The 143,587-nt window shown below is 40.9% G+C and overlaps 8 protein-coding genes across 12 annotated transcripts; 4 read left to right on the plus strand and 4 right to left on the minus strand.

The window, feature by feature from the left end:
- Positions 1–1,265: 1,265 nt before the first annotated feature.
- LOC138601072 (uncharacterized) lies at positions 1,266–11,373 on the minus strand. Its single transcript, XM_069672653.1, has 5 exons — positions 11,347–11,373; positions 3,225–3,488; positions 2,883–3,143; positions 2,576–2,722; positions 1,266–1,522 (listed from the first exon to the last, which is right to left on the minus strand). The coding sequence occupies exons 1-5, from the start codon at positions 11,369–11,371 to the stop codon at positions 1,473–1,475; spliced, it is 747 nt and encodes a 248-aa protein (XP_069528754.1). The 5' UTR covers positions 11,372–11,373; the 3' UTR covers positions 1,266–1,472.
- An 11,721-nt stretch (positions 11,374–23,094) lies between these two features.
- On the minus strand, positions 23,095–40,697 carry LOC138600368 (putative selection and upkeep of intraepithelial T-cells protein 1 homolog). 2 transcript variants are annotated; one of them, XM_069671743.1, is made up of 7 exons: positions 40,639–40,697; positions 38,496–38,846; positions 35,718–35,931; positions 34,784–34,848; positions 34,278–34,394; positions 32,859–32,908; positions 25,751–25,899 (listed from the first exon to the last, which is right to left on the minus strand). In XM_069671743.1, exons 1-7 carry the CDS (start codon positions 40,685–40,687, stop codon positions 25,840–25,842), a joined length of 906 nt encoding a protein of 301 aa, XP_069527844.1. In that variant the 5' UTR covers positions 40,688–40,697; the 3' UTR covers positions 25,751–25,839. The 2 variants fall into 2 exon arrangements, with proteins under 2 accessions (XP_069527845.1, XP_069527844.1); XM_069671744.1 differs by lacking the exons at positions 32,859–32,908; positions 34,278–34,394; positions 34,784–34,848; ... (1 more) ...; positions 38,496–38,846; positions 40,639–40,697 and adding exons at positions 23,095–23,455; positions 23,864–24,007; positions 24,832–25,077; positions 26,181–26,590 and having other exon boundaries at positions 25,633–25,899.
- Positions 40,698–51,275: 10,578 nt separating this feature from the next.
- On the plus strand, positions 51,276–53,483 carry LOC138600370 (ladderlectin-like). 2 transcript variants are annotated; one of them, XM_069671747.1, is made up of 7 exons: positions 51,276–51,380; positions 51,509–51,592; positions 51,906–51,956; positions 52,278–52,387; positions 52,473–52,607; positions 52,686–52,791; positions 53,173–53,483. In XM_069671747.1, the coding sequence occupies exons 2-7, from the start codon at positions 51,532–51,534 to the stop codon at positions 53,238–53,240; spliced, it is 531 nt and encodes a 176-aa protein (XP_069527848.1). In that variant the 5' UTR covers positions 51,276–51,380; positions 51,509–51,531; the 3' UTR covers positions 53,241–53,483. The 2 variants fall into 2 exon arrangements, with proteins under 2 accessions (XP_069527848.1, XP_069527849.1); XM_069671748.1 differs by having other exon boundaries at positions 51,282–51,380; positions 51,512–51,592.
- A 3,929-nt stretch (positions 53,484–57,412) lies between these two features.
- Positions 57,413–60,036, plus strand: LOC138600371 (ladderlectin-like). Of its 2 annotated transcripts, none has more exons than XM_069671749.1 (7): positions 57,413–57,518; positions 57,647–57,730; positions 58,044–58,094; positions 58,416–58,525; positions 58,611–58,745; positions 58,824–58,929; positions 59,726–60,036. In XM_069671749.1, the coding sequence occupies exons 2-7, from the start codon at positions 57,670–57,672 to the stop codon at positions 59,791–59,793; spliced, it is 531 nt and encodes a 176-aa protein (XP_069527850.1). In that variant the 5' UTR covers positions 57,413–57,518; positions 57,647–57,669; the 3' UTR covers positions 59,794–60,036. The 2 variants fall into 2 exon arrangements, with proteins under 2 accessions (XP_069527850.1, XP_069527852.1); XM_069671751.1 differs by having other exon boundaries at positions 57,418–57,518; positions 57,650–57,730.
- A 9,334-nt stretch (positions 60,037–69,370) lies between these two features.
- LOC138600369 (type-2 ice-structuring protein-like) lies at positions 69,371–71,844 on the plus strand. Of its 2 annotated transcripts, none has more exons than XM_069671745.1 (7): positions 69,371–69,421; positions 69,536–69,617; positions 69,709–69,762; positions 70,462–70,577; positions 70,720–70,854; positions 71,219–71,327; positions 71,500–71,844. In XM_069671745.1, exons 2-7 carry the CDS (start codon positions 69,557–69,559, stop codon positions 71,562–71,564), a joined length of 540 nt encoding a protein of 179 aa, XP_069527846.1. In that variant the 5' UTR covers positions 69,371–69,421; positions 69,536–69,556; the 3' UTR covers positions 71,565–71,844. The 2 variants fall into 2 exon arrangements, with proteins under 2 accessions (XP_069527846.1, XP_069527847.1); XM_069671746.1 differs by having other exon boundaries at positions 70,465–70,577.
- Positions 71,845–74,016: 2,172 nt separating this feature from the next.
- Positions 74,017–76,802, minus strand: LOC138600479 (type-2 ice-structuring protein-like). Its single transcript, XM_069671898.1, has 6 exons — positions 76,742–76,802; positions 76,620–76,670; positions 75,804–75,913; positions 75,576–75,710; positions 74,477–74,585; positions 74,017–74,087 (listed from the first exon to the last, which is right to left on the minus strand). The coding sequence occupies exons 1-6, from the start codon at positions 76,800–76,802 to the stop codon at positions 74,017–74,019; spliced, it is 537 nt and encodes a 178-aa protein (XP_069527999.1).
- A 20,014-nt stretch (positions 76,803–96,816) lies between these two features.
- On the minus strand, positions 96,817–100,415 carry LOC138600480 (high affinity immunoglobulin gamma Fc receptor I-like). Its single transcript, XM_069671899.1, has 7 exons — positions 100,343–100,415; positions 99,963–100,226; positions 99,493–99,815; positions 99,149–99,193; positions 97,333–97,372; positions 97,111–97,185; positions 96,817–96,860 (listed from the first exon to the last, which is right to left on the minus strand). The coding sequence occupies exons 1-7, from the start codon at positions 100,413–100,415 to the stop codon at positions 96,817–96,819; spliced, it is 864 nt and encodes a 287-aa protein (XP_069528000.1).
- Positions 100,416–103,461: 3,046 nt separating this feature from the next.
- On the plus strand, positions 103,462–112,432 carry LOC138600481 (butyrophilin subfamily 3 member A2-like). Its single transcript, XM_069671900.1, has 7 exons — positions 103,462–103,601; positions 105,864–105,943; positions 106,304–106,402; positions 110,156–110,497; positions 110,928–111,215; positions 111,302–111,421; positions 111,834–112,432. Exons 1-7 carry the CDS (start codon positions 103,462–103,464, stop codon positions 112,430–112,432), a joined length of 1,668 nt encoding a protein of 555 aa, XP_069528001.1.
- The last annotated feature ends 31,155 nt before the right edge of the window (positions 112,433–143,587 follow it).

Consider the following 143,587-nt stretch of genomic DNA (forward strand, 5'->3'; position numbering starts at 1 on the left):
TATCTTTTATTGCTTTTGTAAAAATTAAATATGAGTGGATGTAAAAATGTGTTTTCTGTTTAGTTTTTGATGTAAATTCACATTTTGTTCTTTCTTGAGCCACAACAAATGTTTACTTCATTCAGAGCAGAGATATTGATCCGTCCTGATCATGCTGGTGAGAGATGTGAACAAGGTCCTCTCTGTAACACTTCTCTTAACATCATAATCAATGCCTGTAACTTGGAACATGACCAAATGTTTTGTTAGCTGAGGATCATTTTAAACATGTGCTTCAACTGTTTTATAACAAAGGAGGTCAGAGCTGCATCATGTCTCTCCATCAGTGAAAAGGTGAAGGCACAATGTGTGACAGGTGTGAGAGAGGTCATGCAGACAGGTGTGTAGCAGACTGTGATTGTAGGCGACACTTGAACCGATGACCCTCTTCTGAATGTCATGACAGTTGTGGCGTCATCACCAGCACAAACACAGGAGCATCCTCGTAAACAAGTTCTGTTCCTTTAATGTTCATGAAGGAAATATGTTTTCCTGTCATACAGCAGCTGCTTAGCTCCCTGAACTTTACACAAGGAGGAAGATGTCAGGTTTCACTTGTCAGTATTGTCATTTGTTTCTGAGTTTTAGGATAAAAAGTTCCCTGGCTTGCCCACCACATACTAATGTAACGGATCTTTGAGGAAGTACAGTCAGACACTAAAGTAAGAGACGTGTTAAAATGCTTCACTGATCTCATGTGGTTTAAAATGCTGACATCTGCTGGCCATCACTGGTATCGTGTGGGAAGTGTTCAAAGTTGGACCGTAGCTCGCCTGGTGAATCGAAAGCTTAAACAACTTAAACTTCATGTGATGTGGACATCAGGCCGATGTCTGCGCCGACGATGTGTCCTCCCATTCCAATATGAAGCCAAGATGGCGACCATTGAGGGTGAGAAGCGTCCCGTGTGTGGATTCTCATGATGCACTGAATTGTTCCATGATTTAAAGGGTGAATGTTACTCGATCAAGGCGGCAAAGGGAAGAGCAAAAGAATGTGAATCGAGAGACAATCTCAGGGTGGTCATGAACTCTCCTCTGAAAGGAGAAAAGATGATGCTGTACCAGATATCAAAGGAAAACATGGATAATAATGACGCCATTTTTACTTCCTGATTGGCTGATGCCTCTGAGATGTGTCAGCTCTACAGCGATCAGCTCCTCTGAGCTTCCTGCTGGTACAAATGGCAGAAGTGAGCCTGCGTACTAAAAGACAACTTACAACAATCTTTTATTGATTTCTTAGTTTGAATGTAGAAAGAGCAGTACAGATAAAGAGAGCAGTAATACAAGCGAGCAGGATTACATGTGTAGCTTCAGGCTCCATCATTCTTTTCTTGGTTCAAACATAAAACGCTTTATTTTAACAACGCGCTGCACGAAATATTGACCTCTGTCCCGTCACCAGCTCTCAACAGGAGGATCTCTTCTTCTTCAGTGCAGTGGGAGATGATCGGAAGCTCGTTGTTTAGCATCAGCACGAGCTGCAGGGAAGCCAAAGAAAGAGTCACTTTTCAAGAGTTCAAACTTTGTTAAAGCTAGGTTGTGTCTGTTCACAGCTGGCAGCGTCACTTCCTGCTTTCTACCAGTGGGGCTGCACTGTTGCTGCTGTGACAAGCAGCTCTGTTGCTGCTGACTTCACCTGTTTAACCACAACCTGTTTTTTCACAGCCAGCTGGGTTGGCCTGTGGTTTATTGATGTATATCACCATAGCAACGTATTCTGCAGGGCTAACCTTCTCAGGACCAAACTACAGAGAGGATTGAAGCAAAGCGCTGACAGCTGACCGCTGTTTGCTGTGTCTAACACTGGCGTTTCCTGCCCTCATCACTTCAGTTGTGGTTCTGCTTGCAAGAAGATCTCTGCACCTCTAACATGAGCTCAGTAGTCACATGACACTGGAATTCAACTGAATATTATCAACCTACACTGTAAAAAACTACCGATAGAATCTACTCAATAAAACTGAGGTAACAATTTGCACTTTATTGGATTGAGTACATTTTACCCTGTGTTTGGAGTGAAGAGTGCCTACATTTAACAACTATGATACACTAAAATAAATGAGGTAAATTTTACTTCACATTTCTCTTTGGATTACACAACTAATAACTTAATGAGTATCAATAACTCTTGACACAAAGGGACTGACAACTTTTCACGCTCAAACTCACGGGCAATTTTAGAGTCACCTATGAACCTATTATTATTACCCGTTAAATGCTATCCATTCACGCACATGTGTGTGGACACGTAGTTCATGCCACCCCTGCATAAGCCAGTGCCCCAGCTGGGCCGACCCAGTCACAAAAGTCGGGATCCGCCCCAGCCCCCATCCAAACACTGTCACTCCATGAAATCAACATGGCAACAGCTGCCAAACTCGAGGCTTCAGAACGTCAGTTAACAAACCAACAGGTAGAGTCACATTTATACACTCTTTGATCTCTACTCTCTCTGATTGGCCCTGACCCCTGACCCCTATGCAGAGGGCCAAAAGAGAAGTTGGTCAACAAAGGCATCATTACGTTCTTACCTCGAGCCCTCCGTCGGTACATGTATACACACACTGTGAGTATGAGAGTGTAGAGGATGAACAGCAGGATGGTGCACACCAGCTTGGGCAGAGGCATGAGAGGAGGAAGAGGAGGAGGAGGAGGAGTAGGGACACCGGTAGGCCGAGCTGCGAGGAAGAAAACAAGGGTCGGAGCTTTAAACATGAAGCATAATGGAGTCCTTTGAGACATTGGAAGAGAACGTTGGATGTGGAGGAAACTAAGCCCTGAGGAGGTTAGTCTGTGTCCTAATCACACACGTAGAATAAGCGCAGAGTTTCATGTCACCTCTCACTGCCAGCCTGCTCTCCGGTGATGGTCCTTTCTCGGGGTGTTCACACTTGTAGAAGCCCTCGTCAGACAAGGACACTGCTGGCAGGATCATCGTTCCTGCAGGCTTAGTACCAATAAAAACTCCGCCCTTGAAGAAACTTGCAGAGAAATTTGATGTAGATTCACGTTGCTGTTCTTCCTTGTAGGAGCAGCGAAGCTTCACTTCACCTCCCTCCTTCACAGGAAGTGGGGGGCTCTCCAAGATCACAACGAGGTCTGAAATATAGACGAATGTCTGATCAGAGTTCGAGTTATGTAACAACCCAGCAGATGCCACACATACATATTTGGTATTACCTGTCACTGTGATGTTGACGATGTTGCTGCACTCCCCGTTCTCAGACTCACACCAGTACACGCCGGTGTGATATGTCCTGGGGTACCGGATGTAGCAGGAGGACTCACCTGGTCTCCCCCAGCCAGACTTACAGGGCTCAGACTTGCTAAAGGAGGTGTTTCTTTTCACTGTCCAGCTGCTGGAGTTTGCCCACACCTCACACTTCATGTCGAGGCGCTCATTCTGGAAGAACTGAGATCTGTTGGGAGTGAGCCTCAGCGTGGCTGCAGGAACATATCTGTGTTTACTGCAGGCACTTGTGTTTTGAGATGGTACAATGTAAAACATTGTGCCTTTACATTGATTATAAACACAGAAACTTGATCAAAGTACCCTTTTGTGCAACCTGGTCTCACAAAATTACATGAAATGACCTCGACTTCTTACCCCTGAATGACGTGCTGGTGGCTCGTTATGTGTTAAAATGACGTGCAATCAGCAGGAAAACAATGCCAATGTAAAGTCAGTGGGGATCCATTTTCATGCACACACTGATTCCCTGGTTTAACAACATCCCACAGTGGGCGGTAGTTCATGTGGTTCAAGTAAATCTTAAACTGAGGCTATCGGCGGCTTTAGGCGACTTTGAGCATTTGGCTAATTTGACTAAATTACCAGAAATAAACCTACATCTGTCACGATCTGTGGCTGCAGTGTCGGTGTTGTGTGTTTGTGCTTGTGATTGTCTACTTTCAGAGGTGCACCGGAGGGCTGGGCGGAGTTGCGGTCTCGGGAGTGATCACACCCACACGCACCTGCAGCAGGTTGAATCATCGCCTTGTTAAAAGCCCTGTTCCTCACGCTGTCTGCTGCCAGATGATTTCGTGAACCACACGCGGTATATGGCTCAGTCTTTCGTATTGTTTAGACCTTCTATAGTGCTCCTGTGTTTTTTCCCCTGCGCTACAACTAACTTCGTCCTGCTCTGTCTGCAGTGTCCTCCTGAGCACCGACCAACATGCGACTCCGCTTCCGTGTCTTGAGCCCTCAGCACCTCTGCAGCACTCAACCTGCCCTGCGCTCCGCCGAGCAGCAACACACCTCGCAGCTCCTCAGCCCCGCTGCCACCCGCCACCTGCCCTGCGCTCCTCCGAGCGACAACACACCTCGCAGCTCTTCAGCCCCGCTGCTACCTGCTCTGCGCTCTTCCGAGCGGCAACCTGCCCTGCGCTTCCCCGAGCGGCAACACACCTCGCAGCTCCTCAGCAGCTTCAAGCCTCAATTTACAGTAGCTTGTATCCAGTGGTGTTTAAATAAATACCTTGTTCATCCGACCCCAGCCTTGTGTCCGCTTTTGGGTTCAACCCGTTCCTACCGAGTGTAACAGAATCATCTGGCCCCTAAATGGACCCAGCGGACCCAACATCAGTCGCCCAGGCCCTGAATGCTCAGGGAGTCCTGGTAGGGAGGCATGACCAAATGCTGAAACAAGTCATGGATGCCCTTCAGGTCCTCACCACCAACGTCTCACAGCTCGGCCAACAAGTCTCCGTGCTTTCTACGCAGCCACCAGCGCTCCCTTTAACCTCCACTGCCAATGTGAGCCAACCTCCCGCTTCAAGCACAGCTCAACCCCCTTCATCTACCACCAGAGAGCCTTTTGTTCCCCCGCCAGAGCATTACTCAGGCAACATAGGTTCTTGTAGTAGCTTCCTGTTAAAATGTTCCCATGTGTTTGATCTGCAACCCACTAGTTATGCCTCTGACAAGTCTCGTATAGCTTATACTATGAACCTCTTAAGAGGAAAAGCAGCACAGTGGGGGACCGCATTATGGGAGGGGGGTTCTAATATTCTCGACTCTCACGCCTCTTTCGTAGACGAAATGAGGAAGGTGTTTGATCATCCTGTGCAAGGTTCAGTGGCAGCTAGCCGTTTATTCAATCTAAGACAGGGATCTCAGTCGGCAGCCGAATATTCTATTGAGTTCCGCATTCTGGCGGCAGAGACTGGCTGGAACGAGCCTGCTCTTGTAAATTTCTTTTTACGGGGGTTATCTGAGAACTTACAGGACGAGTTAGCGGCCAGGGAAGAGCCAGCCTCTCTGGAGCAACTCATTTCATTAACCATTCAATTAGATAATCGTTTGAGGGAGAGGGTAAGAGAGAGAACCTGCAACAGTCGCAGATTGGCTAGCTCCACCCAAAGTCAGTCCCCTCTTCCTCCGACAAGACATCTGAACACCCCCCATCCCTCCGGGGTTCCCCGAGCTCCTCCTGCTGTTTCGGAGGAACCGATGCAGCTGGGAAGATCTCGCCTGACTCCAGAGGAACGACAACGCCGAAGAGCTCTGCAGTTATGCATTTACTGTGGCCAGCCCGGACACTTCCTCGCCCTCTGTCCGGCTCTGCCAAAAGGTCCGGCTCGCCATTGACAGAGGGCACCTTGGTGAGCCAGACATCCTCATGCTCCAGCCCTCTAGTCCGTCTAACTCTTCCTGCATCACTCCAGTGGTCTCGCGAGACCTTACCCATTCAAGTGTTCGTGGACTCCGGTGCCGATGATAATTTCATCGACATGTCCCTGGTTGAACTAACTTTGATCCCTATTGAAGCCCTCGACGCCCCCAGAACTGTGAACGCCTTAGACGGGCGAAAATTGGCTGTAATTACTCACCGCACATTACCCATCACCCTAGTAATTTCCGGTAATCATCGGGAGATGATACAGCTCTTTGTCATTCCTTCCCCCTTTTCCCCGGTGGTGCTGGGACTCCCCTGGTTGCGTCTCCACAACCCTCACATTGACTGGACCGCAGCTGCCATTTCCAGCTGGAGCCCCTTTTGCCACACCCACTGTTTTCGTTCTGCTGTTTCCGCAGACGGGATTAAAACTCCGGTCATCCCTGAACCCCCAGATTTATAGCTAGTTCCTCCAGTTTACCACGACTTGGCCCCAGTTTTTTGCAAAGAACTAGCACTGTCCCTGCCACCTCACCGCCCTTACGACTGTGGTATCGACCTCCTCCCCGGCGCAACTCTCCCATCCAGTCGCCTCTACAACCGCGCCCCGAGAGAGAGTCGATGGAGGAGTACATCAACAGCTCCAAAGCCTCGGGTCTCATTCGCTCCTCTTCGTCTCCCCTCGGAGCTGGATTTTTTTTCGTGGCAAAGAAGGATGGCACATTAAGACCCTGCATCGATTACCGAGGACTGAACGAGATCACCATTAAGAACAAATACCCGCTACCTCTGATTGATCCCTCGTTTGAGCCAATTTGTCATGCCTGTGTATTCTCCAAACTAGACCTGCGGAACGCCTATCATCTAGTCCGCATAAGGGAGGGGGATGAGTGGAAGACGGCGTTCAAGACTCCCCTTGGCCACTTTGAGTATCTGATTATGCCTTTCGGCCTTTCTAACGCCCCCGCCGTTTTCCAGGCTTTGATCAATGACATTTTGAGAGACATGCTCAATCATTTTGTTTTCGTCTATTTAGATGACATGCTAATCTTTTCGGAAACCATGGAGGAGCACGTCGAGCATGTGAGGCTGGTGCTCCAGAGGCTGCTCAACAACAAGCTTTACGCCAAACCAGAGAAGTGCGAATTTCATGTTTCTAAAGTCAACTTCCTGGGTTTTGTCATCGCTCAGGGACGGCTGCAGCCAGACCCTGTCAAGGTTCAAGCTGTGGAAGAATGGCCCACACCGGCTACCCGCAAGCAGCTGCAACGATTCCTGGGTTTCGCTAATTTTTACCGGAGATTCATCCGGGACTTCAGCCGTGTCGCTGCCCCTCTCACTCAACTAACCTCCTCCAGCACACCCTTCAGCTGGACCCCCGCTGCTGACGCAGCCTTTCAAAGACTTAAGGGATTATTTACCCATGCCCCCATTCTCCAGCATCCGGACTCGTCTCGTCAGTTCGTGGTTGAAGTGGACGCTTCAGACTCCGGGGTGGGAGCCATTCTCTCTCAGCGCAGCGCTGTTTCCTACAAACTGCATCCCTGCGCTTTCTTCTCTCGACGGCTCTCTCCTGCGGAGAGAAACTATGACGTGGGGAATAGAGAGCTGTTGGCGGTGGTTCTGGCCCTTCAGGAGTGGCGACATTGGTTGGCTGTTTCTGAGTCGCTTTAACTACACCCTTTCGTTCCGCCCCGGTTCCAAGAATGGGAAGCCAGACGCTCTTTCTCGCCTTTTCTCCGGCGACTCGCCTCCTCCCGACCCTGAACCCATCATGCCTTCTCCCCGGATCATCGGAGCCGCTACCTGGGGAATAGAGACTATTGTACGGGCGGCCCAACGTACTCATCCAGATCCCGGCACAGGCCCACCTAATCGCCTTTTCGTACCGGAGGCGGTCCGTTCCCAGGTTCTTCAGTGGGGACATTCTTCCAAGCTCAGTTGTCACCCCGGAGCTCAGCGGACTCTCCAGTTCCTCCGCCAACATTTCTGGTGGCCCGGCCAAGTCAGAGACGTTGGTGAGTTTGTGGCGGCATGTGTGGTGTGCGCTAGGAGTAAGACATCTCATCGTCCCCCCGCAGGTCTCCTTCGACCCCTACCCGTTCCTAGTCGTCCCTGGTCCCACATCGCGGTGGATTTCGTCACCGGACTTCCTCCCTCTAACGGACACACAGCCATCCTCACTATCGTGGACCGCTTTTCTAAGATGGTTCATTACATTCCGCTAGTCAAACTCCCCTCCGCCACTGAAACAGCAGATCTACTAGCTCTACACGTTTTCCGGCTCCATGGACTCCCCGCTGACATCGTCTCTGATCGGGGTCCCCAGTTTACATCTCGGGTCTGGCAGGCTTTCTGTAGGGCGTTTGGCACTACATGCAGCCTGACTTCTGGTTACCATCCACAGTCCAACGGACAAACTGAGAGGGCGAATCAGGACCTAGAGACCGCTCTCCGCTGTGTCACGGCTCGTAATCCTACCTCCTGGTCCTCCTTCCTCACCTGGGTGGAATACGCGCACAACTCACTTTCCAGTGCGGCTACAGGTATGACTCCGTTCATGGCTGCGTATGGTTATCAACCACCTCTCCTCTCTGCGCAGGAACGAGATGTCGCTGTCCCCTCTGTCCAGGCTCACGTCGCCCGGTGCAAGGAGGTATGGAGGATGGCACGAGAGGCGATTACGCGCTTTACCCGGCGTAGCCAACGGTTAGCAGATCGTCGCCGCATCCCCGCTCCTACATATCAACCTGGACAAAAGGTGTGGCTTTCATCCCGTGATCTGCCCCTACAAGTCGAATCTCGCAAACTGGCTCCACGTTTCGTCGCCCGTTTGAGGTGGAGAGGATAATCAACCCCTCCGCTGTTCGCCTAAAGCTGCCTGCATCCTTACCAGTTCACCCCACCTTTCATGTGTCTCAACTTAAACCTGTGTCCTCCAGTGACCTCAGCCCTCCGGCCGAACCCCCGCCACCCACCCGGCTCATCGACGACGACCCCGCTTACACAGTCAGTAAGATCCTGGATGTTCGTCGCCGGGGCCGCGGGTTCCAGTTTCTGGTTGACTGGGAGGGGTACGGCCCCGAGGAACGCTCGTGGGTCTCACGGGCCCTTATCCTGGATCCCACTCTCCTACGTGACTTTTATTGTGAGTTTCCCCACAAGCCGGGTAGGGCGCCCGGAGGCGCCCGTTGAGGGGGGGGTACTGTCACGATCTGTTGCTGTCGGTGTTGTGTGTTTGTGCTTGTGATTGTCTACTTTCAGAGGTGCACCGGAGGGCTGGGCGGAGTTGCGGTCTCGGGAGTGATCACACCCACACGCACCTGCAGCAGGTTGATAATCAGCGCCTGGTTAAAAGCCCTGTTCCTCAAGCTGTCTGCTGCCAGATGATTTCGTGAACCACACGCGGTATATGGCTCAGTCTTTCGTATTGTTTAGACCTTCTATAGTGCTCCTGTGTTTTTTCCCCTGCGCTACAACTAACTTCGTCCTGCTCTGTCTGCAGTGTCCTCCTGAGCACCGACCAACGTGCGACTCCGCTTCCGTGTCTCGAGCCCTCAGCACCTCTGCAGCACTCAACCTGCCCTGCGCTCCGCCGAGCAGCAACACACCTCGCAGCTCCTCAGCCCCGCTGCCACCCGCCACCTGCCCTGCGCTCCTCCGAGCGACAACACACCTCACAGCTCTTCAGCCCCGCTGCTACCTGCTCTGAGCTCTTCCGAGCGGCAACCTGCCCTGCGCTTCCCCGAGCGGCAACACACCTCGCAGCTCCTCAGCAGCTTCAAGCCTCAATTTACAGTAGCTTGTATCCAGTGGTGTTTAAATAAATACCTTGTTCATCCGACCCCAGCCTTGTGTCCGCTTTTGGGTTCAACCCGTTCCTACCGAGTGTAACAACATCCACACATTTAACATATCGTCAACCTAACAGCATATCTGCCTTACTCATTTTTTGGCCAAATTGAGATACTGGCCTATCTCTCCTCTCCTAACTCTGCTGCATCACCCTGCATAACTGCCTATACCCTCAGCCAATCAGAACGCTTGAAACCATCCAAAATCACTATCTGCCCTAGTCATCTGGTTGACTTGGGCATTTTTGAGCTATATATAGAAGGTGCCCAAGTCATCTCAAATTGACTTGAGCATTTTTGACGCTACACAGCGATGGCCGATCCCATGAAAAACAACGCTCACCTGAGCACAAGTGAAGCATTCACTCTCATCTTTGATTCATCAGGAAAGCTAGTTCATGTTTCTTAAACTTCCTATTCAGTAAATGTACTTATGAACTGTGTGTTTCAACGTTTAATCATGTTTCTGCAACAAAGGGACAAGGTCTGTAAATTAGCTACGGCTAATGCTGTAGCATTAAAAATGAGCTACGGCTAATTTATAGCTTAGGCTGCAAAGGGTAGAAGTCCTATATACTGCATCAGTTGCATTTTGTTTGCTAAAATAAATATGTTAAGTATAAGAGGAAAACACTTGATTTGAGTTGAAACCAGTCTAATTTACTGCCAGTGCAGTGAAAGAATTTTACTCGCTAAGATTTCTTGAAATAAGATCAAATCTCTATAGACTACAGAAAATATTTGAATTTGCTGCTACATATTATATCATTCTCAAAACAAGATCAAGAGGAATTTATAACCAGATTTAAGACATCAAGTCTTGGTTAGATCAACCATTTTTGCAGTTTACGTGTCTAAAATAAAGTTGAACAACCCAGTTAAGGTTAGGCAAATAAAACAAACCTCATTAAGGTTAGGCATGTAGAACAAACTGGTTAAGGTTAGGCAAGTAAAATGACCTGGTTATGTTAAAGCAAGTAAACAACTTGGTTGTGATTCAGAAAGTTAAAACAACTTGGTTATGATTCAGAAAGTTAAAACAACTTGGTTATGTTTGTATGTATCTATATAGGAGAGAAAATGCCTAAGTCATGTCTTGTTCACACATCTGGTGGGAGTCACCATTAATGTATAAAAAAAAAGTTCTTACGTCTTTCCTAAAAAATTGTGTTTTTTCTTCTTTTCCGAAAACCTGAAAAAGTGAGTTAGGCAGGTATGCTACAAGGCTAACGATATATCACTTCGGTGCAGTGTAATTAGATGTTCGGCTGTACTAGTTATTTGATATTATTATTATATATATCTTTTTAGAACTAATAATATAATTAATGTATATATATATATATATATTTTTTTTTACAACCCTAATTTTCAGGTAGGTTTATTTCTGCTAATTTAGCCAAAATAGTTGAATGCTCAAAGTCCGCACAAAACAGACACAAGTCCATTCAGTGGCCGCCGATAGCCTCAGGATTCAGATATATTTCATGAACTTAATACATTAAGAAAGGATCCCCACTGACTTTACATTGGCATTGTTTTCATACTGGTTGCACGTCATTTTAACACAATAAAGTACTTCTGATTCTTCTTGATTAAAGCAGCTTCAAAATGAAGTCGTTTTCAAGATTGTGTCAAAGTGACACTTCAAATAAAATAAGCAACATAACTTTGAGCTTTTTAAATATAAGACTTAAACCGCTGTTTAATATCACACTAAAAGGGTGAGCAGGAGACAGCGTTTGCACCACATTACAGAAACACAAAAAGCTTGGTCTACTTTTGGTTTCTGTCCAAGCTTTGAAATTAAAAAGTAACTTTACTTACCGAGCATCAGGCAGAGCGGTGCCATCTCCATCATGTCTATGTTAAGTATGTTGTCTTAGTCGAGTCAGGTTGACAGGAAGTCAACCACATCCTGAACTAACAGGAAACTATAAAGACAAAAAAAATTCACTGACCCTCAGTGAAACTTTTAAAAACTTGCTTGCTCTCTTTATTTCAAACTAATAAATCCAAGCTTTAGATAGAAGTTAGCTTTTAGCCTTAGCCTTTGTGAAGTCACCCTCAGACATGTTTCAGAACTTCAGATCTCCCACTTGTTAACAAAGCTTCTCATCTGTATCACCCGCTTTCGAAACTTTAACATGAACTATCTGAAACTTTTCACAATATTGTTTATTGTCTTCGCTGAAAACCACAGAATCACTGCTTCCTCAAAAGAGGTGACCTATGAGTCACTTTTCTGAGGACCTGAAAATGAAGCAGCCAAAACCTCAACCAAGAGACCAGACTCAAAGCAACCAACACGCCCTCATACTTTTAATTTGATTTATTTAACCTTTATTGAAGCAGGCAAGTCATTAAGAACAAATTCTTATTTACAATGGCGGCCTCTTGAGGGGCTAAAAAGGAAAGCTGGACACATCCAAACATTGACAACATGCAGTACATACTGTACATGGTGTGCAGTCTAGCACACAAGCATTAGGCAGGTAGCTAGCAGGCAAACAGTGACAATACAACAAGACAAGCAAAGCAAAGCAGTATGACAAACAGGCAACACAAAAAAACCCAGCAGCAAAGTGACAAGAATATGCACAGGGTAACAGTAAGCAGCAAACACACAGAGATTAGTTGATTATTGTTTTAGGTGGAGAAACAGCAGCATGTTTCAGTGAGAATGTTCATAACAGAGTCCTTGAAAGCTGACCGATTGCCGATTCAAACATCCAATGTTTGTTTCGCGGGCAGGAGGCAAGATCGAAAGGATCACAGGCGCGTGTTACACCTGTAAAAAGAGGAGAAATAATCACAAGAGTGATTCAGCGATGTTTCCTCAACAACAGTGTTTAGTAGAGTGAGTAAACACATTTACATACATTTAAGAGAAAAGCGCCAAGGGAAACACAAGGAGAAAGTACAGCAGCTTGGAGGTAGCATTTGCCATGGTTAGACCAGAAGACGAAGAAGTAGCTCGACTCACAACACACAGCAGCAGCAAGCATCGCACCAGATTGGATCCTAATCTGCAACCACAAACACGTTCTCTTGTTTCCACCCTGTTGAACTTTACATCCATTTTTTCTTTTCATACATCTGAATATTTCTAATTATTCATTCAGTCACAAACTTTAAACTCTGAGCACAGATGAGTTTGCAAACAAATATGTTACAGTGTAATTCAGCAGTGAGGAAATGTAGGTTCAAACTTCAGATGTAAAAACGTTTCTTGTTTTTGTCCAAAGTGAACAATGAGAAAGTTTATTGTTATTGTTTTTATAACAAAGGTCATTTAAGATTTTCAGGGCTGCATGAAATAAAGAAAATGAAAGAAGACATTTAAAGCACCACGAGTTCATCCAAAACCACGAGGTTCCTTTCTTTGTCTTATAGTACAAGAGGAAGTGGCCTGTTCAGATAAAGACCGCCATCTGCTGGTAGGTGTGAAGACCTGCTTGTGTCCTACAGACAATTAATTTAGACTATAATACATGTTTAATCAGCAGCAAAGTGACAAGAATATGCACAGGGTAACAGCTGGCCCTCATCTTCACCCAGATCTTCAACACATCTCCGGAGCTGTGTGAAGTCCCCTCCTGCTCCAAACACCCCACCATCATCCTGGTCCCCAAGAAACCCTCCATCTCAGGACTGAATGACCACAGGCCCGTCGCCCTGACTGTGGTCATGAAATCCTTTGAGAGACTGGTGTTGAGCCACCTGAAGAACATCTCAGGCCCACTGCTGGACCCCCCGCAGTTTGCCTACCGGGCAAACAGGTCGGTGGATGATGCGGTCAACATGGGACTGCACTACATCCTGCATCACCATGACTCTCCAGGGACCTACCCGAGGATCCTGTTTGTGGACTTCAGATTGGCGTTCACACCATCGTCCCTGAAATCCTCCACCACAAACTCACCCAGCTCTCTGAGCCGTCTGTAGTTGTTCACTTTCCTCTCGCTCCTGCCAGTCTGAAGCTGAGAGTGCCACACAGGCTCTACCCAGCTGACACGACCATAGAGGTACTGCCCTCTTGTGGCCAATTTGAGAATATAACCTCAGAATCACTACATCTAAATACTGTACTTGATACTACTAAATTCCTACAAAATAAACAAACACAAATTACACAATGTGACAACACATCCACACACCTCAGGGGACCCCTCTGTGAAACTCCTGAAGTTTGCAGACAACGGTCATCGGCCTCATGCAGGACGGAGGCGAGTCTGCTTTCAGACGGGAGGTGGATCAGCTGGTCCTCTGGTGCGGTCAGAACCACCGGGAGCTCAACCCGCTCAAGACTGTGGAGATGACAGCAGACTTTATGAGAAGCCCCTCCCACCCCCCAACCCCCAACAATCCTCAACAGCACCACTGTGGACACCTTCAGGTTCCTGGGATCTACGGTCTCCAAGGACCTGAAGTGGATCTCCCACATAGACACCATCAGGAAAAAGGCCCAGCAGAGGATGTACTTCCTGGGGCAGCTCAGGAAGTTCAACCGCCATCATCCAGTCTGTTCTCTGCACGTCCATCACTGTTTGGCTTGGACCTGGCACCAAACAAGACAAGAACAGACTGCAACGGACAATCAAGTCTGCAGAGACGATTGCTGGAATGGACCAGCCCTCCATCCAGGACCTGTACCGGTACAGGGTCAGGAAGCGGGCAGGTAACATCACTCCCCAGGCTGTCACTGTGATGATCAGCTAACTCAGCGTCAGGGCCAGGGACAATACATGTGTAATAACCTAATCACCTGTACATGTGAGTTATACAAACATCCACTGTGCATGAGAAATGTGTTATTTATTATTAATTGTCATTGCTTAAGTAACCCTCTTATGACGTACATAATATCACGACATCGAAGGTCGATCCACATTCTCTGTAAATACTGTAAATACTACAACCAGCTATCTCTTGTATAACAACCTGATTCACAACCATGTTTATCTCTGCACCTTCGCACTCTCTATTGCACCATTGCACTATTGTCTATAAGTGTTGTTGTGTTTTCTTTAGATAATGTATATTTATACTTATATATATATTTATGACAGCTGGGATAGGCTCCAGCACCCCTGCAACCCTCAACAGGATAAGCAGTATAGACAATGGACAGATGGATGGATATATATCTATAATTTGTAAAATATATTTGTACCCAGGGGAGTGTACACCGTAGTTTAAGATTTAGTCTTTAGTGTCTGAGTGTCTGTGTTACCTTGTCTAACCTGTCCTTGTTTTTAAGTTTAGTCTGTTTCCTACGTGTGTCTGTACTTTGAGAGCAGAGAAAACCTGGAGTCAAGTTCCTTGTATGTGCTCACATCCTTGGCCAACAAAGCTGATTCTGATTGTGAACTCGGTAGAAAGGCCTTTTCCTACTCTGCCCCATCAACCTGGAACACACTACAGCTGAACCTAAAGCTGTCCAGCTACATTCCCCCAGAGAATTGTAAGATACTTAACAGATATGGAGAGAGCGTCTGTGGGGACGTGCTCATGTACCACTTTTGTTGACTCTCCTGCATTCCTCACCTTGATGATTTTATTATTGCTTGTTTCTCTGTATTGATTATTGTCTGTCTGTAACTCTGCGTTGTTGCTGCTGTCTAAGCAGAGAGAATGAGACCATGTAATCAATGAGATTACCTGTCTAAATAAATACAAATAAAAACAATGTTTAAGGCCTGCACATATTAGTTCAATATTTAATGTTTAAGTGACATAGAGAGCCAAGTATGTACACACCTGGCCAATAAAGCTGATTCTGATTAACTTAAAGAAATATGACTTCAATCCTTTCATGAAAACAATCTTTATTATATATATTCATGGACGGATTATCATGACCATGGACCCTGGGCACAAACTCGACCCGGGCCCTATAAAAACGCAAATAGGCCCAGTACACGTGCGCTGCATGTCCCCTAACAGAGAACAACAAATTGGCTGCACAATAGCATGGGGCAACTCACAACCAGGGGTGCATTAGCATCCTGGTCCCCAGGAGGCACAATGTAGCACCAGCCCCCCTGCTAAAAGTGTCACAATCACCATCCACTTGCTTCTTGTTGAAAAATGTTGAAATCGAGGATATTTGATGTGTCAAAGCAGCATCTTTAGCAGCTTCCTTTTTTTAGTTTGAGTTTTGCTGACCTACTGGGCATACATTTCTCCATTTTCAAATTGTTATTGTGACCACGAAATAGAAGGTTAATGTACCTCGCATCCTACGTCATTCCGTCTATGGAATTTAAATGACATTAAAATAAAAATGTCAACAATTTTATTCAAACAACACTGTCAAAATAACATTCATTTTCCAAAAACTAAAAAAACCTTTGTTATCATTAATCATTATGAGGCAGAACCAGTACTACACACAAAGAAGGTTAAGGCGTTCTCAAGGCCAAGGGCCCCCATTGGCTCAGGCCCTGGGCATGTGCCCATGTTGCCCATGCAGTAATCTGTCTATGTATATATTAAAGAGATAAAATAATGTCACAGCTACAGGATCAGGGGAGGATAAGATGAGATTTTCCGTTGTGGCAGTTATGAGGTTTTGGCATGTAAAGAACAAATAAATAAATCATGAATAAATAAAATATAAAAAGGTCATTTGAATTCTTTTTCTTGTACCAAACAGAAGCAGCATTATTTACTGGAGAAGAAACACAATTTGACCCAGTTGTGTTTTTGTAAGACACTGGATACGGATATTTATATGTTGAGAAGTGTTCACCTCATGTATGTGTAAAAATACCGTAATAATAACATCATAGTGATACAAAGACAAGTTTATTGATCATATGTGTGGCGTCTGTATTTCCTACTTTTTCATGATTATTTAGCTGAGTTTGGGACATTCCTGAGAGTCAGTCACCAGGCAGAGGTCGAGACCAACTTTATACGATCTATGGTGACGTCACTGCCTCCTTCATCGGCTCTGTGCGGCTCGTGAAAGTTAACTGGACTCTAAAAGGAGACACGTTTCTGCCTCGTGTTACTACAAAGTGTATTCTAGGCTTCAAACAAAGTGAGTAATTGATATTAAAAACGGCAGCGCTCGTTGCTGATTGTTACGTCGGATCAGCTTGATCAGATGATGAAGGAATAAAAAAACGCAGGGAGCTCTTAAAACTCGCCCGCCGGCATTTGTAGTCATCATTTATTTATTTATTTCCTGATCAGCCAACACTTTCGCTTTCTCATCCTGAAGGTGGCGGCGTGTCCGAAGTGTATGTACACACCACCCCGCGAGCAGTTAAACCCGTCTTTAAACTTTTTCTATCTTTTATTTTCACAAAGAAGTTCGCTCGTGATCGTTATTAGTCTTCACTCAGAGAGCATGGTGGTGTTAAAGCTTCTGGCGGTGCTGTCCGGTCTCTGCTTCATCGACGCCAATCCGACTACTACAGGTAAACTTTTCACTGTTAAAGGGCCCGGAGCTCACCTGCTGTCTATCAACCACAGAGCGGTGTATTCTGTCGATGAATGAACGGGACCTGTACTAAGTATTGTATTTACTAAGTATTGTATTTATTTATTAATTTGAAAGCGACAGTGCATATTAATAACATTTCTGAAATATGCCAGAGTTAGCCAGAAGGTTAATTTCCATCTCGCGTCCCCAGGCAGGCAATAGTTAAAAAGCACAAACGTTAAGAGTAAACGCATGATAATACAATCATCGATAAAAGCAATGAAAATATGCAGACACGAACAAAACCTGCACTACAAAAGATCAAGGAAGACAGCTAATATGACACACAACTTAGTGCTTTTAACAGACCTAAATAAATCACTGATGACCGTTCATAACTTCCAGATAATAGATAAGACAAAACACACAATGCGGAAATGTAACACGGCTCAGGTTGATCAGGGGTTTTCCGTCGTAGCAGGGCACCAGCCGAGGTATTGCATCACTTAGACTTTATAAAATCTCCTGAGGCCCACAGCCCATCAACGTAAGGCAATTTATTATGGAGTCATAGGCGTGTCATAAGAATGTATAATATGTAGATACAATACACAAATAAATGTGGAAATATAACAAATGAAGTAAATACATTTTAAACTATAAAGACAAATTAGAAAATAAAATGTATAATTCTCTTCATTTTGTGTTTTATTTTTGGGCAGGTCACATCACTAAACAATTATTGTTTCATTTATCAGTAAATGTGTTCCTTTATTTCCAATTGTGTTGTCTTTATCACATATTTATTCTTTTGTATTTAGTTCTTTTATCTGTGTTTAATTAAATGTATTTATTCCTTCTTCATTTATTCTTCTTCAACATCAAAGTAGCCACGAACGAAGAATTTGTATTTTTAAATTTCACAAGGACTACAAATGTCTGGTGGGAATTTACAAAAAAAAAACTAAACTGAAATACACATTTGAATCAATATTGAGGAACAAAGTGTTCATTGATGCTGCAACAGGAGGTCTTAATGTAATCTCTGTTTCCCCAGGAGCAACAGACACAGTCACAGTCACAGTCACAGTTAATGAGACTGCCATTCTCCCGTTCAATCTCAGCACCACGCTGAACATGACGGATCTACATATAGAGTGGAAATACGGTGACAAGTTTGTGCACTCATATCAATCGGGCAAAGACTATCTAGAGAATCAGCACGAGGACTTCAGAGGTCGAACTTCTCTCTTCTCACACGATGAACTGGCTGCAGGAAACGTTTCACTAAAACTGAGCAGCGTGACTGAACAGGATGAAGGAAGTTACACCTGCAAAGCTTTTGATGAAAGCATCCCTGGTGGCAGAAAAACACAATTATTTCATCTTGTAGTTCATCTCAGTGAGTACAGCTAACTTAATATAACATTACATAACTGTCACTGTGCTTTAACTCTTAAACACATTTACACAGCTAACAGATTGACACGTTTTTTAACAGAGTTGGAGCAACGTCAACCAGATCCAACTGAAGCCATGGTGAGTAACTATCTTCAGTTCTATATGTTCATTGGTCACCAGCACATCACATGCTTCTCTGTGGGTCAGATTTTTATCACAAATTTAAATATTTGACCAGCCACCGGTAAGACAAACAAATCTGACTTTACTGCAACAACAAAAAAAGGTGGACTTGAAGTGAGCACAGGTATACATGATTAAAGGAGCCTATCCCAGCTGTCACAGGGCGAGAGGCGGGGTTAAGCTCTGGACTGATCGCCAGTCAATCAGGGAATTGATCCTAACGAGCATGTCTTTGGACTGTGGGAGGAAGCCCGAGTACCCGGAGAGAACCACACATGCACAGGGAGAACATGCAGGCTCCACACAGACCCAAAATCAGATCAGTTCATTCAGTATATTTTAAATAAGAGTTTATGTTGTGATGTCTCAGGAGGTCACATGACTGGATGGATGTTATCTTGGAACAGTGAAGAACAAACTGTGACGACCTTCTCCTTTTCTTTCAGGGTAACACTGGTGCCATTGTTGGTGGTGTTGTTGTTGTTGGTGTACTTCTGGTCATTGGCTTAATAATCTTTGTTGTACGTCACAGAAGTAAACTGTTTGGTAAGTCAAACATTTCTTTTATCTTCATGTTTCAGTTTAAAAATAAAAGGTTCACATGTTTAAGTGTCTGAAAACACAGCGCCTTTTATTGTATCTGACTTTAGAATGTGAACTTAAAATCAGTTTGCATATAAAACAAGCTGTGGGTCACAACCCTCCATGGGGTCACTCTGAGGGGTCACAAGACGATGAGTGGCTCAGATAATGGTGATGTTCTTTTAGTCACTTTTCATTGAAAACAACAAACACAACACTTCAAAGCTTTTTCAAAAGTGCATCACTGTAATAGAGAAACGGTGCGTTTAAGGCCCGCTCACATTGGAAGGTGCCTCCTCGTCACTTTCATCTGCAGACAAACAACTGGAACAAGTTTTTATAAACATCCACAAGAAGTCATATTCAGAACGTTAAGAACAACAAGCACTGAGCGACAAGAACCATGTTCAGTTGACTTTTATGGGATTTCATTTTCTGCCTTGTAAACTCTTCTCTCCTCATCTCCTGACAGGAGGAAAACGAACCCAAGTCAGGAGAGAACACAGGAGAGAAGACAGGAGAGAGGACAGGAGAGAGGACAGGAGAGAGGAGCATGAGATGCAAAACAAGACGGACCCGCTCATGAAGCCTCAGGTTTTCTGACAGCAACAAGTGAAGTCTGACTGAGAAACAGAAAAACACTCAGGGACCGTTTTAGCTACCATGATCAGGTTAAGATGAACATTGTCCACTAACAAAAGAATAATAACCCATCTTCATCACACTAACAGAGGCGTGTTCCATCAACACTACTATTTATGGATTCAGCTGTAACAGCCACATGAACACAGTTACAGAATCACCTTAAACACAGAGCAAAGTGTTTCTGTGTAAACGCAGAGAAACTGGTCCGACTACAATAATATGGATCAGACAGCTGCAGCTCAGCAACACTAAGAAAGTAGAACACAGCAGTCCTCAGACCCCCACACGGCTTCCTGTGTGTCAGAGGACAGATTGACAAAGCACTAAAACACCTGAGACATCTGCTCGTTGCTTCTGACACATCCAGACCCCTCAGGTCCTCAGGGACAGCTTCACTCATCGTTCCCACAATCAGACACAAGACGAGCTGTTAGTGTCTACAGAGTACCTGACGCTTTCTCACCCTGCTCTTTTAAAACTCTTTGATTTACTGCTGCCTTCATATAAAGTTCAATCACTTCTCATCAACTTGTACTGAATGCTTTTACTGAGATCAATATTTACTTGTTTATTGATCGTATATTTTCTGTATTTTTTTCTGTATTTTAAAGTCTTTAATTCACGTTTCTTTTAATTAAAGATGAAAATGTTTTTGCATAAAAATGTTGATTTTAAGTCAGTCAATAAACTGTAAATATATAATATTAATTCTACACATTTTTCAGTTCTAAACATGAAACTGTGAATTTTAACTAAAACATTTTATTACAAATATTTTTGATAATTTTTACAGGAATGTTGGAATGTGAACATTTTTATGTCAGTTTGTATCTTTTATTGCTTTTGTAAAAATTAAATATGAGTGGATGTAAAAATGTGTTTTCTGTTTAGTTTTTGATGTAAATTCACATTTTGTTCTTTCTTGAGCCACAACAAATGTTTACTTCATTCAGAGCAGAGATATTGATCCGTCCTGATCATGCTGGTGAGAGATGTGAACAAGGTCCTCTCTGTAACACTTCTCTTCATATTCATAGTTAATGCCTTTATTGGAAAATGTGGAGCCAGGTGAGGTGGTTCGGGCATCTGATCAGGATGCCTCCTGGGCGCCTCCCTTTGGAGGTTTTCTGGGCACGTCCACCTGGGAGGAGACCCCGGGGCAGACCCAGAGCTCGCTGGAGGGATTATATATCCCGCCTGGCCTGGGAACGCCTCGGGATCCCCCAGGATGAGCTGGAAAACGTTGCTGGGGAGAGGGACGTCTGGGTCACCTTGCTGAGCCTGCTGCCACCGCGACCCGGCCCCGGATGACCAGAAGATGGATGGATGGAGTTTGTAATATAACAAAATGTTTTGTTAGCTGAGGATCATTTTAAACATGTGCTTCAACTGTTTTATAACAAAGGAGGTCAGAGCTGCATCATGTCTCTCCGTCAGTGAAAAGGTGAAGGCACATTAACCCTTTTACACTGCCAGGTCAAGGCGGCATTATTCTGTTACGATCCGTCTTCTAGGAGGCGGAATGGTGTGGTGAAGTCGTTCCTCCTCTCAACCGGCATCAGAGGTAGTAACAGAGGTGAAACGGCGTCTGTGAAATGGCGCTGAGGAGGAGCAGTGTAAAAAGGGCTCATGTGTGACAGGTGTGTGAGAGCTGACGGGTGTACCACACTGTGATGAGAAGGGATTAGTGTAGCACATCCCAATAAACCAAGATAAGAGCCGCTTCTAAAACAAACGTTTATTGAGGCGTAGCTAGCTTACTCGATTCGACTGACAGTTCGGACTTACTTTAGTTTAAAGCGTATCAAACACACAAACTGTATCCACTTTTATAATGTTACAGCAGGTAATAAATAACCCTGTGCCCCCTCGGGGGCTGCTGAGACATGAAACATTTCTCTTCACTAACCTTACTGTTGCTATCAGCAGGAACTCTTTCTCCTGATGCTACAAAATAAAAGCCCTTCTTATCAAAACAGGAAATGACACAACACAAAGTTAAAGCAGATAACAGGCTAAATAAAAGCTCAGTTAAAATGCTGCTGTGTCCTCTGTAGAGCTGAAACTCACACTGGGTTGTTAGATTTGGTCACCAGCACCTGAACTTACTGTCTCCGGCCCATTCCACAACAAATGCTGTTGTCAGATCTTTGCATTGCAAATGTCTTAGTTAAGACGTGCTCAGCTCCGTGTGGAGTCTCTGTCTGTGCAAACACACAGACTTCATCCTGGATTACTCTCGCTCTGATTTCACAAATCTGGAGCCTCATATTCGTGTCACATGACTTTTGAGTGTTTTTGTACCCATAGCCTAAGTTCTATTTTTTGTTTCCCATCGCCTACATTAAATATTAACACATGACGTACACAGAGGCTGTTAAAGACGGGGGTGAAGCCTCTGGGGAAAAAAGGGGAAGTCCACGTGGAAGTCTTTTAAACCTGCATTCTGTCAAATGTCCAGCAGGGGGCGACTCCACTGCTTGCACAAAGACGAGTCTATATCTTCCCTCTTCTTCCTTTTCACTAATGACATTCAATCTGCCAGAACACACGCTCCTACCTGTTTCCTGTTTCCGTGCACTACTTTTTCAGTAATTATACAACTTTTTTTCGTTTAATTTGGACTCCTGTGAAGCAGAGCGGTTGGCCTGCGTGGGTTTTAAAGTAGCACAACAACCTCTATTTGTCTCCACTTCTGAGAAATAACACGCCACCACAATGACCCACAGGGGCAGAAAGGCCAGATTCAGCAAATCACTGACGACAATTTCAACACACCCCAGTTACAGAATAAAACACTGAAAGGTGCGATCTAGTTTATTAATGCTACGGCACCATTAGACCATATAACATACCGTAGATATATTTTAAAAGTACTCTTTTATTTGTGTAAAGGGCTGCGAGTGTTGTAATCTTCGCTGCTCTGAGATTTGCAGAGACGTCGGAGGACGAGGGGGCGACACACCACACGTGATGCCTCGATGCAAGAGAGCAGAAAATGAAGATTTGACTGTTGAAGTTTAAAGAAAGGTTTTTAATTACAGATCATCATCATAAGACACACTAACTTTAGGTTGCACCCTGTCCAAAATGTGCTGCTACCTATTTACCAATAAAGCTAAATGTCATTTCTGTACAAGGGTAAAATGACTTCACACCTCATGTGTGCAAGTGAAAAACAACCAAACCACAACACAGCTCTGTAAACACGGGCCGGCTACTTCCTCTTCACCCTCAGCCTCTACCTCATATCCATCCTGATGCGCCAACCTTCAGCCAAACACTGTTTTAATAAGAGCTGCACAGGAGCTTCCATGAGGGCGAGGAACACGTGTCGTGACACCGTGAGAAACTCGGAGGAGGTTAGGGAAAGAAATGCGCTGTCACAAATGTAAACACCCCAACTTCACCAGCTCATCACAGAGTTTCATGAAGCGACAGATCACTTAAATATTCTTTATTTAAATGATGTTGTGGAGCAGTGATGATGTTCCGCTTTAAAGAACTAATAGCATAATGTCTGCAGAGAATTCCACTAAACGCCGAGGGCAGACGTGGACATCCACAGCGTACTGTGCTGCAGGGTCACACGTGTTGTGCGTTTCCTGTGATGCAGTCTGAAGGTCTATCCAACGATTTCCATGACGACGTCTTTGCTGCCTCTTCTCTCTGCAACCGTCCGAGCTGCTGTGAGGACAAACTGTACATCAGTGCGTCACGCTTATATTCAATCCTTATTAATAATCAATATAATCAGTCTTATTCTGGTGTTGTGTTTGTTGACAGGTATTCCCCAATCGCCTCTGCTGAGAGTGACAACAAGTTGCCACTAAACAATGGCAGAGACGTGTTTTGTTTTGCGACAGAAGGGGCGGTTGGAAATGTGCATAGTGGGTGGGGCTTATGCAGTTTTAATGAGGGAGAAGGAGTAGATGCCCCGGGAGCATTTTTACAAGGTACTGGAGCTGCTCTTTAAATTTATGACCTATCAAACATTTACCCAGAAATCTTTGGAAGGTTGTAGAAAGTAAGCGAGACTGGATTTAGCGAGTAGCAGCAAGACTGGCGCTTGAATACATGTCGACGTGTTCTCACCTCTCATCCTGTCTCTGTATACGAGTCCCAGTAAGATGGTGGACAGCAGGTAAGGAGTTCCCACCATCAGGTGACACATCAGTCTGGGGACAGATACTGCACATGGCGACGCAGACGAAGCTGGAGGTGGAGTTGGAGGAGAAGCTGGGAAGATAAATGAATCGACAAAGTTTAAAAGAATAAATGTTGACTCTCAATCTGAACTTTTCCACATTTGGTCTGTAGCATTACAGCGGCTTTCTTAGTGCATGTTGCTTTAAAGAATCTCAAACCACATTTGTGGACCAATGCGGGATGAAAACTTTAACTAACATAAAACAACAATAAGGACTCCATACAACCTTTCATAACAAATCAGGTCAATGAGATTACACCAGACACAAAATACCTAAAGAGTGCAACACATAATGTGCAGTCAAACAAACTTCGTACAAACTTCACACATTCCTTGCTGACACGGTGAAAGACATAATGTTGTGTTTCCTGCTGGAATAGTAAAACCATCAAAACAAATACAACTCTATGGTGCTACTAGTCGTCTTTAGTTCAATGGGTACAATGAATAACAATAATTAAACGTTCTGGTAAGAAAATCAGATAAACGGCCTCAAGTGATGTAATTTAAGTCAGCGTCTGTCCTGAAATCACTTGTTTGATGCTTATATTCTCGTATGGAGTATAGCGTGTTAGCTTAGCAGACCCGTCTCTGTATGAGGCTAGCTACATTAGCTGTAACTGGCATAACACGCCTGAGAGTTTTATGGCATAGTTGCATCTTGGGTAATGAAGGTGTCGGGTTTTGAAAAGGAAGAGTCTGATGATGGAGTGCTCTCTTAAGTCGCTCTTTCAGAATTGGATGTGAGCAAACTGCAGGCCTCGAATGCTGATCTGTTACCATGACTACAGGCTGATATATATATATGACAGACTTTTTCTAAACTATAGAGCAACTGAAGACACTATCTCACCTTTTACAGCGAGCCAGCTGCCTACGGACTCTTCACCCCCAGAGACGCTGCACGTGTAGAGGCCTTCGTCAGATTTGGAGACGCTGTGGATGGTCAGCTCTCCTGTGGAGCTGTTTCCGATGGAGCGGCCATCTTTGTAGAAATTAAACCCTTGGTTGGAGGAGTTTGCATCAGTTTTGCAGCCCAGAGTCACAGCAGCTCCCTCGGCCACAGGGAGGGCGGGGCTCTCCAGGATCACAGTGCGATCTTTGGGAACAAAAGTTACTTGTTAACCGATGCCTTCTTTTTTCTTCTCTAACAGAACCATCGAGGTGTGTTCAGACCAAAATCAAAGTGAATTCTTTCAACTGCTTGATTCCACAGCGCACCTGTGATTCGTGTCATCAACGTGTTCACACAAGCATCAACTCAAGGTAGAAATACATGTGAGGCTGTGTCGCTAAAGCCTCATCATCTTTGAGATTCTCCTGACGTCCTGATGATGCATCAAACAAAACCCCATTCAAAAAACAGCTCATCACACTGGGCACTGGTCAGCCTCGAGGAGCTGGAAGCAGCAGGAGAGTTCATCAGACACAGCTCAGGAGGAGGAGGGGAGAGTAACCAGCTGTGTGAGACTACAGGGGATGATTTGACACCAGACCAGGTTTGGTGTCCGGACGGGAAATGTTTTCTGGTTGTGTTTAACCAACATAAGAAACATAGTACGGAGTAAACCTTTGCTTTTGGTCTGAACACTACTAAATGCAGCTGAAATGAAGCATCACCACTTAGTCCCATAGCTGTGTGCGTTGTGCGTACCAGTGATGGTGATGTTGATGGCGTTGCTCTTCTCCCCGCTTGCCGACTCGCACCAGTACACGCCGCTGTCAGACGGGTAGGTGCTTCCGATGAAGCAGGCCGCTCCCGCGGAGGTGGAGCCCCAGCCGAAGGAGCAGCACGTGATGCCGCCCTTTGACGTGTTCCTCTTCACTCTCCAACCGGTGGAGTTCAACTGGTCCTCACAGCTCAGAGTGATGGAGTCCCACCGGGAGAACTGAGACCTGTCAGGACTGACCCGGAGGCAGGCTGCGTGGCCAAAAGAGCGACAGGAATAAAAAAGCAAAGAGAAGTCAGTAAAAGGAAGAAAATAAATTAAAAGTTTTATGTAATAATTATGGATAAAAGACAAAATGGAACCAGCACGAGAGAAGAAAAAGTGTGACAAGAATGCTGGAATGAAAAATAAAAAGGTTTGAGAGAGGCGGGAAAAGATGATGACCCAGAAGAGAAGGAGTAAAAAGCATGGAAAATAAATAAAGAGGAATGAAAAGAACGTTAAAGCAAAACGGGGACATAAACAAACTCACTCAGCACCATGCAGAACGATGTTAACTGCATCCTGTCCCACCACCGACTGACTGAGCCACAGCCAGATATCTGCACTTCCTCTCTGAGAGACTCCCCCCTCACGTACTCTGTGTGTTTGGTGTCACGCCTGCTGCTAATGTAAAATATCTCAAACACGTCTTTAGCTTTCCTTGTAGAAATATTAAAGTATCACAAAACACAACCTTTAAACCATCAGTGGAATTAAGCACTGCCCTAAATATGGAACATGTTTTAAATGATTATTGGCGACCCTGAACACATCACTGACATATCATAAGATACTTGTGCCCTGATGATGAGGATAAGCGCTCAGTGAAGTAACCCCTCCCTTCGTGCCCTCATCCCAACGTGTAGTTAGAAATGCGACGAGAGCCAGGACATCAGCAGGGTTATCAGGTGGGCACCTTCCTTCACAGGTGCTTTGTTAAATGAGGCCCACAACATCTCGGGGTAGTTAGCTCTGGCAACCCAGAGATGGTAAATCGACGGAGCTTTTCTAGTGTGGCGACCACTCAAAGCGCTTTTACACTACATGTCACATTCACACACTCCCAGAGGCTGCTACGTAAAGTGCCCAACTGTCGATATGCAATCAGCTGGGGATCGAACCACCAACCTTCCAATTGAAAGATGACCAACTCTTCGCTAACAACACAACAACACAAACAGAGCTTCCTGTTTTACTGCAAACTCATCTTGTTCCACTTTAGTCTAGTCAGCGGTTGCCCAGCCATCAAATGACCCCTAACAATGTCAAGTTGTTTATTTTTAATCAAAAACTGAGGTTTAGTCTTTTTCCTTTTTTCGATGCAATGTTTGAAATCTGTCAGGGCTTTTGTTTTGAAGGAAAACTGCAGGTAACATCAGCAATAATCGAGCGTAAATGCTCCTCGTGCTCTCCCTGCAAAGCTCTAGCACGTAGCTGGAAAGCGAACAAGGTACGGGTTCTGTTACGTGGTTGTTTCAGGTGAAGAAGTTGCTCATTGAAACTGAACTCCTGCATTGATTTTTATGTTTACACAATCTAACTTCCCCTCTGACACTTAATCTGAATGCAAATATAGAGCAGAATAAGAACATGATGTGTAGGTGTGATCAACAAAGGACGTGCTTTATTTGATAACAGAGGGAAGTAGTCAAAAATTACTTTTAAAGTCGTTAAGTCGATAATTTAAACAAAAATTAAAATTAAATATGAATCGATACTCTTTCACAAGTACAAAGCAATTCTAAATAAAGTCTCTATATACAGTAGATCCTAGGTACGACCCAAAATCTTTACTCTTATTGTGACACATCACCATATGATAAATCAAATATGTGTTTAACAGCTGTAGACGGATACAAAGAGGGAGCAGGATTTAAAGTTACAGGTCAAACAATACTTCTTTTACGCTAAACTTTTTTTCAGTCATTAAATTAAGTCCTGTAAAGCCCTGTTTAAGTTTTAATCTTTTAATCTGGTGAAAAGTAGCTGGGTCACGTGCACTCTTCTTGGACTTTGCTAGCATCTATTAGACCATGTCCACCCCTTCATGGAAACAGTATTCCCTAATGGCAGTGGCCTCTCTCAGCAGGATGACGCGCCCTGCCACACTGCAGACACGGTTCAGGAATGGTTTGAGGAACGACGAGTTCAAGGTGTTGACTCGGCCTCCAGATTCCCCAGATCTCAATCCAGTGGAGCGTCTGTGGGATGTGCTGGACAAACAAGTCCGATCCATGGAGGCCCCACCTCGCAGCTTACAGGGCTTAAAGGATCTGCTGCTCACGTCTTGGTGCCAGATACCTCAGCACACCTTCACAGGTCTGGTGGAGTCCATGCCTCGACAGGTCAGGGCTGTTTGGAGGCAGAGGGGGAGCTACACAGTATCAGGCAGGTGGTCATAATGTTATAGCTGATTGGTGGACATTTAAAATGGAATTTTGCTTGCTGAGATTGGCTGAACGTAGAAAATTAATCTGCTTTGCTTTGTTTTTTAAATTAATGTGCGATAAACAGCCATAAAATCGTGCTGTATGTAAGTGAGTCTGTAGTGTTTGCTTTTTTTTGGTTATTTGTAGTCCAGGAAAATAGCTAGCATGTGTGTTTCACAGACCGCTAATATCTGAGCGGTTCAAGGCAGTAATAGCATAATATACTTGAAAAGAATGAGAAGATTTATACTTTTTGTTTTTGATGCATCAGGAGGCAGTGCCTGGTTAGTCAAGTCAAGTCAAGCTTTATTTATAAAGCACCTTAAAAACAACCTCAGTCGACCAAAGTGCTGTACAGTTATTAAAATACAATACAAATACAATGTAATCATAAATAAATATAACAATAATAAAATAAAAATAAAAATAGAAATAGAAGCCAAGAATTCTCGCTTAGCTGGGATTAAACGCCAAGGAGAAAAGATGGGTTTTCAGTAATGTTTTAAAGTGCTCAACAGACTGTGCAGCTCTAACCTGGAAAGGTAGGCTGTTCCACAGCTTTGGGGCCGCCACTGAGAAGGCTCTGTCCCCACGAGTAGAGAGTCTGGACCGAGGTACTGCCAGGAGCAGCTGGATTGATGACCTAAGTGCTCTGGAAGTACTGTGAGGCTGTATGAGCTCTGATAAATAAGACGGTGCCAGACCATTTAAACACTTAAAAACAATTAATAAAACCTTGAACTGGATCCTAAAATTAACGGGCAACCAGTGCAAAGATGCAAGGATGGGACTGATGTGATCACGCCGTTTCTTTCCAGTCAGCAGGCGGGCCGCTGCATTTTGGACTACCTGTAGATGGCGCAATGCTGATTGGTCGAGACCAACAAACAAAGAGTTACAGTAGTCAAAGCGTGATGTAACAAAGGTGTGAATAACTTTCTCGAAGTCATTTCCTGGGAGATAAGGCTTTACTTTTGCTAACAGTCTTAGCTGGAAGAAGCTCGTTTTGACAATAGAGCTTATCTGCTTATCAAACCTAAAGTCACTGTCCAAAATAACACCAAGGTTCCTTGCAAAAGGGTGACAGTGAGACTTAAGGGTGCCAATGGCACTATCATAGCCATCCAATAGATTTTTTTGGCCGAATAAAATAATCTCCGTTTTATTTTTGTTCATGGAGAGAAAGTTCACTTCCATCCAAGATCGAATATCATTGAGGCAGTCTAATAAGACCTGCACAGAGGTTTGCTCATTAGTTTTTAAAGGCAGATAGATTTGTACATCGTCTGCAAAGCAATGAAATGAAACATTATGCTTTTTAAATATCGATCCCAATGGCAACATATATATGGAGAAGAGGAGGGGGCCCAAAATACAACCCTGAGGCACCCCACAACTCAGGGGGGAAGTGGCCGAAGAATACTGGCCGAGCTGGACAGAGAAGGTCCTGTCTGAGAGATAGGACTGAAACCACTTAAGAACAGTACCCTTAATGCCCACACAGGTGTTTAAGCGAGACAGGAGGATGTTGTGATCCACCATATCAAAGGCAGCTGTCAGATCCAAAAGTACCAGGACCGCAGAGTTACCAGATTCAACTGTTAAAAGGTCATTTAAAATTCTTAAAAGCGCTGTTTCTGTGCTATGGCGTGGCTTAAAACCAGACTGGAACTTCTCAGAAATGCCATTTAAATCAATAAAAGACTGCAGCTGTTCATTAACCACCTTCTCCAAGACCTTAGAAAGAAAAGGAAATTTGGAGATAGGCCTAAAGTTGGATAAAGCTGTAGGGTCAAGATTATGTTTTTTGATGAGGGGCTGTACCACATCATGTTTAAAGGCAGCTGGGACACACCCAGACATCAAAGATGAATTTATCAGATCATAACACAGGGCCCAATGGTTAGAAAAACGTCCTTAAAAAGACGGAGTGGAATGCTGTCAAGAGGACAGTAAGAAGGCTTGCAGGTGCTGCACAATATCAGTTAACGCTGAGATAGACACTTGCTCAAATGTGTCAAAAACAGCAGGGCAAATGGGAGAGACGGCAGGATCTAATGCAGAGGGCAAAAGAGACGACCTAATATCGGAGATTTTGCCAATAAAAAACCTTAGAAAATCTTCACACAATTTAAGTAAGGGAACAACACCATTGTGGTCACAGGGGTTTAAAAGAGTATTCAAGGTATTGAAAAGAAACTGGGGTTTATGGCTATTGACTGACACAAGATTAGATAAAAACTGACTCTTGGCAGCTTTAACAGCTTTCTGAATATCTCGGCGCGTCTACATACACGTCTTAAGGTGCGAGTGGTGTCATTAAGCCATAGCTCTGTTACTGGCTTAGAGCGTTTGCACCTGAAAGGAGCCACCACATCTAATATGTCAGTGCAAGTACAATTAAAAGTGTCTAAAAGCTCATCAGGAGTAGGAGTATCATAAAGATCCTGAGTATGTAGCACAGAATGATTAAACGCTGCAGAAAACTCAGAAGCAGTTGAAGGGTTAACTGTGCGCACACAGCGGTCCGTGGCGCACAGTTTAACATGGGAGTGAGGCAGTGTAACATTAAATAAGACAGCGAAGTGATCGGAAATATGTGTGTCACAGATCTCGCTGACATTTATCTGCAGACCAAAGGATAATATAAGGTCCAGTGTGTGTCTCTTCTCGTGTGTTGGATCAGACACAGACTGAGTAAGGTTAAAAGAGTCAATGAGATTCAGAAAGTCTTTCACCATGGCTTAGCTTAGCATAAAGAACGGAAACAGTGGTAATAACGCCAGTTTTCAAGTTATTTATGAAGTTTGAATTATAACAATGTTGTACAACCCACTCACTCTCACCTTACCAAATATGAAAAGATAATGCATTGCACCTCTCTAGATCAATCAATGTTTGGTTGCCAGGGCTTTTGCTTGACAACAAGCCGGCGTCCATGCCTTTCTCTGACAGAACCGTTAATATGCTAACTTTTACCTTTCATGTCAAAGGGAAAGTGAGCATTTTTAAAACAGGAAGTTTCCTCCTTCCTTTGTAAAGGTACAAGTGCTCAAAACATTGACTCCCATTCTTTTAACCTTCAGAATGGGGGCTTCTGATTTATGGTGACATCTGATACTGCCCTCAAGTGGTTTGAGTCACACCTCACAGATAGGACTTTCTCAGTCCAGCTCGGGGAATATTACTCCACCCCAACCTCATTTACTTGTGGGGTCCCGCAAGGATCCATTTTGGGCCCTGTCCTCTTCTTATTGTATCTGCTGCCCCTGGGTTCCAATTTTAAAAAACATAACCTTCCTTTTCATTTCTTTGCTGACGACATCCAGGTTTATCTGCCTTTAAAAACGTAATGTAAAGATTCCATGCAGCCATTGCTGAATTGTCTCCATGATTTGAAAACTTGAATGGACCTGAATATTTTAATCTTAACGAGAGTAAGACAGAGGTTGTTATATTTGGACAATCGATCCTCTTGGAGGACTGCTGCTCTTGGCCCTCTAGCTCCCCACAATTGTCAATCTGTCAGTTCTTTTAAATTTGAGGAACAGATCACCTCAGTTGTTAAAACCAACTTCTTTCAGCCAAGACTCCTAGCTAAGGTAAAGCTTTATCTCAGGCCAAACGACTTTGAGAGAGTGATCCATGCCCTCATTACATCCCAGCTTGATTACTGTATCTCTCTGCATGTGGGTGTAGAACAGTCATCTCTGAGGCGTCTTCAGCTTGTGCAAAACGCTGCCACACGTCTGCTAACAGGGAGAAAAAAGTTTATTAAATTAAATGGAATGGCCCCTTCTTATCTTGCCGATCTCCTGCATTACTACATACCAATTAGAGCACTTAGGTCAACCATCCACTTGCTCCTTGAAGTCCCAAGATCAAGACTCAAACATAGAGGGGCTCGTGCCTGTGCAGCCGATGGACTTCAACTCTGGTTGAGCTTGACCCTACCTATTTTATCTTCTACCATCCAGCAATTATTTTATATTTATTTTGTTTTCCGGTTTTATCACTGCTCTTAATTGTTTTATTCTTCTATTTTATTATTCGTATTATACTGTGTATGTGGATCGTCTTTGTTGTACAGCACTTTGGTCAACATGAGTTGTTTTTAAATGTGCTCTATAAATAAACTTGACTTGACTTTGGTGATACCTTCTTAATGAACTATCATGTTTGCTAATGATTTCACAGGAATTAAAACAGAGTTTTGGCACTCACTGAAATGAAAAAATGACAGACTTGAGCGATGTGCTCTTTTCTCATCACAGTAATGTGTGTGATTCTTCTGGAAGATCTGGAGGATGTTTGAAGCGATTACTGATCGAATATGGAAGCACGGAGGAATGTCGACGCTTAAGATTGGGAACGCTTGGACCAGGCTGTGCTGAAGACAAACTCGTCAACCCACTCTCATAGCTGAGCCTTTTCTTCAAGCGGCCGGCTGAAGAAGAGCTGGACGACAATGCAACGCTCACATCATCAGGGCTGCTGTTGATTCGAGCTCTGGGGATCCGCAGGACAGGCTCGGGATTAGTGTTCTGCATTTGCTGGCCGAAGACAGAATTTGGCTGAGCATTTGAGACCGTCTCACGTTGGAGGACGGCCTCTTGAAGCTTTGACTTGAGGTCAGCTACCTCTTGTGACAGCTTCTCAATGGTGGCGTTTTTCATGTCAGCATCCTCATCAACCCGGACACACTGCAGGAACGACTGATTTTCATAGGTACCACTCACTGTGCCTTGATCTGATGACTTCCTGCTCACTGGTAATTTGTACTCATCCACTGTGTGAACATGAGGAAAAAGAAAACAAGTGGAGTTAGTTATCACATGAATGTGGAGGGAAGTCCACGCTGCAATTGTAACAATAGGCTGAGTGATATGTTAAAATGAAGGTGCGATCATGGTTGATTCACTCTGGTCATTAAATCCTCACTTAACAGATACTTAATATAATGAACAGAGAATAAGAGTGTTTCTAGATGTTTATTTACTTGCAGTATTTTAAAGTATGACAGACATCAGTTGGCCGATATTACAGGCCAATACTGGCTGATCACAGTAATATCATTTTGTGCATGATTTTGAAAATGCACCTACATGAAAACATTTTATTCCAGAACATATAATGAAGAAACAATGCTTGGGGTGGTTAAAAGATGGCGTCATCATGAAGTTTGTCCAGATGAGCTTACAATTCTCTCAGCTACGGTGGCCCAGGGCAATGCTGCTGCAACGATTTCTACTGGAAGTGACAGGCTGCAAATGCAAACACTCTAACACACTCCTGTGCCTAGGGCCCTGACACCAGGCAGAATCAGCTAACAGTTCTGTCTAACGGAACCAACACTCAGCTCTTGCTCTTAGCTGTTACACTGAGCGCCCCCTACAGGCCTGGAGCCCTTTTTTGCAGCGTTTTCCTTTTGCATGCGTTTTCTGGGTTTGTGTGTTTTTGACTTTGTGCGTCGGCAGAGCGCTTGATGTTTCTGTACGCCTTTTCATCGTTGCATTTGTTTGGGACCTGCATGTGTTTTTGAATTTGCAGCCTGTTTCCTCAGAGTGAACTCGTTTGGGCTGTTGCAGCGCTATTGCACTTGTTGCCCACTGTACACCGTAGCAAACGTAGCAGCTGAGCAGACAATGGTCTGAACTAGGCGATGTGTAATAAAGTTTGTTTTAGCCTTCTGAATACTTGCAGAGTCATATCAGTGAAACATTGGTGCACAATTCATATATCAGGTATGGGTCTCTGTGAATTTTTCACCTCTAGATGTGGCCTTGGTTTTAAAACCCTGAATTGATTCAGATTCCATCATCATGACTCTTAGCCAGAAGTCACCTCATGCAAGAACCTGGTCTGAGTGGAGCTGAGCTGCCATCTTGTGGCGCTCACACATGACTGCAACATTTCAAACTCTACAGCAGTGGCTCCCAGGTGGTGTGGCCTACAAAGTAGAATCTTGACAATCTCTGTGCAGACAAATCCTCACGCACCCCCAGCGATCTTTGGCGCCCCCCTAAGGGAGGCCTGGACCCCAGGTTGGGAACCACTGCTCTACAGGACTGGATGTGCTCTCAGCTAGTCTATTTTAAAATCTGATATGTTCTTGATTTGCACTTTTACACAGTTACGTCTTAATGTCAGAGACTCACCAGATTTGCCACATCTCTTCCGTAAGAAGACTGCTGATGCACACGTGGCTAACAGAAGTACAACGGTTCCTCCAACAGCCATGCAAACGGTCAGAGCACAGGACCTCATGCAGTCTACTGAAATAACAACACACATGATGCTGACATGAAATTATCTCATATTATGAATACTATTAACACACAGGGAGACCAGGGTCACTGCAGTCTGCTGCATCTATCAATGTGTGGATATGAGAAATAGTCAAATGTTCTAGATGCATGTAGGTGCAAAATCTACAAAACACGTAAAACAAAAACATCCATCCATCCATCCATCCATCCATCCATCCATCCATCCCTTATCCACCACTTATCCTTGAGCTTGAGCCTATCCCAGCTGTCAACAAAAACATTTTAAATACAAATATTATCTTTCCATAATGTGCCAGGGCTCTACAGTTATTGATGGATCTGTGCTGAAACAACCTAAATTGTAAAAAAGGTGAGTTGTTGAAGCTGCAGCGTACCTGATAAGAGAATCTCTGCGGTTCTGGTCTGGTTGATCTCCGGCTGGTAAACTCTGCAGGTGACCCTGTGTTAAAAACAGACTAGGTGAAAACCTCGTATGTGGCTGACCGCATCAGGTCAATGTGCACTTTTGTGGGCAATGTTACAAGGACTGTCCTCATGAGGCCGATGACAACGTGTTTGAAAGCAGGTGCGTGCTGCGGACGTAGGTGAGGACAGCGGAGGAGCAGCCCCGCCTACTCCTGGAACAAAGTATCCAGAGCCATGTAGAGAGAGAGTCGCGTCAGTGGAGGTCCAATATGCTCCATGATCCACCATTGCGATGTCGCAACTCTCTCTCTCTACGGCTGTGAAAGTACTTTCACTCAGTCACAGTCAGTCAGTCAGTCTTGTGTACAGGGCTGACACCGGCAGTCAGCCAAAAAGCAGTAGTTTAGTATGTCCTCATACTTTTTGCTCAGGTTGATTTCTTCGTGCTGTCCATCACGTCGCTGTCACACAATAAAAACACTTCGATGTGGGTCGGTGAACTATCCATCATGAATATCGGCGTGCTTTGGAAAAATATGCTCGGCATGGATTTGAGAACTAAACTGCTGTAACTTACTATATGATACTTTTATTAAACAGCTTCACAAATCCTTTCTGTAATGATGTCAACAATCTGAGCCAGTCAGTGGGAACTTCTAGTGGACGACCTTTGACCCATCAAGGATTATGTTGCAGCCGTTACAGCCTGTTTCACTGCTGCAGGATGAACACATCTACTGGAGACACTCACACACTGTGTGTTCCTTAGACATTTAGACCCAACATATGAAAGAGGCGCAGGTTTAGAAATAATGGAAGAGGCCGACATATAGGACTGAGGACACTCGGCTTTAAGGATTTTTACAACATAAATTCAAGCTTGAAAATGAACTAAATCTGAACCTTTTGGTGTCTTCCTGCAGAGCCAGTCTTCTCGTCACAGTGTAACATCCACCGGCACCTTGAGCCCTTTTTGGTTCATCAGCAGGGATTTTGTTTCCCTGGTGATCCAGAAACGTGACTTCAGGCTCCCTCAGCCAGCAGCCGGCCTCACACTGCAGAGTCACACCTCCGCTCTCAGGTGACACGAATGAAAGTTTTGGCTCGGAAACTGCACCTGCAAGAACAAGAGTGACGCAGGATTTACCTCTGACTGTTTCATTTAATGCTTCTGTAGGTACTGACCAAATACTGATAACTCAAGAGAGAGGTTTTAGCCGTGTGCTGAGAGACAGAAAATCCTCCGTTTACCAACTTCATCATCTGATTACAAATCTTGGACACAGGACCTCAGAGAGTTTTCATTACTCATAACATGTGTGGAAACCATCGTTATTTTCAGTGTTGTGCAACGTTGCTGACTGGTCAGGCCTTGGTCGGACATATAACTGCATTAGCCTTATATCAGCAAGCTAGCACAACTAACAGTAAATTATGGCTCACGTTATGCTTTTATTGACGGAGCGGACAGTGGATAGTGTCACAAACAGGAGAAGAGAGAGCAGTGAATGGCACGCGACAAAGGGACGAGGGCGGGAGTTGAACCTGGGGCCGCCGCATCGAGGACGATGGACACTGTCTATGGCTGCGATTTAACCGCTGAGCTAAACCGGCGCCCCTCATGTTATCTGTACTCATCCTGTGTGTGATGGACAGGCTAATCAATATATGTTTGAACGGTGTTTGTGGTATTCTCATGATGCGTTTGCCCTACAATCCAGCACAGGACCACAGCTCTTTGGGCTCCGTCTCATCATTTAATGATCACCTGCTATTTGATTTCACCCAGATCTCTGCAATCGAATACTATGACTACTGTAGTAATACAGCCTTGAGATTATGTAACGAGAGGCTTGTTGATTTACAGTAAAGCTTCATATCTTCAAGAGTCATATTTTGTCAAATGAAGATCAATGTAACGACATGTTTTCATGAGGCAGAGGACGTTGTCCTGATGTTTGTAATTTCATGGTTTTCCAGAGTGTAGCAGCACACACGGCATGGACAGTAGAACAGGGTTAATTTCAAAAATAATGACGAAAAATGTTTGTCAACGTCTCGACTTCCTCATGGATAATAGAACGTTGACGAACATTTTTCGTCATTATATTTCGAAATTAACCCTGTTCTACTGTTCGAGCTAAAGATCAGATAAAGTTCAGTTTTCCTTAACGAGACGAGATGGGACTAAAATGTTAGTGAGCTGTCGGACATTTAAAATGCACGTTTTCCCTGACTGTGCGTCTCGCCTGTCTGTCAGATAACAAGCAATGCACTCCTGTAACGCGTAACGTTTCTCTGTTAACTCAGGCTTTCCGCTTCAGTCAGACTGTTTAAATAAGAAGCGATGATGAAACTCTTTAGATGCTGCGTCCTCATCGTTCTCTCACTGAAAGATCTCCTGAACTTCAAAGTCTTCATTTTACCAAAAGCAAACATATTTTCTCAAGACAGAAAATGTTCTGACTAAACATAACGACGTTTTATTGACTAAAACTGGACTAAAATGTTTTGAGTTTTCGTCGACTAAAACTAAAATAAAGGGTAGAAATGACTAAAATGTGACTAAAACTAAATCAGCATTTCTGCCTGAAGACTAAATCTAAAATAGCTGAGTTGCAACCAGCAGAGTCGCTGCTTTGAATCCAGTCAGTCCACGGGACTCCTCTACAGACTCAAATGGCAGGTGAAGTTGACCTGTAGTAAACCTGGTCGCTTAACTTCGCCTACTGTAGAGAAGGCAGGTCACACAACCCCAGGCTGCCCCCGCTGGTGGAAACAGGTTCATTACTAAGCGTGAAGTTGTTCAGTGCCACGCCTGACCAAGTTGGAAAAGTGACAGCTTAATCTGCACCACTTTATTGTCAGCCTTGGTTTCGACACGCCCCGTCTGAGGAGCTCAGAACAAAACAATGCCTCACGTTTAAAACATAAATAGAACTGAGAGTTTTCTCCGGGTAATTAAATCTTTAAACGTCATCTAATAAGTGTGATCCGCCCTGAAGTGTTTAATTCTCTCTAATTCTGTTTGTGTGTTGATATTCTTACAATCTGTAACTCCAGTGTAATGCCAGTAACCACTAGAGAGGTGAAAGGACCAGTGTCTGTGTGTGCTGTGTCCCGTATGTGAGAGAGGTCAACAAGAAGAGGAAGATTTGAAATATTGGCTGAGTGAATCGGGTTGAATCGGCTTCAGGTCTTAATGAACAGGGCGGTTGCTCTGGCGTGAATGGATCAGGTCAGATAACGCTCAGGCCTACATGACCTGGTCTTAGGCTTTGATGAACTGTGCCTGATCGCGCTCAGGACTGAATGAACTGGACTGGATTGTGCTGTGGCCTCAATGGAGCGAGTTGGATCTGACTCAGGCCTGAATGCATTGGGCCAGTATGGGCTTTGGGCTGAATGAATGGGATAAAGATGAAGTCAAATGGGATGGGTTTGGGCTTGGACCTACATGGAATGAGCTGGATTTGTCTGGTCAAAGAGACTGGACCTGATCAGATTCAGGCCTGAACGAACTGGCTGGAATCAGCAGCCTGGATCAGGGTCAGTCCGATCAGGGTAGGACCAAACTTGTGCCGGCCTTTGAAGCACTCTAAGTGAACCCAACTCAATGATTGGGACAATGATGAAGCTACAAAACCTTTTCAATAAACAAATAAACCTGACTGGACGTACCCACAACCAGCTTCACTGTTGTAATGTCCCGAGGGGCATTCCTCCAGACCCTCATACATCGGTACGTCCCCGCATCAGACAGCTGCACGTCAGAGATCCTCAAAGAGATGTTTCTGTTCTTCAGCTCTCTCGGGATGAGGCTTGTCCTGTACTCGAAGGCTGGATTCTTCATCTCATAAGTCTCACAACCATCCCGGAACAGGAAGACGACGTTTGGCTGCAGGCCTTCCTTGGACCACTCCACTGTTGGAAAGTCACCGCTGGCAGTGACGGGGAAACTGCAGGGCAGGATGACATCCCCCCCAGCAAAGGCCTGGACCGTCTCTGGTGGAGCATGCACAGAGGAGTCTCCTGGATAACATGAACAATAAATAAGACACATCAGATATTTAGTATTCTGCAAGAGTGGGGGCTTTCTCTGAAATTCAGACCACCCTAATTCAAGTGAACACCATGACCAGGTGATTAGAAACACCTCTCAGCACAATGCAGTAAGATCCAACTGCACCACAACATCGAGCCTCCAACGTGACACTGAAGCTGAATCAATCCAAACACTCAACAGTACCACTGACGCCTGTCATTCTGAACTGGATTAGTTGTAGCTGTGTACCAAACAAACTTGGAACAGCCAATAAGACTGAGGCAAAGAGGTACAACATAACTGAGGAATATATTGTACATTTTTCACCTGTAAAATCGTAAGCCTAACTATTGCATAGAGTCCTCTGTTGGGACAGTGCAATGCTGCAAAGAGTTCCAATTCCCCTGCAGCGTTTGGGCCTTTTAAAGTGATATAATTAATTCTTTACATGACGCGTTCGCCTCAGCTTACGCAACCTTGTACTTTCCCTGCGCTGCCAGGAGTGTCAAAATCTGTTAAGTGAAAAAACAAGTCATTAACAGGAGGCAGCACATAGCTTCATCCATACTGCCAGCCGCTGCAACTTTCTCACCTCAAACAGGTTTGTTTATTAGGAGTGAATCTCAACCAACTGGAAGCACAAGGCCCAGGAAACATCCAGCAACATTCGTATGAACACAGAAGGCTTTCTATAAATAAATATGAGTATACCTAAACCTATAACCTTTATTTATGGAGCAAAGTGCTTTACAGGGCAGCAAAGCAAAACAAACAGGTCATGAAGTAAAACAGACAGGTCATAAAATCCAAGGCAGATATTAAAATAACAATTCATTTAACAAATATATAAAAATTCATTTAAATTAATTATTAAAATTAAATTAAAATTCAAGTAAAATCCGGAAAGGCTCGTCGATAAAAGTACGTCTTAAGAGGATCTCAGCGTACGTGTCGGCTCGTACAGTACTAAAAGGTCTGAGATATAGCTGGGAGAAAGGCCATGGAGAGACTTAAAAGTAATCAGTAAAATCTTAAAATCAATTCTAAAACATCCTGGGAGCCAGTGTAAAGATGCTACAACAGGAGTGAAGTGGTCATATTCTTTGGTTCTGGTTAAAAGCCTGGCAGCTGAGTTCTGTACAGCTTAAAGTCGATCAATGGATCTTTGACTCAGGCAGGTAAAAAGGCTGATACAGTGGTCGAGGCTGAAATATAAAAGCATGTAAAATCGTCTCTGTGTCTTTAAAAGTTAAAACAGAACGAGTTTTGGAAATATTTCTTATCTGATAAAAACATGATTGTACAAGCTTTGTTGTGTGCTGCTCAAAGCATGAATTACTGTTAACCAGACGCCAGGATTCTTTTTTCGTTTTCAGATGGAACTTTTAAGAACTTAGATTTTCTTAACATTTTAATACAAAGGAACGCAGAGGAAACAATGTTCAAAACCAAAAGGTAAAACACTTTCACTGCACTTCTCAAACACATCAGCGTTATCATGATAAGGGTGATAAAATGCTGCTCATAAACAGCGTGTGACACAACCAGAGTCCAAACAGTGCTCTACCGAGGGTGTGTTTCACTGGGAGTCTGTCCTACCTGTTAACTATGTCTTCATTTCGCAACAACACGGCCACTTCACACCACTTTACGGATATCAACGTATACTAGTAGTTGTTAAGCTCATTTAAACCTGTTTTAACCTCTCTGTAAGTGTTCATTCACCTGTAACAGTCAAAGTCATGCGCTTTACAGGACGATAAAAACTCCCCAACACACCTGTACAAGTGAGCACAGCAGCAGCAGCCAGGAGAGCACGATAATACATCACCAACAGACTTGAGCTGGACTTTTCTCTCTGCTTTCACAAAACAAGACGGCAAGTTCCGAACAAGCGTGTGCAGGCACGAGCAGCTTACACACCCGCGCAGCAGAGCACGCACACACACCGACTGCAGACGAGTTCATTCAAAGTTTGAAGTTGCGATTCGAGCTGGAGCGTCACTCGTGTGGGACGTTCAAGAGCACTGGGAAAGTTCGCCTTTTCTTTGCTGCTTCCCTCTCAATGCATCACAATAGACTACAGGTAAAGATGATCGTCACCTAGAACACATGTGTTGGTTTTGCTGCTTTATTGAAACAACTTCTTCGTATTTCTAGAGTTTGAATGCAAGAACAACAGTCATGTACAATAAACATCGATTTTTTAAAATCACAATCATCCTCTGCTCTCTCTGGGGTCCACAAAAGTAAATATTACATCATAAAGTAGCCTATAACAGCTGTATTATTCCATAAGTCCATTAATCAACATGAAACACGTTAATGTGCCTGAGTTAGCTAATACGCTTCTTTTAGTGGACCCTTTGCCGGGTGTTGTATGGCATCCTAGAATGAAAAAGTACACTACTGTTAGATCACGGGTGTCTATCCCACCTGTGGCTTTGCATTGAATGCCACACATGACTAAGCCGTTCCCCCGAGTTTACTAAACCCCGCCTTTAGCCTTGTGACTTTTTCCCTCCAAATCATGCAAACAAACAACAAACTTGAGTTCCATACAGACTTTTCCAATTGTAGGTTTTATTGACGCACTGTTACAAAGTTAACACATTGTTTTATTTTTATTATGCTGCAGTCCTCAGAGTTATCTTTGGTGAATGAAGCAGAAAAGAGTGATACCTGTGGCAGCATCAATCAGGTAAGTCGTGAAGGACAGATGAAGCTTTATGAACCTTTGGGCTTTCTTGTTCTTTGTGATGAAGAAGAATCAAAGCTTCAGGGCCTTAAACTCTACAAACAGTGACATCTGGTGGCTCACAGGATTTATATTATAACTCTTGACAGGCTGAGGCGACACAGCACCTCTCAGATAGTTTTAGTCACACTTGTGAGCAGAGCCTACAAGTCCTACAACCCTGCGTGTTATGAAACTATATACTATAGAGACGAATAAGCAGTGGTATAATGTAACACAGTAGGCTAACATTACTTCGTTACAGTTCTGAAGTATTTTCTGGGAGTATCTGTGAGTTAAGTTTTGTTTTTATACTGCCCCCTGCTGGTCATTTTTAAGCACTAGCTTTGAGGAGTGAATTTCACTCAGTACCAGTTCAGTGCGGTAGAGGACAGGCTTCTTCTGCTTCTCCTGCTGCATTTTAAGTTCTCTATTGTTGCCTTGGACACCATTTGTCTGTTAGTACTATGGTTTTTGATTTCTTGAATGTAAATAAGATTCTTTGAGTTGGTTATTATGAAAGTAATCATTTAGTAGCAGGCAGAGCTGTAAGCTAGCAGTGTGAATCAGCATTTTTAGTTCTGATGATTTGTGGCCTTACATTGTGCCTTATTTTTTGTAATCTTTACCTTTAGTAATTAAGTATGCAATTTGTGTTTTGTTGCAGTTTTACAAAGTGTGAATTCTTCATTAAAATATTAATAAAAGTTAGGCCTTGTGCTTTTTGGAGGACTCACAGCTGTTCGCTAACTGTCTCGCTTTGAACACCAGCAACTCAAACACGAGGACAGTATAACATTGGTCAACTTTTACCCCACTTCGTTCCATGAATAAAATGTGTACTTTTAGCTGCTCAGATACATTTTCCCCAAGAATATTTTAAAAATAAAACTGAAAATTCGGCTTTAAATGAAAAGAAACAAGCTTAAAAACTGATGGTGGCAGTAATGTTACATTGTGGATGCCAACTAGCATAAAAACCTTGCAGAAGAAGAAGATTGTCATCTTCTCTGCCCATTTTCTTCTGCTCCGCTTGACGCAGCGTTACCTTTCTATCTCTCTCAATTAGCCATCACTCACTGTGAACCTGAGGTGACTTTCCCCTGAATGGGCTAGGGGATGAAGGCCGTAGCAATAAATTAAAAGCCAGGAAAAAGAAGGGCGGAACAAAGTACAAATTTAAAGGATTGTTTTTTACAAACTAAAGCAACAATTAAACACAAAGCAAGCTTCTTTTAAAAGAGAAGCTGTTCTTTAAGACAAAAGACTATTAAACCAAAAATTACAATGAACAATAAACAAGGCCTCAAAGAAACACCCACCTTTGACTGGAGGAGTACACACAAGCACACACAGCCGAATGGCCCACTGGCCCTGGCTGCCTCCTTTCTCCTGCCCTTTATACTCTCTCCTGATTGCTGAATGAGACACAGGTGAGCTTAATCACCTGAAGTGATGGGAGAGGAGCACCTGAGGAGCACACAGGAGAGACACACACACAGAAAACACAACACAAAACTACGGCACGTAACACTTAACTTTGAGCCTAGGTCAGGATTTAAATATAAAAAACGACGTCCAAATATCAGTGGCAGATACTTTAAACCGTGTGCAAGAGGGTAAAAATGCTACTTAGTTCAATTATGAGTCCAAGCCCAGTTCAACAAATTCTTCATGAGCGTTTGTCTCCCGTCTCCTCGTGTCTGGCTCCAGTGGCACTCCTCGAGGAGAGACGGTTTTCCTGGGTCGAAGAAGGCGGACACTGCTGCTCTCTCTCTCTCAGGTGAAATTACATTCACATACTCTCATCATATTATATTATATTATTTTAAGGTATGTACAGGAACACTATGTAGTTACTTTAGTCACAGTTGATTATACTGATGACACTATTGTTTTACTCCTGCTTGTATACCAGTTGTATATACTTCTTATTTTATTGTATTTATTTGATCTATGATTATTGTATTTACTTCCATTCTATTTTGTCTCAGTGTTGCTGCAACACCCTTATTTCCCCTCTGGGGATCAATAAGAGATGATCTTATCTTAAATATATTTCTAAATAACATTAGAATTACTACCGAGTGGTTGTAGCCTCCGCCCACCGGCTAAGTTGTGCTTTACATCCACAGAAGGATTCTTGGTCACATTTTTGTTATTAACACCTCTTCTTTGTAGCATCCATGTTGTCTCCTGTTGTTTTTCATTCTAGTCTCTGTACAGGCAAGATGATATGAATTGCTTGTATTCGTGCAATTGGATACACCTGGCCGATCCATTGGTCCCCACTCTGGCCCTCTCTCAATCCATCGCTGGATCTTCAACTTCAACTTAGCTCATTTGTTCTGTTGTCATTTCTGGAAATAAATGTTTGTTTTTGACTGTACCCCTTTTGACAAGGCCAGAGAGCCGGGTTGTGACATATGTAAATAACTGTTGCATGACTTGTAGATATACTCATCATGACTAACAACTTCCAACAACCTTCACCTTTAATGCCCCGGATGTTTTTTAGAGAAGAAGAAACTTCTGATAACAAGTTAAAGTTGGAGTACTTCATGATTTTATTTCTGCCACATCATTTTTTACTGTCCTGTTTGTGAAGATAAATAATTAATCTAATGCCACATCATTGTTGAAGGCCGCATGTCGCAATCCTTTGCAAGTTGATCCAGTATTTGAACCTGTGTGTGTTAAAGCGCATCTGCTCTATGGACCCCTGCTGTGAACTGATGTTTGTGGCAAATCTCCTGATAAGTATAAAAGTCAAGTCATGTCATTGAAAAGGATAAAAATGATGTCCTCATTTTGGGACAGTGGGAATATTTTATTGTATAAAACCAAAAAGTCATTGGTGTGTTACTGATTATAAAACTTTTTATTTCATATCTTAATATTGCTGTCCAAAAAGAAATGGAAGAAAATGCAACATTTCTAAAAGCCTTGTGATTTGTTCATCAGAGTTGTCTCCAAATAATGTATTCATCAATCTTCTGCTCTTGACAGAGAAATATGGCCTGTGAATGTGTCCCATATAAAATAGCAATGTAGACAACTTCGTACCACATGCAAGAACTATTGACGTTGTTTCTTTCCAAATCTCACCAGTCCTTACATTTACACTTTCAATTTGCATAAATGATGAGTCCCAATTTCCTCAAACGAGTACTTCCCAAACTAGTAGCCTTGTAACAATTGCTGAAATTTGTCATGTTTGTTTGCCTTTTTCAGGTTAGTGGATTATGTTTTATCTACTTCTGGTTGGCACAAAATTAGTTTACACATGAGAACAATGTGTTTAAGGTAAGAAGGATGAAGTAAAAGGTGAAGCAAACCCAAAATATAAACCCCCCATATCAGGGTGCAGACTCATAGTAAAGAGAGACAGGAGGATTAGGCTATACTGAATTTCACCATAACACTGAATTGTTATTGCAACTACACTTGCTACCTTTTACTACCTTTAGTAAAAATTGGTGAAAAGGTGCTGTGTCATCCTGTTCGCTGCATGCGACTCCTTATTTCTGTTGTTAGGTGTTTCAACCTAAATGTCCGTTCAAATGCACCTGAATGACTGCTCCATTGCAACCTGAATGACTGCTCCATTACAACCTGGATGACTGCTCCATTACAACCTGTATGACTGCTCCATTGCACCTGAATGACTGCTCCATTGCAACCTGAATGACTGCTCCATTACAACCTGAATGACTGCTCCATTACAACCTGAATGACTGCTCAATTGCAACCTGTATGACTGCTCCATTGCAACCTGAATAACTGCTCCATTGCACCTGAATGACTGCTCCATTACAACCTGAATGACTGCTCAATTGCAACCTAAATAACTGTTCAATTGCAACCTGTATGACTGCTCCATTGCAACCTGAATGACTGCTCCATTACAACCTGAATGACTGCTCAATTGCAACCTAAATAACTGTTCAATTGCAACCTGTATGACTGCTCCATTGCAACCTGAATAACTGCTCCATTGCAACCTGAATGTCCGTTAAATTGCACCTAACTGACTGCTCGATTACAACCTGAATGACTGCTCAAATGCAACCTGAATGACGACTCCTTATTTCTGTTATGTTAGGTGTTCTAAAGTGGCTGTGCCATTGCACCTGAATGACTGCTCCATTGCAACCTGAATTACTGTTCCATTGCAAAATAAATTACTGCTCCATTACAACCTGAATGACTGCTCAATTACAACCTGAATTTCCGTTCAATTGCACCTGAATGACTGCTCCATTGCACCTGAATGACTGCTCCATTCAACCTAAATGACTGCTCCATTGCACCTGAATGACTGCTCCATTACAACCTGAATGACTGCTGCATTGCAACCTGAATGACTGCTGTATTACAACCTGAATAACTGCTCAATTGCAACCTGTATGACTGCTCAATTGCAACCTGATTAACTGTTCAATTGCAACCTGTATGACTGCTCAATTGCAACCTGAATAACTGCTCCATTACACCCTGAATGACTGCTCCATTGCAACCTGAATGTCCGTTAAATTGCACCTAACTGACTGTTCCATTGCAACCTGAATGACTGCTCCATTACAACCTGAATAACTGCTCCATTACAACCTGAATGACTACTCAATTGCAACCTGAATGACGACTCATTATTTCTGTTATGTTAGGTGTTCTAAAGTGGCTGTGCCATGACAACTAAATGACTGCTCCATTGCAAACTGAATTACTGTTCCATTGCACCTGAATGACTGCTCCATTGCAACCTGAATTACTGTTCCATTGCAACCTAAATTACTGCTCCATTACAACCTGAATCACTGCTCCATTACAACCTGAATGTCCATTCAGTTGCAACCTGAGTGACTGCCCAATTGCAACCTGAATTTCCGTTCAATTGCACCTAAATGACTGCTCCATTGCACCTGAATGACTGCTCCATTCAACCTAAATGACTGCTCCATTGCACCTGAATGACTGCTCCATTACAACCTGAATGACTGCTGCATTACAACCTGAATGACTGCTGTATTACAACCTGAATGACTGCTGCATTCAACCTAAATGACTGCTCCATTGCACCTGAATGACTGCTCCATTACAACCTGAATGACTGCTGCATTACAACCTGAATGACTGCTCCATTGCACCTGAATGACTGCTCCATTACAACCTGAAGGACTGCTCCATTACAACCTGAATGACTGCTGCATTGCAGCCTGAATGACTGCTGCATTACAACCGGAATGACTGCTCAATTGCAACCTGAATGACTGCTTAATTGCAACCTAAATAACTGTTCAATTGCAACCTGTATGACTGCTCCATTGCAGCCTGAATGACTGCTCAATTACAACCTGAATGACTGCTCCATTGCAACCTGAATTACTGTTCCATTGCAACCTAAATTACTGCTCCATTACAACCTGAATGACTGCTCCATTGCAACCTGAATGACTGCTGCATTACAACCTGAATGACTGCTCCATTGCAACCTGAATCACTGCTCCATTACAACCTGAATCACTGCTCCATTACAACCTGAATGTCCATTCAGTTGCAACCTGAATGACTGCCCAATTGCAACCTGAATTTCCGTTCAATTGCACCTAAATGACTGCTCCATTGCACCTGAATGACTGCTCCATTCAACCTAAATGACTGCTCCATTACAACCTGAATGACTGCTGCATTGCAGCCTGAATGACTGCTGCATTACAACCTGAATGACTGCTCAATTGCAACCTGAATGACTGCTTAATTGCAACCTGTATAACTGTTCAATTGCAACCTGTATGACTGCTCCATTGCAACCTGAATGACTGCTCCATTACAACCTGTATGACTGCTCCATTGCAACCTAAATTACTGCTCCATTACAACCTGAATGACTGCTCCATTGCAACCTGAATGTCCGTTAAATTGCACCTAACTGACTGCTCAATTGCAACCTGAATGACGACTCCTTATTTCTGTTATGTTAGGTGTTCTAAAGTGGCTGTGCCATCACAACTGAATGACTGCTCCATTGCAAACTGAATTACTGTTCCATTGCACCTGAATGACTGCTCCACTGCAACCTGAATTACTATTCCATTGCAACCTAAATTACTGCTCAATTGAAACCTGAATCACTGCTCCATTACAACCTGAATATCCATTCAGTTGCAACCTGAATGACTGCTCCATTGCACCTGAATGACTGCTCCATTCAACCTGAATGACTGCTCCATTGCACCTGAATGACTGCTGTATTACAACCTGAATGACTGCTGCATTGCAACCTGAATGACTGCTGCATTACAACCTGAATGACTGCTGTATTACAACCTGAATGACTGCTGCATTCAACCTAAATGACTGCTCCATTGCACCTGAATGACTGCTCCATTACAACCTGAATGACTGCTGCATTACAACCTGAATGACTGCTCCATTGCACCTGAATGACTGCTCCATTACAACCTGAAGGACTGCTCCATTACAACCTGAATGACTGCTGCATTGCAGCCTGAATGACTGCTGCATTACAACCGGAATGACTGCTCAATTGCAACCTGAATGACTGCTTAATTGCAACCTAAATAACTGTTCAATTGCAACCTGTATGACTGCTCCATTGCAGCCTGAATGACTGCTCAATTACAACCTGAATGACTGCTCCATTGCAACCTGAATTACTGTTCCATTGCAACCTAAATTACTGCTCCATTACAACCTGAATGACTGCTCCATTGCAACCTGAATGACTGCTGCATTACAACCTGAATGACTGCTCCATTGCAACCTGAATCACTGCTCCATTACAACCTGAATCACTGCTCCATTACAACCTGAATGTCCATTCAGTTGCAACCTGAATGACTGCCCAATTGCAACCTGAATTTCCGTTCAATTGCACCTAAATGACTGCTCCATTGCACCTGAATGACTGCTCCATTCAACCTAAATGACTGCTCCATTACAACCTGAATGACTGCTGCATTGCAGCCTGAATGACTGCTGCATTACAACCTGAATGACTGCTCAATTGCAACCTGAATGACTGCTTAATTGCAACCTGTATAACTGTTCAATTGCAACCTGTATGACTGCTCCATTGCAACCTGAATGACTGCTCCATTACAACCTGTATGACTGCTCCATTGCAACCTAAATTACTGCTCCATTACAACCTGAATGACTGCTCCATTGCAACCTGAATGTCCGTTAAATTGCACCTAACTGACTGCTCAATTGCAACCTGAATGACGACTCCTTATTTCTGTTATGTTAGGTGTTCTAAAGTGGCTGTGCCATCACAACTGAATGACTGCTCCATTGCAAACTGAATTACTGTTCCATTGCACCTGAATGACTGCTCCACTGCAACCTGAATTACTATTCCATTGCAACCTAAATTACTGCTCAATTGAAACCTGAATCACTGCTCCATTACAACCTGAATATCCATTCAGTTGCAACCTGAATGACTGCTCCATTGAAACCTGAATCACTGCTCCATTACAACCTGAATGTCCATTCAGTTGCAACCTGAATGACTGCTCCATTGCACCTGAATGACTGCTCCATTCAACCTGAATGACTGCTCCATTGCACCTGAATGACTGCTGTATTACAACCTGAATGACTGCTGCATTGCAACCTGAATGACTGCTGCATTACAACCTGAATGACTGCTCAATTGCAACCTGTATGACTGCTCAATTGCAACCTGAATAACTGTTCAATTGCAACCTGTATGACTGCTCAATTGCAACCTGAATAACTGCTCCATTACAACCTGAATAACTGCTCCATTACAACCTGAATAACTGCTCCATTACAACCTGAATGACTGCTCCATTGCAACCTGAATGTCCGTTAAATTGCACCTAACTGGCTGCTCAATTGCAACCTGAATGACGACTCCTTTTTTCTGTTATGTTAGGTGTTCTAAAGTGGCTGTGCCATCACTACTGAATGACTGCTCCACTGCAACCTGAATTACTGTTCCATTGCAACCTAAATTACTGCTCAATTGCAACCTGAATGACTGCTCCATTGCAACCTGAATCACTGCTCCATTACAACCTGAATGTCCATTCAGTTGCAACCTGAATGACTGCTCAATTGCAACCTGAATGTCCGTTCAATTGCACGTAAATGACTGCTCCATTGCACCTGAATGACTGCTCCATTCAACCTGAATGACTACTCCATTGCACCTGAATGACTGCTGTATTACAACCTGAATGACTGCTGCATTGCAACCTGAATGACTGCTGCATTACAACCTGAATGACTGATCAATTGCAACCTGAATGACTGCTCAATTGCAACCTGTATGACTGCTCAATTGCAACCTGAATGACTGCTCCATTACAACCTGAATAACTACTCCATTGCACCTGAATGACTGCTCCATTCAACCTGAATGTCCGTTAAATTGCACCTAACTGACTGCTCCATTACAACCTGAATAACTGCTCAATTGCAACCTGAATAACTGCTCAATTGCACCTAAATGACTGCTCCATTGCACCTGAATGACTGCTCCATTCAACCTAAATGACTGCTCCATTGCACCGGAATGACTGCTCCATTACAACCTGAATAACTGCTCAATTGCAACCTGAATGACTGCTCAATTGCAACCTGAATAACTGCTCAATTGCACCTAAATGACTGCTCCATTGCACCTGAATGACTGCTCCATTCAACTTAAATGACTGCTCCATTGCACCGGAATGACTGCTCCATTACAACCTGAATAACTGCTCAATTGCAACCTGAATGACTGCTCCATTGCAACCTAATATACTGCTTTATTAAAACCTGAATGACTGCTCCATTGCAACATGAGTGACTGCTCCATTGCAACCCAAATTACTGTTCCATTGCACCTCAATGACTGCTCCATTACAACCTGAATTACTGTTCCATTGCAACCTGAATTACTGCTCCATTGCAACCTGAATCACTGCTCCATTGCAACCTGAATGTCCGTTAAATTGCACCTAACTGACTGCTCAATTACAACCTGAATGACTGCTTCATTGCAACCTGAATCACTGCTCCATTACAACCTGAATGTCCGTTCAATTGCAACCTGAATGACTGCTGCATTGCAACCTTAATGACTGCTCAATTGCAACCTTAATCACTGCTCCATTACAACCTGAATGTCCGATCAATTGCAACCTGAATGACTGCTGCATTGCAGCCTAAATGACTGCTCCATTGCAACCTGATTGACTGCTCTGTTGCAACCTGAGTGACTCTTCTATTACAAACTGGATATCTGCTCAATTGCAACCTGAAGGACTGCTACATTGCTACCTGAATGACTCCTCCATTGCAACCTAATATACTGCTTCATTAAAACCTGAATGACTGCTCCATTGCAACCTGAATGTCCGTTAAATTGCACCTAACTGACTGCTCAATTGCAACCTGAATGACTGTTGCATTGCAACAAAATACAAAATTGCGACAAAATACCACTTGACTCAGGTCCTGCTCCACTTCTTGACAGCTCTAGTTGACAGCCTTGTCAGCAGCGAGCACTTACAGAAAACTTTGAGAGACACGTCTCTCACAGGTAAACATGTAAGTTTAGTCTGGTGTGACACTGAATTGCCCAAAAAAGGAACAAACAGTCGAAGCTTTGAATCAAACAGCCATATCCGTGTTGACTAACAAAACTGTGAGTCGGGTACAGCCCTTATATGGAGAAGACTCATGAAATATAAGAGCTGATCTTTCTGATGCATCTACCAGTGAGAAGAATTAAATCATCCAACAGGTATATTACAAACATCTCCTCTTTAGTTCTTTTCTGTCTTATTTGTGCTTCTTTAAATAAACTGGAGCAACACAGCCTCATCTCATTCCATATTTTCTCTTATAGTAAAATCTGTGTTTTCTTTACAGAAGGCAATCGACATCATCTCGTCATGAAGTTCCTGACTGTGACCCTGCTAGTTTGTGCCCTGATGGTTCTAAGTGAAGCTGACCGTGAGTGTGACTGACACTTTTATACATATTTGCCATAGCCATGATATCTCCTGACTTGATCTGTGCTGTAAGGTGAGTCTTTCATCTTTCGTGAACGCTTCTTATTTGACCTGCTCTTCTTTATTGTTCTTTTATTAATATGACCTTGTGTTTGGAAAAGTATGTAAATAAAGTTTATTCAATCACAAGTGGCCATTTTCACATTTTTAACACATTGGACTAATAAATCACTTTGACTGGCCACAATCTGGAGGTTTAGCAGAGTTGTCAAAGATCGTCATTAAACTGCCTTAAAATGTGTTTGAAACTGCAGCTGGTCCAGAACCAGAGCCTGAAAGTGAGAAAGCATCTGAAATTCAAGAAGGTGAGTCCATTTTTTTTATCCATTATCATTAAGAGCTTATTAGCATGCTTACAATAACATTCAAGCCAAAGACCTGTACATCATACAGCCTGTTCTCACTCCACTACAAAATATGACGCTGTAGGTATCCCTTTACGTTGTTTCAGCTTGACTGTCAAGCACTGCAATCGTCCTGTTTTGAAGCTTCAAACCAAGCTGCTGTATTCAATGAGTTTGGAGTTACAGTGACTTAAGACTATGCTAAGTTACAGCTACAATAGTGGCAAATATTTCATCTGAATCCTTAAAATATTTCCCTTTTTTTTCCAAACTTGTCTTCAGGAGAGACGGACCTGTTCAAGAGGGCTACAACTTGTCCCAGCGGTTGGACTGCTGGCAATGATCGCTGTTTCCTCTACATCAGCTCTTACAAGACTTGGGCCCAGGCTGAGGTAATCAAGAAATTTGGACTCAGCCCTGAAGGCTTCCACAGTATACCATACTAACAATTTGCTTTCTTTGTAATCTCCACTGTAGAGATACTGTCAGAGCTACGGGGGCAACCTTGCATCAGTGCACAGCGCTTCAGATTATCATTTGATTCAATGGGTGATAGCTACAGTTACTTACAAACATGCCGAAACATGGCTTGGAGCCTCCGATGCACAAGAGGTATATTTATCATCACATAAGGTCTGCCAGTTATAGAATTAACCATTAATTCAACTAATATGTTGTTGTATCTTCTAGGAGGGCACTTGGTTGTGGAGTGATGGTTCACTTTACAACTATAAGCACACTGGAACATTTGATAACGCCGGGGGCAAGCAGCACTGTTTGCAAATGAATCACGGAGGTAAATCCCAACACACTGTTCATTATGTTTGAGTGTCATATAGACAGGGTTAGGGTCAGGGTCTTAGGGTCTTAAACACATTTTCTATCTTGGTAGAAAATGGTATCAATGGTATCTTGGTATCAAAGGTTGTAAAGTCTTAGGAATTCAAACAATGATTATTCGTCTTGAACACCACCGAACACAAAGTTTTCAGTTCCAGGGATGACAGAGAAATGCAGAGCACATGAACATTTATCATGACATGCAATGTGTACTTTTGTCCACTGGAGGGACACGTAATAACAATGGTCTCAGAGGTGTGCACTCGCTGTCAGTCATCAGTTTTAGATTGGGGTTTGTGCAGTCCTGACTTAACGCTCCTGTTTTTCCTTCTTACAGATCACAAGCTCTGGGATGACATAGCTTGCAGCACTCTTCTCCCAAGTATTTGCTCCAAAAAACCCTGAGCGTTCCCAGGCTGAAGTCCCTGCTGAAAACACCAGCATATCAGCCTCATCTCTCTTTCTTTATATCTACTTCTCCTTTCTTTCCTGTCGCTGTAACGCAAGGAACGAAGCGACAAGTGACACAAACAGGAGCTGGCTGTCTCTCAGGCAAAGTGAATGTGTTATGAAAAGAATGCTGTTAGCATAAAGTTATTCTGTTTCCTCTTGTTTTCTTCAAAATTAAAACTGCAAACATTGAAATAAGCTGTCTGTGAGTTTGTGTTCATTTTGCTCTTAATACAAGTCAAACGTCTCTGCAGCGCCAAGAGCACCAGCTATAATAACATTATGTGATACTTTTTTACCATCTAGCAGAACTAAATTTTATGTTAAGTGTTGGGGTTTGGGGGTACATCAACCCAATCGGGATGTATAAGGGGCTGCGCTGCATGAAAAGTTTGGGATCCGCTGACATAAAATGTCAGTAAGTCGGGTTAATCTTATTTGGGGGCTTTCATATTAGGGACCTGGACCCGGATCCAAGTACACTCAACCAAAGTCCGGTTCGTTTGAATAGTGTAAACACTGTGTACCGTACTCGAGCACGGTTTGTTGATCCGTGCCCGGGTCCACTTGAAAAGATGGTCTCGAGTTCAGTTCATGTGTACTCGGGTACGGTACGCATCAGGTGTGAAAGCTACTGTACCAAACAACAGAAGTGGAGTGCTTATTATTATGTCTCCTCTGAAATCCACGTATGCATGCAGCACCGTACTCGCGTACAGTACGAAGCCATCATACCTAATGTGAATACACCCTAATTCTTAGTGGCCTACAGAGGATCATGCTGTCTTTTAAGGAAGCTGTATAATAAAATATGTAGAGCTGATTAAATATCTTCTTAAGAACAAAATGATGAACCTATGTCAAAATGATGTACATTAAAGTACTGAGCCTTCTGTTACAGAAAAGGTAACAGGGAATCAGAGCTCTTTGGTTGCACAGGTGAGAACAGGAAACTTTCCTCTGGCTCCTGAAGTCTGAAGCAGGTTTGAAACCATCCAGGAAGATGAAGAGAATTAGGAGAAGTCTGGAATGAGTGGCATTTTCTTTAGTTTTGCCCGTATTATGATGAGTTCAGAACACTTAGATGTTAGTCACCAAAACGTTTGAGGCCATACAACGACAGATTTAATTGTAAATATTTGAGGTGGGCTACTTTTGTTTCTCGAGCCTGGAAAAACATCATGATGTTTATTTCTTTTGTATTATTTGTAATCTATGTTTCTACTTTGGTTCTCGTCCCTTCATTTCAATGACGTTGTTTTGTGGCTGGGCATATTATTAATGCATGAGCCAATAATCAAATAAAATCAATCAATCCTATTTCATCTGTAGGTGCATAGCGTTCCAATGGATATGTTCTCTGAATATCCTGAAAGATCACAAGTCTGGACCTTGACTCCTGTGAAAAAGAAAGTCATAACCTGATTGAAATGAAGCTGCTCACCATTGTTGTGAGCTGACAGGTAAACTCTCCACCTGTGATCATTTCCTGAAGGTACAGGCAGGCGTGGGAAAGGAGAGATCCAAAAGGATTGAGACATTAGAGCAGAACACCCAAATATTAACAACCTTTATCCCCAGCATGACAGGACTGAAGGATGTGCAGACAGCTCTGCAGGGAGTTCTTTAGGTCACTTTGGTGCATTCTACAATGTTGTGTTATTGAAGCGTGCTGAGCCCCTTCTTAATTTCTCCTTCTGCTGTAACTACTATAGATTCCTTTTGCCCCCTGCTGTCTCATATGATTTCCCTTCTGGTTCATCAGAATACAAGGCGGTCAACCTTAAAGAGGTCACCTTGTGAGGGTGTCTTTCCTCTCTTACCAACACTATGCAGAAGTAAACAGGTTAAACCATCATGGAATAGTAATAGTCGGAAAATCTCCTCCTGCCCCCTTTATCCAACTACTACTCACAACAGTTGTCAGACAGTTACACTTTATTTGTTCTATTGTCATTTCTCAAAATACATGTTCGTTTTCTTCCACTCCCCCTTTTGTCACAACCTAAGAGATGGGCTGTGACATATGTAAATACCTGTTGCATTATTTTTTGTCCAGCATGACTTGTAGATATTCTCATCATGACAATTGAATAACAAACAACCTTCCCCTTTAATTAACTTGAACTTTTTAGAGAAGAAGAAACATCTGATTACAAGTTCAAAACAGAAGTTAAGCAAGTACTTCACCAGAGTTATCATTTTATTTCCGCCACATCATTTTTACCGTCCAGTTTCTGAAGATAGATAATTAATCAAATGACAAATCATTGTTGAAGGCTTCCCTACTTCCCAAACTAGTAGCCTTGTAACAATTGCTGAAATTTGTCATGTTTGTTTGCCTTTTTCAGGTTAGTGGATTATGTTTTTTCTACTTCTGGTTGGCACAAAATGAATCTACATATGAGAACAATGTGTTTAAGGTAAGAAGGATGAAGTAAAAGGTGAAGCAAACCCAAAATATAAACCCCCCATATCAGGGTGCAGAGTCATAGTAAAGAGAGACAAGAGGATTAGGCTATTCTGAATACACCATGAGACTGAATTGTTATTGCAACTACAAAGTTGTCACAACTTTTACTACCTTTAGTAAAAATTGGTGAAAAGGTGCTGTGTCATCCTGTTCGCTGCATGCGACTCCTTATTTCTGATATGTTAGGTGTTCTCAAGTGGCTGTGCCATCACAACTGAATGACTGCTCCATTGCAACCTGAATGATTGTCCTATTACAACCTGAATGACTGTCCTATTGCAACCTGAATGACTGCTCCTTTGCAACCTGAATGACTGCTCCATTGCAACCTGAATACTGCTCCATTACAACCTGAATGACTGTCCTATTGCAACCTGAATGACTGCTCCATTGCAAACTGAATGACTGCTCCATTGCAACCTGAATACTGCTCCATTACAACCTGAATGACTGTCCTATTGCAACCTGAATGACTGCTCCATTGCAACCTGAATGACTGTCCGATTACAACCTGAATGTCCGTTCAATTGCAACCTGAATGATTGTCCTATTACTACCTGAATGACTGCTCCTTTGCAACCTGAATGACTGCTCCATTGCAACCTGAATGACTGCTCCTTTGCAACCTGAATGACTGCTCCATTGCAACCTGAATGACTGTCCTATTGCAACCTGAATGACTGCTCCTTTGCAACCTGAATGACTGCTCCTTTGCAACCTGAATGACTGCTCAATTACAACCTGAATGACTGCTCCTTTGCAACCTGAATGACTGCTCCATTGCAACCTGAATGACTGCTCCATTGCAACCTGAATACTGCTCCATTACAACCTGAATGACTGTCCTATTGCAACCTGAATGACTGCTCCATTGCAAACTGAATGACTGCTCCATTGCAACCTGAATGACTGTCCGATTACAACCTGAATGTCCGTTCAATTGCAACCTGAATGATTGTCCTATTACTACCTGAATGACTGCTCCTTTGCAACCTGAATGACTGCTCCATTGCAACCTGAATGACTGCTCCTTTGCAACCTGAATGACTGCTCCATTGCAACCTGAATGACTGCTCCATTACAACCTGAATGACTGCTCCATTACAACCTGAATGACTGCTCCTTTGCAACCTGAATACTGTTCCATTACAACCTGAATGACTGTCCTATTGCAACCTGAATGTCTGTTCAATTGCAACCTGAATGACTGCTCCATTGCAACCTGAATGACTGCTCCATTACAACCTGAATGACTGCTCCATTACAACCTGGATGACTCTTCCATTGCAACCTGGATGACTGCTCAACTGCTCCTAATAAAACCCTGACAATGACAAGAGACGATCGATTTACCTGCTTTGTAAAGTTAACCTGCTCTGCTATTACGCTGTATTGTTCTGTGTACAATGACGCAGCTAAAAGAGACAAGAGTGCAGAGACTTCATTGACAAAATACCACTTGACTCAGGTCCTGCTCCACTTCTTGACAGCTCTAGTTGACAGCCTTGTCAGCAGCGAGCACTTACAGAAAACTTTGAGAGACACGTCTCTCACAGGTAAACATGTAAGTTTAGTCTGGTGTGACACTGAATTGCCCAAAAAAGGAACAAACAGTCGAAGCTTTGAATCAAACAGCCATATCCGTGTTGACTAACAAAACTGTGAGTCGGGTACAGCCCTTATATGGAGAAGACTCATGAAATATAAGAGCTGATCTTTCTGATGCATCTACCAGTGAGAAGAATTAAATCATCCAACAGGTATATTACAAACATCTCCTCTTTAGTTCTTTTCTGTCTTATTTGTGCTTCTTTAAATAAACTGGAGCAACACAGCCTCATCTCATTCCATATTTTCTCTTATAATAAAATCTGTGTTTTCTTTACAGAAGGCAATCGACATCATCTCGTCATGAAGTTCCTGACTGTGACCCTGCTAGTTTGTGCCCTGATGGTTCTAAGTGAAGCTGACCGTGAGTGTGACTGACACTTTTATACATATTTGCCATAGCCATGATATCTCCTGACTTGTTCTGTGCTGTAAGGTGAGTCTTTTATCTTTCGTGAACGCTTCTTATTTGACCTGCTCTTCTTTATTGTTCTGTTATTAATATGACCTTGTGTTTGGAAAAGTATGTAAATAAAGTTTATTCAATCACAAGTGGCCATTTTCACATTTTTAACACATTGGACTAATAAATCACTTTGACTGGCCACAATCTGGAGGTTTAGCAGAGTTGTCAAAGATCGTCATTAAACTGCCTTAAAATGTGTTTGAAACTGCAGCTGGTCCAGAACCAGAGCCTGAAAGTGAGAAAGCATCTGAAATTCAAGAAGGTGAGTCCATTTTTTTTATCCATTATCATTAAGAGCTTATTAGCATGCTTACAATAACATTCAAGCCAAAGACCTGTACATCATACAGCCTGTTCTCACTCCACTACAAAATATGACGCTGTAGGTATCCCTTTACGTTGTTTCAGCTTGACTGTCAAGCACTGCAATCGTCCTGTTTTGAAGCTTCAAACCAAGCTGCTGTATTCAATGAGTTTGGAGTTACAGTGACTTAAGACTATGCTAAGTTACAGCTACAATAGTGGCAAATATTTCATCTGAATCCTTAAAATATTTCCCTTTTTTTTCCAAACTTGTCTTCAGGAGAGACGGACCTGTTCAAGAGGGCTACAACTTGTCCCAGCGGTTGGACTGCTGGCAATGATCGCTGTTTCCTCTACATCAGCTCTTACAAGACTTGGGCCCAGGCTGAGGTAATCTAGAAATTTGGACTCAGCCCTGAAGGCTTCCACAGTATACCATACTAACAATTTGCTTTCTTTGTAATCTCCACTGTAGAGATACTGTCAGAGCTACGGGGGCAACCTTGCATCAGTGCACAGCGCTTCAGATTATCATTTCATTCAATGGGTGATAACTACAGCTACTTACAAACATGCCGAAACATGGCTTGGAGCCTCCGATGCACAAGAGGTATATTTATCATCACATAAGGTCTGCCAGTTATAGAATTAACCATTAATTCAACTAATATGTTGTTGTATCTTCTAGGAGGGCACTTGGTTGTGGAGTGATGGTTCACTTTACAACTATAAGCACACTGGAACATTTGATAACGCCGGGGGCAAGCAGCACTGTTTGCAAATGAATCACGGAGGTAAATCCCAACACACTGTTCATTATGTTTGAGTATCATATATAATACAAACGTACCTTTCATTGTTTGAAAAGTTTTCTCTCCATTTAATGGAAACGTGTTTTGTAAAATCATAAATAGTTAGCACCAGTATTTGGTGATATTGTTATGAACATTCTCACCAGATGGTCCATTAATAGATGGTCTGCCTCTTTTGATTGTACCACATCCTCCTCCTCAGTGGATTGAGTTTGGCCTGTTGACATGGAATCGAGTTAAATTTTGAGTCTGTGGCTCCAGTTCTTGTGGTGTGGTAGGGTTAGGGTTAGGGTTGCTGATACACACCTGAGGATGTTGAATCAGCAAAGGCACATGCTGCGGTTGGTTGATGTCTTTGTGGTGTGTTGCAACTACTTGGTCCAGACACAAACAGCCTTCATCAGTGCTAGATATCAGTTAAGTGTTCTGCTGGCTTTAAAGACAGGGTTAGGGTCAGGGTCTTAGGGTCTTAAACACATTTTCCATCTTGGTAGAAAATGGTATCAATGGTATCTTGGTATCAAAGGTTGTAAAGTCTTTAGATTCAAACAATGATTATTCGTCTTGAACACCACCGAACACAAAGTTTTCAGTTCCAGGGATGACAGAGAAATGCAGAGCACATGAACATTTATCATGACATGCAATGTGTACTTTTGTCCACTGGAGGGACACGTAATAACAATGGTCTCAGAGGTGTGCACTCGCTGTCAGTCATCAGTTTTAGATTGGGGTTTGTGCAGTCCTGACTTAACGCTCCTGTTTTTCCTTCTTACAGTTCACAAGCTCTGGGATGACATAGCTTGCAGCACTCTTCTCCCAAGTATTTGCTCCAAAAAACCCTGAGCGTTCCCAGGCTGAAGTCCCTGCTGAAAACACCAGCATATCAGCCTCATCTCTCTTTCTTTATATCTACTTCTCCTTTCTTTCCTGTCGCTGTTACGCAAGGAACGAAGCGACAAGTGACACAAAAAGGAGCTGGCTGTCTCTCAGGCAAAGTGAATGTGTTATGAAAAGAATGCTGTTAGCATAAAGTTATTCTGTTTCCTCTTGTTTTCTTCAAAATTAAAACTGCAAGCATTGAAATAAGCTGTCTGTGAGTTTGTGTTCAATCTGCTGTTAATACAAGTCAAACATCTCTGCAGCTCCAAGAGCACCAGCTATAATAACATTATGTGATACTTTTTTACCATCAGTCTGCAGGAGATGGTGGAAATTTGCATCCTGCACCACATGACAGAATTTCTCAGGACACATTTTAGATCATGATTTACTTCCTTCCAAATTGGTTTCTTACTTAAATGTTTCCAACAACAACACAAACTCCATCAGTTATTCATGGGGAGTTAGGTGAGGCATTTTAACAGGCCTTTGGCCGTTCACTGAGATGTAGGATGGGTTCTTGGATCATTCATGCTCAAATGTAAGATGTTTCTACTGTGGTATCATTTACAGGGATTCCCAAAGTGGAGTGCGTAGCTACCTCTAGGGGGCGTGCGTCAGGAAAAATGTAATGGTGGTGTAACGGTGTATTAATTACACCAAGTGGGATTTTTCACTTGAAAATCCTCAGATGGATCTGCTTTTTGTCCCTGTGATCTGTTTCTGAGCCTCTGCCTGTGTCACTCTAACTTTCTTTACCTGGTGGATGGTGTGAAACTTTATTGCAGTTTGATTCAAATGAGGCTGCTGATGTTCTAATTTCTGTAACCACTATGTTCTGTTTGGTGATTGTAATCTAAACTTGATTCAATTTTTCTTTAATGCGGCTGAAAATATGACAGCATGTTCCCCGTCTTCTGTCATGATGGGCCTTGTCTGCCTGTTTCTCCTCACCCACACTCGTCTTCTTTGCTCTTTGAAAGTGAGGTCTTGTGTGTAAGTTTGTTGCAGTGCAGTTTTAAGTTTTGAATGTAAGAGCGCATCGTTGTTGAATATTTTGAATATCTTGATTATTTGTGCAGAATTAAACTTTAATTTGAAGTGTCGTGGTTTGGGGGTACATCAACCTGATCGGGATGAAGGGGCTGCGCTGCATGAACAGTTTGGGATCCGCTGACATCGAATGTCAGAAAAACGTGTCAGTAAGACTGGTTAATCTTATAAAAGGGCTGTCACATTAGGGACCTTCAGATTTTCTCCAAAATATGAACAATAGTAGGCACAGTGCGACAGTCGGCTCCATTGTATGGGCTTGGGATCATGTGATTCACACGCTTTTCTACACTGGAACAATAACATGTTACATAGTTGATGATACTCCTCTTCTTCTTCTTGTTTTTGAGGTGCATTACCGCTTCCTTCTGCTTCGGAGTCCTACCGCAAGTGTACCTGGGTACGGTATGAAATTACCAATGTGAAAGCTGACCAGCAGGGGAGAGGAGAAGGGAGAGGAGGGGGGGGACAACGTACTCGGGTACGGTACGAAGCAATCATACCTAATGTGAATACACCCTAATTCTTAATGGGCTACAGAGGAACATGATGTCTTTTAAGGAAGCTGAATGATAAAATATGTAGAGAAGATTAAATATCAACATGATGAACCTATGTCAAAATGATGTACATTAAAGAAAAGGTAACAGGGAATCAGAGCTCCTCAGCATGACAGGACTGAAGGACGTGCAGACAGCTCCGCATGGAGTTCTTTAGGTCACTTTGGTGCTTTCTACAATGTTGTGTTATTGTGATATTTACTTTTAGGTCATGTACCAGGTGAGAGATGCAGAGACATCTGCGTTACAGCCATATCACCACCTGGTAGCACTGTGGGCATCTTTACTAAAACATTGTTCTGTATGCTGACACAGTATTCAGCATGTCACCCTATTTGGAGCAAATCTTGCTGTACAGTAATCTGTCCACGAGGTGGTGCTGCTGTAAACAGTTGTTGCTAGTCATTAAAAAATAAATGTTTGCCTGTGCAAGGTAGGGTGGACATAATATGATATCTGACATGTAGGAACGGGGTCATATTCACCTTTATCTCCTGCTGTGATTTTGTTGAAATGATACAAAATGTATCTGTTTACAGTTTATATTTGACTTGGAGAACCTCGAGGATGTAAACGTGCTGAGCCCCTTCTTAATTTCTCCTTCTGCTGTAACTACTATAGATTCCTTTTGCCCCCTGCTGTCTCATAAGGTTTCCCTTCTGGTTCATCAGAGTATAAGGCGGTCAAGCTTAAAGAGATCACCTTGTGAGGGTGTCTTTCCTCTCTTACCAACACTATGCAGAAGTAAACAGGTTAAACCATCATGGAATAGTAATAGTTGGGTGGGTCCCTCTGTCATCGCTGAGCCACTGCCGCTGATCGTATGATTGATCCATGAGGATGACCAGGCTTGGCCCAAGCTCGGTGCTAAGCCAAAGATTTGGAACTGTTCCACGCCTGCTCCTTCGGTACCCTGGACTGTCATCCGGAGTAACAAGAGGCATGGCAGGAACCCCTCCCGTACCCCTCCATCTGTATCTATTCCTCCATCTGGGAACACCCATCCTTGGACAACCCGGAGCCGTCTGTCGGTGCAGCTCAGCCACTCGTGAGGCCGCTTGCAGGTTCGCGTGGAACCTCAGCCTGTCGGTCCGCGTCTACTGGTCTCTGGCCTCTTACAGGACAACCAGCTCCAGGCCCCCAGGTGAGCACTGTCATCCACTCACAACCCTGGTTATAGGGGATCCTATAATCAGTAATGTCAGATCGGGCTCGGCTATAACTTGTTGCTTCCCAAGTGCCACGGTCTGTGACATTACCGACAAAGCCATTGAAGTCCTTGCAAATAACCCTGAAGTAGTTATGTTTTTCATTTGTATTTTGGGGTTCATATTATTTCCTGTTTTACTTGGTCACTTTGTCTCTTGTTGTCATGTATTCTTATTGTTTAGTTTTGTGTTTAGTGTATTCCATGTTCTGGTCAAAATTTAGTATTGTTAAGTATTTCATTTGTATCTCATTGGTTAGATCATTTCCTGTTTTACTTTGTCACCTTGTCTCTCGTGTTGATCCACTTCCTGTATTTGTGTTTCCCACTTGTTTGATTATGTCCCCTGCCCTGATTGTTTTCACCTGCCCCTTGATTGTCTCACCTGTGTCTGATTAGCCTCACCTCCTAAGTTTATTTAGTCTTTGTGCTCCCCTGTCTCGTTGCTGGTTCACTGTCGTGTTACCTGTGGAACTGTTGACATCCTGTCCTGTGAAACTGTAGTTCTTTCCTTTGATATTTACTTGTTTCCTCTTTGCTCCTGTGTGTTTCAGTTTTTTCCCTTTGGATTATTCTTTTACTTGGACAGTAGATTTTGATCATAAGCATTCTCCCTGGACTGGGACTCGCTTGGCCATTTTCCCTTGCTCCAGTGGAGGCACCAGGAAAGGATATGGCAATCATGGCTCTCGTCTTCCTCACCCCTCTCCCCAGCCCCAGAGCCTCCACTGCCTAGCTCCCTGGTGATTCCTGCCCCTGTGTTCCGGTTGGAGGCTCTGCCGACTCCTGCTCTCCGGGTCCAGTCGGCTCCCCGGCCGACTCCTGCTCCCCGGGTCCAGATGGCTCCCCGGGTCCACCAGACGGCTCCCAGTCCGACTCCTGCTCCCCGGGTCCAGATGGCTCCCCTGGCCCAGCCGGAGGATTCCCCTCCTGGTTCTCCTTCAGCGTCCTGGCCGACATCACCTCTGACCCATCCGGGGGTTGCCCCTCCTGGTTCTCCTTTGGCAGTCCGACCGACACTTGCTCCTGGTTCCTCGTCGGTGGTCTGGCCAAAACCTGCTCCTGGTTCTTTGTTGGCAGCCGCGCGACTGGTCTTCAATCAACCCAAAATGGCACATGTCCCTCCACTGCTCATATCCCTCCACTGGCTCCCAGTCGCCGCTCGCATCAAATTTAAAACCCTGTTGCCCCCTTACAAAACAGCAACAAAAACGACTCCTGCCTACCTGAACACCCTCATCTAGGTATACACTCCATCCCTCCCACTACGCTCTGCCAATGAAAGGTGCCTGGTACTCCCATCACAACAGGGCTCTAAGTCTCTAACTAGACTCTTCTCCTCTGTCGCCCCCCTGTGGTGTAACGAGCTACCAAAATCCATTCGGTCTGCAGAGTCCCTTTCACCTTTAAGAAGAAGCTAAAGACCCAGCTCTTTATGAACACCTCTGACCTTAATGATATTGATGCTATTGATGATGATGACATCGAGGATGTAGTTTATGCTGACTAGGATTTTCATGATGATGATGACTACACTGATCTTGTTGATGTTGCTGATGATGATTATTATTATTTAAAAAACAAAAAAACACACACAAAAAAAACAACGCCCTATACACTGCCTGTTGGCACTGGTGTCCGATCACACTTGAAGCTGTTTGCAGGCTCTTACTGACTTCGTTCCCTCCTGTCTTGATTGTTGTTTGTGTTGTATTAACTCTCAGATGTACGTCGCTTTCGACAAAAGGGTCTGCTAAAATGAAATTGTAACATTGTAAATTGTAACCCCAACAGCTTAGATAACTTGCTCTCACGCCTCAGTGATGTAAAATGCTGGATGAACCAAAACTTTTCAACAAGTCATATTTGGTCACATTCATCCCTCCAGTCCTGTCCATAACAAACTTGTTTCCCTTCACAATAACATCACTCTGAAAGCAAAAAATCTAGGCGTAATATTTGATGCAGATTTTAGTTTTGACACCCATGTTAAGAATGTTGTGAAATCCTGTTTTTACCATCTCGAACAAATAAAAAAATTCAATCATTCCTGTTTCCCACCGATCTGCAAGAAGTCATTCATGCTTTTATTTTCTCACGCCTGGACGACTGTAATGCACTTTGTACTGGTGTCAGTCAGAGCTCCCTCCACTGACTCCAAATGGTCGCCGCTCAAATTTTAACAGGCACCAATAAATACCAGCACATCACCCCTGTACTTGCCAGCCTTCACTGGCTGCCTGTTTTTTATCATATTGATTTTAAAATTTTATTGATTACTTCAAAGCTCTAAATGGCCTGGCCAGTATATTACAGATCTTTTAACCCCTTATGTGCCTGGGCATTCCTTTAGGTTTGTGGATGCAGCTCTGTTGGTTGTTCCTAAATCTCGTCTGGTAATAAAAGGTGACAGGGCTTTTGCAGTCAGAGCCCCCAGACTGTGGAACTCACTGCCATTTACAATAAGACAGGCCACCACTTTAGCTTCCTTTAAATCCTCTCTTAAGACTGTCTTTTACTCTAATGTATTTTTATCTTATCTTTTGTGTTGTGTCTTATCTTTGTGTTGTTTTTGTATGCTTTCCCTTTTATCTTCTGTAAAGCACTTTGTAACCTTGTTAAGAAAGTTGCTCTATAAATAAAGTCTATTATTATTATATATATTTTTATTTTGTAATGGCCAAAGAGCCGGGTTGTGACATTTGTAAATTTCTGTTGCATTGTTTTCCTTTCAACATAACTTGTAGAAATACTTATCATGACGATCAGTTAACCGACAACTTCACCGTCATTGACCAATAATTTTTTGGAGAAGTTGAAACTTCTGATAGCACAAAGTTAAGGAACCGTTTCATCAGTGATCATTTTATTTCAGCCGCAACACTGGCACTTTCAAGCTGCTGACAAAAAAAGTTTCTGCTAAATACAAATCCTTGTTGGAGGCTGTGTTTGTATTTTCGTCCAAAGACAATAGTTCTGTTCTTATTCCCAACTTCCAGTCGCAATGCGAGTTTCTTACCTTTACAATATGATAGAAAAGACTTCTAGAAAGACTACCCCACTATCACTCTGTCACGGAGCTCTGTCACCCATAGATCGTATATACAGTGAGGGAAATAATTATTTGATCCCTTGCTGATTTTGTAAGTTTGCCCACTGACAAAGAAATGAACAGTCTCTAATTTGAATGGTAGGTTTGTTTTAACAGTGAGAGACAGAATATCAAAAACAAGATCCAGAAAATCACATTATATAAAAGTTATAAATTGATTTGCATTTGATTGAGTGAAATAAGTATATGATCCCCTACCAACCAGCAAGAATTCTGGCTCCCACAGACCGGTTATGTGCCCCTGAGGCACACAGATTGGTCCTCTCGCTTTAAGAAAGCACTCCTAATCTCAAGTTGTTACCCGTATAAAAGACACCTGTTCACAGAAACAATCATTTAATCAGATTCCAACCTCTCCACCATGGGCAAGACAAAAGAGCTGTCTAAGGACATCAGGGACAAGATTGTAGACCTGCACAAGGCTGGAATGGGCTACAAGACCATCAGCAAGCAGCTTGGTGAGAAGGAGACACAAAAACGTATACACTACCAGTCAATAGTTTGGACACATTTTCTCATACAAGTGAATAGGAAAGTATGTCCAAACTTTTGACTGGTAGTGTATATAACAGATCACAGTGAGCTTTGACCATCACATTCTAATGAACTCATCCTCCAGTCCAAGTGGACGTTAGAACCAAGTTTGAAGAAATAGCCTCCAGCTGTTCCTGAGATATTGCATTAAGGACAGGGAGAGACGGCGCGGGTCAGAGACAGATGATCCAGAGTGTCTACAAGCAGTTTAGCTAATTTATAACAATGATGATCCAGCAGTGAGCAGTTTGTAATCATAAAATACATCTCCACCACAAGCTGTGAATGAGATTAGCAGGAGGTGATCCATGTGCAGTTTGTTATCATGAGCGCGGGGAGGAGACAGACGTGAGGAGAGGAGCAGATATGACACAGATGATGTGTTTTGATGGTCTGTAGCCGACCTGTCTCAATAACGTCGCGATCTGTCCGTGTTTCGGCCCACAGTTACAGAATAAACTTTGTCTGTCAGGTTCTCATATGTCCAGATGCTGTGTAGTTCATATATTTCACTGATAAACACAGAGCTGTAGACGAGCACCTGGCTTCATGATCAAACAAAGTTTCATATCACCTCATGTGATGCAAAGCCAGGGTTGCCAGGTTTGCGTTTCTTTCAGCTGAATTGGCCGACTTTTGAAGTGTTGCTGCAGGCACGAGGTCCTGTGTGGTTGCACACTTCACACAGCCGACGATTCTGACTCTGAATGTTTGAAACTGTCAGACAACTATTGGGGTTTGGTGGCCCGGTACTAAACGACCCAAGGCCCAGTACAGGTCCGCAGCCCAGGGGTTGGGAGCCCCTGTTTTACAATATTCCTGCAGTTGAGGTGATATTAAGCTAGAACACATTTCAGATCATAGCACCTAACAGCTGAGAAATGTATTTTCTGTTCTTAAGTAACGTCATTTCTTGGAGTATTTGTGTAAGTGCTGCATTATCCTTTCCCTTGGCTGCTGTTTGCTTTCTGAGTTCAAGTACTGTAAGGTGTTACATAAGTGCAGGTGGCGTTCGGTGTAGTTTCACTTATATTTTCCACCTTACAACAGCACACTTTAAAACAACTGCTCACCTCCAAATGGATCATTCCATACATTAAGTCAATTCGTTTTTTTTACCCCAGCACCCCTTTTGTCATGGCCGAAGAGCAGGATTGTGACATATGTAAGTGACTGTTGCATTTCATCCCTTCTAACATGACTTGTAGATTCATTCATCCTGATAATAGATTAGCCAACAGCATTAATATTTCATTATACCAGACTTGTTTGGAGAAGTTGCACCTTCAGAAAGTGCAAAAGAGACGTTGAGGGATTATTTAATCAGACTGATCATTTTCCTGCATGACTTTCACTGTCTAAATGTCTGAGGAGGGTTTGGCAATCCTCCTTTGTATTTTACTCTGAACAGCTGTAAGTATGAAGAACATCTCTGAATCCTGTCAGTGCAATAGTTTTACAAAACTCCTGCTATTGTGCTTTTAATATAAAAACATGACAGTTCTGTCTTCAAATTCCTCACTCAACACGGAGCAGCTGGATTGACCTTTAGCTGTCTTTATTACAGTTTTCACATTTGAGTTTAACACGTGCTTATCCACACAATACATTTTTAACGTAGCATCAGTAAAACTTTCCCTCAAAACCACATTTTGTTTATACCGACAACAAATTTCACATCTCAAAATGCAAAACAAAAAACGTCTCTACATAAACTTCCTCTATCAAAACATGACAAACCAAACTCAATGTTACATTAATAGTTGATGGCATGGCAACATTTTCATTAATGTTAATGTTTCAGTTCTAACTGCGTACAAGAGACAACATGAAAGAATCCTGTTTCCTTTTACTATATACGACTACATTTTTTGGTTGCACTCCTATTTTTTTAACTACATACTATCTACAAAAGGTCAAGGGTCGCTTTTACTTTGTAAAGAGTATGTTAGAAAAAAAGGTTACAGACAGTAAGGGCTTTATGAGCAACTTGAAATTGCTGCAAGGGATCAACCAAAAAAAACATTGTGTATTGTATGTGTTAAAACACACTACAAACATTTTGCTTGTTTTCCATCTCATCTGCATCTGAGCTACTTTTATAGTGGGAGTTGATGCTGATGTTCTTTGTGACTGTGACCAGTGAACTGACCCATGATGCACAACATGGACACAAAGGTTTTGGGATTACTAATAAGGTTTGTTGCAGGGAAAGGGAGATGTAGATGAGTGAATGATGTACAGAAGGTTGTAGAGAGAAAGGAGATCTGACAGACCAGGCAAGGCAAGGGGTGTGAGTGTCCTGCAGAGCACAAATATTTCCTGTTTCATGTTGAAATATGTGTCTTTGTGGAACAGTGTTATTATTTATTAACAATATTATTTTGTATTTTGTTACTTTTGTTACACAACTACTTGTTCTTGAAATATTCCACTTTTTAACCATTCGTGACCGATAAGATGCTATAAAGGATTTTATGCCAAACAAAACGTAAAATTAGGCTTTACATTAGGCTGGACTATAAAATTCAGAAGAAGTACTAAATGAAGTAAGCAGCTCTCCCAAAAGAGCCATCACTCTTTATTCAATAATCAACATGGATTGAATTCCTCAAACTTGCTCTTTCTTTGGTGCAAGTGCTTCTGATGTTTTTGCTCCCTCATCTTGGTTTAAGCTACAGATTCAAGTCAAACTAAAGGTCTTATTAGCATGAAAGATTATGCAGATTTTATCTTGTCGTTATTTGTATCTTAATGGGAATATTCATGCTAAAATAAAGGTTTAATAACAACACAAAGTACAATTGTTACCTTTCTGAAATGTGAGCTTTGGCAAAAATAGATTTCATTGCAGAGCTGATGCATTTGATGAAAATAGATTGAACCCAATAGACTGTCCATTAAGTCTAGATGACTGTACAGGTGAGACTCATATTTCTTAAGTGATTGTAATTGATAATGCAGTCTCACGATACTTTGTGTAATGATGATTTTGTAAGACTGCAATTAGTTCCTTCTTTTTGGAGAGATCACGGGATAAGAGGTTGTATATAAGAGCCGGTCCTTCTCTTGTTAAGTGTCCCCAAGCACGAAGGTTGAAGCTACACTGAGAAGGAAGAAGAGAGGGTAATTCTGCAGCAAATTTTTGTCTCTGTGTCTCATCAACTTTTGACTTTTCTAACAGTCTGTGTTTCCCAACAGCAGCATCAGTAACACTTGTGTTTCTGTTTAAATCTTTAGCATCATCTCATCAACTTCACAATGAAGGTCCTGGCTGTTTTTGCTCTCGTTTGTGCCATGATGGCTCTGACTAGTGCTGAGGGTGAGTTCATCAGATGCATTAAGTGTTACAATCATATGTATTTAATGTCAGTAACAATTCAGTGCAATAACTGCAGTGTCCAACTTTCTAGCTGTTGCAGAGGCAGAGGCAGAGCCAGAGGCAGAACCTGAGAAGGCACAAGCCGGTCAGTACCGTCCTGATTGTGTCAAATTGTTTGATGTCATGTTGTTTTATTGTGAACTGTGTCATGTTGTAATGTTGCAGTGTGTTGTGTTAAACCATGTTATATTTTATGTTATATAATGTTATATTGTGTTTTTTTATGCTTGTGGTGATAAATCATGTTTTTATGAAATATTGTATTATATTTTGCGATGTTAACGTATCTTTTTGGCCTTATATAAAGTAATATTGAATAATGCGCAACATGTTACATTACCACGTCATGTGCTTTATGTTAAATCGTTTTATTGTTATTTTATTTATAGCTATATTATGTTGCTACGCTAGAATGTGAGTTAGTTATTTAAGTTACTTTGTTTTATGGTTATGTTGTGTTATATATTATTTATGTTTGTTTGTGTTGTGCTAGATGTGTTGTTGTCCTGTGCTGTAATGTTGTTACTTTAGTGTGTTACTTATGGTTTGTGAACTCGTTGTCTTGTTATAATTTTAATTACTTTATGTTATTAATATATGTTATGAACCATATGTAAGCGTTTGTTGCTTTCTGTAAAGTTATGCTTACTTGTGTTATATTTTGTTCTTATTTATCATGTTGCGTGATGTTTCATGTTATTTTTGTCATATTTATTTAAATTGTATGGTGTGTTGGGTGCAGTATACTCAACATTACTCTCTAATCTCTGTTTGTGTCCTTCAGAAGAGCTCGATGTCGCTAAGAGGACATGTTTTAGACGTTGCCCCTGTGGATGGACTCGGATCGGTCATCGCTGTTTCCGCTACATTTGTCATAGCCTGACTTGGCCTCAAGCTGAGGTATAAGATGACTTAATTCTCTTTGTATGGACTTCCATTTTTCGTAACTTGGCATCTTGTTCTAACGTTAGTGTCCTCGTAGTACTCGTGATATTTTTTTCTGCCAAGCTATACTTACGTTTTCTGTTTGTCTTCACTTTAGAGGAACTGTGTCAGTCTTGGTGGACACCTGGCATCTGTACATTCAGTCTGGGAGTATCGTCGTATCAGATTGCTGGTATTCAAAAAAACCCGTCATCATCCACAGGCATGGCTTGGAGCCAATGATCGTTGCCAGGTATAACCTTTATCATTACAGAAAAGTGTTTTTTTATGATTTACATTTGAAGGTTCATTCTGTCCTAAGAAACAACAATGCTTTGTCTGGGTTAGGTATGGTTTAGGCACTATAAACACTCAGTTAGGTTTTAAAAATGTGGATAGAATTGACTTGCTTGACCTTTGTTGTCATGGTTGCAATAACAAACACTCGTTTAAGGTGTGGAGCACTTGTGGACATGGTTTAATAAAAAAACAAGGTTTACTATTTTGGTGTTTCAGTCTCAGCCATCCAACAGATCTTTCTGGTGTCTACTGTAATGAATTAAAGTTATGTTGTATCTGTGAAAATGATTTCTAATGTAATCTGTCCCGGTTTCTAGGAGGGTGTTTGGCGCTGGAGTGATGGTAGCCGTCTCAACTACAAAGGCTGGTGCTGTGGCGAGCCTAACAATGCTGGCAACCAGGACTGTCTGCAAATGAATTTTGGAGGTAAACATTTTGGACATTTTTTAGCTGTGTATATTAGGGAGGGATTACAAGGGACAAAAAGCAGCAAGTGCACAAACCTCTGTTCAACCATCTGGATTTAATAATACAGTTTGTGTTAGTCTGAAGTATTTCATGTGCTTAACAATTTTCTCTCTGTTTCTGATATTTACAGGTCACAAATGCTGGGATGACAGGCAGTGTCACCACAGACTTCCTTCTGTCTGTGTCCGGAACTGACCCATAAGCATGAAGTACCTGTAATACCCGAATACCTCAACCTGAAAGCGCTTAATCTCTTTATTTAGTCTACATTGCTTTTCTATCGCTGTAACGCAACATAATGAATGACGCGACAAGTGACACAAACAGGAGCTGGACTGTCTCTGAGGCCTTGTGCCGCTAATAAGAGCAGCATGAACGTGTAATGGAAAGAATGCTTTACGCACAACTTTATTCTGTCGAGTGAATTCTTCTTTCTAATCTTATGCAATAATAAAAGCCTCAAGCATTGAAACAAGCTGGTCTGTGTACTATGTTATATATTTTGCAGAGAATTCCCAAGATGATCTATGTGGGCTGAAAAAACAAATCAATATCTGATCTTTTTTGTCCACGGCAGCGATTCTCTTTACTGTATATGCAAGTGAAATGTAAAATGTGTAAATGTTGCACTGGTGAGCTATTCTAAGTTTAGACACTGAATTCAGGTGAATGCATGGGCTAGTAACTGAATCTAATATCGACAAAGAGCAATGTACAACAGAGTTCATTTCAGTTCAACTTTTTATCATATCATTTGTTTAAGCATATAAACTAATCATTGTTAAAGCAGGAGCTTCATTAGTTGGATACATTTTCTCATGAAAAATAAATTGATTATGTTAAGTAGGCTTCAGCTTCCATTTAAAAGAGTACATATTAAACAAAATGTAGTTAGGCACCTCAACATAAAGGCACGTCTCTGACGCTTAGGGGCGGGTTCACACCAGCCTCGTTAGTCCGATTGAGCCGAACCCTGGAGCGTTTGTCCCCTCCGCGGTTCGTTTAGGTGGTGTGAAAGCTGGAATGAAACTCTGGTGCGGCTCAAACAACGGGACCATGGTCCGCTAGAAAAGACGGGTCTCGGTCCGTTTCCAAACGAACCATGGTCCAGTTTGATTCTGGTGAGAACGTAAGCGGACTTAAAGTAGGACCAAATACAGGGAACAAACCATGAAACTGTGCAGTGCAGTATGTTTACGGGTGCTGACGTGCAGAGACACGCAGCGAGATAAGTAGAGAACAGACGTGGGGGAGCAATGAGGAAATACAAATATGGGCTGACCAAATGATCTCACGAATGCTTGAGGAAACGCACGAGAACACGGAGGTGTACAAAGTGTTCAGTGAAAAACTAAAGCAGATGGAACTGATCGATCTGTGGAACAATGACAGTTAAACGTAAGAAAACTCAACAACAAAACATTACAGTCTGCGATCATGTCGAATGTGATCGATCAGTGTGCTCTCTTGCTTTGTATACTTCAGGGAGTTTTCCCACGTGAAAATTCTGACCAATCAGAGAGCAGTTTCCCCGCGCATCAAAACTTTTGGTCGGCTGGTAAAAGCTGCCGTGTGAACACAAACCAAACTCGAGGCAAAATACAACTTTGTAACAACTTGGTCTTTGATTCGGACCAAACAAACGGACTTTAGGTGTGAACGCGCCCTGAGTGTCAACACTAGTGGCACATAACTCCTGTTTGAGCCCTCTCACACCCTATCTTAAATATTTGCTCTGTTAAACCCAAAGATTAAAAGTTTACATTTACGATTTGGTATCTCCACTCTGTGTACATTCTGTGTTGTAGAAGCAAACTTATTCTGGTCAATCATTGGGACACCTGAGCTCTGAATGTCCTCCTACCCTAAGCGACATAAAAGAAGTGGACATAGCTTCTTCATTTTAAAAGTTAAAGCAAGGTGAAGGTGATTTACATTCTTTCTGATGGCCAGCAGGGGCGATTTAATGGTTGCAAGAAGCCCAACTGTATGAAACCAGATGAGAATATAACCTACCTCCTCAGTTGATTTATAACCTCAGTCCTCTTCAATACAGCATGATGTTCATTTTGTAAACAGCCGTGCCAAAAGAGTCAAACTGCCAATAAAGCAGTGTATGCTTTGGGTGCAGCTACCTACCTGGTGGTCTGCCACCCAGGTGAGGGAACACGACGCTACATGCACATATTGTCCAAGATGTCAGTGACGTGGAATAAATTATATTTACCTATGTTGTTTTTTCTGTGAGTACACACTGAATTGACATTTGAAGCCTACTATAGATAAGCATATTATTCTTAATGACCTACCTAACCTTGATGGTTTAAAATAATTTATAAGCTTAATATGATTTTTTTTCTTCATTTCTCATTGTTTTGAGTTCCTCATAAAAAAGACATGTACAGAGACATAAAACATACCAGCTTGTTTCAATGCTTTAGGATTTTAATGTTGCATAAGATGCATAAGAAGATTAGAAAGAAGAATTCACTCTACAGAATAAAGTTACACGTTCATTCTGCTCTTATTAACAGCACAAGGCCTCCTGCCTGTGAAGTGTTATAGTGACATGACTTCACATGTAAACACACATCCACCAGTGTTTGTGACTTCACAGGTCCTTCATGCCTCAGTGTCAGCCCAGGAATCATGCAGGTGACTTGGCACAGACAGAAGGAAGGCCATGGTGACACTTGTCATCGTCCCAACATTTGTCATCTGCAAGCATGAGAAACACAGGACACGAGAATGTAAGCTAAAACTTTGGTTGGACTTATACAATTATTGATCAGTTTTCTGGTTCATTTTTAACTTAAGAGTTATAATCTCAGAGATGTTAAGTCTCTATCTATATCTGAATGAGGTAACACATGGTGACTGAGCCTATGGTCCACTGATGAAAGCCTTTGCATTATTACAGATGATAGCCAACCGTGGACGTCACACATGCAGCACTGTCTGGATATCTGGGAAGTGTGCTCCTGCAATTACCGTTTATCGCCATGGGTGACGCCAAAGAACGAAAACAGATGTTCGAGATTAGAACTTTAAACTTGCTTTTGTGCTCAATAACCACGTTTCCAAAGGACACTCATTTCGTTGGTTACCTCCATGATTCATTTGTAAACAGTGCTGTTTGAGACGGTTGTTGGGCTCTCCTCTGCACCAGTATGAAAAGCTGAAAGGGGTACCGTCACTCCAGAACCAAACACCCTCCTAGAAAACAGAACAGACTTCATTAGAGAACATTTATACTAAGACTTACACAGAGCAGTGAAGTCCGCTTGGTTTGACAGTTGAGGGCGATGATGAACATACAAGTTAATGGAGAACCCAGGAGACACGGGTTCCAGTCCCACCTGACACTTTGACCTATTGGCCAACGAAATTTTTATCACGTAAGTAGGGGAAAGTAACATGTATGTTTATCTGTGCCTAAACCTCACCTAACTGCAACATCAATTTCATGTCAGAAAGCCCTTCTTCCTCTCCCGAGTGCACGTTGATCATTGAGGGCATTGTGTCATTGAGACAACTTGATGTATTTTGTTCCAACACATTCATTGTTGAGGAGTCGCTGACATTTCATAGATTTCTGTCGCACCAGGTTAAATGTCAACATTTTATTCCCAAAGTCAGAAATGTACTTAGACTTAGACTTAGACTTAGACTCAACTTTATTGATCCCTTTGGGATGACTCCCTCTGGGAAATTCAGTCTCCAGCAGCTTATACAGTACAATACAATAGGAAAGAATCAGCACACAGAGGGTAAAAAATAAAGATCAAAATATATATATCTATCGATATAGATATATATATATAAAAAAGTACAAAATTAGATAACAAAATATATAAAATATACACTCTTAGAAAATGTACAAGTAAACAGTGGGTAATAGTTCAATTAAACTAAATTAGGTTATTGCACTGTGGTATTAGGTTATTGCACTGTGGTGAGAGATTATTGCACATTGACAGATTTTTATTGCACATATGACCCTTTGAGAAATAAATAAATATTACTATTGAATAAAAGAAGTTAACTACTATTAACTTTGTGAGCTGAATTAGTGGCTACCGCTTGTGAGAGAGTCTGTCCCTGTTACCTCCTCCCCCTAAGTGAGGAGTTGTACAGCCTGATGGCATGAGGGACAAAGGAGTTCTTCAGTCGGTACTTGTTCTTTTGTAACGATAAACAACATACCTCTTCACTGTCGGAGCCTCCGAGCCACGCCTGTGGATGCCCATGAGTTCTATCTGCTATCATCTTCTTAATCCCGTGGTACTCCTCTGCTTTATGTACAGATGCAAGGTTTGCACCCAACGACTGGCAGTTTTTCTACAACGGGGATAAACAGACAGAGATAGAGTACGAAGAGTGTGCCACAGTTAGAAGAAAGAGAAGCACTCTGCGGCCTAAATCATCTCATACCTCAGCACTAGCCCAACTCATGCTTCTTGGAACGTAGAGGAAACAGCGATCGATGATCTTATTCCAACCACCAGGACAAGATGTTTGCCTCTCGACGATCTTGTGCCCTCCTGAAAACACACATTTAGATTTAGTTTCAAACACAGGCAAAGTGTTTTACAGAGACACAGAACATTTAAAAACAATGAGCATTAAAATATCAAAAGAATACATTGAGTGAGCTCGATTAAATCCAAATAACACAAAGGTAAAAAAATCAAGACCAACAAACGAATAAAAGTGTAGTAGAGGAAACGATCGATCAGAGACCTGGGAGGTTAAACTCATTTATAAGTTGGATGTGAAGCGGTCAGGGTTTGGGTACATGTCAGTCACCAGGGAGTTATGTTCTGAGCTACCCGGCTGCTTCCTAAAGATCCTTCCTTTTCTTTCTTTCAGGAGATCAGAGCGAATTTTGGTTTCAGATTATTGATTGATTTATAAACAAGCAGCAGCGCTTAGTCATAGATTTCCTCCTGGAAATAAAGGCATGCGTTTATCCAGATCTTGTCGAGACGTGAGCCCTCTGGTGGCTTTTTATTTTTTGCTGTTATTATGTGCTGATTTAGTTTGTGCCTTCTGAAGCTCAGATCTGAGTCACAAACTGAGCAATAACTTTCATTATTTCCTCCTTGCTGCCACATGCAGAGCTTTCTGCTGTAAACGTTGACAGAATGATCCTAAGGGGTAAATCTGAGTGTCGTCAGCTTAACTGTGATATGAAATGTTCTTTGGTTGTGTGACAAAGTTTAACACACTGCGGGAATAAGTATTCACCTTCCTGCATCGGTGCCAGTGCCCCATGTTCCTCCTTTGCCTCTGACAGAGCTGAGGAGAAAATATGATAGTTAGTGATTTTTAGATTGTGGTTCCTGGTCAGAGCGCACAAAGAAACTCACCGGCAGCTGTGGTCAGAGCCGTCATGGCACAAAGAAGTGCAGACACGGTCAGCGTCTTCATTGTGAAGAGGGTGTAGATGTTGAAGGTTACCTTCAGAGTGATAACTGTCAGAAACCTGCAGGAGGACTGTCTTCTCTTCTTTCTTCTGAGTGTGAGTGGAGATGCTGAAAAAGACCTGCTCTTATATGCACTGAATTATCTACCCATCCATCAAATATATGTTTAAAGTCAATACATCTACTCGCTCCACCCCAGCTGATGGTGGATATTGAGCATATGGCTGAATAACTGACCGTCTGTGAGGGTTATCAGATGTACAGCTGGTCAGGGACATCTCCTCTCAAACAACTGTTTGCTTTACAGGCTCATCACTCCTGGAGGCAGAGTGACAGTGGAGCATGCCAGTGTGCCACCTGCAAGCTATAAACATATACAACAAGATAAAGACAAACCATGTTGCTCAATGTTCTATGATTTTCGGTGAATCACAAGAAGTTCCCGATAACAACTTGATTCCATTTTTACCTACAAAGAAATGGCATCGTACTTCACATCGGTGATCCAGGGCAGGCCGAGACAAACAAACAGCTGCAACCTCCCGTGTTAAATATTGAAACCAATGCAGAAGTAAAAAAAAAAGAAGCAGTTCCTCGAATTTCAAGACAAGACCCCCTTAAATTGCCCAACTTCACTGCAGAATAAAACTTGCTTTTCTATCATTTTGGTTTCGTCTGCATTTTCAACTACTGCAGTCAAAAGAAAAACCTTAAAGGAAAAACAGCAGAAATATTGGAAGAAAAGTTTTTATACTTGGCAGAGGTGAAACAAGTTTGTGTAGTGATTAAAGCAAAGTGTGACAAAGGTCAGTAGAAACACTGGAAACAGCAGGCTCCCACTGAAGAGCCACAAACATCTGATCTGTCTGCTTAAAATGCTTTACAATTATAATCTGGAAGATCTCAGTTTCGTTCTCTTTGGCGCCACCCATGGCGATAAACGGTAATTGCGGGAGCACACTTCCCAGATATCCACACAGTGCTGCATGTGTGACGTCCACGGTCGGCTCCGGTTGTAACTCTTGATTTTCCTGGCTGACGGTCGCTTTCCTTTTCAGACTGTTTGCTTCATCTGAGCGTCGAGTTTGTTTCTTCTTCTTTGGATTTTCACTTCTTGTTGAAGTTGTATCTGTAGTCATCCATCTTTTCTTTGTTTGTTCAGCCATAGTAGATTACAGTTCTTCGCAACACTTGCAGAGAGCGGAAAAGCAGCCGCTTAGCTCCGCCTACCCTCTCTGGCAGACCAACCACTGCTGGCTGATGGAAAACGCGTCACTAACTGGGCGCTGCTTGGGATTTATTCCATGAATGTCGCCACAGACAGCCAGTCTGTAATCCTGCAAATGCAAAGGCTTTCATCAGTGGACCATAGGCTCAGTCACCATGTGTTACCTCATTCAGATATAGATAGAGACTTCACATCTCTGAGATTATAACTCTTAAGTTAAAAATGAACCAGAAAACTGATCAATAAATGTATAAGTCCAACCAAAGTTTTAGCTTACATTCTCGTGTCCTGTGTTTCTCATGCTTGCAGATGACAAATGTTGGGACGATGACAAGTGTCACCATGGCCTTCCTTCTGTCTGTGCCAAGTCACCTGCATGATTCCTGGGCTGACACTGAGGCATGAAGGACCTGTGAAGTCACAAACACTGGTGTATGAATTGTCACTTTAACAAAATAAAAGGACAAAGGGACACAAACGCTGACGGTCATTTGTGTACACACTTTACACATTCGTGCGACATGTGGCGGTCCTATGATATTGTTTTGGATCTGTTCCCGAGCTTTATAGTGTACGGTTTGATAACTTCCAGAGAGACGATTAGGGACGAGAATCATAAAGAGCACATTCCTGGTCGACATGTGTTGAACATTTGTTTACACTGAGTATTAAGACTTTCAGCTACACCCCCAACACCAACAGAGTCTCACACACCTGCACCTCAAAGCTCCAAATAGCTGCACAGAAGGGGTCAAAGCGTCAGTCCCCTTAGATGACACAGAATCAACTTCTCTGTAAATGAAGTTGAGATTTATGTTTGATCTGAATAATGAACAAAAGCATAATCCAAAGAATAAACTGGCATCCTTTATCATAGGGTCGATTTTCTTTAACAGAGGGTGTTTCTCACCTTGCTCACATGTATCGGCGACGGTGGAAAGTAACTAAGTACAAATGCTTCTTTACTTTATTAAAGTAGCGTTTTCAGTGATCTTCCCTTTGTGTGAGTATGTCAGTAAACTTTATTTTTCACCTACATTTGAACAAAAATAACCTTATACCTTTAACACATTACTCAAAGCAGGTTTCATGATTTTTATTTTCATGTATTTGAGGGGAATTATAGATTATTTCCATTGTGCACTGTGCACTGCCTTCACAACAAAAAGACTTTGTCGTTGTCTTTATTTACAATGTATTTCAATTCTCCTTCAGTAAAGATTGTGTTTATTATTTCCAATCTTGGTTTGTATTTGTAACTCAACGACGGTGCAACATTGTGCAGCCTTAAACAAAACGTTTGAGTCGTCTGAGGCAGAATCAGAGGAGGCAGAAGGCCTTCCATTCCTTCAATTGATCGCTGAATAATTTGTTGTATAATGCATATCATGAATTTGTTCTGAAAGCCATATTTTAAATGCTAAACGATCGGCCTGTATTGTTAGTTAGTGCTATATTTTCAGGTAGCAAAAATCCATCCAACATCCACAACAATGAACGGACTGCATTAAACTGCAGCAGCTGGACACATTCTTAAAACGCGGGATCGTCAATAATCACCAGAAGATGGAAGTGTCATGTACGACAGTAACGCTGGGTGTAAACAGCCGAAAAGCTGCAGAAAGATTCTCCTTCTTCTCCCTAAGCATGCCCCATTCAAACCCTTTACAGAGGACAATATTTGACATCTGGATTGAGACACATTAGAAGCTCATTATTTTGTACGTCAGACCCTGTAGAGTTGGTTCACAGTGACTTCTGGGCCGTGGACAAGCTCCACAGTCAAAGAGATCATTGCATCATAATTCAAGCAGCCAAACTGATAACTACTGAATATCAGTATTTAGTGTTCTTGGACGTTACTCTGAAATTCTGATGTTGACCTCTCTTGACCCCGCTGTCCTAGATCAGTCCCTGGGTTTAACAACAGCTCGTGTATACGCTTCTCAGAGCAGATAATGAATTAGGATCATAGAGATAACAAAGCTATGGCAAATATTTATGAAGGGTAACGTCAGCGAGCGTGAGCCCTCAGTTTCACACACGCCCTGCTCCACACTACCTACAGTCTTCATGCTTTTACTTCAACAACACTTTACTTCACTTTACAACAAAAAAACTGGTTTTGAAAGAGACAAACACAAACTGTGATCCAGTTTGTGAAACTGCAAAAGTATAATCACATTTTTTAAAATCTAGAATAACTGGCAACGCTGTCACACTGCTCCCATGCACAATTTAGCAACCAAATGGTGTTATAAAGAGAAAGAGCTGTGTAAGCTTAACGTTATGTAGCAATGATAGCAGTTTTTTTATTTACTTTTTTGCTTTAGGTATATGTTGATCAGTGAAACAACAATTCTTTGTTTGTGATTCAACATGAAACATTTAATGAACAATTTCCACTTTTGTTTTTTGCAGAATGCTCGTACAACAAAAGGGAGAAACAAGAAAACACCAAGTCAGCACCTTTTTTTTCTTTTAGAATAAAGCTCTGTGGTAAACTGTTATCCCTCCTGGACAGCGCCCACCACCCTCTGCACAGCACAGTCACCAGGCAGAGGAGCGTGTTCAGTGCTAGACTGCTTTCCCAGTCCTGCTCCCTTCGTCTATCCACCCACATGAATCCATCCCTCAAAGGAGACGCTGGATGCAGACAGCACATCCACATGCAGTAAGTCCAGCAACATTACAGTTCATGATTGTTAACTGGAGTGTTTGGAGAGAGAGCCCCCTCCTGGATATCTGAGGAAACACAGTGAAGTCTATCTATCTATTTATTATCAAATGACGCCATTTATTCATTTTGATCTCTTTATTCTTTTTGCTATTGCTGTTGCTCATTGGCCTCACTTTTCAAACCTCAAGGCTCCGTCAACTCACTCCACAGTCCGTGGGCAATGGTGGACCAGTCTTCTCAGAATGATCACAGTGCAGTGACATGTCGGCTGCCCTACGAGCTTTAAGGTTTCGACAAGTTTCACCATAAATACATCCGAACCGTCTGCTGCCGGGGTATTTATACACAGCATGAGAAACACAAAGTGACGGGTGATGCAGGTCGGTCAGCAGTTCAGAAAAGCTGTCGTCAGTGAGCACAGTGAGCATCTGAGCGTTTCATTTAAGTCGTGAAACAACCATGGATGCTTTAAATAGATGTTTGCTTCTCTGAAAACGCGTTCCCACAAAGTGAGTTTTCAGGCAGCTGGTGTAGTCTGAACTGGCTGCATGTATGTGTGGTTTAACAAAGAAATATGTAAAGCTTTACCTTTAAGAACCTTCATGTCTTACTAAACTAAAATGTAGGAACTATAACTTTTCCACCTTTTATTGATAAGCAGGTAAAATATTGATTTTCCTGTTCAACAATTTAGTCAAGAGTTTTTTGTAAAGATTACCTTGTAAAAAATGTAGCTTAATGCTCAAATAATGAGCACATTGTCTAACAAAAGATTGCTGTTAAACTCTTTCGACACACGGTGAAGCGTGTTTAAGTTATTAAGAGGTTAAAATAACGTTTTCTGCGGTTCAAGGCCGACAGCTTCAGTTCATACAACCACAAGTTAGTTATTATTAACCATCACGCTGCCCCTGCTGCTTCTCTGCACGGTGCGACAGTCAGTCAGCAACACGACAGGATGGACCTCACAGGGTTCCTCTTCACGTTCGTTGAGTAACATCTCCAACTCCATCCATTAAAGTTCTGTAATCACATATTCTAATGGGATAATTAATGTCTTTAATAATGTCGTGTGATATTAGGTATTTTTTACGTATTATCTGGAATGTTTAAAGACCTTTTTATGGGATAGAAAGCGACCAAATAGCTTTAAATTCGTCCTTAAATTTACAAATATATATATACCATAAGGGCCATGTTCTATAACTTAAAGACGCAATGAATTAATTCATATGTTAAACAAGTTTAGTACATTTTAAAATCTGTCAAACCTTTTATTTCACATTTTACATGAAACTGTTTGAAAGTTGTTAGTAAAGTTTTCATTCTGGTTTGTTTCATGGACTTGATGTTAAGGTGAAAACGGATGATGTTTTAAGGTATTCCTGAGAAGTATAAAAGTTAAATTTGAATTACTTTCTCGCTGGTAATTAAACACAGTACAGACTGTAAATAAGTGGGACCTTGTACTTGTCCTTCTGCAAACATTCAGAGTGTTTTTATGTGTCAGCAGGAAGAAAATCCACTTACAAACAGCTGATTGAGTTGATGGTGTTATGTGTGTGTTTTATGGTTACATGAAGGATTAAGAGGTGAAACTGAGTCTGTGTTGTTTTGCCTCCTCTGCAGCCTCTCTTACAGTCTCACCTAACAGATCTCAGTTCTTTAAGTACGAGACTCTCTCTCTGCGCTGTGAAGAGGACAGAAAACCCTCTGGTTGGAGAGTGAAGGCCAGAACGGTGCGAGGAGTCTCAGAGTGCGGACGTGACTGGGGCTTGGTGCAAGCCTTTTCCTGCGTCATCACCGAAGCGTATGGCTGGAACAGTGGAGTGTACTGGTGCGAGTCCCCATCAGGAGAGACGGGTCCAGCCGTCAACATCACCGTCACCGGTCAGTTCATCACAATGTCACTAAGGAATGTACGTTTGATATTTCAGAACTCAAACAAACTCCAACTCATACGAACAAAAGTCTGCAGAAGAAACAGAAAGAAAAAAACCTTAGGAATGTTTCACAGCCCTGCCCCCTAGTGACCAAAGATATGAACTGTAAAGAAATACAAACAGATATACATAATAAATAAGAGGCTGTTTGAACTCCTTACCTTTAAAGGACAAACAAATCACAGGCTACAAAATGTCTTTTTGCAGATGATCCAGCTGCATGACTTTACTAATGAGGATTATGTTGCCTCAAAATGCATTGAAGCAATACTGATAAGAGAAGACTGCTGACAGTACTTTGTATTTAACATCTGTTGTGTTTGTAAAAAGCATGTACAAACTATATTCTTTCCTAAAACAATAATCTGTTGTTCTAAACATTAAATTAATTACCGTAATGTTTTTTTTGTTACAATATTTCAGGAAGACATTTTGCTCTGACGTTTGTCTCTTTCAGTAGTTATTCATGTGGTCTGCAGGGACCACAGTAAAAAAACAAATACACACCCGCACATCCCCCGGTGGCTGCTGGATCCAAAACAATCACGTACATCAAAAACACATATAAAGATCTGCACACCAGGAAGCTCCCACAGAGGGTTTTATGCAGCTCAAAGGGACGTTTCTGCAGGGACCACAGTCCATGATGCTCTGATACCGAAACCTCGCTGCTGTCCGATGTGATTACAGCCTTTAAAGTCTCATGAGAAAATGCGATTGTGTTTCATGTTATAGACAATAACGTGATCCTGGAGAGTCCTGTGCTTCCTGTGCTGGAGGGAGAGTCTGTGACTCTGCGCTGCACAACTCAAAGCAACTCATCAAGCCAGCACGCCAGCGTCTTCATGAAGGACAGAGCTACTGTGGGTGCAGCCATCACAGGACAGATAACTGTCCCTGCAGTGTCCAGGTCCGATGAAGGTCTCTACATGTGCATGATCATCAATGTGGGGGCGTCAGCAGAGAGCTGGCTCTCTGTGAGAGGTGTGACACAGCAGGAAATATGGGGAAATACCTGGTTTGTTGTTTTATTTTCAGAATATTCATCTGTAAGATAATATGAGGTCAGGGAACGTTTGGTTTTATCCACAGAGCAAGACAAAGAGAGAGAGGAAGCAGGTCCACCTGCTGACGACTTTACTGCAGAAGTGACAGAAGGCGAGCACGGAGGTTTGTTATTCCCAACAATCACTGTCGCAAAGAATTGACTCTAAAATAACTGGGTCAGAGACACGTCAGTGTGTTCTGTGATTTAAAACAGGAGATCAATAAGGTTTTTAAAATGAGTCATGGATGGATAACATCTTCCTGCTGGAACGCCTCCAGCTCATCAAACTGTTGCTTTGTCAGTTTGTTTCTCAACATAACTTAATGGAACACTTGTAGCATCAGTGTTGAGCATGCAGGGCTGTAATAATAAATATGCAACAAACAGACGTTCCAAATGAGTTACACATTTTATATTAAACATCACCAGGTCAGATTTTGTTGAGGAGCATTTCAGTTTAATGCAGCAAACAGTAACTCATGATTAACGTGTTGGAAAATGCACGCAAAGATCAGCGTTAAGGTTTAATTATGTACGTTCAGAACTAACCTGCGTTACATAACTGGAAGTAAACACATGGGGAATGTAACCCCGTCTCCTGGATGACAATCCAATGTTTGTCGGGCCCATTCATCACACCTGACACCTGAAGGGTTCCTATCGCGTCCTATTTTAAAAGCACTGTGCCACTGACGAGTCTTTGACGAGCTGGGAGTGACGACAGGCTGCATGTCTTATGTTCCCTCCAGCAGTGTTACATTTACACACAGCTCACAGACGTGTGTTTTTCCATATGCAGCTCCTGATGTTCCTGCAGCTCCCCTCCTGTCTGTATCCAGACTCGTATGTCTGCTGCTGGTGGGAACGCCCTACCTGCTGTCCACCGTCATCCTGGGACTCATACACAGAGACAGGGCTCAAGGTGAGTTACAACTCTTTCTCTACCTTTAGTGATGAACATGGAAGTTCTGACTGGGTGGAAAATTGGAAGGACAGAAAAGTTGATGTTTTCTCAAAATGAAAACACTAAAGATCAGCATCATTGTTTTTTGATCGTTAAACTTACAGAGACATGTTTTTCTCATGTTTGTGTTTGTTCTGCAGCAGCCAGCAGAAGAGACGACAAACTGTGAGGAAGTCCTGATGGAGGAAATACACTGATGAGCCTCCTGCATGCTGCAGTGTCATGTGTTTAACACATTAACAATGTATGTAGAAATATATACAACAACCTGACCACCTTTGTGATTCAACATGTTATCTCTTATTTTGTCAGTTTATCTTTAAGACCACAGATTATTAAATCATTTAAATAAACTTTCCCCCTTTGATTCACTTCTTTGGTGATATGGTCTCTCAAGCTGACAACCTCAACTTTACACGCCTTTCAGACATCGACTCTGAAACTGACTCGCTGTGTCAGTTTGTCCACAGGTTTAACAAGCATCAAACAGAATGTGTTTAGTCTAACACAGACATAGATGTGTTATGTCAAATCCAAATCTAAGACGACACTGACACTGACACCTAAAACCACAGATACTTGAGAGGTTGGTCTCTTTAGTTGAACTGACCCTTCAAAGGCAGATAAACAACCTGAGTCTTCATCGTTCTCAGGGACGTAGCCAGGATTTTAGAGTCCTTAAAAAAGCCATCAACGTAAAAGAATCTTTGAAGCAGCTCCAAACCGAACTTCAAGCACTTTGTAGTTTTAATTCTGTGAATGCTGTCTTTCTTAGCTTGTTTTAAATCCAAGCATGTCTACCTCTACCCACAAGAAGCCACATTTCATGACTTCAACGCTTCGAAATATAAGAGAGAGACTTGATACTTCTAATGTGGGTGAACCCCCACGGCATGTCACTTTTTAAATATAATGTTATGAAACACTTCTAATTAAATTCAGCTAAATAAAAATGTTCAGCCCTTTTTTAAAGAGACGGTGCTCAGGCTGGTTCATGTAATTTCTTCTCCCATCACCGTGCTCATGAACACAGAACACACACAGAGACGCTCGGACTGATGTTCTATCTGCTGCAGTATCCCTCTGTTACACACGTGGCACAGCAGCACAACTTCCTTATTTAAAACTCCAGACACGCCGACAGGATCCAACGTTAGTTTATAAGATAAAGGGAACATCGACAAAAAGGTGAGGCTGTAATTTTATACATGTTGTCATGGTTGGTCTGAAACACAAAGTCACACAGCTGTACGGGTTATTAGATATATTTATACACATGCATCACATCAAAGTCACCTGTATGTAACACTGTACATGTTGTGTATATTAAATGATCTCATGTTAAAGGATCTGTTGGCTCAGGTCTCCTCTCTCTCTTCTCCGTCTCTTCCAGTTGTTTCTTGATTCGCTCCATGTGTTCCTCTACTCTGTTCTTCCTCTCTGTAATTCTGTTAACCTCATCAAATGTCTTCTTTATTAGTTTGTCTGCGTTGTATTGCAGTATTTGTTGTTCTTTCCTCTTGTCCTCCTGCTTGTACATGGCCTCCTGAAAGAGTTCTTTAAGTCTTAAGTATCCCTGTGCTTTGTTAGCTGTTTTATCTCCCTCCTTCTCGTTCACCTCTTTTTCCACCTCTTTAATCTTCTTGTCATGCTCCTCCCCCAGTCTCTGTGCCTCCTTCATCTGGAGGGTAAGCAGCTGTTTGTGTTTCTCCTGTTCCTGTATCAGTCCCTTCAGTGTCTCAATAACCTGCGTCATATCTTTCTGTTCTTCCTCTTTTCGCTGTAACTCCTCTCTAAGTTTTTCTTTTTTCTTTAACTCTTTAAGTTTTTCTTTTTTCTTTTCCAGATCCTCCATTTCCTTGTTCTTTGTCATGAGCCTCTCTCTGCTGCTTCTCTGTCTTCATTTTTATTGTTGTGGTACATCTTCATCTCTGTGAAGAAGCAGAAGCAGGTTTTTAATATATTAGAAAAGAACAGATTTCAAATGTTGAAAGGAACAACATAATGCCATTGACAGCAAAGTAAAACATATTTAGATTTATTTTCAAATAAACTTGTATTTAAAAATATCTCAGCTTTTAGAACAGCCTTTTTCTCTGCAGTGCTACACTTACACACTTTTACCCTTCTGTTTTTGCTCACCAGTTTTGTTTCTTCTCCAATTCCAGACAAACAGGACAGCTGTGACAATACACAGGAAACCAGACAACACGCTGATGGCGAGGAATGGAGTACAACTGGATTGGGACACAGCGGAGTCGTCTGGAAGAAAGAAAGAAACAGTGATTTAAAAAAGGACTTCACGCTCGGTAGAAGAAACACAAAACTAACAGGTCGTAAATCAAAGTTCACATTACGTCTTCTTACAAAGCATCTTTGACACACACATATATATATCTATACAAAAGCATAATGGACATTTAGGGTGCGTTCACTTTTGGTATAACCTCCAAATAAAGTGGTTTTAAAAAACAGCTGACTCAACTTCTTGCTTAGTTACGTCACTGTTTGTCCTCGTATTTCTTTTCCCGTCTGGTTTCTTTGTGCCTACGTCACAAAGTTCTACATCTTGCAGTCACACAATTGTATCATGATTAATTAAAATAAAACTCAAAATAAAAAGTATGATATTTAATACATCAATATGTAGAATATGTAGTCTTCCGCTAACAAGTGTATCTTTTAGACATGTGCAGGCTAAAATACAGAGCTGCACATTTATTAAAAAAGCCAACTGTCAAACTTGAAACGTTCCTGATGTTCAGCGACAGTTCTCTTCTAACTCGTGCCTCTCACCCACAATGAGCTGGACAGAAGCCTCCTTCCACAGTGAAGGAATGAAGCACTTGTATTTCCCTGCATCAGAGGTTTTCACTCTGAACAGTTTCATGGAGACATTTCCATTGATCAGCTGATCCACAAACAGAGCGGTGCGATAGTTAAACAGAGGATTTTGGCTCTGATACACCAGTCGTCCATCTTGGTGAACGTGGATGTACTCGGGGTCCACTCCAGGTTTGGTCCACTCTATCGCCCTCGTACTGGCACTGACGGGGGGGTCGATGCGGCATGGTAAAGTTACATCATCACCAGCACGGGCTACGATTGGTTGGGATGAAGAAATCAGCTGTGACTGCCCTGTGAGGAGAGGAAATCATTCTAGCGTTAGCTCTGACAGTTTCATTCTGTTGGGTGGTCACAGGCCTTCATTTAAATAAAACTTCCAACAATAGAAAAATAGATACTGAAGCAGTAACTCTGGTCTGCCAGAGAGCTCAGTGCACTGCAGCCTGAGAAAACACATGCAAAGACGTTCTTTGGACCTGCATCACACTTATATCGTGATGAATTAGTAGCAAGACTCAGTGGCTGGAGACGATTTGATGCCACTCAAAGCAGCTAAACACGACCTGTTACCAGAGTTACTGGTTGCTGCGGTTTCTACGCCATTAGGCATGAGACTTGTGAGAGCTTTCAAAGCACTGACTTAATAATCGAGTCACTTTACCTGCAGACACTGGGAGGCTGCACAGGACCAATATGAAGGATGCAAACCAGTTGAACAGACCCATACTTCCCTGTGAACCCAGAAGAAAGAAAGAACACAGCCAGTTAAAGAGTAATGCAGAGTGAGCACAGGTAGGATTTCACTGAGGTCGATATCTTTTCCTAACTTTAAACACTTGAGTGCTTTAAAGGGGGAACATAGTCAGAAACTTAAATCACATTTGTATATTCATAGAGCTGAAATCATAAATATCTGTTTCCTCAGGTGGGTCACCTACTTCAAACTTTAGATTAACAAGAGAGAGACGCCTCAGTGATCAAAGCTGTCTCTCTCTCCTGCTTGATTAGATAATAACTGTCACTGATATTGACATCCAGAGTCGTTAAAACAAGCTGTTATTAAAACACATTCTAAACATCAGGTACAATTATTCTATCAGACATAAAATTATGAATGAAAAGAAATTCTTGCTCAGCTTACCGTGAGAGCGAGCGTCTGGTTATTTGTTGGGATTAGACTTTGGACTGTTTGCAGCAATGATTTTATAACCATAAACTGTGACAGCGTTTTGTTTCTGCTTTATTACAGTTAACTTAATGACTTTATTGTTTTTATTACTTTAACGTTAAGTATCGGGTCAACTGATGCAACAAGTGATAAGTTTTCTTTTTTACTCAATCTACAGTTTGTTCAGTTTCAGAGAATTTTTGTTTTAAAAAGTAAAACAATAATTCACACAACTCAACTTCCACACAGAGCTGAGGAGCAGCTTGTGTCGCTTCACCTCACAGCTAACTGCACGGTCAAAATGGTATGAACATTAATGAGTGTAATAAAATGAGGTGTGTTCCCTCTGCAGCACTCACTTCCAGGTGTGCATGAAAATCCAGTACAACACATTTTTTCACTGATATGTGATTTTATGTATTTCTTTTCTTTCATTTTCTTTACAGTAGAACTTTTTTATAATGTTTATGTTTATTGTTGTGCAGAAAAACTCAGATTCCTCATATGTGTAAACTCATACTCTGCAATAACCTAGATTCTAAATCTGATCTTACTTGATGATAGGTGGTTGTTTGTTTTATTGCATTAGAGTGGACCAAACTCAAATCGGCCCCATAAAATACAGTTGAACAGTACTTCCTTTTAGCACCCGACAACTTTTCAAGTTTCTTTATTAAAGAGATATAGGCTTAGACATTTGGGACAAGGTAACATTAAAGCCTTTTTCAGAACCATTTCAAGGCTCAGTCTGCAGTTTGGTCTTCATGTTGTTCAAGTGGAGGACCACAAGAAAAGACATCAGCAGCACATAAACTGGACTGATCGACAGCATAAAACACAGAAAGAAAAGCAGCAGGTAAGAATTGTAAAAAGCATTTTAATAAGGAAAATGTATCAACAGAGTGATCTTCAGGACACATCACAAAGAGGCTCAGCATTTAATAATCAATCATCTTTGAAGAAGTCAAAAAAGGGAAAAATACACTGAAGCTGATATTTGCTGTTCAACAACTTCACACCACTGGACAAACTTTAAACTGCACCCAATACAGTAAATCATACATTTAAAATCATTGAAGACTACAAAGTTATATTTAATTCCAAGTACCTCTAGTAAGCAGTGCTATATGTATGTGTATCTTCAGGTGTCAGGCAGGTTCCAGGTGTACTGTGGTAAACTTTGGGAAAATAGCAAAGTAGGAAATTCACCAGTTTACTTGTTGCTGACGTCTGCAGGGAAAGCCCAACAACAATCCTGACTCCCATGCACAGGCCACAACAACTACAACAATATATGAGAAAAACACCAAGGCTAACAAGCCAGGTATGGTGAGGGGAGAAACCAATAGCTGCTGATCAGTACTAACATAAATAAAATAATAAGTGTAAAAACAGTGTGTCAGACGTGCTGGACGGTCTGTTCGTCCAATAAAACACACACACAGATTATCTGTCTGATATTTACATGAACAAATCTCCAAAAGGCTCCAACAGCACAAACACGGCCCAGAGGTTACGTTCAGTGACTGAGTTAGCTGAGGGGACAGCTAGCAGCTCCCAGCTGTCACTCAAAGAGGCCACGCCCCTAATGCTGCATCACTTTAAGCCTTAATATAATGTAAACAGGTGAGCTGTATAAAGATTCTCCCCGTACAGTTGTTGTGAAGAGAGAAAAAGCTTGGCTCCTCAAATGGCCAGCCTCAGTACCCTTGGTCTACCTCCTGCTTCCTGTGTATGCTGTCGACCTGGATCTCTATTGACTCCAGCAGTCTCTCAAAGTTCAGTAACTGTCTCTCACTGTCTTTCTTTCTCTGATCCAGTTTCCACTGTTCCCTCAACAAGTTTTCTTTTTCTCTTAATAACTCCTCTGGTTTGTCAAAAGTCATCTCTCTCTCTATTATTTCATTTTCCACTGCCTGAAGTGTCTGCTTGTTAACCTCTCTCTCCCTCTCCACCTCCTCCAGTAACTTTTTGATTTGACCCTTCTGGTTCTCCAGTTCAGTCTTCACCTCCGTCAGCATGGTGACCACATCCTTCTGGTCTTTGTCTTTGTTGAGTGACTCCTCTTTAAGCAGTGTGTTTTCCTTCCTCATCTCTGCATTCTCACCTGTGGAGAAAAATTAAAAAGAGACACAAAGGTTTACATTTGCTTCTCTGATTGAATTAGGCTTGACCGAAAAGACAAAGCTATTGAAATTATTTTGGAGATTCAGAATTTTTTCTTTTTACCACAACATAAAACTATTTTAAATATCTGTTCAAATACATTATTGGGAGTAGGTTCCATGTTAAATGATAAATCCCTGCTGCTTATCACGTAAGTAAAAGAACTGTAACTTACGTTTCATTTTCTTCACAACATAAACAGCTGCAATAAAACTAACAGCCAGATAAACCAGGACTCCAGCCGAGGTCATGTTGTGAAACACTGTGGAAATGGATGAAACCAAACCAGCTGAAACGATAAAACAAATCATTCACGGGGATTAAAAGTCAGTGATTCACTCAGTATAATATCTTTAAAATTCAGGTATGGCCACAATTGTTGAGACACGTTCCACAAATACAAAAAGAAGCCATGAATGTAACAAATGTCAGCACGTGTAGCTTACCTCCACAAGAGTGGAGCAGAATAAAGACAACCTTGTCGAGGCTGACTGCAGTGAAGGCAGGTTTAAAGAACAGTTCATCCCTCTGGTTCAGCTTAATGGAGTTCTGACAGATAAAACCACCAGGTGTAAGTATGCAGATTGACAAAGTGATTAACACACTGTAACAATACTAAGAGTTGTTCAATAGTCAAAGTAAGTATAGTTTGTAAATCCTTTTAGGATGAAGTGACCTCTCTAAATGAGACTCTACAGGGCGATGTCATGGTTTGGGTGGATGTACGGGTCAAACAAATACAAGACTTTCACCATGGAGACCAGAGATCGTGCCCCCCCGTGAACCCACATGTCAAAATGTATTTATTTTAATTTAATTTTAAACACAAGTTACAACATGCACGCCATGTACATCATGGGGGTAATGTACTTTACACTAAATATTAACAACATAAATGTGTTAATTTCACAATACTGACCACCTGTTTGTCCAGGATACCTGGAAAACGCTGGAACAATTAAGCTAATTATCAAACAGCCCATTTGCAGTGAGAACCCGTTTACCTTTATAAGTTGCAGTTCGTCTTTGTCTTTAATCAATGGAGGAGGTACTTTGTCCCATTTAATCTCCTTCACCTGTGACTGTATTGGAAACGGTTGATTTGTGTTGTCGTGGTCTCTGTTCTGATCTTTTGGAAAATAGTCTGAAACGTAACAGGACAAAGAGCAATTACTTACAACATACAAGCCATTCACAAAACAAACAGTACAATGCACACTTCCATAATGTGATTATAACTATTTGAATTATTCAAAACACTGAATGCTTTTGTGGTTTTTCATTGTTGTTAGTCAGTGAACATCAAATGAAATCACCCGTAACTTCAGGAGCTTGGACTTACATATTGAAATGGAAAGAGTCAAGACAACAGTTACAGCTGCAGACACACTGTAGCGATAACTCATGTTGAGGATACCTGGACAGAACCAAATCAACTGGAATGATAAAACACAGAACAACATGGCATTAAACCTCAAATTCTGTGGCTGTGACAGAAAATCACTCAGTGTAAACCTGACTTGACAATTACTTTCCACATCGCATCTTCTCAGTACATTTCTGAGACCTGCACAAAAATAGGTGCTTAGAAGAAGGTCCCGCTTGAAGGTCACCGCAATGCACACACATTGCTCAGGTATGTGTACAGGCACAGGTGTTATTAGTATTCCACCTTTAGCAACTATATAGATTAAATCTCTGTATCTGTATTGCATGCCAAAGTAAAAGAAATAAAGCATTTGTTTTACTCGTACTCTTCTGCCCTGACTAAATATAACTGAAAATTTAAAAAGCATTAAATAAGTTGAAACATGCTTTTATCAAACTTAACATTGAACAGTACTGACAGCCCTGCAGGAGCCCTGCAGCAGAAACGCTGTCTGTGTGGACATCGTGGGTGTGCAAGCCACAGCCGTTTAGCGAGGTTGCTGTCACACACAGTTACAGGTAGTAAGTGTCTGAAGAGTCTGAATTACAGGAGATTAAGAGTGTTTAAACTCCAGTTAATACAAGATCACATCATTTAAAAACTTGTACAACTAAACCTAATGAGGAATTCAAACGCTTACATACCCAGTTGGTTCATCAAAATGGCTTCGTCTCAGAGTGACATGCTGTAGCTGTCGGGTCAAAGTCCTCAAATACAATCACTTGAACTGTGATCCTTATCAACGGTAATCCGGTCACACATTACTTTAAGTCACTCTCCACTGTGACTTCTAAAAGTGATATTAAAAATTCTCTTCACATAAAAGGCATTCATGGTCAGTCCATAATGACCATAAAGCAATGTGCCCAATAGGCCCCTCACACTGCATGGTGCTCGGGCACTAATTAATTAGCAAATGTTTAGTTCAGGATTTCTAAATGAGAATATATATTTGCTTCTTGAATCAGGAGTTTGATTTCTTGCTCCTTCTTTTGTCTGAAGTCATGATGTTTAGTCTTAAGTCTCTGGATCTCTGACACCCTTTTAGCGTGAGACTTCTTTTCAGCCTTAAGTTGCTGCTGAAGGATGTCATTCTTTTGTTTTTCAGCCCTGATATCTGTAAAATACTTCTCGTAGAGCAACTCTTCCTGGCTCTCCTGATGACACAACTGCTCCTTTAGCTCTTCCACCTGTTTGCCAAGTTTAAATCTTTGTGTTTGCTCTTCAAAACACTTTGCTCTCTCTTTGCGTAACAGATCGCTCTTTTGCTGAGAAAGGGTGTTCACTCTGCTGACCTCATTGGTCATATACTCCACCTGATCCCAGAGGGAATGATTTTCATTCACCTCGGACTCAAGGTTGGCAGAGAGCTCAGTGATCTGTTGCTGCTGAAGCTGAAGCTGAGTCTTTAGGTCCTCGACCTGGTTGAGCAGATCCTGCTTTTTTTGGCTGCTGGAGATCTCCTGCCTGGCCTGGTTCGAGGAGCCGAGGGGGGATAGTCTTTGTCTTGAAATCATGTCTGAGATAATAAGAGATTACCGTAAGAGAGTCTTTCAGTAGTGTGTTAACTGACATTCCATCCATAACATTCCATCACGAACATTTGGTTTGAATGGACGTTCTCACAGATCTCTGCACAGCACAAACATGGCAACCAGAAATAATACAATTACTGCAGCTACTATTTTCGCTGCCTGAGTTCAGAGTTGCTCAACTTTTCAGTGGTGGTGCTCTCAAATTCAGGACTTTCAATTGTTGTCCCAGAAACACCCCTAACACACATACAATCAACAGTTTTCTGCTCCATAGACCCTTTATATAAATATGCATTGCATCAAGATTACTAGGTGGTAAAGTAGGAATCAAACACCTATTATTGATTTGAGGTGTTAACCTGAAGGATGAGATGAGGTCTATGAGGTGGGCAAAGGAGCCAGAACTGGACTGTAAGGGTGTTCACATACAGTACAGAGCTCTATGTGGGTTGAAAAATAAAATTGAATGTGGAGTTGAGTCTTTCTTGCTGATGTAACTGGACCCCAAAAGGGAGCATCAGCAAGGGGCCATGTGTATGAGGTCAGTGGTTTCATATCTTCATGGAAACTTAAACACGTCGTTATACTCAGCGTGTCTGTTTCAGGTCTGCCGCTGTAACAGCATCATGTTGGTTGTTAACCACAGCGAGTGTATTTAAAAGTTGCAGCTACTCTCTTCTTACAAACACTACCTTTAGACGAGTGACAGAAAGAGCACATATACAAAATGTGGTTTAACTGTCACACGCTGAACGCTAACTTTTAAATAGACACTGACGATGCAGCTCGGCCAAAGACCCAAGGTAAAGACTGAGGAGGACGATGAACCACACAAACCTCTTTAAGACTATGCTTTAAATTGTCACATTTCATCAACTGTTAGTGTGTTTCCATCCACCTGCTTTATGTGCACATGACTTTGTGTACTTAACAAGCCAGTCATTGACAGGATAAAAATGAAATAATATTGACTTTCTCTGTTTTATTTACACATCTTATTGTGTCCTCATGTAACATGACACCGTCACAAACGGCTTATCTTGATGTGTTTATTCTTAGCTTCACGCTAGACAACAGAGACGTGCATCAAGTAGCTTTTATTTTGTTGCTTTTCTGGAATTTATTTTAAAATTTGCTGAACTAGGATGAAAACTTGGTCAGCGCTTGTATATGCAAAAACTGCTTTTGATTTGTGTTTTATCATTGTGATAGATAATGTACAACTTCTGCAAACAGATGAGTTTTTCTAAAGTCTGTTTCTGTTCTTAAGGATATAAAAGTACAAACAGGTATTTAATGGGGGTGTCTGGCCCTTTTTAGGATCATCTATTTGACCATCAACTCATAACAAAGATTATAAAACATCACCACTGTGGAAAACCTGCTCAGTCTCTTTCTGACTAAGAAGAGAACAGGGGATAATAAAGGACCGAAACACCTTCTTGACTGAGCACCACCCAGCCCACCCTGTTCAGTGTCTGTAACACTCCTTCAGTCCATTGTGAAGATAAGCGTGTTGATTTCCTTCTTCTGCTCATATCTACCTGCCTTACATTAATATGAACGTGAATACGTCTTTGGTGAAGGTGAACACAAACCACGTGCTTCCTGTTCTCCAGTGGTATTCTTCCTATATGATTGCTGCTTCTTTATAAAGAACACTTCCTTCTTTGTCTACCATGAACCGACACTGAAACCTCAATTTCACAGTTGACTTTTTAAAGAACTGAAACATTTTCTCTTTTTAAACTGGTGTTGGGATGTGATCCTGTTTATGATTAACAAAGGATCAATGAGGGCCAGACAATGAATCCAAAACACATTGTATTATAATCTTATTGTTGAGGTTATAATTATTTATTTTTTGATTGTTTTAAATGTTAATAATAGCCAAAGTTATTCGATGAAGATCTTCAGTTGTGAAATGGACCATTATGTACATTGGACTGTCACACCACGACATTTAAAACTTTAGTTTTCCTGTGTTTCTGTGTTTCTTGCTTGTCTTGCTGTAACATGTTTGAGAGGCTGTGCAGTAGAGCTTTAGACAGATCATGTCCTTAGTCCATCAGTCATGTACAAGTGGCCTGAAAAATACACAGGATAAACAGCAAGTAAGAAAAAAGAGCATGAAACGTACCAACCCCACCAAATCAGCAGATGTATTAAAGGTGATGTTTATCCAGTGTGCCATATTTATATTTTGTGTTAGCATGCTAACCAGAGGCCCACCGATTCGCCATGATGGCAAACATAGTTTAGGCAAACGTGTGCCATTAAATGCCCTTATTTAAACTTTTTTTTTTATAGTTCATTAGATATTTCCCTGAAACACAAAGATGTCAACCCCATGAAGAAACTAGAGAAAAAGTCATCAGTTTTCTTTCTTTCTGCAGCATGTGACTGCATTAATGGACCATTATGGACATCAGTCCTTTAGCTGTTTATACATATTATTAACTAAAGTTAGGAAACTGTCTACTTTTAAGTTACTTTCTATTCGATTTGAAAAAAGACAACATTACAACTTCACTTTAAAGAAAAAAGCAGCATGAAAGAATACTAAGACAGAACAATCATTTCAACCTACATTCAAACTGCCCTGCCAAGACAGTTGTGTCGTGGTTTCTATGATGATAGTTGTTTAAGTTCATCTTTGTCTGAACCTCCAAATACCTGAGTTTAAGGGTATTCATTAAACTCATTGTAAAGCTACGTGTAAAAGCTTGTTGATATTCTCAAATGTGACAGTGTAATGCTAACCTTGTGGTCGTCATGTTAAAGTGAAAGTACATGAAGGTAAATAAGAACAAACAGAAGTCTTACCTGTGGTGGACTGAAGAATAGATGGACCTCTCTTCCAATACACTGGGCTTCGTTCCTGCTCGGGACTTGTTCGGCTCTGTATGTGAAACAAACAAACTCTCATCCACGATGTTTAAAAAATTACTGTTGGACTTTCTTGAGTTTGATGATCAATTAAATAACATTAAATTAGTAGAGTAGGTGATTAAGTTGAAGCTACTGAGGGACCTTGTGTCGTTCCGAAAAGATCTGATTTAACAAACACAGAATTGAATTTGACAACTCAGCACATGTTGTAACCGGAAATGCAGTCTGCTATCAGATTAATGAAAGTGTTTCAGTAATGTAGTTCTTATATTTTAGTAGCTCCAAGCAATACTACACAGTAATACTACTACAGTAAAAAAACAATACTTGTTATAGTCTTATATTGAAAGGAAGTTAATACTGCCTCACAGTGAAATAAGATTAAATATTAACTTAACTAATAATAACTTACCTTTGTTTCCCTTTGGAAATTGAACAACAGCATACGTCACATCGTCTGCTTCAACTGCATTGTCACCACCTGACACTGAAACATAACAGCCAGAAAACAGACAGTTCCCCACGTGTTTTACATTTTCATTCTCACGCTTATTTATTATTATTAACGTCAAAGTCATTAAAGTCATTAAATCATGTACCTTTATCCTTTCTTTGCTTTTTGACAACAGCATACGTTGCATGTTGGGGATCACCATCGCTGTCCTCTCCTGAGACTGAAACATTCACAAACAGACATATTCTGTCGTGCTGCATTTTATGACAAAAACACAATTCTAGATGTAAAATATTCCCCGACGCAGCATTGATACAGCAAATGTCCGGCAGACAGGGGCTAACACTTTTGCATTTATATCTTTCGATCTAAAATCTACAACAACAACTGTAGAGGTTTTAATTAGAACTTGGTAAGTTCCAAGAAAACAATTTCCCTTACCTCATATGTAAATTCTCTATGCCCCCAAATGCCCCAAGTATATCAGCAAAATTGTCACAATGAAAAACACATTGCTGAAATACTACAGATCATCATAACACATTAAAAGCAACAACAGAATCAGAAGGGTTGGAAATAAATATGAAAAGGAAGGAAATAGAAGTTTATTGCCACGGCAGCAGCCCTGTAAGGCTGTAATGGTTAACTATCAACATGCTATATTAATTAAAGCATTTAGCATGTACTTTTTGTAAGAAGTCTGAGCTGGTCCCATTCAGCCATGTGCCCCTCTCGGGACTCGTGTAAACTTCTCCTACTGCACTTCTGGCTGGTTATGATGCCCAGGACTGTCACAACGCCCAGGCAAGGGTGACTAGCTTCCCATCAGGTCTCCCTACTTTTCTTTGTGTGTCATCTGACGTATTTTACCTAAGAAATCCCCCAAGTTCCAAAGACATATCTCAGCTACAGTTGTCAAAACACAAGTCGATACATTGGTCAAGATGAGTTTAATACTTATATGCTGACTCCCAAGGTGACTTCCAAGTTTGCATGTAAGCAGATAAACACTGGGCCTAATTCACTAACAGATTGCGTGGCTTTTGCTACTGCTGAACCTGTGCAAATGAGACATAAAGACTCCGCCTAATTTTTAAAGCGAATACAAAAGGTTAAATGTACCTCAAAGTGTGATGCTGAGCACTGGTGGTGGGCAAATTTTGCCCCTTTCTATGCAAATGAGCCTCAGTGGAAATTCACAAACAGCAGCGCTAACGGCACTGTGCAGTTAGAGCGAAAGAATCACCGTGTGCAGAGAGCTGGTAACTGCAGTGCAGTATTATGAGGTTACTCTCAGTTTCCACTGATCATGACAACAATTTAACCTTCATGTAAACACAATGTCAACATTGGGAGATCAACTGGTTCGGGCTGTCTGAGGCTCAACCCTGGCATACCAAGCGCCACTTGAGGGCCGGGATTATGATATTTGGATGAGCTGCTATTGCGGGCAAGCTCAAGAAATGAAGTCAGTGAAAGTAGTAATACACCTGTCAATCTGGACTTTACAATAAACTGTTAGAAGGCCCTCCCTGCTCATCATCGTTCTGTGGATAGAGATGAGCTCCATCAGTGTGGAGTCTCTTTTAGTCTCCCTGTTTCTTCCCCTCCTAACCTGTCCTCCTGTTTCCCTGTCTGTTTAATCCTCCCAGTCTGTCAGAGTATTCTGTTCGCCTTGTGATAACCTTATGGCCAAGATTACACAGTTTGCTCCTAGTTTCTTTCTAATGTATCTGTTGCCTTTTCCCCTGTGCTTCAGATCCAGCTACATGCAGCCTCTGTCCTCCACCTTACTCAGCTAACTCATACTCTGGTTAAGAAAGATAAGATAAGAAAGATTCTGGAACCTCAGACAGCGACGCATCACTTCCTGCTCAGCTCCACGATCAGCTCACCCCCCCCCCCCGGATCTACTCAATTTGCACTTTCAACTGTATGCTTTCAACTGTCAACATATTTCTGCATTTTAGGTTGATACATGGTTGTTTTTTCTGACCTGTATGATCTTCATGTGGTTTGGAACCTGGTGCTGATTTTCCACCTGAAAAACAGACAAAAGCTGGATGAAGCAAGAGGGAAAAAAATCATATCAACAGAACAAAAGAAGCGAAACTTTAGTGCAGTTGTTTAAAATAAATCATTAATGAGGGGCAGAAGGAGAAGAAATAACAACTCTAACCGATCTGTTGTCTGTATTCAACACTGTCTACAAGAAGTTACATTTCTATACAACAAATCTGCAACAGAAATAAGGGTTGATTGCATTGCTCTACCTCTTTGTTTCCTGCATAGAAATAGTCCCATCACCAACAGCAGCAGCATCACTACTAAAAGACTGACAACAATCCACAGTAGAGGACGATCAGAGGAATGTCTGTGGGAGGGATGAATCTTCTTGAAGGATTCATTCCTTTGTTTTAAAACAGCCAGCCAACTCTCTGGTGATTCTCCAGCCCCAGAGATGCTGCACTTGTAGAGCCCTTCATCAGACTCGGAAACCTTTTGGATGGTCATGTTGCTTTCATACTTGGTCACGTGAGGAACACCACCTTTGTAGAAATCAGCAATGTGTTTTGACTGAGTTTCCTTATTTCTACAATGAAGAGTCACATCATGTCCCTCGACCACAGGACGGGCAGGAACTTCCAGGATCACAGAACCAGCTGAAAAATGGGATACAAACCTCAGAACTGTGACGGGTCAGTTAATGCTGCCTAAATAACAGTGTTTCTTTCTGTTCATATTTGAATACATTGCATGTAAGATCTTTTGCAACACATCCATTTAAGAGTCTTGAATTTAAAACATACCAGTGACTGAGATGTTGATGGTACTACTTGTTTTTCCTTCTGCATCTTCACACCAGTACGCTCCACTGTGTTTTTCCAGTGCAGGATAAATGGTGCAGTTTGGTGCAGATGAGTCGTAGTTGTAAGAAACTGTTGGATTTTCTTTGTTGAGCTTTTGCATCACTCTCCATTCAGTCCGGCCACTGAACTCCTCACAACTGAAGTAGACAGTGTCATAGTCAAAAAACTGCAGTTTGTCTGGAGTGATGCGAGGAAAAGCTTCATCTGAGATTCACAGAGAGAGAAAGCAGTGACATGAAGAAATGTTACAATGTTCACAACTTACAAAACCAAAGAAACATTTAAAAGTATAGCATCACATTAAAAGTTCTTTGACTAACTTGCAGAGCAGCAGGTGAACATGATTATGGTGCTCAGTGTGTGCTCACAGTATCTGTTCTGTTTTGTGCACATCGCATGATTACAGACTTCAGATCAATTTATTCTTGGTCCTTTCACATTTTAAATGGTAGAACCTTTTTAACAGACTAAGTACAGACTAAGAGTGAAACATACCAGCATTTTGAGCAGAGTAACAGTGGTTATTCTGTGGCGCCAGCAGGACCAAGGTCACTGGAGAGACAAATGAAGATAACTGTAGCTATCATGTGCTAACTAAAGAGAATGATCAGTAATAAAGAGGTGAGAAGAGACGGTACTCACAGAGTCTGACGTAGAGACATGTGTAGTCCATGATGTATTGCTGCTGACTGTTGCAGTGTAACATCTAAATAAACAGACGTCAGTCAGAACTTCCTCTTCCTGTGTGAACTATTTCTGATCTTTATACAATAGAAGGTTTGACCACGTATGGCTGGATATATCTGTGATGCAGAACTGCAATGTTGAATGGTGAACCAAATAACACCTCAAGTGTGCGTGCTTAGCTTCATGATGTATCTAAAAATTATTGTTTGTTACGGCCTCTCTAGCATGAGAGAAAAAAAAACAAGGCATAACGTCGGCACTGCAATGTAACAGGACGCCACACAAATTAACATTTAACTCACAAGCTTTATTTACCCGAAAAGTGTTCAAATATAAAGAAGTAACTCAGGGGAAACATAAGGAGCTGGAGACCCCGGCCAAAATGAACAACAATAAGAAGACGCTGGGCCAGCCACACAACGGACCGTTCAGCCCAGCACCTCCCCCTAAAACATCAAACAGGAAAAGCTAACCTGAAACTCGAGAGGAATCACTGAACTATACCAGAGATCTCTAGCCCAAACAACAAAAAACTAAAACAACAAAACAATGTAAAACATGCTGGGGAGAAAGATGAAGATTAAGAGGTGTGTGTGTGTGTGTGTGTGTGTGTCTGCGTTCCTGCCTTCCCCCTACTCGGCACTCCCTGCACCTCTTTATCTGCAAGAGGATATAATTCATCACTGCTTTTCCAAAACAGTTTCAAAACACCATTTCAGAATGATTCATGTTATCATTTTCAGATCTTACAGAGCCATGGGTTGACAAGGTTTCCAATCAAAAACGACTTGTGGTTAGGGAACTGTTAGAAGGGGGGTCAGGGATAGGGTGAAGGCTTGATACTTGAAACTATCACCAGAATGGGTTCTAACAAGACTAGGTCAAAACCTCGTATGTGGCTGACCGCATCAGGTCAATGTGAGCTGTTGTGGGCAACATGTTCCAAGGACTGTCCTCATGAGGCTGATGACAACGTGTTTGAAAGCAGGTGCGCGCTGCGGACGTAGGTGAGGACAACGGACGAGCAGCGGAGGAGCAGCCCCGCCTACTCCCCGAACAAAGTATCCAGAGCCGTATAGACAGAGTCACGTCAATATGCTCCGTGATCCGCCATTGCGATGTCGCAACTCTCTCTCTGTACCGGTGTGAAAGTACTGTGACTCACTCAGTCAGTTAGTCACATACAGACCCATGTGTAGGGCTGACCCCGGCGGTCAGCCAAAAATATAAAGAGAGGGTTTCTTTAACCCAAAACTTTACAAATTGAACCTGTGATTTTTGTATGTATTGATCTCTGTATGGATGTCAGTACGTTTGTTAATCCTCTGAGGACTTTTTTTCCCTGATTATCTGAAAGTAGCTCTACTCTGCCCTCTGCAGTCATTCAGACACTTTCACTTTTCATAAAGACAAAGATATATATCCAAAAATTTAAAAAAAATTACTTCCTTTTTTTCCTGATTCAATCAGTCTCCGGTTATAAAATAAAGTGTGACAAGGCTACAAATACGTCAGTAGGCTCAAAAGGTTGAGATGAACTTTTGAACTCTGATATGCTTTTCAGAAATGTGGCCTCCAGAACATCCGCAGTGGGTGTGGAACTGTCCTTTGATTGCACAAAGCGTTATATGTAGTACATGGATCAGGTAGCCAAACTATATCAGGTGATTGTGAAACACAAATCATTTTATTGTTGGACTTTGGCCCTGAATCTTTCTTCACTCTGAGGTGAGCTGACTTGTCGATGCACACAACAGGTGAGCTATTAGGAAATTAGACGTTTAACTTCAAAACCTTCATGATTGCCTACTCGGGAAATATATCGTCTCTCATTGCCATCATCAGTGGATGTATTTTTGAATTGTAAAGCTGTGTAGTATTTGTGAGAGTATTTGTGATTTTTTGTGAAGGGAAATATGTAACATAAATAATTCTTCTCAACATGGTCTCTTTCTTTAAAAAAGTATTTTTGTTTGTTCACAGAGTAATACTTTTCTCAACTCCAGCATGCCTCAAGCAACAGATGACCTATTGAACAGTGAGTACTTCAGTGTGTCACATTGTTCTGGACATTAATTTAGTAGTTGTTTCATGCTAACTGGTATAGGTAAGTCTTGTGCACTTATTTAATGTTAATTAACTTGCAGATAAAACATTTTTCACTAAAACCACAGTTACAATCGTCTCATTTTTTCCCCTAGGTGATGCCTCCTCATCAGGTGACCTTTCAGCTGAATTTAATCAAACCAGTATTTTTTCTGAATCCTGTGTTCCTATGGCCGTGATTTGTTTCTTCATTGGCCTGGTTCTTGGTTGTTTGGCAGCTGCTCTTCTTGTGTACAAATGTAAAAGTAAGTAGTAACTCAATGATGTTTACCTTAAAACATATTTCACTGCATAAAATCATTCCTGTCTAACTTTTGACTACTTAAGTGTGTTATTCAGTTGAGTTTGGTTGTTTGTAGTTGTCAAGCTGAACACAACACGATGCATTTTACTCTCATTGTTAAATTAATCCAAAATATACAGTATTTGAAATAGTTTCTTATTTTGGTCTGAAATACTGTTATGGGAAAAATGTCACTGTAATTTATGGATATATTGTTTTCTGTTTAAGAACACTGTTTGGGTTTTTTAGCATTTTACAACATTATTTATTTTCTTCTTGAAAGGCGTTGAAATAGCTAAATTGCAGCTGAAAACCACACAGCTTAAAAATGAAGCACAGAAGAAGGATAAAGACCTCGATGACATGGTCACCACACTGAAGGAGGTGAAGTCTGAACATGATGACATGGTCACCAAATTGACGGAGGTGAAGACTGAACACGACATGGTCACCACACTGACGAAGGTGAAGATGAACTGGAGGAACAGAGAGATCATATTAAAGTACAACTTGAAAAAACTGAGGCAGAGAGGGAGAGAAACAAGGAGAACCTTCAGTCAGTGGAGAAGGACATAACAGAGAGAGAACAGAATTTTGACAAACCAGAGGAATTACTAAGACAGAAGGAAGAGCTGTTACAGGCTCAGTGGAAATTGGACGAGAGAAAGAAAGTTTTTGAAAGAGAGATATTAAACAAAGAGAAACTGCTGGAGCCCATAGAGATTCAGTTTAATAAAAACAGGAACAAGGACTTTGTAGTTTACATGGATGAGTAAAAGAAAAGAAAATCTGAGAAAGAGAGGTTCACAAAGATCAGGTGGACTGAGAAAGTCTCCAAACATTTTCTTAGAGCACCAGGGCTTTATACATCAGATGATTTGAATAATGTTGTCTGTTGTGTACTGTTAATAATTGAAGTGTAACACAATATTATCCGTGTCTATCAGAGTTAGAGGGAGATTATCACTAGGTAGAGCTGAATGAGGGTGAGGACTACATCTATGATGAATATAATATGTTTAAGAATAAAAAAAAAACATCTTGGTGTGTGTTCTCACTTACTTCATGGTTTGGTTTATTTGTTTGGCATCTAAGTTTAGTAATGTCTGTACTTTTATTTGATATAAACTGTGAATTGTAAATCTGAAAAATCTAAATAAAATCCAATTTTTTATTTTCTGTGACAGTTTGTGTTTTTTTCCACCATAAGAAATGATATAATTATCATTATTGGATTCTCCTGTAAACAACATGACAGCTTACTACAACTTTACCTTTAACCTTGTCAAAGAGGCGACTGCCAATTTAAAAGAAACGCCATAGAAAATCTTTTTCAGTCTATGGAACCTTTACAAGCAGAAGCTTCAAAGTATTTCACAGAAAAAAGAACAGTGAAAGGAATGATATATTCACATTAAGAAAATCTAAAGAAGTGGCCTTTTAAGATTTCCTGTTCAGAAACTGTTTGAGATTCTGTTCCAGATTCAAGGAGCAACAATGGCAATACAGTTTGTGTTCTTAAAAGCCTCTCTGCAAATGGAGTTTTTTCATGAAGTACAAGTTGAATACATGTGTACAGTATAAGCTGGTTACTGTTGACATTTTAGACATCAAAGTAAAATAGTTTTTGAAAAGTAAGGTGTTTTTTCTTTTGGTGAAAGTTTGTCTTTAAAACTAATGTATTGCACTGTTAACATCAAGAATCATCACCGCAACGATCCACACTGAAACGACAAACTGACAGCAAGAGAGAGGAGAACAGGTTTAAAGTTTGACTGTAGCAGGATGATTGGCTGATTAAGGTCGTGGCGAAATCTGGTTGGTTAAATACTTAAAAGAGAAACGCCCATGATATTGATATTGATGAATAATCAATCTATGAATGAAAAGATGAACCTCAACTTTCTTGAACTAACCCTGAGCTTCATTAACATTTTTCCAATGTATTGACCTTTTGAAAAACAAATAGCCAAGTCATTTAATAAAGGAAGAACAGTGAAAGAAGGAAAGAACATAAATGTTACAGTCACAAGTTACTGTTATAAAATCATGAAAATCTGACGAAAACAAGGTTTCAGGATACTTTATTAAAGGTTTGCTCTTCTGACACTTTAAAAGATGCTGTTCCACAAACAAGGAGCAACAACAGCAAGATGTTTTTGTTTTAAATCCCTCTCTGCAAAGTTTTCATGGTGATCAATTTAAAGAACAACTTGATGAAGCTGAGGCAGAGAGGGAGAGAAACAAGGAGCTTCAGTCAGTAGAGAAGATACAGAACAGATATTTGACAAACCAGAGGAAAACATTTGTGTAAGTTTGTCTGAATTACGACGAGTGAGCCTGTGACAGAATATAAGGCTGTAAAATGAAAAAGTCCAAAGGGGAAAAAAGCGATTTAGGATAGGTTTTTAAAAATGTTGCTTTTCTGAGACTTTGTGAGATGCTGTTCAAGTTTCAAGGAGCAAGGACACCAAAAACTTTTTGACAAAGGTTACAGCTCCTGTGCTGCTGCTCAGACTTGTCATCTAGGGATCAGGCATGCTTCTCAGAAATAGACACATCCGACATCAAAGCAAAGTCAGTGGAAGCTCTGCTGCTGCTGCAGTAGTAAAGCGGTCTATTTGGACACCATTACAATGATATTACAATGATATTACTGTTAACCCATTGTTGTTATTGTTTTTTATGCAAGAGCCAGACAAAGCAAGTATAAATGCCATGCTGTTTTTGTGTTGTATCATTATCTCTGATCTTGTCTCTTCCAGGTTTACCCACTGTATCCAAAACATGACATATGGCTTCCAGTCTGGTTTTGCAGCTGTCATGGCTTTGTCCACTTGGCAAAGTAAGTCCAAGATGGTTTTGGCTAAATTAAAATATTCCTAAAAAAAGTAGTACTAAAGTACTGTGTGTCACTTTTTTTAATGTTTTAACTTAAACTAATAGTAAAAATAAAATGTATTTCTAAAGCGCTTAGATCAAAGTGATTCAAAGTATTAAACAAATGAAAATTACAAAAATATTTAAAACAATATAAAAGCATATGAAACACACTACAAGACAGGACATCAGAGAGATGTACAAACAACCTCAAGACTCATACACAACAGTAAACAAGTGGGTCTTTAGCTTTGCTTTAAATACCTCAACCTAACGTGCCTGGCTAATGTCTAGAGGTAGACTGTTTCATGATGTTGGTGCACAGAACCAAAATGTCAGCTCACTGAACGCCTTCTATTTGACTTGGGGAAACTCCAGTCCCCTGAGAGCGCAGGGCCCGCGCAGGCTCGTAAGAGTCCACAAGGTCAGACAAATACAATGCGTTTACTATTTTATAAGTTAGCAGCAGCACCTTGAAGTTTGCTCTAACCTGGACAGGGAGCCAATGAAGAGAGGCCAGCACTGTAGTAGTATGATCATATTTACATGATCCGCTCAGAATACATAATAATTGTTAATAATGTGAACCATCTGCAGACCTCTGAGTAAAAATCTCCAAATGAGAGATTTTCTCTCTGAGATAAACATGCCAATGTGATTCTATGCATTGTTGTCAGAGGATGAAGTACAAACGGTTCTGGACATTAAATTAACTTTAAAATCTTTAATCTTTTAAAATGTGTTTAAAGGGACACATCTAAAGTTTAACTTTGTTAACTGACTGCGGTTGCGTTAACTTGTTACTTGATGAAAATCTATTAGCTCATGGTTTTATAGTTTAGCATTCCTTTTTACTTTAAAATGATTTCAGTGTACTGAGACTCTTTGTCATGTGTCCTGAAAAGGACTTTGCTAAAGACCTTCTTTATAACAAGCTTTTTATGATTCATGTCTGCTGCTTTTGGTTCTGTATTTTCTGATTTAATTTGTTGCTGATTCTCTCTACTTGTGTTCCTCCTCTCAAAAAATGAAAAGCAGACTAGTAGTAGTTTTTTTTCGGTCAGTAATTAAGAATATCTCCCTTACAAAAGACATTTTAGTCACATATAAATTACAAAGAAAGTACATTGAGGGATTAAATCAAAGATGGTAAAAGACTGAAGCTTGAATCAGCGGTGAACATTTTTGATGTGCAGTTTAAACCTACACCTATTAAAGGAAACTAATTCAAATCAACATGAAAAGTCGTTGGGTGGTAAATGGAAGTAATGTTTGACTCTATTTTATTGTGCCTGTTTATTATTAAGCAGTTAGTGCTGTTTACTGTAATGTAATAAAACAACCAACCGCCAAACCAACAATGAAAACCTCACACCAGATCTTATCAGAATAAGATTCAGAGTCTGATTCATGGCCTAGAAAGATTACAGGTAGAATGAATGTTCTTGGTGTCTTGGTGCTTAACGACAAACATACAAGCAGTAAAGCGGCAGTACTACTGGCAAGTCGCTGAAATACAACAAACAACATGTTACGCCCCAGTTAATGAGGGGAGAAGGAAAGCAACATAAAAACCAGTTGGTTATGGTTAAAGCAAAGTTATTTATTTACAAAAGAGAGAGGGGCAAAAAGTGCACCTGAAAGGGCCTGTGGGTGCCCATCAAACCAATAACACACACACACACACACACACACACACACACACACACACACACTCAAAAGAGATGGGACACACACATACAGGGCGGTGGCTGTAACACAACAAAAGCATGAAAAAATATACAAATATGTTCGATTTATTTAATTTAAAAGTCATGTAAGAGCTGTAGAGTGTGCGCTTGGTTGTACATGAATAATGTTTATTGCACTGTGTTGTATTTAGTTTTGTACAATATTTTGTGTTCTTAAATGTTTTCCTGTATTTGTGGGAAACGTTGTTACAGATTCCAAGTGACACAGAGGACCTCTGTGTTTCAGAGTTTAAGTGTCCACTGATATTTCAAAGCAAAAAGCAGTTTTTCAATGACTGTGATGTATATTTTTTTATTTAACTAGTTAAGAAATGAAACTGGATTTTCATGTACATGCATGTCAGTTTTTCACATATAAGTTCTGCAAGAGAACACACCTCTGTTATCATTTATAGCCACGCTCAAAGTACAAACCATTTCATTTGAGGACTTTGACTGTGCAGCATACTGAAGGTGAGACGCACACAAACAGGTATGTGAGACTATCATTATTTGAATTGTTTAATTTTGACCATGCTCAGTAACGTTTATTATTATATTTTTATAAATACATATATAGTAAGACAGCAGGTCTTCCTTTACAACTGACTGAATCTTAGACTCTCATGCCCTCACTACATCGTGGACTGAAAGTCCATTCAGACAGCATTCATGTCTTTAGAGGACATTAGAGAGGACATCACCTAGTGGACCTGAAATTTAAATCAGGACTGGTGGCCAATTTGAGGTGGATTTTGCCACTTGAACAACCGCTTTTCCTTGTTCTTTGTTGTCAGCTTAGTTTGTAATTTGACTGTCTGAAAATGGATTAAGTTCAAAACATGTTGTAATTTAGACAGAAGGAAACATGTTAAAACCAACATGTCGGGATGTTTGAGACACAGCATACAAGCTATCAGGAGAGGAGGACCCTGTAAAGGCTCATTAAATGGGCCTACCCATTGTAGTTGAAACAATCACAATTCTTAGGGCCCGATCAGACTGAAGGCGTTTTAGCAGCTGGGGGCTTTTTTGTCATTGTTTTCTGAGCACCTCGAGTTGAAAAAACTTAAAAGAACTTCAACTTAAAACTTCAACTCAAAGCAGAAAAGCGCCCGACGTCGTGGGCGTTTTTTCTCATTGTCCAATCGGATGACAGGAGAGGCGGGCCTTCTGTCAGTTTACAATATAACGGTTAGGTTAATGACAGCTAATGATTAGGTGGTTGCCTTAACAACAGTAGAAAAAAAGGTGCAGCGAGATGCTCTTTTTTTAACCTTACGCGTCAACAAAAAAGGCAGTGCGGTGCCCGTCGTGTTTTACAGCCTGCAAAACGCCCTCTGTCTGATCAGGACCTTAAACAGTTCTTGTTTGCCATGTAACTGCACACAACTATTAGTGTTATTAAGAAAACTTAAAAAAGTGTATATAACTGTAATACCAACTGTATAAAACAATTATGTGTGTATGTATCTTTAAAATGCTTTTTTTTTTTCAAAGATTATTATTATTTTTGACTTTGTTAGAGAGGACAGCTGAAGAGAGACAGGAAATGTGGGGACAAGTGGGGAATGACATGCATCAAATGGTTACAGACCGGGAGTCACACCTACAATCAGTGTGTCGAGGACTGTAGCCTCTGTATGTGGGGCGAGTGCTCCGCCATCTGAGCTAAGCCAGCGCCCCATCATTTGTATTTTTTACTAATACGTAATATACATAAAATAACAGAATACATAAAACTACATATTCTCTGCTAAAACAGATCCCCTCCCTAACAAATATGAAAGATCTTTTAAAGTTTCCTCTTCAAAAAAAGATTGATGTATAATTCCTCTATAATAATCATGTGTTTGATTCTTCAGCACTCCAGGATGGTTCACATGAAGGCTGTTTCCCAACAAACTGTTGTCTTCCTTCTCCTAACATACTGTTGTGGAGGTAAGACTCGCGCTCACATTGGTAACACTCTTGTTGTCTTTCGTTTAACAACTTCTTTGTTAAACGGACGTATTAACACATATCAGGTAACCATGGGGATTCTGGGTCAATATTAAGCATCTGTTTATTGTAATACTATTTCTATGTATCTGCTTTGTAATGTCATTCTTCTCCTGATTTAAAAGAGCACTCAATGAATATTAATCAATTTAGTAATAATTCATGTATATCCTTGTTCAATTGCATTCTTACTGCACATCAACCACAGCTGACTTGGTTTGTTTTGGATTGAGGAAGGTCAAAAAGGTCAGCATTTAAAATAAATTACAAACCCCAAATCTAAGATGACATCCTGATGATTCTCAAGTAAAATAACCAAATGAGCTTTTTCTGTACATCTAAAATTGTACAGACACATGTTAAACCATCCACATATTTTGTGTACAATAAATATTATATAAATATATATTTTTAAAGAGCAAACATTTTGTATGACTTTTTTCCAGGTCGGATGCAGGAGATCTCTTCACCTCATCAAGTCATGGTAATGGTCGGTGATGACGTTGTTTTGCCATGTCAGTTGGATCCTCCCATCGATGCTGTTTCCATGACAGTGGAGTGGGGGAGACCTGACCTGAACCCCAGATTTGTCTATGTGTGGCACGACGGCAAGGAACTTTCGGTTGACCAAAACGAGGCCTACAAGCAAAGAGCATCACTGTCCGTCAGTAAACTGAAGCGTGGAGACCTTTCACTGACGCTAACCAAAGTGACGATCTCTGACAACGGGATATACAGATGCTACATTCCAAAACAGAACAAACAATACTTTGTTGAGCTGCTTGTTGGTAAGTTCATGGACTTATCAATCACACACACACACACACACACACACACACACATACATACTGAGAGTGTTTTGTTGTCATGCTCGAGACATTTTTCTGTGTATTTAGTCCATTTAGAGTCAGGCATTGCAAATTAGCCTGGGATGCAGGTGCTGTGGTACATGTAGATACAAGCAGCAAAATGGACCTTCTGCTCTACCTGCTCAGGCAACTGTAAAAGATGTGACAAAACAATGAAGAGTCTTCAGATAAAACTGAGCAAATGTGTTGTTTTAGAGAAAGGCTTGTGTTTGACGTGCAGTTATAACTTAGTTAAACTATTACTAACATTGGCCACAGCTGGAAGATAGACAGTGTGGACACTAATGGTATGATTTAGGTTAAAAAGGAATGGATCAATCATTTGCTTAACATGTCTCCCTATCATCAGGTGCTGTCCCTTCACCTGGCCGCAGCGTAGCAGGCATACATAAAGGCAGCAGTGGAGTGATGTTAGACTGTGAGTCTGAAGGCTGGTATCCAGAGCCTGAGGTGTTGTGGCTGGACGGTGAGGGAAACCATCTCTCTGCTGTAAGTACAGAGGCAGTCAGAGGTCCTGATGACCTCTATACTGTCAGCAGCAGACTGACTGTGGAGGAGAGACACAGCAGCAGCTTCTCCTGTAGAGTCCAACAGAAGGACATCAACCAGACCAGAGAGACACACATCTCTGTTTCAGGTACAAAGGATTTTAAGAATAACAAACTTCCTGTCCATGAAACACACACAGAGTCAGTTCAGTTTTGCTCTCTCTTCTCTTGTTAGATGATTTCTTCGTGGTCCCGTCTGGTTGTACTTCTTCTATCGCCTTCAGCGTGTTGTTTGCCTTCATGTTTACTGTTGCAGCTGTCTTCTCTGCATGGAAGTGGAGAAAAAACAGAACTGGTAAGCAAGAAATAAATGTGACTTTTGATGAGGGGAGATCACATCTCTTCAGCTTAATATTTAGAAATTTAAAACAGGAACATTTTGACAAACAGTAAAAAGATGTTAAACCAACTTCCGTTGATCAATATTGAAAATTCTTGTTACATATTACAAACGTACCACGCAGGTAAAAGATGAAAGCTCGCTTCATGTTAACATTTCTTTTAAAAAAAACTTCCTCAATCAAATGAGAAGAAGAATTTTGTAATTCAATGTTTCTTATGAGTGAAGTAAAGTTAAGATTATATTTGTAGTGCTTCAAATGAACCAATATTTTTACTTTACCCACAAAAACATTTTTGTTCTCTGTTTGTTATGTTTTATACCTTTTATCTCTAAACGGTACGATATGGCTGCTCTTTTTTTACAGAAAGGAAGATGTACCACAACAATAAAAATGAAGACAGAGAAGCAGCAGAGAGCAGAGAGAGGCTCATGACAAAGAACAAGGAAATGGAGGGTCTGGAAAAGAAAAAAGAAAAACTTAAAGAGTTAAAGAAAAAAGAAAAACTTAGAGAGGAGTTACAGCGAAAAGAGGAAGAACAGAAAGATATGACGCAGGTTATTGAGACACTGAAGGGACTGATACAGGAACAGGAGAAACACAAACAGCTGCTTACCCTCCAGATGAAGGAGGCACAGAGACTGGGGGAGGAGCATGACAAGAAGATTAAAGAGGTGGAAAAAGAGGTGAACGAGAAGGAGGGAGATAAAACAGCTAACAAAGCACAGGGATACTTAAGACTTAAAGAACTCTTTCAGGAGGCCATGTACAAGCAGGAGGACAAGAAGAAAGAACATCAACAACTGCAATACAACGCAGACAAACTAATAAAGAAGGCAATGGATGATGTTAACAGAATTACAGAGAGGAAGAACAGAGTAGAGGAACACATGGAGCGAATCAAGAAACAACTGGAAGAGACGGAGAAGAGAGAGAGAGGAGACCTGAGCCAACAGATCCTTTAACATGAGATCATTTAATATACACAACATGTACAGTGTTACATACAGGTGACTTTGATGTGATGCATGTGTATAAATATATCTAATAACCCGTACAGCTGTGTGACTTTGTGTTTCTGTTTCTTACATTTAGACCCAACTTTGATTTGTTTTGCATGTTTTCTTTTGAATACTGAATATGTTGAATATTGAATATTGATGCACTTGCCTGCTTTTCATCAGAAGTTTTCATTGGTTACATTCCTCTGTTATATTGCTGATTGTAGGTCTGTGCTGTTGACCTGTTGAGACCAATCGTCTGTGTCTGTATTCATTAACTTTGTTTCATACTTTCTGTTCGAAATCATGTCACAGTTTGACCATGAGAAATATGTGAAAAAAATAAATGGGACAAAATATTTTGGTACCCAGAACAGCAGCCCGGTTTCATATATACTCACATTAATGTAAATGAAATGTTAAGTCTCCTTTAAGTGTGTGCTTAAATGCTGCACATGAATTCAAATCAAGTATAAATTACTATCTGACCTTTAAAGCATCAAAATGCTCTGAAACACAAAAACAATCCAGCTTGAGCAAAAAAGAAAACTAGAAAACGTCCTGATTTGTTGTTGGTTGAGTCGCCGCTAAAAGTTTCTGTGATAAAAACAGAAACAAATCCATCTCAGCGTTCATGTTCTATCTAGTTATAAAATCATTTAAATCAAGAGAGACTTCATGAATCAACTATTATTTATTTTACAGGTTTATAAAAGAATGAGAATGTGCAAAGTCTTTGGCGATTAGACCCCACATGACGTCTTCATGTATCGAAAGCGGTAACGAGGCTGAGAACAGGATAGGATACTCCTGATGGAGTCCAGACACTGATGGTGTTGGTGGTGAAGGAAGGATGGATGCAGGATGTGATGAGGAGCTGAGTTCTGAAGAGCTGAACCTGGATCCTAAAGAATTGGACAGCAGCAGAGAGGAGAACGGATTTAAAGTTTGACTGCAGCAGGATGATTGGCTGGTTAAGGTCAAAATCTGGTTGGTCAAATACTTTCTAGAATAAACACTCTTGATCAGCTGATCAGAGAAGCAGGAAGAGATAAAGAGCGATAGAGAGTGATACGAATCATGGATTCATTTTCGAATGGATGATATGAAACGGTCTTCCTGCCTGAACTTGAGCTTATCAGCTCGTTTTTCCTAATCAATATGACGTCATTAATCTATTAAGTTACATTCAAGTTATTTAAATGTGAGTATCAGTAAAATGAGGCTCTAGTTCAGTCAGGAAGACTTCATTGTGCCTGCTGGTTTTATTGTTGGTATCTTTCTGCTCACGCTCTCCTCACACATGCTCACTCCGTTTGGTCACATCTGTCCAATAGCACTGCAGCACACCCTCACTGTTAGCCTATCATATCGTTGCTGTCTTTTTAAATATAGCTTCTCTCTTCCTCCAGTTCATTCAAACTGTCCTTCCCATCACCGCCCAGTCTTCATCATCAGCTTCATCATCTCATCAGCCTTAAATGACATCATCAGCCAACACCTCCACCACCAGTGTCCGGACTCCATGGAGGGTATATCTTGGGCCGACACCCTTCGATCACCACATCTCCCTGTAGAGTCCATCACTAAGACTTCTGACCATGATTCATGACCACATCAGCATTGTAAAATAAATACTCATCCTTACTTAATTAGCCTGTCTCTCCTGAATGAACTGCTGTGATACTCTTCTATTGTTCAGGAACTAGACAAATGTTTGTTGTACTTTGTGATCATAACCATTATTATGAAATATTCATATCTGTTCTTAAATGTTTAACCTCAACGTATTTATTTAGTCTTCTTCATCACAGCTCTTTACTTTTCATCCCTTTTTCTCTGCTTCTTTTCCTTTGATTTTTTGTCATTAGTTTTTTTCATGGACAAACTTTGTCTGCATAAAAAAACGACTGAAACACATATAAGATGCAAAATGTATAAAAAAATGTGACCTTATGTCAATATCACAAAACTTCTGCACCACAAAGTCATACGCTCACTGAGGTAATTCACTTCTCATCACTAAAAACTCCATATTATTTGAAAGAAATACATTTTAGTATTTAAGCAATATTTGCAAGTGGAAGGAAAGATCCTTTTTCTTTATTTGAATATAAAACATGTAAATTGACAAAAAATGAGTAAGAGGCCTCAGTTACTAACAGTGTTGTGACCAAGTCATCTTTGCTCAAGTCTAATAATGATATTGTTGTCATAGCGAGGAGTTTGACTGACAGCCAGTCATCCAATCATGACAATCACATAACGAGGAGCTTTTTGAGTTGTCCAATCATGATTCCCAGTTTGCACTGCCTACATACTTGATAGTTAGACAGAAAGTTGACAACATTGAATTTGACAACATTCAAACTTCTGAACACACGCAAGTCATCCGACTCGTCATGCTGAAGTCCATGTCGAGACTCAAGTCATTTATATATTTGTTCAAATCAAGTCGCAAGTCGTCAAAACAGTGACTCGAGTCAACTTGAGTCCAAGTCACCAAGTCTCAAGTCCACATCTCTGGTTACTAAAAGTTTCTAACATCATTAATTTATCTGAATATCAAAGAAAGTAAAAATACAAGTAATAAAAAACATGCTGATTAATGGAGGATATAAATTGAATGACAAACAGTAGAAAAAAAGAATATCATATAATCAATGAGGTTTTACTAAACCACCAAGCTGAATCATACGACATCAAAAATACAAAAAGGTTCCTGAGTCTTATTTGTCTTCTCTTTTCAACCCTTCAGTATAATAATATTAATAATATTAATAATATTATAATAATATCTGAGATTTAAGATGATTTTGAAATAGAACAATATAACGTCGCAGTATAATGTTTGGTGTTTTGTGGTCTGCTGCATTACAACACAGTTTACTCTTCAGAATGTACTGTGGTGTTACGGATGGTGACTTGTTGGGGCACTTCAGTAGAATCTTGAGACCTGCTGCTGGGTCTGAGAAGTCTCACCCTCCAGCGCTCCATGTCCTCTTGCATCCTACTGAGAGGGAGACAACACACAAGCACACACACATCAATCATGTCGTTTTAATCAAGTAAGCTGTATTTGCTGCTTTTATCCCTGTGTGTGTGTGTGTGTGTGTGTGTGCGTGCGTGCGTGCGTGCGTGCGTGTGTGTGTGTGTGTACCTTGTTCTGAAGCTTGTTGCACTCAGCAGTCTTTGTATTCAGTAGACGTTTGGTCTCAGCCTCCTTCTTCTTAGACCTCACCAGCTATCACAGAGACAGATGGATGTTGATCTTCCAGCAGAGACTTCATGCACAAAGTGACAGTCTGACAGAGACTTTAACAAAGCTCCATTTGAAGTCTTCAAGCTGTTTTCTACATGTTTGTTCCCTTTAAAACTAAAAGATAATATATTTGATATCTCGATCAAAAACGACTGTATCCAGACTGAGTCTCTAAATCGTTCACATAGATCCTGGTATTATTCCTCATCTTGTTTAAATCAGTTGAAATTAGACTCAGAATCAGAAGAACTGCTTTGTTGAACACGTTTAGACGTCTAAAGGACAGTGATCACAGCGACTTCTTGATCCATGTGGAGCAGTGACACTTGTGTAAGTCAGAATCTATTTTGTGCCTCAGATTTGCTCACATGTAGTTTGAGTTGTTTTGGTTTCAGAAAAGAGGTCATCTTTGACAGAGACAAAGAACAAACAACAGGCGAATCAAAATTGGGCTCTAATCAAAGTTAATTTTGAGCCTTAGATTTTCTCTCTTTTACAGTCTCAGACAACAACTTGTAATGATTGAAGGAGATAACGACAGATATTACAGCTAATCAATAATCAATGCTTTAGATTTAAATGAGAAAGGGAAAAGAAACCTTGGTCTCCAGAACTTTCTTTAGGTTATCCACTTCATCTTTACAGGCCTTCTCCTGCTGGAGCTGAAACGGAGAGAGAACAGAGAGATCTTCAGTTCTTTATTTAAAGCACATTACGTCCTGGTCTGGATGAAAGCACGTTTCCGATTGGCTCAGGTTTAACCTCTGTTTCCTCTGAGCTGCTTCATACTTTAAATATCAGTTGTAAAAATGAGCGCACCACTAAACTGTTGCATTCATCATGTAATCACAACATGAGACCATTACACTAAAGACAATCATGTAAAAACAATGAATGAGCAGCAGAGAATCCTGTTGGTCCGTCTCACTGTTTCACTTATTCACCATCAATAGGCTGAAGACTTTTGTCTCTCACAAACATAATGAGGCTTCTGGATTATTATGTTTGTGTTGTGGTTATTGATGTTCTTCAGTAGCACATGTAACAGTGTATTGAACATTCTAACAGTATGACCACTCACCTAAGAGAAACAGAAGCCAATGCTTCAGCCTGCAGCAGCTGATTATTTGGATTATTAAGTTGTGAACACAGCACTGACTTTATACATAAACTGTAGAAGTTGAACTTTTCTTTAAGAAGAAGGCTCATGGACACATCCAGCAGTCGCTGAGCAACAGGACCATTCATGTGGATTAGTGTCTGGGTCCACCTAATAAATGTCATTCCTATATTGTCACTCTTTGCTCTTTTCAGCAGCTCTCTTACTTGTTGTCTCAGATTTATCTCATGTTGTTTGAGTTGTCATTTCTGAACAACATTAAAGAGGGTGAGACGAGAACTGCTGAATCAAATAAAGCAGCTGCAGTATAGGCACATATAACAGTGTGTTATGTTACTCACAACATGTCCACTAATGTAAGAAAATGTGAGTTCTTTAAACTGACACAGCTTATGACTTTGGCCACCAGGGGGCACTGGAGATGTCTGGAAACAAATCAATATGTTGATGAAAAGATGAACACGAGGAGAGACTGCTAAACAGATTCATCCTGATTAAAGTTAAAACATTTACCTCAGCAGACTTCTTCCTCAGCTCCTGTTCCTTTGTTTCCTCAGCTTCTCTCCTCCTCTGCTGTTCTTCCTGGAGCTGAATTTAGAGACATGTTTTTTCATGAACACATGTAAGTGAACATGATGACAGTGAAACACAAACTCCTCAGTAAAAACAAACACTGCTCCTGCAACTGCATTTTAGAGTCTGTAATAAACGTCTTCTTTCAAACATAATGAAGTCAGAGAACTGCAGGAGTCTGTGACTGAGCTGCTCATCTTCCAATTAGAGACAGTGACCTTTTATGAGCCATGTGTAGTAGAGTGTGTGTGTGTGTGTGTGTGTGTGTGTGTGTGTGTGTGTGTGTGTGTGTGTACCTTGTTCTTAAGGTCCTCACACTCAGCAGTCTTTGTATTCAGTAGACGTTTGGTCCCAGCCTCCTCCCTCTTAGACGTCTCCAGCTATCACAGAGACAGATGGATGTTGATCTTCCAGCAGAGACTTCATGCACAAAGTGACAGTCTGACAGAGACTTTAACAAAGCTCCATTTTAAGTCTTCAAGCTGTTTTCTACATGTTTGTTCACTTTCAAACTAAAAGATAATATATTTGATATCTCGATCAAAAACGACTGTATCCAGACTGAGTCTCTAAATCGTTCACATAGATCCTGGTATTATTCCTCATCTGGTTTCAATCAGTTGAAATTAGACTCAGAATCAGAAGAACTGCTTTGTTGAACACGTGTAGACGTCTAAAGGACAGTGATCACAGCGACTTCTTGATCCATGTGGAGCAGTGACACTTTGTCAGTTTAGACTGAAACAGTTTCTTGTTGTCTCAGATTTATCTCATGTTGTTTGAGTTGTCATTTCTGAACAACATTAAAGAGGGTGAGACGAGAACTGCTGAATCAAATAAAGCAGCTGCAGTATAGGCACATATAACAGTGAGTTATGTTACTCACAACATGTCCACTAATGTAAGAAAATGTGAGTTCTTTAAACTGACACAGCTTATGACTTTGGCCACCAGGGGGCACTGGAGATGTCTGGAAACAAATCAATATGTTGATGAAAAGATGAACACGAGGAGAGACTGCTAAACAGATTCATCCTGATTAAAGTTAAAACATTTACCTCAGCAGACTTCTTCCTCAGCTCCTGTTCCTTTGCTTTAACTTGTTCCTCAGCTTCTCTCCTCCCCCGCTGTTCTTCCCCGAGCTGAATTTAGAGACATGTTTATTCATGAACACATGTAAGTGAACATGATGACAGTGAAACACAAACTCCTCAGTAAAAACAAACACTGCTCCTGCAGCTACATGTTGGAATCTGTAATAAACGTCTTCTTTCAAACATAATGAAGTCAGACATTGTGTTTCATTTTATTTATTTGTCATTCCTGAAATATCTATAAAGTCTTTTATCTCAAGTGAAATTAACATCTTGAACTCTTCCAAGTGATGAACATTAACACAGGCACTGATACAGACCGTTATATTTTATGTATTTATGTACAATGTGACAATCTTCCAGCACGGTGGACAATAAAGTTCTGTTCTATTCTGAAGAATTAAAGGCAGAAAGAGTTTTTCATCAACATAGCACACGCCTCTCTCAGCACCGAGGTCCACACAGAGCTGAGAGTCCACATCCCTTCTAATCATCGCTGCAGTGACTCCACCCACATAACATGTAACAGCACTGACAGAAAGGGACTCATGTTGTGTGTGTACATGGTAATTGGACTTTAATCATATGTTGGTCAAAGGGCTTTAAATGACTTTATTATGTTTGTGTTGTGGTTATTGATGTTCTTCAGTAGCACATGTAACAGTGTATTAAACATTCTAACAGTATGACCACTCACCTAAGATTATTTTGGCCACATGGGGACAACGGAGGAGTTGGGAGTTGGAAACACAGATTTGATTGTGATGTGATGTCACACAAAAATGTTTCACATTCTAAGCTGACAACATGAACTACTTTTATAAAAAATGCTTATTCTAACATGTAAATGTAAATTCAGACATTCTCTCACTCTTTGCTCGGTGTATCATCTCCATTAACTCCTAAGAGAAATATTTGGCCCTTTAGCTGTCCAGTGTTTAACTATGTTCTGCTTTTTCTCTCTGTTGTAACTAACTATTGATCTCATAAAGCTGAGGGGAGCTGAAGATTTAGTAGATATTTCTTTGTCAGTTCATCACTAACAGAGGCCCCTTTTCTATTGGAATATTATTAGTTCTTTGGTTGTCAGAGGTTTGTTTAAAGTGACAATATACACTTATAAAAGAAGTAATATAGTGTAGGGACAAATGTATAGGATAACTCAAAACAAGAACTGAGCTGGAAAGATGTTTATATGAATAACACAAAAGAAAACCTCTTTCTTCATGGACTCCACTTTCTGCTCAGCCTGCTGTCTCGCCTGATGCTCGTCTTCGAACCACTGGTAGGGAATCCATGAGGACTGAGAGGACACAGACAGAGCGAGATTAGGCATTGGATGAGGAACAATTATTGGACATGAAGATACAAAGTAATATTTGTGGGTTTCCTCTGTTTGTTTTTCAGTCCTGTCTCCTACAAATAACTTTCACACAGTGGTTGATTTTATTCACAATTAGATTATCGTAGCATTTCTATCAGTAACTGAAACACTTCATTCATGTCCCTGTTCTCACACAGAAGTGGTGCGATTAGTTAGAGGTCATATGAAGCAGGGCTTTGACTAGCTGAGCTTCATCCAGAGTCTCCCTGTTAGGCATCAAAAGCACTTGAAGATTGGGAAAAGATGGTCGTGCTCAATTGTTCATGAGCACTGCATGTCTGTCAAAACCTCGAGACTTCTTCTGTATAAAACAATAATTTAACTCTAACTTTAAACAAGTGCTGTGAGAAAACCAAAGAGAAACAAAGAAATGCATTAAAAAAATATTATTCAGACAGAATTGAATTTCTTTCCCTTAAAAATACATTAGCTATTATATATAAGTTGAATATAAAGAATCTCCTGTAAGCATGGCTGATCATTTAATGTACGAGGAAACCTCAGATTGTATTTACACTGTGACCACTTACCAAAGGAAGACAAGCAGACCAGCCTGAAGTTTGTTTTTCCTCCAGCTAAGAGGAGCAGTGAAAAATACAAAAATCAAAGGAAGCATGTCAGTGAATATTAGAAAGAAAGGCATGAGAGTTTTCATTAATGCTCTTACATCTATAGACTGCATGTGCACAGCTGTTATGAGTTTAAATATGTACCATACATATTTACTTATGGTATTTCCATTCAACCAGTTAATACTGCCTCAAAAAGCAAAAGTGAGACCTCATGGTACATTTTGAGAAATATCAGCCTGTAGCTCATACTTTTCTCTTCCTTCACATCCTCTTTCTTACATATTTGGTCTTGTTTTCTCCTTCATCCTTTTTTAAATCATCAGTTCTCTTGCTCATGAGCTGGTCTCCTGCTCCTTCTTCATGAAACTGATCTTCAGTTTTCTTATCATCGGGTTTCTTCGTTTCTCCACAATCATTTTTATTCCTGAGGCTTCTGTTAGTCTCTGTGTTTAAAACAGACACATTATATTATAGGAAGGTATCACTGTATATATGATAATTTAGTCTAAAGTCAGGAATGAATTGGCCTTGAAAATAAAAAAAACCTGACAATTTCCAATGAAATTTAATTTCCACAATAACATTTTTTATCACAATTTATATTATATTAAACCTGTGGAAATAATACTTACTGTGTAAACTTACTGTACAAAGCACTGAAATTAATTTGTGACTTACTGATCTTTTGTCTCCATTTCCACACATGAAAGAAAACTGCAAAAAGTAGCATGATGCAGACAGCCAAACCAAAAGTCAGGCCAATAATGGTGGGAAAAGAAGAACTAGATTGGACTTTAAAGAAATCATCTGAAATGATAAAACACAGAATAATAAAACATTAACAAACGGGACCTCAGCTGTTTGAGACAGAGATCACATCATCATTAAACAAAACCTTTTTCACCAGAAATAAAGATCTGTGTCTCTCTGGTCTGGTTGATCTTGTTCTTCACTCTACAGGTGAAGCTGTTGCTGTGTCTCTGTCCCACAGTCAGTCTCCTGCTGACAGCATAGAGATCATCAGGACCTCTGACTGTCTCTGGGGGTCCAGCAGAGAGGAGGTATCCTTTACTGTCCAGTCACAACACCTCAGGCTCTGGATACCAGCCTGTAGATTTACAGTCCAACATCACTCCCTCTTTGTCTCGATCAATCCCAGCTAATTCAACGACAGGCAAAGAGGCAGCACCTGATAATGATCAAAATGAGACTTTTCAATGGTTACAATACAGCTCCAACCAGGAGGAACCAAACCCATCAAGAAATCCATCTCAGTACAATAAGTACTTGTAATGATGACGTGGAGTGTGTTCCTGAACAAGGAAAATACACAATGAAAATAAGTTATGTGCCCACTTACCAACAACAAGAATAATCGAAGTTTTGCTGTGCAGTTTTGGAATGTGGCATTCATATGTTCCTTCATCAGAGATTTTTACTTTGGAGACTTTCAGTGAAACATTTCCGAGCTTCAGTTTGTCTACAGACAGTGACGTTCTTCCTTCATAAGATGGATGCTGAGTACGTACGAGGTCCTGACCAGCACGCCGCACATGGACAAACATAGGATATAGGTTAGATCTTGTCCACTCCAACGTCAAAGCAATGGCATCCACCGCTGGTTCCAGATGACATGGCAAAATGATGTCATCACCAAGTCTTGCCACTATAGGCTGAGCTGGACCAATTAACTGAGACTGACCTGGAAAGACATACATGTGCTTGTTAATTCCTTCAGTAGGAACTGATGATATCTGTCCATCTCCTAAAGACAATGACACTTTGAAACTGTAATAATACTTGTAGACACTTATTTAACTTATTTTAAAGAACAGACATTTACGGTTAGGTATTTGACACTGATCAATTGGAAAACCCTGTCTTTTTACATACATACAGTATATACATATATTTATCACAAAGCTGTGTTAAATAATTGATTCTGATTGGTTAATTATGGCATTTCGAGGTCTGTTATTTTTTGATAACTGACCATTGTTATGAAGAACAGACCGTTGCTACGGCTGCAGCTCTCACGGTGAGTCTAACAGACGAAAACATAAATATAATCATTAAATTAATGAAATTCCCAAATGGGGAGGAACCCCTTCAGGGTGAGACAAGACCCCTTCGCTTCTCATCGGGGTCTGTTGGGGTTCCATTCTGCGATAACAACCTGCTCACTATTCATTACCCCTTACATTCCTATCTGCCTCATCTGTATTTTTATATCTTATATAACAGTTTAAATAACAAATGTAAACTAAGGATTTCAGATTAACACTATTAAAGACATACCTGCAAAACACAAAAATGTGGCTTGCCATTGTAAGCATGTTTGCACCCTGACACTTTCAGTTAGGTCAAAGCTTTTTCTAAATTAAGCCTCAGAAAGCTGCGAGCATGGCTGGAGACTCTTACTCTTGTTACAACACATCTTTTTTTTTTTCAGAGGAAAAGAGTTTCAATAACTTCAGTACAAATCCCCCCCAAAACCTCAAGCAAACTTTAACCTTTCCTTTAATGGCATATATTAATATTCATTTGTTTGATACAAGGCCCGCCGGGGACCTTGAGACTGTATTTGTGTGCTAGTTACCTCTACAAAACTGTGCTAGGAGCAGATGCAAAATCAAACCACTGAGAGTTTTAAGTGGAGACTGAAGGGGTGCCCCATTCCTCTGGAGAAGCATTGTAAAGTCCTGAAAATCAATACAGACAGGTGATAAATTATATGGAAAAAATATTTTGTAACACTGTTTGTAACACATGAAAAAAGTTACAAATATTTACAGGCTCCATGCTGTTGTGGAAACAGAATCACAGGTGAAGAATTTACAATGCGAGTTCAGTATAATTTATAAAACATACTGCTGATGAACAAAGTCAGGAGAGCAGACACATACTGTAAATATAGAGAGAAACAGAAAGAAGAGGCATTCAAGACAATAGGTGTAGATGTGTGTAGAAAAGAGAGCCGATGGAAAGCAATGAGAGCAGATTAAAGTTGTTTGTCAACTAAGTCTTTAAAAGGTGAAGATAAATGTAATTAATATGGTGTAATAAGAAGACAACTACAAATAGTGTAACACAGCCTAAGTAAGTTTACCAGTGATGCAATACGTCTCAGGAAAGCTATTGATATACGGGTTAAATTTCAATTGATTAATCACAGGCATGTAATTATTTAAATATTTTTTATTTTTTTTATTGCGTATGGCTTCTTTTTCACTGCTATCCCTTCTTTTTACAAATAAAATTATTTCTAATAAACTTTAACTTAACTTTTATCTTTTAAACTGTTTATTTACTTTACACATTAAGTAAAATGACACCATGTTTAACAACAGTTTAAAGATGTAAAATAAGCAAAAGTAAATTGAAAAGACGACGTACTTGCTGCACGGTGTGTCAGTGATTTCAACATGGCCAAACTAAATCATTGATAGGCTGTGACCTTTTGTCACCCTTGGTTATGGTATGTAGTCTGAATTTCAAATCCCCCCCCAGTTGTTTTAAATCATAAGGCAAAGAAAAATGAACACAGATTTACAAATGATTAATTTGTTAATTAGTTAAAGGTGAAGGCTAACACTACAAAGCAAACCAGCTTAATGGTTAGGTCTGCTTTCTGCCAGCAGGTTTCACTTTGAGTATCTGTCAACAGTTACACTTTGAGCCAGTTGCCAGGTAACTGAGTGCTAGTATAAAATTTATACAGCTACAATCAATCCCACCAGTAAGAGGTAAGGTCAGTTATTATTCTACCAAGGCAGGCATTGTACAGTGTGACAAGTGTGACAAACTTTTCCCTTAAACAGATGGGTCAGATTAACATTTGTTTAGTTCCAACCTTTATATACATTAAAACAATGCTGACTGTGCCTAGAGGCTGAATACTGCAACATTCAGTGGTCATTATTATACATCTCTTTCTGCAAAGTTATCAACAAATATAAGTATATGGACTCAAATTCTAAAAACATGTTCATCATCCATTCATTCTTTTCTGTCATTAATGCGGAAAACACCAACATGAAAAAAGGGGAGTCAAAATTGAAAAATAGCGTTTTCCTCTTTGTGGTTAATGTAATAAACAATCCAAAGTTAGTTTTTTTCTGTTATCAAATGTACATGTGCAGCCATTAAGCAAAGTGCATAAACTCATGAGTGCACGTAGCCAGATAATCAACCTGAACTGGCTCTTTGTTTCATTTTATTCATTCATTCATTCCCCTTGCTTATGAGTTTTTCATCAGGCTATTTCACACACAGATTTTCCGAATTTCTAGTAATGATGATCGAACACTCCAACACTGATGAGCCAACAGTTTTATTGCATTTAAGTTTGATTTGACATGCTTAGGCTCCACAATGACATCTTATGGCCAAAAGTAATCACAACAGTTCCACATTTCATGAGAACTCATTATGAAACACATTGGATAGCCTATTGCTGCTGTAACACCACAATTCACTGGTTTCCCATCCATCCATCCATCCATCCGGCTTACATAAAGATTAGTGACTTACTGTGAATGTCTTTTCAATAGTCATCCTAACCAGTGTTTTGATCTACATTACAGTGCTGCTTCTAGCTGGGTGTTTCTCTCTACAGGCTCAAGACAAAAGGAGACTATGGGTTTGAGGTTGTAGCTCTCAAGCTTTGGAACTCTCTCTCACTGGGAAACACTTTGTGATGTCTGTCACAAAAAGAGGTACAAAATGAGAAGAAAAGAAAGAGAATAGACTTGCTTACTTAAGCCAAGAAGCAAAAATGCTTTCTGGGATTCACAAATATATAGTGTTTCCATCCAAAAAAAATTAACAGTCTGACAGTCTTTCATTAACCTAGTCACACTCTCACAACAGTGACAGCAAGGTAACCATTGGGAGCAATTTGGGTGTTAGAGGTACAGTGAGCCATGTTAAGCTAAGAATTTTGATACTTGAGCTAACTGGAGAGCGGGGTTAATGCCTCTCTATCAGAAATACAACACAGGAAGAGGAAGTTCTCGGCCACATACTTGAGCTGGTTTTCAGTCTGATACTCAAACTGTCAGCAGCAAGACAGCATGGAGGTAACAGCTCTCTGCTTCAGACTGTGTGAGTACTGAGTTTCAGTTTTTACTTCTTTCTTACCGTTTTACACTCTGAATAGCAGCAGCAACAGTTTATGCCAGATTTTCAACTTTCCTATATTTATCTAGTAATGCTTGAATTCAGTTTGCTGTGGGCACAAGTGGAGAACAGCTATACTCAGAAATGTGGTACGTGAAAAAATAATTGTATTTCGTTTTACATTAATATAATATTGGACTGACTGTGTCTTTGGGGACACTATGATTTCTTTCTTGGTTTCAGATGGAGCTCTTTGTGTTACCCCAAACAGCCTACAACACTTTCAATTCAACTCTGTTTCTTTCAACTGTGGGGGGTCTGATGGTTTGACTCAGTTGAGAGCGATCAAGAGTAATAAGGCATTTGAACCAGGATGTGATATTACAACTAATCCAACTGTCTGCACCATTGAAAGAGTCTATCACACAGACAGTGGAGAATACTGGTGTGAGACTAAAGCCGGACAGAGAAGCAACACAGTCAACATCACTGTCGCTGGTAAGTTTATTGCATTTCTATAGCCATTTCAAACTGGATCCGTTCTAAACCTCTACTTCAAGTTTTTCATCCAGTATGTCAAGTATGACCAACGGCTCATTAAAGTGTTTTTTCTCAAACCAGCAATTTCACAAAAAAATGTTTGGTGCCACTGACTGATCAATTATTTTTAGTTAATTGTTTTATCCGTGCTTATGTTGAAATCTAAAATAATTTCTATAGACTTAAAAGAAAAAAAAAAGTTTTGCCAAAATAAATTAATAAAAACATAACTTATCATTTTCTTAGCCTTTTAACACCTAACTCTACATTCTTATAGCTGTGTCTCTGCATTTTACCAATATGCCATTTTAACTTTACCTGTGTACATAAAATATTACGCTAACCTTTTCTTTTTTAAACATGTTCTGTAGCAGGTTCTGTGATCTTGGAAATTCCTGCTCCTCTTGTGTTAGAGGGAGAAAGTGTGACTCTGCATTGTAGAAATAAGACTTTGACCCAACTCCAAGCTAATTTCTACAAAGATGGCCTCCTCATCAATAGCAGTCTTGCTCAAAAGATGACCATTAACAATGTGTCCAAGTTTCATGAAGGCCTGTACAAGTGCAAGATATTTGGTGGTGAGGTATCACCAGAAAGCTGGCTTGCTGTGAAAGGTGAGACAGACAAGTGTAAAAGTGGGATAGTTTTTTGTTTTTTTAAGTGGGGTTGTATGGTTTTTGTTTATATAGTTGTATTGTATACTACAATACTTTTAAATAGTTAAGTGTATTTTATACAATAGGTAATAGCTAGCCGGATCCCTGTTTGGAGAAGCTGGAGTACCGACACAGAAGCTAAGCTATGTACAGCTCTGGACAGGATCATGAAAATCATGTACTTAAGCCACTTAAAAAGTCCTGCATATGAAGTTTAAGTGTGTATTACATTTTTCAATATTTTCACCACTTTGCCTTGACTTTACAAAACTTAATAGGGAGGATATTCCAAATATGGTTACTTAGTCCTACTGTAAAAACATGTCTTTAATTCGGTGTGATAGTGTAAAATGTTCACCATTGATTACTGTCAACATCACTAATTAAGGCCATCAGGAGGAGAGTTGGGCTGCAAAGTAAACTAAAGGATCCATCACAGAGTCCATCATTTAGCATCAATTTCAAGATGTTCCAGTCCTCTTCAGCAGGCAAAGTGTATAAAGACAATCTACAGAGAGCAGAAAGAATTGTCGATATGAAGGATTTGAAAATGGAGCTCTTTTACATGAACATTGTGTCTCTTGTATTGTTACAGCAAAAAATTCCAGCTCTCCACCATACGTTGCACCACCTCATGAAAGGAATCTAACTATCTTTAATAACCCTGACACTCCTCATGTCCTCATCCTGCTGTTGGCTGTTGTCCCAACTTTAATGATGGTTCTGGTGCTGCTGGTGGTGTGATTCCTTCACATAAGAATAAACAGAGGTACAGAAAAGTTGCTTCCCCTGCATAGTATCTGTCAATAACTGCAAAAGGAAAAAATAAGAAACAGCTAGTCATCAAAGTAATTAAACAAATAACACCCCATTACAGTTAGTAATGATAGTTGTGATAAACTCAGGGGATAAAATTGTAGGACTCAATTTAAGTAGCCTGTCTTGACATAAAGTAGTAAATAGTTAAATGTTCATATTGTTATATCTTGTTACTTGATTGTTTTGTTTAATATAGACAAGGGCCTCCAACAATACACATTCCTTCTTCTCTTTTTATGCTATTATGAATTGTAAAACCCTTGTCACTATACTGCCCATGTTAAATGTCTTGCTCAAAAATGAACAAAAAACAAATCGTTTTCTGTGTATCAGCTGTTTTAGACTTCCTCAAAGAGCCACAACTTTAAAATAATGAAAAATACAAGATGGATATACATATCTAAATTTCTTATCAGAACATGAACGTGTAGTGAAGCTCAAATCAGATTCACCCCACTCTCATGAATAGTACCCCTGTTACAAGTTTCCTAAAGTGCCTTGTATACTCTTCTGTACTTGAATACCCTATACTCCACTCTATACTCCCTGTGTCAGGAGGACTTTCGACCCATAGCATGATCACCACTGTAGTGGGCTGACACCAGAAATAAGGCTTCAAAATCCTTAATCTTTCAGTTCGTGCTCCCAGCTCCTCCATACATACATTTGCTTTGGTCACATGCTCTGTTTCTTCTATTATAAAAATCCTTAGCCTGAAAGGTTTTGGTTACATTTGGGTTAATAATATTCTACTGTGGTATTAAGATAGGCTTTACATTCAATTCTTCTTCTGTTCTTTGGTTCCTGTCCATTTCAATATTTCTGCTTTTTATTTATAAGTTTCCTCAAAGACACCAGAAGCAGCATCAAACTCAGTCGAGGACAATAAAATAGGTGAGTACAAAACTGCATAAATGCACACACGCACATACACACGTAGTACGTATAGTACGTCTGCAGCATATATATACACACATACGTATATATGCACACACTGTATATATCTGCTGCAGACGATCCAAATGGTGTGACACATGTAGTTGTCGTTAAGGTTTACTTAACTTTCTATGTTCTATATATATTTTCTTTTGTCTAATGTCGTATCAATGACATCAAAAACTATACCTTAATTATTGGTGAATTTAGTGGCAGATGTATTCGCCAAATTTTGAGGACACAAAGTGTTATTTACTTTTTCAAAATTAAATAAATATTATAAAAAAAATTCAGTATAAGATTTTAAAAAAGACATTAGTGGCTTGACGTTACGTTTTTTTTAAGTTTCAGTTGAGGTTAGGTTGCAAGTAAATGTTGAGACGTGCTACACGACAGGACTGAATTATTTTTAAATCCTCTCAGCCCAATATTTACGTGTGGTTTTGTTCAAGACACTGCAGATGGTTTAAGCCTCTGTATCAAGACAAACAAAAGTAGAAAACCACAAACTAAAAAAAGGTAAGTTGGTGCGTTCCTTTTGAGCCCATCAATATAAGTGTTGTTAATTTGCTCTTTAAGTTTATCTGTGTAGTATATAACATAGTGAGTATATTTTCTATGCATTTGGCCAATTTATACAATTTCACATATTTTTATTTTATACATTTTTTTCTCGGGTACCAATAAAATTGTTATAGCCTACAGGTACTTTCAGTATCGAGAAAGTAAAAGACAATGAAAAGTAAACAAGATGATTGGAAAAGGGAATAACTATTGTGCATTTTAGAGTAAAATAGGTATAATGGTACAAAACAAAAGACTAACTTCCAGGGTTAAACTAAAAAAATCTGATCAGCTCCATGCAAAAATATAATGTCTTTCTGTGGGAAAATGTTGTAAGCTATCTAAAAAAACAGCTAGTGGAGTCGCCCTGTGCATAGACTGTATAACTTTGATAACTCGTCTAAATATGGTCACATGGAATCAGCCACAATGTCAAACTTGTCAAAGTTCACTATGGTAGTCCAAAAGCCAGTGGATGATGTCAAAGTTTTAACCCCCATTCCTATTTAGATTAACTTTTCCTTTTCTAGGACCTGATCAAATATCTTGGGGCGCATTCACACCTAAAGTCCGTTTGTTTGGTCCAAATCAAAGACCAAATTGTTAAAATGTTGCGTTTGGTTTGTGTTAAAAAAAGCAGCTTTTACCAGCGGACTGAAAGTTTTGATGCACGAGGAAACTGCTCTCTGATTGGTCAGAATTTCTACGTGGGTAAACTCCCTGAAGTAAACAGAGAGAGAGAGCACACTCCCCAATCATACTCAACAGAATCAATCAACAATCAATCTGTTTTGTTGTCGGAATTTATTTTTTTTTACCTTAACCGACATTGTTCCACAGTTTGAATACCTCCGTGTTTTTGTGCATTTCCACTAGCATTTTTAAAATTGTTTGGTCAGCCCAAATATTTTATTTTCTCGTCGCTCCCACGCGTCAGTCCTCTACTCATCCTGCTGCTTGTCTGTCTCTGCCATTGTAAGCAACAGTTAACAACACACAATGCGCAGTTTTTTTGTTCTACTTCATGTATTTGGTCCTACTTTAAGTCTGAAAAGTACTAAAGCGGTTGTTTGGTCCGCATAGAGTTCGATTTCGGCGTTCACACCAACCTTAACAAACTGCAACGAGGGGACATGCACTCCAGGGTTCGGTTCCGCGTAAAGTCCGAAAGTCCGGACCAAAGCTGTCAGTTGTGAAAGCACCCTAAAATTAACCTAATTCATCCGGTAATGCGGCCTGAACAAAGAGGTCATTAGGTAATCCAGCGGCAACTTCACTCCAATCTTGTACTTCAAAAGTTGATGTTTTTTATTATTCAACCATTTTGTCCTTATTATAAATTGGTAAATAGGTTTTCGAAATACTAATACTAGACTAGTGTGAACAGCTACCTACTTCTAGGATAGTGTTAAATGTCTTGAGATGTATTCTTAACTGGAAGCAGATGTCTTAAGGTTCACTTATGCAGCTATTCCCTGAGCTTTAAGCTTAAATCCAAGGCCTTCTTCAGTGATAGGGAATTGCTTGTGTGTCATCTTGTGACCTTATTAAGTTTCATCACAACAAGTTGACATACATTTACTGAAGGAGCCCTTGGATCTTGTAGGAGATCTCGAAGGCTCCTGGATACACTAAGCAAGTAAGCCTTGACTTAAGACATTTTACAATAGAGTCTGTGTTTTTAGTGAGTCTTGTGTTTTTTTGTATTACAGGCCACAACAAGCGAGGCCACTTGACTGAAGAGGGGAGAAGCCTACCCTTTCAAAAGTTGTGCTGTACTAATCTGCAGGGGGGAAAAAAATGCCTGTAAATATTGTTTAAATGTGTGACTTTAAAATGCTTAAAAATCATACTGTGTCATTGAAGAAGCATTTTAATGAGATTGGAATAATAGAAATGTTAACCACATCCATTGCAAAATAACAAGCTCTTTAATTGCATCAACAAAAATGTGTTATCTAGTGTTATCTTAAATCCACATTACATCGTTATACACTCAGTTGCAGGCCTATTATGTACACAAAACAGTTCAACAGCACCTAAAACTACATCCAAATTATCATACAGTAGAATCAACAGCTCTCCGAAACAGTTTCAAACTATACAACATCATTTTTAATGAATATTGTTGCTGTGTTATAGAATTAAAGTACATTAGATGGCATATTTTATAAATTTGTTCAAAAAAATGTTAGACATTGTACAGTTCAATTCATATTTGTGGTGGCGTTTGAAAACAGAGTCTGCTCAGTAGGGACCAGATAGTGGAGCTGCGATACTGACGTCCTGCCACTTCCGCTAACCAAATCACAGATTTAACTTACAGATAAAATGGCAACAATCCCTCAGGTAGGCTCATTCTGCAGAACAGCTTCTTGTGTGAATGTCTGTTAGGTCTCCTTTTGCTATTCCTCCTGTACTCTGCTGACGTGATGAACACAGCACCACAGGAGCTGCATTTCTCAACAGAGCTGTGATCATTATTTTATACCCCTTTTTATAGCATTGACTAATTAAAACTTTACTTCTCAGAAAAAATAACACTTGGAAATAAATCAGCATGATAACAACCAATTATAATGACAGAAACAAAGCTTGAGAACATTTATTTGACGTGTATTTTAATTTTATAGTTTGACCCATGTCCCATCTGTTAACATGGAGGAGGCCAGCTTTATAACCTTTATGCAGCCAGTCAGAAGGGGATCTCCAAATGCTTTGGCTTATTTTGGGTGAGCTGTAATGTTCTCCTACTTTTTATACAATCTACTGTATGCAAGGGTTGGGATAGGATTGAAGCCCCGATACAAATGCTTTGTATTGCCCTCTATGTGGAAAAGGATTGGTATTGACTTTCTGATGATCTCATTAGTAAATGACTTTCTTTTGCACTTCGTTGGTAAATGAAGAGATCTCAAAATATATTTTGAGCATGTCTGTTATGCACTGTTTATATATAAAGATATGATGGTTCTCAAAAGTGTAATAAAGATATTTGTTTCTTAACCACACAGTCTATTAGAGGCAGTTTTTATTTAACCCACAGCATCTACATAAATATACCCTCTGACTGTGTGACTACATGTAACCCTTTCAAAACCTGTCAACAGTCAAATCAGCATCTAGATCTCTAAACAAAGTAAATGTCCTTTCCAAGTCACATGACAGGAACGTGACAAACCTTCTCCATCCTTTTCTTAAAGGTGCTGCTCTCAATTTATAGGACTTGTCTCTGTGCACATAAGAATGAATCTGAAAACAAAAACGACCACATTTACAGTTCTGAGACAGAAAGTACTTACTTGTCCTATTATCAAACTGGCAATAAGAGTTACAACCTTGAACACGCACACACTGAAGACAATTTTTTAACCTGAAATTCTAATCCGTGATTCTCTGGTTTGGTTGGTGTTGTTCTGTTGTTTTCTACAGATAAAGCTGTTGCTGCTTCCCTTCTCCACAGTCACTCTGGAGGTCACAGGGAGTGGAAAATAGGCTTAGAATAAATCACAGAGGAAGCTTATAAGTTTTTATTATGCAACATCGTTTTTTATCCATTATCGATTAATTAATTGTTAAAATTTTACCATTTAACTGCCACTTTAATGTTCCCACATAATGTAAATCATGCGGATGATATTTGAAAAAGGCTTACTAAGGTAGGTATGCTGAATAATATGTAACATGGAGGTCAAGGTCAAATCATCAGCTTCTCTATGACATGCTGAGTCACCTGAACAACCTGCAGACTAATGCATAGCAGATAAAGTAAAGTGGTTGCTAAGCCAGCTACCTCAACCCACCTGGGTTTGTCTGAACTTACCTCAAGTGTTCTCTTCTCCTTGGTCAATGTTGGCAATTCTGAAATTCAAAAAGTTGAAATTACCATGAACGTGCAACATTTGAAATTGTTATTTGCTTTGAGCCGATGCTGAAACCTCCCGTACATTCATCACACACAACTATGTGACGTATCTTCATGCAAGTGAAGGTTACACCACCAGCTCCCTTTTGACCTGCTGACTCACACTCCAGGTAATGTGAAGTAATAAATTAAGGACCCAAAATGCCCATCAAGCTAGCTGGCTTGCTAAGACAGCTACCTCAACCCACCTGGGCTTATCTGAACTTACCTTGAATTTTCTTTCTTCCTTGGTCAATGCTGGAAATTCTGAAATTCGCAAGTTGAAGTTACCGTGAACGTGCAACGTTTGACATTTTTGAAGTTATTTGCTTTGAGCCGACGCTGAAACCTCCCATACATTTATGACACACTAAACCAGCTACCTTAACCCACCTGGGTTTATCTGGACATACCTCTGATGTTCTTTCCTCCTTCAGCAAGATCACAGTGCTATTGGGTTTAATGTTTCCCTGTCTGTTTTGCCTCCAAAAGCTCTCCTCCCGGTTGTTGCTCTCGCTACATTAACTCTTCCACTGCCAGTATTTTTTCAGCTGCCCTCATAGGTGCTCCAAATACTCCTTTTATTGGAGCATCTCCTCCCCAACTCAGCACAGAGGAACTTATTTCCTTGTTCAATACCAACTGCTCCACCATTCTTGACTCTGTTGCTCCCCTCAAAATAAAATACACTAAGCCAAAATCTCAGCCTTGGTTTAACAACACCACTAGAGCCCTAAGAAGGCAATGTAGACAAGCAGAGCGAAAGTGGGAGCAGGATAAGCTCAAAGTTTCATTTGACATTTGAGAGACCAGCTGTTAAAATACCAACAAAGAGTGAGAGCAAAATATTTTTCCAGTCTCATCTCTCCAAGACCTGCCATAATCCTTCTTATCCTTCTTATCCATCCACCACTCTCTGCACAGCACATTCACCAGGCAGAGTTCAGTGTTCAGTGCTAGACTGCTTTCCCAGTCCTGCTCCCTTCGTGTATCTACCCACATGAATCCATCCCTCAAAGGACAGACTGGATACAGACAACACATCTACATGCGTCAAGTCCAGCAGCAGGACTGTTTGGAGAGAGAGCCCCCTCCTGGATATCTGAGGAAACACAGTGACATCAAAGTTTTTTATTTCCAACAGTGTAAGTGTAAGCCAAGTGTCTGCAGTCTGGTGCCCTTCCTACATTTTCTGCCCCTGCCCCTCAGACAGCCTGTCGCTGGGGTATATATATATATATACGGCATGAGAAGCACAAAGTGACATGTGATGCAGATTGGTCAGCAGTTCAGCCAAGTAATGTGGAGATAAAAACACTGCTCGCTGTCGTCAGTGAGCACAGTGAGCAACTGTGCCGCATTTAAGTCATGAAAGAACATGGATGCTTTCAAAAAATATGTTTGTGAGTGCTTTTCTGTTTGTAACACAAGTGTGTTTTCAGCCAGGTGAACAACTGATTTAGATTTTTGTATTAGATTTACAAAAGGAAAGAAGCCTCAATGATCAAAGCTGTATCGTCGCCCATGCTTGATAATAACTGTAACTAGGATTTACTTCAAGAGTCATTAGAACAAGCTGTGTTAACACATTTGTTATGGGTTGTGTTTTGTGTTGTCGCCCCTTCCCGCTCTGTTTCCTGCTACAGGTAGGTGTTGGTAATCAGTGGAGAAGTGTTTCCACGTGTGTCAATCAGGCTGCAGGCAGCAGAGATGAAAAGGGCGCTGTGGGCAGTGTGAGGTTCCTCGTTCTCGTGTGCTGCGGCCCAGGCTGATGCTCCCTTCAATTCATTTTTGTGTCTATTTCTATGACAAGATCTAGTGGGTTTGTTTTGCGTGTGTGGTTAAATAAAAATCCCTATTTATTTCAGTAAACATCTTCCTGGTCTTTCTCTTCATTCCGGGCATTATAATTTTGTTGTTCCCCGCATCCCCTAGTAGTACGGGGAACGTAACAACATTCAAAGCATTAGGTTATTGATTCAGATTAGACTTTGGACTATTTGCTACTTTGTTTTATCAGCATTTTGTTTCTGCTTTTATTACAGAAACTTTTAACTTTAAGTGGCGGGTCTACTAACTGCAACGTCAGGATGTTTTGTGGTTTTCTTTTTTTGGCAATCTACAGCTGTCTCTTTCACTGCACCTTTGTTTTTAAAAGTAAAACAATTATTCATTCATGAATTTAATTTACTTAAATCAAATTCATCAATTAAAGATCACATTTTGCAACCTAAATACTGTTTTCCTGAAACTTGTAAGTACATACAATATGAATGTTTGAAAATATATTAGAACATATGCAGCATTTAAACATTTTCCTTCATTTCCTTTTCTGCTGCTAAAACAGAGCATCAAATTCTAAGAATGTACGCAAAGTGTCAAATACAACCCAAACTGTGATGCCAAGCAAACAGCGTCTCTGTGCTCTGGTGCTGTTTGAGCGTATTTAAATGTGTCATTATGTGGACATTTTATGCAAATGAACCTCATTCCAAAGGGAGTCCAATTCACAAAAAATCAGCGCTAACAGCCACGTACAGTTAGAGTTGAATTATTACCATCTGCCCAGAGTTGGTAAAAACTACAGTGCAATATTTATAGTTGAACTATGAAATAAAATAATAAAATAAATTAAATAAAATTTTTACAAACAACTCAAATTTCACAGAGCTGAAAAGTAAAGCACAAGAGAAAGCAGCTTGTGTTGCGATATCTCACAGTTTACTGCACGGTCAAAGTCCTTAAATAAAATGATAAGAAAATGTTAATGTGTCTATGTATAATAAAATGAGGTGTGTTCCCCGGGCAGCACTTCCAGGTGTGCATGAAAATCCAGTACAACACAATTTTTTCGCTGATATATTTTATGTACAGTATTTCTTCATTTTTTTTACTTTTTTTTTCTTTACAGAAGAACTTTTTTTTTGCTTTCTACTTTTTTAAATCATTTTTATGTTTATTGTTGTGCAGAAAACTCCCTCATATGTGTAAACTCATACTCTGCAATAACCTAGATTCTGAATCTGATCTCACTTGATGATAGGTGGTTGTTTGTTTTATTGCATTAGAGTGGACCAAACTGAACTTAATATCAAATTGGCCCCAGAAAATACAGTTGAACAGTACTTCCTAGTAGTTGATTTAAGGTTTTTTATTAAAGAGATATAGGCTTAGACATTTGGGACAAGGTAACATTAAAGCCTTTTTCAGAACCATTTCAAGGCTCAGTCTGCAGTTTGGTCTTCATGTTGTTCAAGTGGAGGACCACAAGAAAAGACATCAGCAGGACATAAAATGGACTGATCGACAGCATTAAACACAGAAAGAAAAGCAGCAGGTAAGAATTGTAAAAAGCATTTTAATAAGGAAAATGTATCAACAGAGTGATCTTCAGGACACATCACAAAGAGGCTCAGCATTTAATAATCAATCATCTTTGAAGAAGTCAAAAAAGGGAAAAATACACTGAAGCTGATATTTGCTGTTCAACAACTTCACACCACTGGACAAACTTTAAACTGCACCCAATACAGTAAATCATACATTTAAAATCATTGAAGACTACAAAGTTATATTTAATTCCAAGTACCTCTGGTAAGCAGTGCTATATGTACGTGTTGAATCAATTCATATGTATCTTCAGGTGTCAGGCAGGTTCCAGGTGTACTGTGGTAAAGCTTTGGGAAAATAGCAAAGTATGAAATTCACCAGTTTACTTGTTGCTGACGTCTGCAGGGAAAGGCCAACAACAATCTCCCATGCACAGGCCACAACAACTACAACAATGTATGTGAAAAACACCAAGGCTAACAAGCCAGGTATGGTGAGGGGAGAAACCAATAGCTGCTGATCAGTACTAACATAAATAAAATAATAAGTGTAAAAACAGTGTGTCAGACGTGCTGGACGGTCTGTTAGTCCAATAAAACAGGTGAGTTGTTTAAAGATTCTCCCCGTACAGTTGTCATGAAGAGAGAAATGAGCTACAGAGACCCAAACAGTTTTTGGTTCATCATGAGACATCTTCATGAGGCTCCAGGAGTTTAACTGGCTTTTAGACCAAGTGTCCACACGAGAAGCTTGGCTCCTCAAATGGCCAGCCTCAGTACCCTTGGTCTACCTCCTGCTTTCTATGTATGCTGGCAATCTTGATCTCTATTGGCCTCAGCAGTCTCTCAAAGTTCAGTAACTGTCTCTCACTGTCTTTCTTTCTCTGATCCAGTTTCCACTGCTCTCTCAACAAGTTTTCTTTTTCTCTTAATAACTCCTCTGGTTTGTCAAAAGTCATCTCTCTCTCTATTATTTCATTTTCCACTGCCTGAAGTGTCTGCTTGTTAACCTCTCTCTCCCTCTCCACCTCCTCCAGTAACTTTTTGATTTGACCCTTCTGGTTCTCCAGTTCAGTCTTCACCTCCGTCAGCGTGGTGACCACATCCTTCTGGTCTTTGTCTTTGTGAAGTGACTCCTCTTTAAGCAGTGTGTTTTCCTTCATCATCTCTACATTCTCACCTGTGGAGAAAAATTAAAAAGAGACACAAAGGTTTACATTTGCTTCTCTGATTGAATTAGGCTTGACAGGAAAGACAAAGCTATTGAAATTATTGTGGACATTCAGAATTTTTTCTTTTTACCACAACATAAAACTATTTTAAATATCTGTTCAAATACATTATTGGGAGTATGTTCCCATGTTAAATGATAAATCCCTGCTGCTTATCACGTAAGTAAAAGAACTGTAACTTACGTTTCATTTTCTTCACGACATAAACAGCTGCAATAAAACTAACAGCCAGATCAACCAGGACTCCAGCCAAGGTCATGTTGTGAAACACTGTGGAAATGGATGAAACCAAACCAGCTGAAATGAAAAAACAAATCATTCACGGGGATTAAAAGTCAATGATTCACTCAGTATAATATCTTTAAAATTCAGGTATGGCCACAATTGTTGAGACACGTTCCACAAATACAAAAAGAAGCCATGAATGTAACAAATGTCAGCACGTGTAGCTTACCTCCACAAGAGTGTATAAGCAGAATAAAGAAAACCTTGTCGAGGCTGACTGCAGTGAAGGCAGGTTTAAAGAACAGTTCATCCCTCTGGTTCAGCTTAGTGGAGTTCTGACAGATAAAACCACCAGGTGTAAGTATGCAGATTGACAAAGTGATTAACACACTGTATCAATACTAAGAGTTGTTCAATAGTCAAAGTAAGTATAGTTTGTAAATCCTTTTAGGATGAAGTGACCTCTCTAAACGAGACTCTACAGGGCGATGTCATGGTTTGGGTGGATGTACGGGTCAAACAGATTGTGCCCCCCGTGAACCCACATGTCAAAATGTATTTATTTTAATTTACTTTTAAACACAAGTTACAACATGCACGTCATGTACATCATGGGGGTAATGTACTTTACACTAAATATTAACAACATAAATGTGTTAATTTCACAATACTGACCACCTGTTTGTCCAGGATACCTGGAAAACGCTGGAACAATTAAGCTAATTATCAAACAGCCCATTTGCAGTGAGAACCCGTTTCCCTTTAGAAGTTGCAGTTCGTCTTTGTCTTTAATCAATGGAGGAGGTACTTTGTCCCATTTAATCTCCTTCACCTGTGACTGTATTGGAAGCGGTTGATTTGTGTTGTCGTGGTCTCTGTTCTGATCTTTTGGAAAATAGTCTGAAACGTAACAGGACAAAGAGCAATTATAGCAAAACACTTAAAAACAGATCATTACTTACAACATACAAGCCATTCACAAAACAAACAGTACAATGCACACTTCCATAATGTGATTATAACTATTTGAATTATTCAAAACACTGAATGCTTTTGTGGTTTTTCATTGTTGTTAGTCAGTGAACATCAAATGAAATCACCAGTAACTTCAGGAGCTTGGACTTACATATTGAAATGGAAAAAGCAAAGAAAGCTGCAGTTGCAGTTGCAGCTTTAGACACGGAGGTCATGTTGAGGATACCTGGACAGAACCAAATCAACTGGAATGATAAAACACAGAACAACATGGCATTAAACCTCAACTTCTGTGGCTGTGACAGAAAATCACTCAGTGTAAACCTGACTTGACAATTACTTTCCACATCGCATCTTCTCAGTACATTTCTGAGACCTGCACAAAAATAGATGCTTAGAAGAAGGTCCCGCTTGAAGGTCACCGCAATGCACACGCATTGCTCAGGTATGTGTACAGGCACAGGTGTTATTAGTATTCCACCTTTAGCAACTATATAGATTAAATCTCTGTATCTGTATTGCATGCCAAAGTAAAAGAAATAAAACATTTGTTTTACTCGTACTCTTCTGCCCTGACTAAATATAACTGAAATTGAAAAAGTATTAAATAAATGGAAACATGCTTTTATCAAACTCAACATTGAACAGTACTGACAGCCCTGCAGGAGTCCTGCAGCAGAAACGCTGTCTGTGTGGACATCGTGGGTGTGCAAGCCACAGCCGTTTAGCGAGGTTGCTGTCACACATAGTTACAGGTAGTAAGTGTCTGAAGAGTCTGAATTACAGGAGATTAAGAGTGTTTAAACTCCAGTTAATATAAGATCACATCATTTAAAAACTTGTACAACTAAACCTAATGAGGAATTCAAACGCTTACATACCCAGTTGGTGCATCAAAATGGCTTCGTCTCAGAGCGACATGCTGTAGCTGTCGGGTCAAAGTCCTCAAATACAATCACTTGAACTTTGATCCTTATCAACGGTAATCAGGTTATAAAATTAATATGAGATTCACTCTTCACCAAGACTTTTATGAAAAACAAAACGGTCACACATTACTTTAAGTCACTCTCCACTGTGACTTCTAAAAGTGATATTAAAAATTCTCTTCACATAAAAGGCATTCATGGTCAGTCCATAATGACCATAAAGCAATGTGCCCAATAGGCCCCTCACACTGCATGGTGCTCGGGCACTAATTAATTAGCAAATGTTTAGTTCAGGATTTCTAAATGAGAATATATATTTGCTTCTTGAATCAGGAGTTTGATTTCTTGCTCCTTCTTTTGTCTGAAGTCATGATGTTTAGTCTTAAGTCTCTAGATCTCTGACACCCTTTTAGCGTGAGACTTCTTTTCAGCCTTAAGTTGCTGCTGAAGGATGTCATTCTTTTGTTTTTCAGCCCTGATATCTGTAAAATACTTCTCGTAGAGCAACTCTTCCTGGCTCTCCTGATGACACAGCTGCTCCTTTAGCTCTTCCACCTGTTTGCCAAGTTTAAATCTTTGTGTTTGCTCTTCAAAACACTTTGCTCTCTCTTTGCGTAACAGATCGCTCTTTTGCTGAGAAAGGGTGTTCACTCTGCTGACCTCATTGGTCATATACTCCACCTGATCCCAGAGGGAATGATTTTCATTCACCTCGGACTCAAGGTGGGCAGAGAGCTCAGTGATCTGTTGCTGCTGAAGCTGAAGCTGAGTCTTTAGGTCCTCGACCTGGTTGAGCAGATCCTGCTTTTCTTGGCTGCTGGAGATCTCCTGCCTGGCCTGGTTCGAGGAGCCGAGGGGGGATAGCCTTTGTCTTGAAATCATGTCTGAGATAATAAGAGATTACCGTAAGAGAGTCTTTCAGTAGTGTGTTAACTGACATTCCATCCATAACATTCCATCACAAACATTCGGTTTGAATGGACGTTCTCACAGATCTCTGCACAGCACAAACATGGCAACCAGAAATAATACAATTACTGCAGCTACTATTTTCGCTGCCTGAGTTCAGAGTTGCTCAACTTTTCAGTGGTGGTGCTCTCAAATTCAGGACTTTCAATTGTTGTCCCAGAAACACCCCTAACACACATACAATCAACAGTTTTCTGCTCCATAGACCCTTTATATAAATATGCATTGCATCAAGATTACTAGGTGGTAAAGTAGGAATCAAACACCTATTATTGATTTGAGGTGTTAACCTGAAGGATGAGATGAGGTCTATGAGGTGGGCAAAGGAGCCAGAACTGGACTGTAAGGGTGTTCACATACAGTACAGAGCTCTATGTGGGTTGAAAAATAAAATTGAATGTGGAGTTGAGTCTTTCTTGCTGATGTAACTGGACCCCAAAAGGGAGCATCAGCAAGGGGCCATGTGTATGAGGTCAGTGGTTTCATATCTTCATGGAAACTTAAACACGTCGTTATACTCAGCGTGTCTGTTTCAGGTTCGCCGCTGTAACAGCATCATGTTGGTTGTTAACCACAGCGAGTGTATTTAAAAGTTGCAGCTACTCTCTTCTTACAAACACTACCTTTAGACGAGTGACAGAAAGAGCACATATACAAAATGTGGTTTAACTGTCACACGCTGAACGCTAACTTTTAAATAGACACTGACGATGCAGCTCGGCCAAAGACCCAAGGTAAAGACTGAGGAGGACGATGAACCACACAAACCTCTTTAAGACTATGCTTTAAATTGTCACATTTCATCAACTGTTAGTGTGTTTCCATCCACCTGCTTTATGTGCACATGACTTTGTGTATTTAACAAGCCAGTCATTGACAGGATAAAAATGAAATAATATTGACTTTCTCTGTTTTATTTACACATCTTATTGTGTCCTCATGTAACATGACACCGTCACAAACGGCTTATCTTGATGTGTTTATTCTTAGCTTCACGGTAGACAACAGAGACGTGCATCAAGTAGCTTTTATTTTGTTGCTTTTCTGGAATTTATTTTAAAATTTGCTGAACTAGGATGAAAACTTGGTCAGCGCTTGTATATGCAAAAACTGCTTTTGATTTGTGTTTTATCATTGTGATAGATAATGTACAACTTCTGCAAACAGATGAGTTTTTCTAAAGTCTGTTTCTGTTCTTAAGGATATAAAAGTACAAACAGGTATTTACTGGGGGTGTCTGGCCCTTTTTAGGATCATCTATTTGACCATCAACTCATAACAAAGATTATAAAACATCTGATGTGGAAAACCTGCTCAGTCTCTTTCTGACTAAGAAGAGAACAGGGGATAATAAAGGACCGAAACACCTTCTTGACTGAGCACCACCCAGCCCACCCTGTTCAGTGTCTGTAACACTCCTTCAGTCCATTGTGAAGATAAGCGTGTTGATTTCCTTCTTCTGCTCATATCTACCTGCCTTACATTAATACGAACGTGAATACGTCTTTGGTGAAGGTGAACACAAACCACGTGCTTCCTGTTCTCCAGTGGTATTCTTCCTATATGATTGCTGCTTCTTTATAAAGAACACTTCCTTCTTTGTCTACCATGAACCGACACTGAAACCTCAATTTCACAGTTGACTTTTTAAAGAACTGAAACATTTTCTCTTTTTAAACTGGTGTTGGGATGTGATCCTGTTTATGATTAACAAAGGATCAATGAGGGCCAGACAATGAATCCAAAACACATTGTATTATAATCTTATTGTTGAGGTTATAATTATTTATTTTTTGATTGTTTTAAATGTTAATAATAGCCAAAGTTATTCGATGAAGATCTTCAGTTGTGAAATGGACCATTATGTACATTGGACTGTCACACCGCGACATTTAAAACTTTAGTTTTCCTGTGTTTCTGTGTTTCTTGCTTGTCTTGCTGTAACATGTTTGAGAGGCTGTGCAGTAGAGCTTTAGACAGATCATGTCCTTAGTCCATCAGTCATGTACAAGTGGCCTGAAAAATACACAGGATAAACAGCAAGTAAGAAAAAAGAGCATGAAACGTACCAACCCCACCAAATCAGCAGATGTATTAAAGGTGATGTTTATCCAGTGTGCCATATTTATATTTTGTGTTAGCATGCTAACCAGAGGCCCACCGATTCGCCATGATGGGCGAACATAGTTTAGGCAAACGTGTGCCATTAAATGCCCTTATTTAAACTTTTTTTTTATAGTTCATTAGATATTTCCCTGAAACACAAAGATGTCAACCCCATGAAGAAACTAGAGAAAAAGTCATCAGTTTTCTTTCTTTCTGCAGCATGTGACTGCATTAATGGACCATTATGGACATCAGTCCTTTAGCTGTTTATACATATTATTAACTAAAGTTAGGAAACTGTCTACTTTTAAGTTACTTTCTATTCGATTTGAAAAAAGACAACATTACAACTTCACTTTAAAGAAAAAAGCAGCATGAAAGAATACTAAGACAGAACAATCATATCAACCTACATTCAAACTGCCCTGCCAAGACAGTTGCGTTTTGGTTACTATGATGATAGTTGTTTAAGTTCATCTTTGTCTGAACCTCCAAATACCTGAGTTTAAGGGTATTCATTAAACTCATTGTAAAGCTACGTCTGAAAGCTTGTTGATATTCTCAGCTGTGACAGTGTAATGCTAACCTTGTGGTCGTCATGTTAAAGTGAAAGTACATGAAGGTAAATAAGAACAAACAGAAGTCTTACCTGTGGTGGACTGAAGAATAGATGGACCTCTCTTCCAATACACTGGGCTTCGTTCCTGCTCGGGACTTGTTCGGCTCTGTATGTGAAACAAACAAACTCTCATCCACGATGTTTAAAAAATTACTGTTGGACTTTCTTGAGTTTGATGATCAATTAAATA

This window comes from Semicossyphus pulcher, unplaced genomic scaffold (genome assembly GCF_022749685.1).
Source record: "Semicossyphus pulcher isolate SPU_LCO1_2020_fin unplaced genomic scaffold, fSemPul1.0.p SCAF_21, whole genome shotgun sequence".
Classification (NCBI taxonomy): domain Eukaryota; kingdom Metazoa; phylum Chordata; class Actinopteri; order Labriformes; family Labridae; genus Semicossyphus; species Semicossyphus pulcher.

What these genes read in the sequence shown, in the direction of transcription:
- LOC138601072 (XM_069672653.1), bottom strand. Translation starts at nt 11,371, where the DNA reads ATGGCACCGCTCTGCCTGATGCTCG. An exon ending in CGTCAACATCACAGTGACAG is followed by an intron (nt 3,144 to 3,224) that starts GTAATACCAAAT and finishes TCTATATTTCAG; the next exon opens with ACCTCGTTGTGATCTTGGAG. An exon ending in GAGCAGGCTGGCAGTGAGAG is followed by an intron (nt 2,723 to 2,882) that starts GTGACATGAAAC and finishes TCTTCCTCGCAG; the next exon opens with CTCGGCCTACCGGTGTCCCT.
- LOC138600368 (XM_069671743.1), bottom strand. Translation starts at nt 40,687, where the DNA reads ATGTATTATCGTGCTCTCCTGGCTGCTGCTGCTGTGCTCACTTGTACA. An exon ending in AACAGTGAAGCTGGTTGTGG is followed by an intron (nt 35,932 to 38,495) that starts GTACGTCCAGTC and finishes TTGTTCTTGCAG; the next exon opens with GTGCAGTTTCCGAGCCAAAA. An exon ending in AGTCATCAGATCAAGGCACA is followed by an intron (nt 25,900 to 32,858) that starts GTGAGTGGTACC and finishes TTGGCCACGCAG; the next exon opens with CCTGCCTCCGGGTCAGTCCT.
- LOC138600370 (XM_069671747.1), top strand. Translation starts at nt 51,532, where the DNA reads ATGAAGTTCCTGACTGTGACCCTGCTAGTTTGTGCCCTGATGGTTCTA. An exon ending in AGCATCTGAAATTCAAGAAG is followed by an intron (nt 51,957 to 52,277) that starts GTGAGTCCATTT and finishes ACTTGTCTTCAG; the next exon opens with GAGAGACGGACCTGTTCAAG. An exon ending in TTTGCAAATGAATCACGGAG is followed by an intron (nt 52,792 to 53,172) that starts GTAAATCCCAAC and finishes TCCTTCTTACAG; the next exon opens with ATCACAAGCTCTGGGATGAC.
- LOC138600371 (XM_069671749.1), top strand. Translation starts at nt 57,670, where the DNA reads ATGAAGTTCCTGACTGTGACCCTGCTAGTTTGTGCCCTGATGGTTCTA. An exon ending in GGTTCTAAGTGAAGCTGACC is followed by an intron (nt 57,731 to 58,043) that starts GTGAGTGTGACT and finishes TTGAAACTGCAG; the next exon opens with CTGGTCCAGAACCAGAGCCT. An exon ending in TTTGCAAATGAATCACGGAG is followed by an intron (nt 58,930 to 59,725) that starts GTAAATCCCAAC and finishes TCCTTCTTACAG; the next exon opens with TTCACAAGCTCTGGGATGAC.
- LOC138600369 (XM_069671745.1), top strand. Translation starts at nt 69,557, where the DNA reads ATGAAGGTCCTGGCTGTTTTTGCTCTCGTTTGTGCCATGATGGCTCTG. An exon ending in ACCTGAGAAGGCACAAGCCG is followed by an intron (nt 69,763 to 70,461) that starts GTCAGTACCGTC and finishes TGTGTCCTTCAG; the next exon opens with AAGAGCTCGATGTCGCTAAG. An exon ending in TGACTTGGCCTCAAGCTGAG is followed by an intron (nt 70,578 to 70,719) that starts GTATAAGATGAC and finishes TCTTCACTTTAG; the next exon opens with AGGAACTGTGTCAGTCTTGG.
- LOC138600479 (XM_069671898.1), bottom strand. Translation starts at nt 76,802, where the DNA reads ATGAAGACGCTGACCGTGTCTGCACTTCTTTGTGCCATGACGGCTCTG. An exon ending in ACTGGCACCGATGCAGGAAG is followed by an intron (nt 75,914 to 76,619) that starts GTGAATACTTAT and finishes GTGTGTTTTCAG; the next exon opens with GAGGGCACAAGATCGTCGAG. An exon ending in TTTACAAATGAATCATGGAG is followed by an intron (nt 74,088 to 74,476) that starts GTAACCAACGAA and finishes TCATGCTTGCAG; the next exon opens with ATGACAAATGTTGGGACGAT.
- LOC138600480 (XM_069671899.1), bottom strand. Translation starts at nt 100,415, where the DNA reads ATGTGCACAAAACAGAACAGATACTGTGAGCACACACTGAGCACCATA. An exon ending in GTCCTCTACTGTGGATTGTT is followed by an intron (nt 99,194 to 99,492) that starts GTCAGTCTTTTA and finishes TCTGTTTTTCAG; the next exon opens with GTGGAAAATCAGCACCAGGT. An exon ending in ACCACATGAAGATCATACAG is followed by an intron (nt 97,373 to 99,148) that starts GTCAGAAAAAAC and finishes TGAATGTTTCAG; the next exon opens with TCTCAGGAGAGGACAGCGAT.
- LOC138600481 (XM_069671900.1), top strand. Translation starts at nt 103,462, where the DNA reads ATGGTCACCACACTGAAGGAGGTGAAGTCTGAACATGATGACATGGTC. An exon ending in CTTTGTTGAGCTGCTTGTTG is followed by an intron (nt 110,498 to 110,927) that starts GTAAGTTCATGG and finishes CCCTATCATCAG; the next exon opens with GTGCTGTCCCTTCACCTGGC. An exon ending in GACACACATCTCTGTTTCAG is followed by an intron (nt 111,216 to 111,301) that starts GTACAAAGGATT and finishes TTCTCTTGTTAG; the next exon opens with ATGATTTCTTCGTGGTCCCG.